Source organism: Mytilus trossulus, chromosome 11 (genome assembly GCF_036588685.1).
Source record: "Mytilus trossulus isolate FHL-02 chromosome 11, PNRI_Mtr1.1.1.hap1, whole genome shotgun sequence".
Taxonomy (NCBI): domain Eukaryota; kingdom Metazoa; phylum Mollusca; class Bivalvia; order Mytilida; family Mytilidae; genus Mytilus; species Mytilus trossulus.
Window position 1 is genome coordinate 49,564,479 of NC_086383.1, and position 108,242 is coordinate 49,672,720.

Here is a 108,242-nt window from a genome sequence, read left to right on the forward strand (position 1 = left end):
CCATCACTTGGCGTCCGTCGTCGTCCGTCATGCGTCGTCGTCCGTCATGCGTCGTCTGTCGTCGTCTGTCGTTGTCGTAAACTATTTCAAGAATCTTCTCCTCTGAAACTACTAGGCCAAATAATTCCAAACTTTAACTGAATGTTCCTTAGGGTATCTAGTTTATAAATTGTATCCAAAGTTTTGATCTATCAACAAACATGGTCGCCATTGCTAAAAATAGAACATAGGGGTCAAATGCAGTTTTTGGCTTATATCTCAAAAACGAAAGCATTTAGAGCAAATCTGACTATGGGTAAAAATGTTCATTAGGTCAAGATCTATCCGCCTCTTTCAGATGAATCAAACAACCCATTCTTGGGTTGCTGCCACTTAATTGGTAATTTTAAGGAAATTTTGCAGTTATTGGTCATTATCTTGAATATTATTATAGATAAAGATAAACTGTAAACAGCAAAAATGATCAGCAAAGTAAGATCTACAAATAAGTTGATATGACCAAAATTGTCAATTGACCCCTTAAGGGGTTAATGTCCTTTAATGACAATTTTTCACAATTTGTTCATCATATTTGCTAACTTTAAAAAATCTTCTCCTCTAAAACTACTCAACCAAATTCAACCAAACTTCAACTGAATGATCAGTAGGGTGTATAAAATAAAGTTTGTATTTTATTTTGTGTTTCGTCAAAAAACATGGCCGTCATGGCTAAAAATAGAACACAGGTTAAAATGCAGTTTTTGGCTTATATCTCAAAAACTCCAGCATTTAGAGCAAATAAGACATGAAGTTAAAGTATTTATAAGGTCAAGGTCTACCTGTCCTGAAATTTTTAGCAAAATCGGGTAACTGGTTTTGCAGGTATAATGCCCCTGAATTGATGATTTTATAGAAATTTTGCAGTTTTTGGTTATTATCTTGAATATTATTATAGATACAGATAAACTGTTTTAAAGCAAAAATGTTAAGCAAAGTAAGATCTACAAATAAAACTGTCAATTGACCCCTTAAGGAGTTATTGCCCTTTAAAGACTTTTTTCACAATTTGTTCATGTTGACTTACTTTAAATAATCTTCTCCTTTGAAACTGCTGTATCAATTTCAGCCAAACTTAGGCTAAATGAGTTTCAGAGTATCTAGTATAAATTTTATATTTTATTTCCTTGTATGTCAAGAAACATAGCTCCTATGGCTAAAAAAGAACATAGGACAAAATGATTATTTTTTTTTTTGCTTTTGAAGAAAATAGGAGGATTCAAAGAACATTTAAATCAATTGAAAAGCCAAAATAATCATTGATGACAGATTTAACCAAAAGAATTAAGGTGAGCGATTCCGGCTCTTGAGAGCCTCTTGTTTAACATTCCAAATGAATAGCATTTTGCATTAAAATTGTAAATTAGACTCTTCTTTTTCTTTTTTTTTAATATTTGTAATATCTTATAGAAATTCATACAGTTTCTTTCAGAATCGAGTGGTTTATAGTGATTGGGAGTCCAGCCTTTTGTCCCCTCATTTATCTGTCCACCCTTTGTCCGGTCTACAATTCTTCTGTCCAACTTTTGTATCACGGAACAGTTTACCAGAAAAGATTGGGACAATTACTAATTTGATAAGTTGCATACTGTTCATCAAAAAGAGATTTAAGTCTGTTTTTAATTGAGAAATTGATATCATTTACTTCATCAAATAACCGGACCTGTATAAATTTTTCATTGAAGCACCGGTTATGTTTTGCTACCTTGTCTTTCATTTATTTGGATTCTTATATAGCAGGTTGTTTGTTAACACAGGAAGATATATATTGACATGTAAGATATACGGTTCCAAGATTCACATTATTTTATGCTGTTCCATTTTGCCTATAATCCATTAGAACTTTCGCAAACACTGATGTAACAACGCTTCAATGTGTCATCAGTATGGACAGCAATTTCTTGGTTCAATAAAGTACACCTGCAACGATTTCTTCCTATCATTATTTTTGAATGATTTCATTTGTATCCTTGAGGGACAGTATTTCTCTTTCTTATCCATCTGATTGTCAAAACAACGAGCTATGTATTTGTTTATCTGATCAAATTAAACATATTACTCGTAAAACTGACAGTCTCTTAAATTTGTGTATGCAAGATTAAATGTTTCACTTGTCTTAATCACAATCCCATCCTTATTTTTCCAAAAAGTAAAATCACAAAAATACTGAATTCCGAGGAAAATCAAATAGGAAAGTCCCTATATCAAATGGCAATATCAACAGCTCAAACACACCAAACGAATGGATAACCAAAAGTAAAATCACGAAAATACTGAACTCCGAAGAAAATTCAATCGGAAACGTCCCTAATCACATGGAATAATCAAATGATAAAACACATCAAACAAATGGACAAAAACTGTCATATTCCTGAGTTGGTACAGGAATTTTCAAGTGTAGAAAATGGATTGAACCTGGTTTTAAAGCTCCAAACCTCTCACTTTTACAACAGTCTCCTCGGATTCCGTTATATTTACAACGATATGTGAACAAAACAGATCTAATAAATAAAATAGTCAAAATATGTCAACAGTCATACTCCTGACTTGGTACAGGCATTTTGTTATGTAGAAAATCATACAATATCTTGACGTCAAGTTGAAATAACCAAAAAACGACTTAATATCACCGAATCTGTATTTCCAAAACATTGATGAGCTTATTCGTGAGGAGATATTTAACCATAAGCATTATTTAAGAAATAGCCAAATCTGTTAAGATGCATTCTACTTGAGTTAGTCCGAACCTCAGTTTCTCGGTAATATATTCAGTTATTAATGGGGAATTTAGGATGTTAAACCAACTCGATAGAACAACTTTTATCCAATTGCGGAAATATAACTCGATATAATACCATGACAAATGTAAAATTCATGTAGTTTTTCCTCTTATTCATCTAGTCAAGTGACAGTAAATGAGATTTGTTTTATGTTTTGGTCAAATTTTGCAGACTTTGGATCGTTCAACTATAACTGAAAATCGGAAATCTAATGCAGCTTTCTTTTTATTCTCTGAATTATAACTGCATGCATTCTTTCAAATTAGGTAAACAAATTTGCATTAAAAGCACCTAAAATCGTTTACACAAAAATTTCCTGTTTATAGATGTACTCAAATAATAATCATTCGAAGATGATATTTCAGAAGATGGCTTTTTTGTTATTAAATTTTTGTAAAAAGGTTAAAAAGTATAACAAAGAAGTATAAGGAAATTGAATTTAAATTACTTTTTTCAGAGTGCAACTAATAAATGAAAACTGGAAAAACCCCTTTTATAAAAGAAATTGGAGAACTTGTTGAAAAGTTGAAATGGTAGATATCTAGTTGTTATAAATATAAGGCTTATCATAACTGTACTCAAACGAAACACGACTTCGTAATCGAGAAGATAAATAGAAGGCAAATCAACAGCAACTCTACGGGTGAGTTATGTAAGTAAGAACAACAAAGGCGTCAATGCAGAGCTATTTTACGGTGGCAGTGATGTGTAGGTAGCTGTTCGTGGTAGATGCATTCGACTCCAATCTTAATTTACAATGATTGTCATTTTTTCAAACGGAGGTCGGTGGTTCTCCCCTGGCTCTCCGGCTTTTTATAGCACAATAGTACTGAGCGTTAACCAAAAATTAATCAATTAATTACTTAATCACAAGAACACGTCAGTTCTCTTTGTTTGTATGAGTCTATCTGTATCTATAACATGTTCTCATTCTGCAAATGCTTAATTTATGCAAATTTATATCAGATTTATATTTTGTCAGAGAATGGCTACTTGATATTCGTTTTCAATGCTTATTCATAGAAATGGTGATTTGACACTTTCAGTTAATTTTGTTGTTATGTTTTCTTTACATAACGTGTATAAACTGTATTACGTGTTAGTTTTTCCTTCAGTATATTTATAGTCAAATAGTTACATATAATACCAGATAATATGATTATCCTTCTTCATTTTTAGCTCACCTGGCCCGAAGGGCTAAGTGAGCTTTTCTCCTCACTTGGCGTCCGGCGTCCGTCGTCGTCCGTCGTCGTCCGTCGTCGTCCGTCGTCCTGCGTCCGTCGTCGTTAACTTTTACAAAAATCTTCTCCTCTGAAACTGCTGGGCCAAATTAATCCAAACTTGGCCATAATCATCATTTGGGTATCTAGTTTAAAAATTGTGTGGCGTGACCCCGCCAACCAACCAAGATGGCCGCCACGGCTAAAAATAGAACATAGGGATAAAATGCAGTTTTTGGCTTATATCTCAAAAACCAAAGCATTTAGAGCAAATCTGACATGGGGTAAAAATGTTCACCAGGTCAAGATCTATCTGCCCTGAAATTTTCAGATGAATCAGACAACCTGTTGTTGGGTTGCTGCCACTGAATTGGTAATTTTAGGGAAATTTTGCTGTTTTTGGTTATTATCTTGAATATTATTATAGATAGAGATAAACTGTTAACAACAATAATGTTCAGCAAAGTAAGATCTACAAATAAGTCAACATAATCAAAGTGGTCAGTTGACCCCTTTAGGAGTTATTGCCCTTTATAGTCAATTTTTAACCATTTTTCGTAAATCTTAGTAGTCTTTTACAAAAATCTTCTTCTCTGAAACTACCTGGCCAAATTTAAACAAACTTGTCCGCAATCATCATTGGGGTATCTAGTTTAAAAAATGTGTGGCGTGACCCGGCCAACCAACCAAGATGGCCGCCATGGCTAAAAATAGAACATAGGGGTAGAATGCAGTTTTTGGCTTATAACTCAAAAACCAAAGCATTTAGAGCAAATCTAACAGGGAGTAAAATTGTTTATCAGGTCAAGATCTATCTGCCATGAGATTTTCAGATGGATCGGACAAACCGCTGTTTGGTTGATGCCCCTGAATTAGTCATTTTAAGGAAATTTCACCGTTTTTTGTTATTATCTTGAATATTATTATAGATAGAGATAAACTGTAAAGAGCAACAATGTACAGCAAAGTAAGACTTAAAAATAAGTCAACATGACCTAAATGGTCAATTGACCCCATAGGGAGTTATTGCCCTTTAAAGTCAATTTTTAACAATTTTCATAAAATTTGTAAATTTTAATTAACATTTTCGACTGAAACTCTTAGGCCAAGTTCAATATAGATAGAATGTTTGTAAGCAGCAAGAATGTTCAGTAAAGTAAGATGTACAAACACATCACCATCACCAAAACACAATTTTGTCATGAATTCAAATGCGTCCTTTGTTTAATATTCACATAGACCAAGGTGAGCGACACAGGCTCTTTGGAGCCTCTAGTTATGTTGTATTTATTACTATTTCCAATAGTTATCAAAGGTACCAGGATTATAATTTAGTACGCCAGACGCGCGTTCCGTCTTCATAAGACTCATCAGTGACGCTCATATCAAAATAGTTTTAAACCAAACAAATACCAAGTTGAAGAGCATTGAGGATCCAAAATTCCAAAAAGTTGTGCCAAATACGGCTAAGGTAATCTTTGCCTGGAATAAGAAAATCCTTAGTTTTTCGAAAAATTCAAAGTTTTGTAAACAGGAAATTTATAAAAATGACCACATAATTGATATTCATGTCAAAGCTGTTTTCGTGTGAAAATATATTCAAAAACGTTTTTGCGTTGAAATCAGATAGTACAATTTGGAAATTAATTATAGATAGACATCAATATTTCCCAAAAAAAAAACTGAATTAAATTGTTGGACTGATAGAAGATTAGTTGTTTCTGTTATATTCGACGTACCGTTTAACTTGTTTTCGCTATAAAGAAGGACAAAATTAATCATTTTCATTCTGGAAAGTTCGGAAGAAAGAAACTCGTGACAGAAAGTAGTTTTGTTTCATATTCGGTCATCTGTTTTATAATAAAAGTAAAAGAAAATACAGTAATGAAGTTTTTAGGGAAGATGAAAATGCAAGGAAGTTAGATTTGATTACCGAAATGGGGAAAAAAATAACCGAAAACTGCTTTGTCATGAATGTGATGCGAGTCTCAACAGATAGATGAGACAGCAAAAACTGTTAAAATAACTGACAAATAAATCAAGTTAAAAAAAATCTAAACAACAGGGGCACACAAACAAAATACTATAGACTTTTGTATACCAAAAAGACTCCACTGCGAAACTAAGTTTTTTTCTAATGATATTTATAAATAAATAGTTCCATATTTGTTTAAGGTACCACGATGATATCAACGTTTACTGTTGTCGTGGTGGGGAAATTGTGTTTGGTCATATTGATGAGAGAATGTAACCTGAAAAGCAAGACACAAAAAATTCGGGCGTTTGACTTTACAGAATTGTTAATTTTCCAGTAGATAGATTATTTAATTTCGCAATCGATATTAAAACAATGTTTTATAAGCAGTTTATCCAACCCCATAACACACCTTGACGAAGAGGGGTTAGTTTCCCGATTTTGTTCCATATCTTCCCACTAATGAAATTATCAATTTGATAGTCACTCCAAATTTGTTAGATTTAAGAAATATTTTATGCAAGCCATATATTTGTTGAAAATGATAACAAATATATGGCCTGCTTGATTAATTTAGCTTCTTATATTACAAATATGGTGATTTAAAAAAAACATTCGCTGTAATACCAACAAAGAACACTGTTTCAATCATTTTCATATTAAGCTTTGGGCTTACTGCTTGTACTAGTATCATGAGTAATTACGATCTTAATTTGATGGTGTATCTGTGCTCCTGTCACTTTATACATCTTTTTTTTCTGTAGTGTTTCTTTCTTATAGTTTTTCGATGTACCATTGATCGTGAACAAGTGGTTCACCCCTCTTCCCTTGTGACATAGCAATAATACATGTCTCCTAAATCAGCAACCTTGGTAATGGATGTATTTTTATCAATTCTCTTGTTTTGTATGTTTTGTTTGTGTTATTGATTCAATAATATTATGCATAGGAACACGTTATGATGACGGTCGTACACATTTTGTATTGGGACCACCAGTTCCAAAACCATATGACTGAGTAGTTTACCGACATATGAAATATATATATATATATAGATATATTGTTGTGGTATAAGCTTGAACCCGCATCTCCTTTTATTATACCCCACCCACCATGATATTAGAAGAGCATTATGTTTCTTGTATGTGCGTCCGTTTGTCCGTCCGTTCGTCCATTCATTCGTTCGTTCGTCCGTGCGTCCGTTCGTCTCGCTTCAGGTTAAAGTTTTTGGTCAAGGTAGTTTTTGATGAAGTTGTAGTCCAATCAACTCGACACTTAGTACAAATGTTTCCCATGATATGATCTTTCTAATTTTAATGCCAAATTAAAGTATTGACCCCAATTTCAGGGTCCACTGAACAAAGAAAAAGATATTACTAATCTCAGGTTAAAATTTTGGTTAAAGTTTTTTGTCAAAGTAGTTTTTGAAGAAGTTGTTGTCCAATCAACTTGAAACTTAATACACATGTTTCCCATGATATGATCTTTCTTCTAGCTTTAATGTCAAATTAAAATTTGATCCCAATTTCAAGGTCCACTGAACAAAGAAAAAGATAATGTGAAGCTCAGGTTAAAGTTTTGGTTAAAGTTTCTGGTCAAGGTAGTTTTTGATGAAGTTGAAGTCCAATCAACTTGAAACTTAATACACATGTTTCCTATGAAATTATCTTTCTTATTTTAATGCCAAATGAAAGTATTGACCGCATTTGTACGGTCCACTGAACATGTATAATGATAGTGCGAGTGTGGCATATGTGTACTATGGACAGCTTATTGTTAATTATTATTAAACGATTCGATTCGAGAATCACAAACATGCGGGTAAACTGAGATTATATGCTCTGTGTGACTTTTTGGCAAGAAAACGTATAGTGCCTAGAAAATCAGCCTAACAATGGTAGAGAAGATCTGATTATATCTTTTCTCCTAAACAGATGCTGGAACATGATATTTTTATTTCCAAATTCTACAGCAACGACATCTAGAATTACTCAGACGTACGAAACACCAAAATCTACATACGCCTTATCCCCTACTCTAAGTATAGCTTATGGAACGCCAACACTGTCTTATTGTGCCAATTTTTCATTATATGTTGTGCATTTACCTTGATATGTTGTGCATTTACCTTTATATGATGTGCATTTACCTTTATATGATGTGCACTTATCATCATATGATGTGCAAACACCTTTATATGATGCGCAAATATCCTTATATAATGTGCAAACATCATTATCTGATGTGCAAACATCATTATATGATGTGCAAACATCATTATATGATGTGTAAACGTACTTATATGATGTACAAACATACTTATATGATGCACATATATACTTATATGATGTGCAAATATACTTATATGATGTGCAAATGTACTTATATGATGTGCAAACATTCTTATTTGATGTGAAAATATACTTATATTATGTTGAAAGATCCTTATATGATGTGCAAATATACTTATATGCTGTGCAAATATACTTATATGATGTGTACATATCATTATATGATGTGTACATATCATTATATGATGTGTACATATCATTATATGATGTGCAGTTTCCCTTATATTATGTGCAAACATCTTTATATGATGTGTTTGTGTCATTATATTGTGTGCTTGTAATCTTATATTATGTGGTTTTATTTACTTCATTATGTGATGTCGAAACGTCATTATATGATGTGCTTTCATCGTCGTTATGGTCAATGAACATGATTACGATTAGAATGATTACTGTCTACGTCATAACTGATTCCGATCTGCTTCTGCGGAGTAACCGTTACTACTAATTAGGATCAAATCTGTTGCTACCGTTTGGAAAATGGTTGAGCTTTGAGATAAAACTTGGCATATTAATACCTCGTTTTAAGATGCGAAAAATCACATCTGATATTGTTGGAAAATTGTAAAAATATAAATGAATTGCAAAGTTTTGTTTAAATCGTAGGTCTTATATAATAAACATACGGAGTCTACAATACGGTTTAGGTTATCAAATTTAATAAATAATTCTTTTATGTCATGCTCTATGATCATTTTAACGAGGGAAGGCATTATATTTGTCAATTTCGGTATACCTAACGTTAGTAATTTTTCTATAAGTATTTAATACACGAAGTTTATTATTTTCATTTATGTAAATAGTGCCTTTCTGATCATTTTAGCTGTTCGAGTTTCTCTTTATATATTCTTAAGATAGACACAAACAGTTGGGAATTAAACGGACTCTGATAGAGTAATTACTCATATAAGGAACTGGTCATTTGTAACCCCAAAAAAATAGGGGATAGGAAAAGTGGCATTCAATTGTATATAGTTATAAATTTGCCGCGGTATAATGTTATGCCGAATTCTTCGTCAACCGTAGGCATCAATCTTTACGTCTCGTTTTGCTCACCTGAATTGTTAAAACCTGAAAACTTAGTTTCAACAATTTCTCCTAGCAGAGAATTTTTTATCGGATGCTATTATTGAAAGAAGGTGTGGTGAATATTAATGAAATCCAAACTAAGTTCCCTGAAGTCGCAAACTTTTATACTTCAGTACTTTGATTATATATGTTCTTGTCTATACCTTGCAAGAAAAGGTTTCTCTATTATTAGTTATCAAGATAAAAGCCAATAGAACAACAAAACTATGAAAAGCCAAAACTGCCCAAAATGTACCTTTACTATAGAGTATATTCAGACACATTGCACTATTTTTATTTTTTTTTTTTAATATATTATGTTTCCAGGATAAACGCAAAATATTAAAAGCCGCTGCCGTAAATCTTCACTTTGAAAAATTCAAAACACCACTCTCTATCTGTAATAGAACAACAGGTGTCAGTAAAAAAATATGCAGTGTTTTAAGTTCATTTAGACAGCAGATTAAAAACGCTCAATCCTCTGGTTTTGTTGGATTGATAAACAACCTCAAAAATTTAAAGGCTGAAATGTAATATATACAAGGACAGCAAATAAAATGACGTGTTGTCAGATCCTTGTATCCAAAGCTTAAACAGATGATCTGTACATTATATATTAATAAATAAAGGTGTTAGATGAGGGAAGGAGCACGTGTATTTCCTTGTTCGAAATTAAAAAAAAAACAAAAAAAACATGGTTTATTTCTTTTTAAGTTTCATCATTGTTTTATTTTTCCCCATTTTAAATGGAAACAAACTATTTCGCTTCCCTTCTAAAATAGATAAAATCTCTTTCAAGAAATTTAGAATCCAACATTTACAAAACAACTCCCCCCTTCACATAAAAAATATCAATGGTCGGTACGTTAGCCCTGTTTAATTTAGTCTAGAGGTGAATACTAGTATATGAGCGGCTTCACACGAAACCTTTTATATTGCGGGTTACTGCATGTCTATATAGCTAGTGGTGTTACTTTCGTCGTAGCTTGTTTGCCTTAAGAGAGAGAGGTCGTTGGTTCGAACCCCGGCCGGGTCAAAACCAAAGACTTTAAAATTCATATTTACACGCTGCTTCACAGCTAATTAAATAAGCACCCGGGATTAAGGATTAAGAGCAAAAGCTGGTCGGCTCGGAATCAGAAAAATGTGTCCGGATAAGGTGATATGCATGTCTTCCTTCGGTATGCTACTTTTGAACTAGCCCAGGGTGTCGGTCTAGTACAAAACAGGGTTAATATTCATATATCACATTATTAACATGTTCTTGTACGAATATGCATATATCAATTTGCCGCTGGACCTCAAGATTCCACCCATAATCATCTATAGTTGAAACTGTGAAATATATGCACAAAAACATGATAAAAAGCTGCACGTAAATGTAAGGAACCGAGTTCAGGTTCATTCCTTATCTTCTTTAATCCGTTTCGGGTGAAAGGAATGGGCGCTCGGTGGTCGAGTGGTTACATTGTCATTTCGTGGCCTTTCATAGATAAATATGCGGTATGAGCTTTGATCATTGTTGAAGGCCGTACGGTAACCTATTATTGTTAATTTCTGTGTCATTTTGACCTCTTGTGGAGAGTTGTCTCTTTAGCAGTCAAAACACATCTTCTTTTTTATAAGTAGTCGAACTGCTGTATCACTAGCATGTCAACACTAAAGGTGTGCGATTTCAAATCCCGCACGTGGCAGGTAAGCTCGATTCCAATCTTAATTGATCAGAATTGTCTGTTTTCCAAACGAAGGTCAGGGGGTCTCTCCGGGCACTTCCGCTCTCTCCACCAATATAAACTCACCGCCACGAAATAGCATGAAAGTGTTGAAAGTGGCGCTAAATAACAGTCAATCAATCTCCCATACCGGTATACTTATGGCCTCTAAATCTATATATTTAGTCTCATAAAGTCAATGTATGACATCAGTATACAGAGATAAAAATAATAACTATTTACAGTATACTATACAAAACAAGAGAGAGAGAAGTTTCAAAATTACTGAGCCAGCTGGTGGACAAACGCATGTGTTTATATATTTTTTTTTATAAACGAACAAGCTGAAGTTGACATTTTATAGAAATCTTATACATCCTTCCTGTTTTCAAGTTTTCGTACATGGCTTAAAGTCTTATCGGATAAAATTTGTTTTTTGTCATATTAAAATTTCCCGTTTTAGTAACAACAATTCCCAAATAGTTATATTGCTTTATTATCTCAATGTTAGTATCATTGTAAGAAAATCGGAGATTTTTTGGCTTCCGTCCAAAAAAAAACCCACTAAGACTTTAATTTTGTCAACTTTTCTTTCAAGTTCCAAGCCTTACAATAATCATGGAAAGGATTGAGTTGAGTCTGCAGGTCCTGAGCTGTTTCAGCCAACAACACCGTGTTATCTGCAAACAATTTAACAAAACACTTAAGAAATATTTCTAATTTTCTTTCCAGATCTTCTTGTATAGTTCTGTTTAGTCCTGTAATATTATTAGTCACTAAGAAATCATTTTAGTCAATCAAAAGTAAATAGAATAGGATAGGTGATACGTTTTCTCCTTGTCGAACACCATTGTCACAAGCAAGCAAAGTATTCCGAATTATAATTACTACCGTGTATCATCGGTACAGCGGATATAGCTTTATAGGTACTTCGAAGCGTGAAAAACTATATACCGTACATTTATTTAACTATGCACCGTACAGAAGGATTCATATGGTCAGCTATACACAACGCTTCTTATCGGAATAAAATATCGAAAAATAACATATATACAAAATATATCAACGCCAACAGTGGCCTTCTATCAGAAAAAGGGATGCAGTGAATATAGAATCATATCGGATGAGACGAGCGTCAACTTCTTTGACAAGTATTTGCACATGTTTTAGTAAGGATCCTTGTTTTGGGCAAATAGTGAGACTTCTCTAATCAATAACCTACCACCAAATCATTTCTTAAAACAACAAATATTTTTAGATTGAAGTACATATTGATATAATGTAAACATAACAAAGATTTGCGTACCGTGTCAGATGAAAAATCGATCACGACCCCTTGGTTAGTACCTATATCCGCTGTACCGATGATACAAGGAGATGCCAGCGAGTGGGCAAGTGTTGAAACAAAAAGTGATGACACAGTAATAAGGTGGACACAGTAATGACAAAGTTAATGCTTTTTATTCAATTTTTTTTTAAAGAGACGAAAAAGAGGAACAAAATGCAAAAGACGGGCGTCACCCCATTCATATCATCTCGGTTGGAAAATAAAAATATTAAATACCCTAAATTGGAAAAAGTGTGGCAAAGTGTGATTTTCAGTGTTTTTTCCCCCTTTAAACTCAATAACTGTATCGTCAACGTAAAATCCGTTGCCATTTCCGAAAAGGATCAAATAAGTACCACAACGGTAAAATCCGTTCTAGTCGGACGAAAAAATTAAATCTAAAACACTTCGGAAGGAATCAACCCTTCATATCTCAGAAATCGTTGACGCTACTCCAAATTTGTTGACATACTAGTACTCATGTTTCAGAATTTTATTAGCATTTAAAAAATCTCCATTAAAGTTGAAAATAAACAATCTGTATATGCCAATATGTGCTCATTGTTGAAGACCGTATGGTGACCTATAGTTATTCATTTCTGTGTTATTTGGTCTGTTGTGGAGAGCTGTCTCATTAGCAAAGATACCACTTTTCTTTTTTTTTATAATTACCCACATAGCCATTTCGCATTTCGTGGGCACTACGTCGACTAAGCTTTCAGTCTTCGAAATTGTTGGGTATTTTCTCACATAATTGGCGTTTTCTGTGGAAAAAAGATTGGTTCAAAGACAAATTAAAAGTCCTTTAACACATATTTCCGACTTGGTATGGTTTTAGAGGAGTTGCGGCTAAATGAAATCGATCTCTTCCTTTAGTAGCATAGATTATATGATAAACTAGATTTAATATCATTGTACATAATTATTCAATACTATATTATACATCGTACCATTTACAGATTAATATTACTAGTATTCAATAACATTTCATAAAACAAACCATCTCGCTATAGTATGCATTAGTAGATAATTTTATATTGTTATTGTTATGAAATATTTTCGAAACATACTGTGATTTCAATGGTGTCTTTTGCAATGAATAGAAATAAGCAGATGTGGTATGAGAGCCACTGAAACAACTCTCCATCCAAGTCATAGTTTTTAAGAGGAAACAATTAATTTATAGGTCATAGTACGACCTTCAACACGGAGCATATGCTTAAACCGAATAGAAAGCTATAAAAGGCTCTTAAATTGTTATCATATTCTCCACAGCCGGGAATTTCTTCAACTAGCTCCTGTATTAACTGATCTTAATCTTCAACCGAAATTTTTGAAACGTTGATTTTGTGAAATTGCTTTGTCTCATTTTCAATATAAATTGCACTTTCGCTAGCGATTGACACATATTTGAGCCGGGTTAATAGTTTACAGAAGCAGATTGGAATCAGTTATGACGTAGACAGTAATCATTCTAATCGTAATCATGTTCATTGACCATAACGACGATGAAAGCACAACATATAATGACGTTTCGACATCATATAATGACGTTTCGACATCATATAATGAAGTAAATCTAACCACATAATATAAGATTACAAACACATAATATAATGACACAACCACATCATATAAAGATGTTTGTACGTAATATAAGGGAAACTGCACATCATATAATGATATGTACACACCATATAAGGATCTTTGCACATCATATAAGTATATTTGCACATCAGATAAGGATCTTTGCACATAATATAAGTACATTTGCACATCATACAATAATGTTTGCACATCCTATAAGAATGTTTGCACATCATATAAGTATATGTGCACATCATATAAGTATATTTGCACATCATATAAGTATATATGCACATCATATAAGTATGTTTGCACATAATATAATGATGTCTGCACATAATATAATGATGTTTGCACATCATATAAGGATATTTGAACATCATATAAAGATCTTTGCACATCATATAAGGATGTTTGCACATCATATAAAGGTTTTTGCACATCATATAATGACAAGTGCACATCATATAAAGGTAAAAGCACAGCGTATAAAGGTAAATGCACATCATATAAAGGTCAAAGCACATCATATAATGAAAATGTTCTTAACAAGACAGTGTTGGCGTTCCATAATAGCTGATAAAAACTTAGTTTTCGTTTCAGGAGTTGTTACCTTAAACAATAACGACAAACCACAATACACGCGTTTTTAAATATCAGCACAACAACTTTAAATCTGCGAATTTGCGAAATAAAATTGAGAATGGAAATGGCAATGTGTCAAAGAGACAACAACCCGACCATAGAACAGACAACAGCAGAAGGTCACCAACAGGTTTTCAATGCAGCGAGTAAGTATTTGTGCTTTGCATGCCTGGATACGAACTCATGCTATTGATATATCGAGACGACACGGCCACCTAGAATGAACAAAAATTCAGCTTTCGGTGGCCTAGTATTATACCTTTCCTCGTCAATAGAATCTAGAATCTAGGGCCCGCTATATAAGGATGAAGATGGAAGTGATTGCAGACTAGCTAAATTGACTGTTGTAAAGGATCGTAAGATACAGTCACAGATACAGATACAGAAATAAGTATTGTGAATTCATTTGTTTTCGTTGGATACCAATTTTCGTGGGTTTCGTGGGTACAGTAGAACCACGAATTCAAATGTTAAACGAAATACAAGTCTTCTATATGCTTCGTAATCAGAGATTGGCAAAACAACGAAATCAAAAAAGTTTCTCACAATCCACGAAAATTAATACGCACGAAAATAAATGAATTCATACTATAGTAGTATTTGAAAAGTAAGTCTAAACAAGTGACAACTATACGCAGATCCATCAGTTTGATCGCTAGTGAATGTGATACACGACTGAAAACACGTTCTATATTCATAATAACTCTAAATATTAGCACAACACTCTTTAATCTGCGTTCTTCCCTAGCCGGAACCAAACGCATGCTATTTACATATCGAAACAACTTAACTACACGATTTTTGTTTATATTTTTAACAGATCCATAACCTATAATCAACAAAATACAATCATTCCAGGTTTTTATCATTGTGACGTTAATAAACATTCAACAGAGTATCATGTAACATGTAAAAAATAAGTGAAATGATAGAGATGCAGTGAGCGATGTTCATTATCTGATAAATAGTTTCCATGCGTTTTCATTTGATAATAAAATTGTTAACAGTTGTGAAGTGATTTGGTGTATATAATGTGGTGTTTTTTCAGAATCAATTTTCACTGTTTGAATTCAACGTTTGCATCTCGTTTATTTCAGCACGTTTTTATCCCTCGCACTTGCGATTTGTGGTTGACGAGGAACTAACTAAATATGTCGTGGTTACGATTACTGCATTCGGAAAAGCTATCGGTGAATTAAGTACTGGAAGCCAATAATGCAATAAAAGTACATTTCTAAAGATTTTGATAAGAAAAAGGATTTCTTTTAAAAGAAAGTCAATGTTCAAGTGTATTGTAGTAAATCTTAGACTTTCAAGTATATAAAACATATTCAACCTTTTTTTTCAATTTGCCCTTGAACAAGTATGAGTGAGCCATTGCATCACATATCGTCCGTCATTTGCCCATTTACACACATTTTACTAACTCCTCTAAAATCTAAAACATTGAAAACCTGACCTTCTTTTTTCGTATCTGACATGGCAACCGCAAGCAATTTTGGGTAGGGTGAAGTTTGGCGCCTATTCAAACGATTTGTTTGCACCTGTCCTAAGTCAGGAACCTAATGTTCAGTGGTTGTCGTTTGTTGTTGTGGTTCATAATTGTTTCTCGTTTTTCGTTTTTCCTGTTTGAATGGTTTTACACTAGTAGTTTTTGGGGCCCTTTATAGCTTGCTGTGTGATTTGAGCCCGATGTGGAAGGCCTTATTTTGACATATAATGGTTTACCTTTACAAATTGGGACTTAGTTGGAGAGTTGTCTCATTGGAACTCATATCACATCTTCTTATATTTATTTTTAAAATGTCTACTGCGCTCTAAACAAAGTCTTAATGTTTTTTTTAACAATTCTTCACAAAGTTAAAGGTTTTAGATAAGTTCAACTTCATATGAAAGATGTTTGGAAATGTTCTTTGAAGTACTTTTCCTCCCGCAGTCATCATATGCCATACCCAGGTCAGTTTTGATACAATGGTGCAATCAAACCCGTTGGGATTTCCGAATTTTTATCTTTTTTTCTTTTTATTTTTCTTATAAAGATACCAATAATTATATTTGTCAGTGGTTTTAAATGTTTACTCAGCTAGATTTCAAAGTCTAAATATTTTCAAACAACTCTACCCAAAGTTCAAGGTTTTCAATATATTCATGTTATTTGGGTCTATTTAAGTTCTATGGGACTCTCGGAAAGTTAACTGAACTTTGCAGGAATGATATTCTGTAGGTCGAGTCTTTGATCATGTTGATATAAAAAGGTCCGAAACAGACGTCACCATGGACACGGTGTCGTCTGATAGGGCAGGTGTCCCCTCATCACCAGACATGTTTGGATTTATGAGTTTGACTGTCCCTTTGATATCTTTCGTCCCTCTCTTGATAAAAATCATTTTTTTCCACTCCGGCTAGTTTTAAAATATGGCATTCCCTTCTTAGTCGGGTGAACTACATTTTATTTGATATTGCAATAATATAATTCTGATAAAAGTACAGTACAGGATCGGAATTGCCGGATTCTATCGAGCATAAAGAGTTTAAAACAAATTAGATTGGCAAGTTGTCATTTGTCTCAATTGGGTATATATCTAGATGAACGAGACAGCTTCCTTGGATCATTCAATTTTTAGACTTTGCTTCCGAGTTTTCTTGTCTTAAGACAACCGGCATTGTCAAAGCAATGTACAGAAAACCTAAGAATAATTAATACGAGTTGAAAAACGATGAAAAATTTGTATGAATAGTAAATCTTCTTTATCAATTTCAGCTTCCATAAGATATGAGCAAAATAGATGAAACACTTTCTCTTCAGTTTTACCAATATTTGAATAATATTATTGGATCAGAGGACGTTGTAAAAACAAGAAGAAATATATTTTACGCAATCGAGTTTGGTACTCCAAATTCTTCCCACATAATGATAAGTAGTGGGAGTAAAGCAGAAGGCTTAGACCTCAAAGACAGTGATTACGATCAAATGTACGTTTGTGTGTCGTATCGTGTTTACAATACTACAAAAAATGTGTCAACGTCCTCAAATAGAATACCGATAATTATGGACAGCAGTAACACTAAACCGGGGTTTACGAAGCTTAAGATGTATAACATGTCTCGTGCTAGAGGAGACAAATTTTGTGAGATTGAAGAAGGGAAAGCATACTTTTCAAGTAAACTTTTTCGGGAGCATAATTTGACAAATGAAATGATTATTCATGGACCATGTCAATCTACACTAGATGGATTATATGACTTTGCACATTGTTTTAGATGTAAAGAATGGATAAAACAGGCTGAACAGTGGATTTACAGACCCAGATCGTCTTGGCCCGATTACAAATTAGTTTCATCTATTGTCCAGTACGGAGTTTTATTTGTCCCTGTCGGCTGTAAAGGATCGTCGAATGAAGATTACGAATTTCGGATATCGTTTTCAATGGCAGAGAAACAACTTATTTTTTCCTTTTCCCATACACAGTTATTATGTTATGCATTAATGAAAATAATTTTGAAAGACATTATAAAGACAAAACACGGTGATCTAATCTGTTCTTATTTTCTTAAAACAATAATGTTCTGGATAAGTGAAGAATCAAGTCCTTCAAAATGGCAGCCTGTGAATATGATTCCCTGTTTTATCAACTGTATAAAACGACTGATTTACTGTGTTCAATATAAAACTTGTCTTCATTATTTTATACCAGAATACAACCTATTCGAATGTCGATTTACTGATTACCAACATAAATGTTTACTTGATACGCTACATGAAATATACCATTCACTATGGACAAACGTGTTTCATACGGATACATTTCAAAGTTTTATAGCAAAACAAAGAGTTTCATCCTCTGCTTATTTAAAAGTATCAGCTCTTTCGTGTTTAATATTAAACACATTTGTGTATAGGTATTCCGACTGCCTTGTTAACATTACTCTTTTTCTTAAAATCAAAGACAACGACCTTTCTACATACATGAAGTCATTGATTTTTAATGAGTTAATACACTTAATGAACAATGACAAACAAGAAAAGCAATTGGGACGCATTAAACTTATAATGATCAATTTACGTTGTTTAACAGACAGTAACAAATTCATATATTCGCAATACCAGACAAGCTTGAAATACTTCAAAGCAGGACTACACTGCAATGCTACTTCCGGATGGTCATTGTTAGCATCGTTATTTTATAAACACAAGAGATTCAACGAATGTATAGATATCATAAACTACACTTTGTCAAATTGTACTCCTGATAAAATTGTGTTGCGCTTAGGCGTTACTTTGATGGAACAAACATTTTTCCAAAAAATAAAAAACATAGCTGGATTTTTAACCACGTGTAAACATTTTATTATTGAAGATTTGCGGTTTCCCAGTCCATTTAATCTATTACCAGTAGAACTAATGTCTTTGATTGAACCCGACCGTGGTGATGTGTTTATTCCACCTGTTGTCTATTTGAATACGTTAGCGTTTTTGTGCTCACATCATCTTAAAGATAATAGAGGAAAACAAACAGCGCTTCAAGATCTGGGCCTAACGATTCGAGAAAGATATCTTATGGTTCCAAATAATACGATAGTGTTAGAAGTGGCAAAACAATGCCGTAGTATTGTTGAAAGTATAATGTAATAGTTTAATTCATAAACATGTTTGTATGTTTAATAGATAAGTATTCCGTGTAGAACAAATATATGCTTACACGTACATTGGATCAGCAAACTCCTGGAAGTTATAGAAGTAATAGCAAAAGGAAACACATAAAGGTTAAACGGCAGAATTTCATTGGCCGTAGGGATAGAGATAGCCTTTTTAGAATGTTCACCACTTTCTAATACTGACCAAAAATCACATACATAGATAACAATAGTACTTTCATCAAAATATTTAGAAATAAATTTAAGTATGTATGATGACCGTCTCCTGTTTCTGCTATCTTTATAAACCTAAGGCATATTCGAGATTTTATCATGTAGTGAACATGAAATTCTGAAATCTATTTTCATCCATATGTTTAACTATTTTATATTTTTCTACATGCATGACTAATCCATCAGATTGAAAAAATACGTGCAGTATATGCTGCACTTATTGTGCAATCACAATGCTCAGATAGATTGACATAAGAGTAATATCACAAAAAAACTGAACTCCAAGGAAAATTAAAAACGGAAAGTCCTTAATCAAATGCAAAACTCAAACGAATGGATAACAACTGTCATATTCCTGACTTGGTACAGGTATTTTCTAATGTACAATGTAGTGGATTAAACCTAGATTTATAGATAGCTAAACCTCTCACGTGTATAAAACATATTTAATAATGTTAATACTATTTCGAGAAGAAGCATATTGTTGACCATTGAAATAGGAAATTTAACTAACACCAGTGTAGTGGCTTATTCAGGTCTGCAATTTGTAATCTTCAACATTATAAACATAATATAATTCATGACTTAAATCAGTTTTTATTGATCTTGTATTGGGTAAGGTGAGGGTGAACCATCAATAAACAAATAAACACTGACACATTGTATATGGGTCTGTTCATACTCAGGAGCCTGCAATGCAGTTGTTGCCATCGGTTGATGTATAAAACATTTGTTTTTAGTTTATTGTTGTGTTAGAAATCAGTTCTTTGGTCTTTTCGTTTGAATTATTTTTCATTAGTGTCATGTCGGGGACATTCATAGCTGAGTAGATGATATTGGTTTTCCAAAGACTGTGACATATATAGTTTACTGAGGTAATTCCCGTGACGTCATTTGTAGAGGAAACATGCATCTGTTGTACAAAATGTTAAGCCTGGTATCTATATTGAGCTTATTGGACAGACTCACCGCTATAAAGATTTTAGAGATAAGGATACAACAAATACAGATAGAAAAAACTTTCCTTGATAGATGGTTGCTGATCTCAAGAAGCTAGAAAACCAAGAGTTCTGAATGGTGAAGTAAATCAACCAACTCGTAATGGCGTCCGTAAAATTTACGAAGGGATGGTTTAATTTTCACCATTTGGAACTCTTGGTTTAATAGTTTCCTTGTGAGCAGCAACCCTCTTAAAGAAAATCATGATAGAAAATGCAAGCACGGGAATATTGTATCAATTCAAGTTGGGAGATATATACCCGTATGCAGGTGCTGCTGTAATGTTGCAACTTAGAAACGAAAATTTTACAATTGGAAAGCTAAAATCATCTCTTTTGTCGTAAAGTTTTGTTTTCAACCGCCCCTCATTGTCAATTTCTGTATGTAAGTCAAGATATGAGGCCGACTTAACTGTATCTGTAGTATCCTTTATCTCTAGTTCGATGGGATAGATGCGTTCCACATATAGTCACCAAATTTTGAATTATTTAGTGAAAGAACATCATATAAAGAAAGATTGACAGATGTTTTGAAAATGGCCCTGTTGTGCAATAAATTCATAGAAATCGGCCGTAATGAAACTGTAATTAATATTAGTACTATCCTTTAGGGGCAACCAACAGTAAAACAAAGAATTAATCAAAAATAGGAACATTTTTACACTAATTCACAAGCATGTTGAAGATGTGTTTGATAAGTTAAATTTACACCAGATTTAATATCTAGATTGAAAATATATTTTTCAATTGACTTGTGAAACTGGTTTCATACAGATTATTTACATTGTACATGATATAGTATACTTTTGATTGGGCTTGACTATTGACTATTGTCTCCGCCCAAAGGATGATAAAACTTAAGCTAATAATGGTTGCATGGTTCAGCTAGCAATCAAAGTAGTCAAGAATATCACATTTACCTACACACTCAGGTAAATGTGTTGTCAAATATTTACAGATGATTGCATTGATTGTGTATGTAAAGGTAATATCTTCGGTTAGCTTGCTTCCTAGCTGAACCGTGAAGTAATTATAAGGTAAAGAATATTACCATCCTTTCGAAGATTGGTTATCTGTCGGACTTGTCTGCTCTTAAAGGAAGGTAGTTTACCCAACCTAACATTCCCTCACGGTTCAGCTAGCAAGCAAGCTAACAAAGATACTACATTTACCTACACAAGCAATTCAATCGGCTGTAACATGTGCTATTTACTTGGGACAACTTTGACTATTGAAGTTCGAACCTTAATATTTTTTCGGATTTGTTTATAGAAGGTACACGAACCTTCTTTCATAAATCATTTCAGTACCGAAGCACTAATTACAGAGCTGTTGATTCCCTCGGGATTTACCGTCAATCAGCAGTGAATGATGTTTTTGTCTTTTTGGGGGGAACTATGCGTGTTTTCTTATTATTTGGCATTATACCGTTAATGAACTCTTCATATATACAAGGATTAGAATTTTACACCATATTCACGTTTCGTTTAGAAAAGATTCCCTAATGACGCTCGAAAAAATATACCAAATAAAGTATTTATACTATTAAACGAGAAGACCTCATTTTGTGTGTCGCTTCTCTTCCTTCCATAATAAGTTGATCATCATGTCTCTGTGTTCTTTAGGAAGCATGCATAGTCGCATAAGCCATCCATTCTTATGATTATTCAGATTGAGTTATTTTGGGAGAAAAACGACAAAATAGGTGTCCGGATATTGTTTCAATACTGACTTTTAATCATAGATAAGACTTCCGGGTTTAAACATGCACAAGAACAACCAATCGTATTATAAATTACAAAATTGAAAAATTAATAAGACATTCAGAGCGTTCTCCATATCATGTTTTTTAGATCGCAAGAACCACAACCATTATACCTCCTTTTGGACAATAATGTTTTCGCGTTTATCCACCCGTGAACTACGATTATACTACTATAATATATAGATCTCGGTCTACTTTTTTTCTGAAATATTTAATATCTCAGGGGTCATACCAATTGCATATATATTGAAATAAGTAAAACATGTTGAAACAAGAATGTGTCCATAGTATACGGATGCCACATCGGCACTATCATTTACTATGTTTAGTGGACAGTGAAATGGGGTAAAATCTCTAATTCGGCATGAAAATTAAAAAGATCCTATCATAGGAAAAATATTTACTAAGGTTTGAGTTGGTTGGACTTCAACTTCATCAAAAACTACCTCGACAAAAACTTTAACCTGAAGCGGGAAAGCCGGACGGACGAACAAACGAACGGACGAGCAGACAAGAAAACATAATAACCATAAATGGGGCATAAAAATTAATTGTTGAAAGTGAAAACATTAACCTGAAGCCGGACAGAAGGACGGACGAACGACCGAACACACGAGCAGACTAGAAAACATAATTCCAATACATTGGGCATACAAATTTATTGTTGAAAGTGAGAGTAGTGTTTGGCCAACATGAAAGTAAGGTAGAGATTAGATGGAGGTAGGACTTATTCGGGACGTCGTGATCGGGTGTTTTTAAGCTAGGGATTTCGGGACTGATCTTTACGGGTTGTGGGAATATTTTCTTTTTAATTTCGGGATGTCGGGATATGAATTTCATTAAAACACGCACCTCGGGATTTCATGTTTTAAAGCCAAGGATTTCGGAGTCAGGGCCCCTCAGACTACCCCTCAAATGAGCCTTATAGATATAGGAAGATGTGGTGTGAGTGCCAATGAGACAACTCTCCATCCAAATAACAATTTAAAAATTAAACCATTATAGGTTAAAGTACGGCTTCAACACGGAGCCTTGGCTCACACCAAACAACAAGCTATAAAGGACCCCAAAATTACTAGTGTAAAACCATTCAAACGGGAAAACCAACGGTCTATTCTATATAAACAAAACGAGAAACGAGAAACACGTATATATTACATAAACAAACGACAACTACTGTACATCAGATTCCTTATAGTCATTTATACGAGATTTAAATCCTACCATTGGCATGTTAATAGGACTCTCAAAAGGAAAAGCACTGATGGATTGTCCTAGAAGCACATTTTATTAGAATAATAATGGTCTATAAACAGTTCAAATATTTCATGTTTGAAGCGGTGCAAATTTTTAATTTAATTTGACTTTTCCCAAAAAATGCACTGTAGCAAAGGGGAAGAATAATTGTGGTATAAGGCCAGAAACACGAAAAATAATTCAGTGATTTAACAGAAAGGAAACACATAACGGACTTTGGAAAAAATAGACAGGGGTTTTGCTACCATATATGAAATTCTCCAGTCATAATATCTTTTACAAAAATTCGTCCTACAACAGTTGACAAGCTGTATATGACCCCGCGATTTTGCGGGTGTTTTCAAGTAAGGTTGAAGGGCGTTGAGGACCCAAATTACGAAAAGTTTAGACAAATACAGCTATGGTAATCTATTCCTAGGTTGGAAAATCCTTAGTGTTTAGAAAAAGTTTTGTGAACAGTAAATTTATAGCTATTTATTATAATCATATCAATGATAAATCCTGTCAACACAGAAGTGCTGACAACTTAATATAAGCTGGTAAATTTGTTAAGTACACTAGAGACGATTAACGTCTTCATCCCTTCGAAAAATTTAAGGACGACATTACGAGTTGGTTGACCGTTATGGAATATCTGTTTGACAGATGACGACTGATATGTTCAAAACTTGTAACCACAACCCCGTCCTCGAATGTAAGCTACCGAATTAGACTTGACATCCAGTGTGTATGATGTAACATGACGGATGCCACATGTGGAGCAGGTTCTGTTTTCCCTTCAAGAGCACCTCAGATCACCTATGTGTTTTGTGGTGTTCGTATTGCTCGTGTTTGTATTTTCGACATTTTTTGTTGTTTGCTATTACATTGTCAATATATATAATGAAAGATGTGGTATGATTGCAAATGAGACAACTCTCCACAAGAGATCAAAATGACACAGCAATTAACAACTACAGGTCATCGTACGGCCATCAACAATGAGCAAAGCCCATCCCGCATAGTCAGTCAAATTCAGTTTGTGGTTGACTTTTTTGGAGTGTAAATATTCAATTGGTATCTTTCGGCTCTCTTTTTCATACCATGTTATCATCTAACTTTTTTTATCATAGGCAATCAAGAGATACCGGGATTATTATTTTACTCTTTATTTGTTCGCCATTATTGAGTGAAGATATAACAATCATAGGGATGTACATTTGTTTTAATGACTCAACGATTACATCATACATTTAGCAATGTGTAAACAGGTCTTTGCAATTTGGAAGTACGACTCGTTCTCAATAAAATATAATTCTCGAACTGTTAGTTCCAATTCTCGAAGTGAATATCTTTTGCCTCTACTGTCTCCTAGATGATGTAAGCATAAGAACAGTAATATTTGTAAATAAACAACAGGAGGGAACATTAGGAAAACTTCATTAAAAAGTTCAAACACAGGGGTCAGTTCTACAGGCAGTAAACAAAACGGCGCGTGAAACTGCACACTTTCAATTAATAAATGTTTACAAGTTGATAATAATCCAATTGCATCTTTCATTTTACGAAAAATAGTCTGTTCGCTTAAATCATTGTCACTATGTAGCTTAATTTTATCAGGAGTACATTTGGACAAACAGTAGTTTAAAACATCTATACATTCATGGAATCTCTTTTGTTTATAAAATAATGATGCTAACAATGACCAAGCGGAAATAATGTTGCAAATCAGCCCTGCCTTAAAATAATGCAAGCTTTTCTTGTATTGTTTGTATAAAGACTTGTTTCTGCCGGTAAGTAAGTTATTATTGTTTGGTAACTGCATCCATTGAAGGGAATTCAGTGAAATGAGGTATGCCGACATCTCTTTGTCGTTTATATTGGTTAAATGTGTGATGGTTTGTTTGATGTTCCAAGTAAATAAGGTATGAAACGGCATGTGCGTGTATGATAAGCATGATAGTGCTGACGCTGTTAAATAAGATGAGAGTGAATCAATTTTTTCTATTCTATAGTTCTGGAATGTAGCCGTATCAAAAACGTAAGTCCACCATGAACTACTTATATCATGTAATGTAATAAGTAAAGACTTTTGTTGAAAACCAGTAAATCTGTCTTTGAATAGGTTGTTTTCTGGAATAAAATAATGAAGACATGTGTTATGTTCTACACAATAAATGAGTCGTCTGAAACAGCTCGTGAAACAGGGAATTATATTGCGAGAATGCCACTGAGAAGGACTTGTTTCTTCACATAACCAGAGCATTATAGTTTTAAGAAAGTATGAGCAAATGAGGCCACCGTGTTTTTCTTTAACAGTGTCTTTTAAGATAATTTTCATTAACGCGTAACATAATAACTGTGTATGAGAAAAGGAATGTATAAGTTGTTTTTCTGCCATTGAAAATGATATCCGCCATTCCAAATCTTCATTCAATGATCCTTTACAACCGATGGGAACAAATAAAACTCCATGCTTTACAACAGCCGTGACTAATTTGTTATCGGGCCATGACGATCTGGATCTGTAAATCCAATTATGAGCAGGTGTTATCCATTCGTTACAATGAAAACACCTAGCAGAATCATATGTTAGATCGCTTGTAGAATGACACGGTCCATGAATAATCATACCATCTTGCAAATAAAGCTCCCGAAATAATTTACTCGAAAAGTTTACTATTCCTTCTTCAATATCACAAAATTGATATATAATGGGAAAGCGTCTGTACATTTTGCTTTTTAACAGTTGAAGCTTAGCAAACCCTGGTTTTGTGTCATTCATGTCCATGAGTAAAGGAATTGTATTTGTAGATATTGATACGTTAAGCATACTTTCGTACACACGCATAAATGCATGAAGAAACATCTGATCATAATCACTGCCCTCGAGGTCCAAACCTTCTGCTTTACTCCCACTACTTATACCAACAAAGCCTGGATGTTGAGCAATACAATCTATTGCACAAAATATCTTTCTTCTCGTTTTTACAACATCCTCTGACCCAATTATATTACATAAATGCTGATAAAAATGAAGTGAAAGGTCTTCGTCTGTTTTGTTCATATCTTTAATCTGTAATGGTAAAGTAATAAAATCCTAATGAAATGTTCCATCATGTTTCTAAACATTTTTAAAAGTTACGCAGCAATAATTTTATAAAGTTCGTGTTGCTCAATAATTAGTTTTCTCTACTGTTGAATGAAGACATTTGTTTGCACTTTTTGGCCTTTAATTAGTCGTGTTTTTGGGAGTTCAAAATATAACAAAATGTGGATGTAGGGTGCCTGTTCCCCTCACCAGAATATGGTACAATAAAAACAAAACGAATAACAAAATGACTTGTTGCTTATATAGTTATCAAAGGTACCAGGATATTATATAATAGTCAATTGTTTTCCACTGACAGGAGTGAAGAATACTTTTATGAAAAGACCTCCATACAATTTTATTTATTTTAACTAAGTTTTCTTAAAGTTGGTAGAATTTAGTTACCGAGATTCCCATCTAAATCACGATTCGTGTGATCTCTATTTTAAATTTCTTTACTAAGTTCCGAAAAAAATAGACTTGGATGCTTTGCGCTCCAGTGCAGTGGAAATCAATCAGATATAAAATGAAAAAAAGGACTTTTGCGGTTATGAATATTGCTCGATGGAAATACAATTTGATTCTTAGAAAACACGTACATCTGTATCTATCATGGTGGTATCATTGGTTGCGTTAAGACAAATAATAACATAAGCAAATTAACCACAAGGGTTCAATGGCATTCGTTATGTTACTGGAACGATGTGAACGACAAATAACCATTCATAAAAAAGAGAGGCGATATATACCAAAGAGACATCCACACTTGCAATTCGAAAATAAGGCAGTGGCTATTTGACCGGCACCGGCTAAATAGCAAATTTGCTATTTAGCCGGCACTGAACAAAACTGTTCATTGATGTGATTAGTAGAGAATACATAAGCTTATATAATTATAAATGATTTATCACAATATCAAGCATTAAAAATACACCGAGTTCAGTAAAAAAAAAAATCGAATATAATTTATAACTTTATAATATTAATTAAAAGCATGAAAACACATTTGTATATATACATTTTTAAATATATTTTTTTTCTAAAATATTTATATAAAAGTTGATTGCCAAATCTGTGTAAAATCTATGGTTTAAATATCCTGCCATGCTATAAAAATATGTGAAACCATGTACATATTAAAAAAGACAATATTAAAAGTTGTTTGCTATGAATTTCAAAAGGACACATGTACATGATTTAACATCTGCAATTGTTACAAAACCAATTCTTTGCCTTTGAACGGTTGTTTTAATCTAGCACAAGATAAATGTTGCCACTCCAAACAGGAACTACACATTACACTGGCTTCCTTTAGATCTGTATCATATGTGCATAGGGTTCTTTTATTTCTCTTTATGTACGCTCTTAATAGCTTCCCATGCATCTTTTTGACAATAATTTTTATTAAATCAATGTTTACAATTAAGTCCAAACAAGAGGTAGTTTAAAGTTCAGGTTTTGCTCCAACTTGATCCTCAGTTATAAAATGTTGTTATTAGCAAAAGATTTTGCTAAATCGCTTCCAACAAACCAGTTTAATCATGAAAAGAAATCCGATTTTTTTGGAACTTTTCTTATGAAATGGTCCACAATTGCTTTTTCAGGTACTCTTTTTTTAAAAACTGATGACAGTTTGTTGTAGTTGTCCATATAATTTCTCTATCACCACTCTCTTTCTGCTCCAGTTTTACTTCAGACCTTAGTAAAAACTGTTTCATGATATATGCCCAATCATATGGTGTCACCAACTTTTGATATTTATATTCAGGTGAATCATTCGAGAATGCTGAAACAGTCCTCTTTTGAAATATACCACTAGTTTTTAGGTCTCGTTCTGTTCGCCAAGAAATTAAGGCAATCAAAAAATGTTCAGCTAAATAAAAACAGATTTATAAATATTTTAGAAAAACATACATTTAGTAATGATATGTGTTTTCATGCTTTTAATTGATATTATAAAGTTATAAACTATTTATTTATGAACATCTTCAATAAATCTTTTTTTTTTTATTGTACTCCGTGTATTTTCAATGCTTGAAATTGTGATAAAATGATTTTATATTATCATAAAGCTTTTTTGTTCTCTACTAATCACATCAACGAACAGTTTTATTCAGTGCCGGCTAAATAGCAAATTTGCTATTTTGCCGGTGCCGGTCAAATAGCAAATTTGCTATTTAGCCGGTGCCGGTCAAATAGCCACTGCCCGAAAATAAACTGATGGGCTTTGCTCAGTTGTTAATTTCTGTGTCATTTTAGTCTCTTGTGGACAGTTGTCTCATTTGGGAATCATACCATATCTTCTTTTTTTATATTGACAACGCCATGACAAGAAAAAAGACCAAAATAAAACCACAGTACACAGAACACAATATAGAAAACTTTAGACTGAGCAACACGAAAACCGGGGGTTAACTCAGGTTCTCCGAAAGGGTAAGCATATCCTGTTTCACATGTGGCACCCATCGTGTTGCTCATGTGGGTACAAACCGGTGATAAGTATGAAGTATGATTCGTTAGGTCACCTTAAGGGAAAAGAGGACGCGATTGTAGAAACGACTCGTGATGGCGTCCTTAGAATTAACGGGGTATGATTTCAAATCACAACTTGGAGATCATATAATTCAATTGGAAGTTATATTCTACATGAGTTTATTTTTGTTGTTTGCTTTCAATATTTGGTATTTTGACATATGTCTTATCCTTATTATTATTTATGTTATTGTGACCAATACACATCTTTAGAAGATTTAGATGTTGTGCTTGTTGTCAAAAGAGGGGCGAAAGATATCAGACGGAAGTCAAACTCATAGATCAGAAATAAACTGACAACGCCATGGCTAACAAAGAAAAGAGAAACAGACATATAATAGTACACAATACACAACATCGAAAACAAGACTAACAACACGAACCCCACCAAAAACTTGGGTGATCTCAGGTGCTCCAGAAGGGTCAGCAGATTCTTCTCTACATATAGCACCGTCGTGTTGCTCATATTATTACAAACTAGGTAAATAGTCTAATTTGGTGGGTCACATTGGCAATTGTTTTTTGCAATTTAGTGTAGGAAAAAAAAGTTGAAAGTGATTTTCTACAGAGTTTAGCAAAATCCAAAATCCCATGAACTACCAGTGCCGCAAAGTGTGACACCAAATAATACAAAATCAGGAATTCATGTAAACGGTTACTCTAGTATCATTTTATGTAGTTTGTTCTAGTTTATTTGAAACGTGACCAATCAAAGCACTTTATGTACGTTATTTTAGTTAGACGAAAAACGGATCGCCAACGCAAAATCATATGGTACTTCACATTTTAACTTATGGCCAGTTGAGTACAATAAACTGATCATAGATATCAGGACTAAATTTTGTATGTACGCCAGACGCGCGTTTCGTCTACAAAAAAAACTCATCAGTGACGTTCGAATCCAAAAAAGTTAAAAAAGCCAAATAAGTACAACGTTGAAGAGCATTGAGGACCAAAATTCTGTAAAAATTTGCCAAATACAGCTAAGGTAATCTATGAATCAAATGTTTATTTATGAATATAACCATATCAATGATAATTCTTGTCAGCACAAAAAGTGCTGAATACTGGGCTGGTGCTACCCTCAGGGAAATAAATATCCACCAAAAGTGGCATCGACCCAGTGGTTGTAAATAAACTCATCATAGATACCAGGTCTAAATTGTGTATGTACGCCAGACGCGCGTTTCGTCTTTAAAAAAGACTCATCAGTGTCGCTCGAATCCAAAAAAGTTAAAAAGGCCAAATAAAGTAAGAAGTTGAAGAGCATTGAGGTCTAAAAAAATCCTTAAAGTTTTGCCAAATCTAGCTAAGGTTATATATGTCTGAGGTAGAAAAGCCCTAGTATTTCAAAAATTCTAAATTTTGTAAACAGTTAATTTATAAATATAACCATATCAATGATAATTCTTGTCAGCACAAAAAGTGCTGACTACTGGGCTGGTTATACCCTCGGGGAAATAAATCTCCACCAGCAATGCCATCGACCCAGTGGTTGTAAATAAACTCATCATAGATACCAGGACTAAATTGTGTATGTACGCCAGACGCAACTCAATTGAGATGACAATTAAAACAGCCTCTGAACAGAATCACTTATAAACCAGCTAAAACTATATTTTGGTCGTCTCATACAAGATAAAGTTTCAGCCTTGGCAAATAGGCACATGTGGTAATTTTTTAAATGTGAAAATTGATATTGAAAAAGAAAGACTCGGTTCAGACCAAATGGACTTTCAAGATTTATAAGTCAAAGAATCACTGACAGCGACATGGTACAAAAACAGACACACACAAGTCACTACAGAGAAAACTAATGACTGAGCGAAGCAAACCCCGTCAAAAACAGGGTTTGATCTCAGATACTCCAGAAGGCCACAAGGGTCAAAATGTTAAAATTACGTACAAAACTGAGAGAGAAAAACCTGACAAAATAGCCTCATTTTGAGAAACGTCATTAATATTAAGATATGACGAAAGTCTTTGCCCAAAAGAGATGTTATCCTAAAAGATCAATTTTACGAAAGTGTTAGAATAAATAAAATAAAGAGAAAGTTCATATCTATTTTGTAAATAGATGTACTTTAGTATGTAAATTAGATATGTGTCATTGTATTCAATGTCGGTATGTTTATAATGTCATAATTGAATCATAAGTGAGTTTTCTGCAATGAGGTGTCCAGATTAAATAACCCTGCAAATTTATCAATACAATTAACACAACTTTGAAAGTTTGTATTATTTCAGCAATTTTAGAGACCAAATAATTGTTCTTAGCATGCCTCATCCTTTTGGATGTGTTTTAGTTAATTGCTTTCAGAGAAAATATTAAACGTGTTTTTACTTTAACGTGCTGTTAAATGTTCACTTCGCTAACGGCTCTTCGTTTGAGATCTGTGTTTCGTAAGTTTGCTGTCTAATAAACGTAAATATATATATATAAAAAAAAAAAAAGAAGAAGGTGAGGTATGATTGCAAATGAGACAACTGTCCACAAGAGACCAAAATGACACAGACATTAACGACTATAGGTCACCGTACATTCATATTCGTTTTTTTTTCAGCATCATTGCAGACTAACATGCCATTCGATCAACATGAATTTGGATATGCGTGTCAAAATCCCAATACAGTTTACAGATAAACCTTCAAGTTCAAGTAATCAATAAAATGGCGAATTGGAAAAAAGAATTGCCACAAAGTATGCCATATATATATTATGTTGCCATAATTGTCGTCGGCAGAAAGAAAAAAGACGTTTCAAAGAATCTAAACAATTTAGGGTCCAGACAATGCAGCCCACACTGAATATCTATAGATTTAAGCATGTTGTTTTTTTGTCTTTTTTTTTTAATTCGAGATGCATTCAAGAAAATTGAGAATGTAAATTGGGAATGTGTCAAAGAGACAACAACCCGACCATAGACCAGACAACAGCCTAAGGCCATCAGTGGTTTTGTTAGAAACGAGAAAAGACTGTATGAAACTTTTTGATTTAAACAATTGGATACTGTGGCAGAATTTTTCATTTTCAAGTCACATTTAAGGTGATATGAATTATACGTCTATAAGAATTCACGACACAAAGCAGAGGTAAAAATTTACGTTTATTAAACTTAACACATTTCTTTTATGGCAAATACAATTCTATAGCATAATGGTTTCAGTTTTAAATATCAATATAAAATTTACCAATAACGTTTCTATTTGCCTTGGTGTTCGGTATTTTAGTTATACTTTTTTGCTCATATATTTAAAGGTATGGTTAAGCATGGCAGAAATTATGTTATTGAAATATTCTTGAATATCAATGGGAAAAGTTACTTCTATCATTTTTTGATTGTCGAACATTTTCTTGTTTAACAACTGAATATGTCCTTCTATCCACTTAACTCACAGGCACTTGTCTCAATTTCCCCCCTATTTATACCTTGATATAACAGAGTACATAAGAGTAGACGAGTCCGACAGATATCAATCTATATGTCTGTAGGACTAAGCTACCTCGAAAGGAGGGTAGTATACCTTTCCTTGTAATGACTTCACGGTTCAGCTAGCAAGCAAGCTAGTTAACAAAGATATTACCCTTGATTACACACTCAATGGAATCGGTTGTAAATACTTATACATGGTGGTACCTTCTACATCGATCAGAATTAGGTAATACATAAATCTGTGACATTTGACTTCAGCATGTTCAGTTGACACCTTGTGTTGTGTATACATTTGTTTTTACGTGCTTTCCTTTCCCTTGTCGTGTAACTGTTGATTCAACTCGATAGCATTCTGTCTCTCTAATTTTAGCTTTCCGTTGAGCACCGCTGACACAGTCTCCTTTCGACTGTAGTAAAATTAAGAATGGAAATGGGGAATGTGTCAAAGCTACAACAACTCGACCATAGAGCAGACATACAACCGAAGGTCACCAATGGGTCTTCAATGAAGCGAGAAACTCCCGCATCCGGAGGCGTCCTTCAGCTGGCCCCTAAACAAATATGTATACTGGACGTCATACATAACTTCGAATTATACACAAAATACTAAAATTAAAAAGTATTTAACTAGTTATTTACCTACTCACCTTGTACTTTCGGTTATGACATATTTTTTCCAATTGAATATGTTTATAAGTATCGATCTAAAATTCAACTTTCTGATATTGTTAGGTTTTTAAATGTAACTATCGAATATTTCATGATATCTTTAGACGGATGATTGAGTTTTTACCGTTACATCCGGGCAAACGAAAACCATTGAAGTACACAATCTAATTAAAGATGAAAAATTAATGTGTTTAATTCTAGTATCATTATTTTGTTCATCGAGTCTTACGAATAAAAGTTTTGCAGCAACAAGAGGCCAGATAAGTCAAAAATTCAAACCAAAACGAAAAGTAAATCTTCGTCAAGTTCGTGTGGTGTAGGTATAAAAGAGAGGCGAAAGATACCAGAGGAACAGTCAAACTCATAAATCGAAAATAAACTGACCACGCCATGGCTAAAAACGAAAACAGACAAATAATAGTACACAAAAAACAACATAGAAAACAAAAGACTGAGCAACACGAACCCCACCAAAAATTTGGATGATCTCGGGTGCTCCGGAAGGGTAATTAAGCAGTCCTACTCCACAAGGTTGATTACGTTGGCAATCGCAATCTGATGAAGTACAGATACTCGGTGTGTCCACGCTTTGCTCACAAGGATCTGAATTCGCTCAATTCTATACTTTCTGTTTTAAAGATTCTGGCCGCTTTGCCGGATTTTGTCGTAATGATACACACCTTCAAAAATTTTAATGGCAGCAAATTGATTGACTGATATAAAAATTACCAGAACAGAAAATAGAACCAGGTGTTTTCAGAGGCAACAATTTTCCTTTTTTTTTCTGTTGCGGCAATCAGATTGCCGCAACAGAAAAAAAAAGGAAAATCGTACTTTGAAGATTTTACAAGCTCTCTTTATACGTTTAAGAAATAGTAATATTAAAAATTCATGAATTAAACTACTAGTATATCCAAAATAACAAATAATTCCACATATGCATAAGTCCACATATGCATGATATACGGTCAGCTTTATTTATAACATTTTTTTAAAGAATCTTGATTTGAGATTCACTAGTTAACAAAAGTAACAATACACAAGCTTGAAGTCCAATTTATCATATAATATATAGGAAATTTTGTTTAATTATCAATTTGCACAGCAACCGCATATGATGAAATAATGGCTATTTTCCGTCCCCGACACCAGCAAATTATCTATTTTGCAGGCGCTGATTAAATTAAAAATATCTTAATTCAAGTCGGCAAAATAGCCCATTTCTATAAAAATGGCTATTTTACCGCTATTTTACCGACAACAGTTCATAGTATAATGAATGTGTTGCCCGAATGCTCATTTGCTGGAACATATATATGATATGTTATTTTGTTTGCAATTGGTAAGCAGAAGCCAAGTTAATAACTATTTCGTTTACACATATTCAGATATGTATGCCCAAATCAAGTAACTGACTATTATTTCAAAAGCAAGTTTCATTTAAACATTTTGAATTTTTGATGCTATATATATGTGATTGACTTCGTTATATTGTATAATGTTTAATTAAATTCATTATGCTATAAGATTTTTACTTTTATCATTGTTTTTTATAACACACAGTTAAAAAATAAAACAAATTATTCTTGTGCAAACATGTAGCATTAGACTGTCACTGACTGATTTAAGAAATAACTTCAACTGCATATGATTTCATTGCAAGCAAATGGTTGCTCAATATTATTATTAATTTTTTTTAATAAATTCTTAAAAGTTATTTATACTTTGAGTGATCAATTTTTTGGAACGATCATATGTGTCTCAACTATTGCTAGCTTTTTCTTATGTTTCTACGGGTATAACCGTAATTATTTGAATCTGTTAGTATGTTGACAGTGCCCACATTTTCATGGTACTTTTCAAAAGTAAATATTTAATTTCACTCTTTATACAAATTAACTCGCAAAATAACACATTCACTATGTTGTTGGTGTCGGTATCATAGCTATTTCTATATAAATGGGATATTTTGCTGACTTGAACAAATATATTTAAATCATAACCGACAAAATAGCCACTGCCCTATATAAAGTCTGAAAGATTCTGACCAAATTTTTGTTATAGCCATAAGGGGTCAAATTTATTTGCAAACTATTATGCAAATATGTATATTTTATCTGTGTACGTTGTTTTGTTTAACGCCAATTTGCCCAGGTTAGAATTTTTTATCTGTTTTTTCCTTGTTAAATCTTATTTGTTACTGACATGAAACAGTGTAATTTATGATATAGGCACAGCAAGGACAAACTATGCAATAAAGTATCCCTTTTCGCACATGCGCATTAAACTCCAAAAATGGCGGATGAATTGAACAGGTAGAATGACACTGAAACCAAACAAAGTTATTTAATCACACATATTATTAATTGTCAAGTTAAATCATCTTCCCATTGAACACTCTCAGATTAAACTATACGAATCTGTATCTATATTCAATGTTTTATTCTTATAGATAGTGAATAAGAGTTGTGTTTTACACCCGAGACAAAACTTGTTGGAACAGACACATTTTATATGTCAACATATTCATTTGTAGGTTATGATTTATAAACTAAAGGGATTGGAATATTCCTTCTTTTATGATGTGTTCATTAGTGGTTAGGGTAAAGGACATTTGTAGTTCTGGTTATATTGGGACGGGTGCTTTGTTAGGAATAAACGTATTTACACTTTTGGTATTTAGCTGAATTTTGGCTCAAGATGCCTTTAAATATGCGCCCTATGACCTTTCTGATGTCAAGCAACAATCTCTTTTTAATTGTGAAGTCAATTTTAAATGTTACAGGAACTTTTTACGTAATGGCATGATACTAGTAGTACGGTAACAAGACAAATCGGCACCCAGACAAATCGGCACCCAAGTCCGAAGACATTTCGGCATCCATTTCGGACATTTCGGTATCCGCACAAATCGGCACCAAGACAGTCTGGCACCTCGTTTTTAAAAATAGATTTATTATCAAAAATTAAAGAATTGTTGCATAGATATTATAATTTGTATATAAAATATGCATTACAAAAAGAATAATCATCATTTAATTAAGCTCTTAAAGATTATGTACGAAAAAACATAATTTAACTCCTCAATAGAGATCAAAAGTGTATAGCTTGTGTTTGCAGCTTGTGTTCTCGTCTGTTAAGACAACACAATACTTAAAACAATATTTTAGTGTTTTAATATTAAAAGCCTTAAACATAACAGTGTGTGCAAGCCATAATGAGTAAATACCTAGAAACGTATAAAAGGTCAACACTTCTGGGATGCTCTTTCTAACACAATGTCAGACGACAGTTGTATACAGTGCCAAAATGTTGTGCGCCCTAGACAAGAAGCTTTGCAATGTGATGGGTGTCAAAAGTGGCAAAAAAAAACATATTCAAAGAAACAATGTACAATATTGACAATAATGTTATAAATAGTGCAGGAGACAAATAAATAACACTCAAACATAATTGCTGAACACGCAAAATGCCCTCATCCATAAACAGTGCCAGGAAAATTTAATTTTTGGTTCACTATATATAGATCAAAGATATATATAATTTATAAGGTGCCGATTCATCTATGATAGGTGCCGATTTGTCTAGGTGCCGATTTGTCTGGATGCCGATTTGTCTTTCACGGGTGCCGATTTGTCTATGGTAGGTGCCGATTTGTCCGGGTACCGATTTGTCTTTGTGCCGAACTGTCTAGAATTCTAGTAGTACTACTTTGCATACAAGTGTAAATAAGAGTATAATGTATGGTATCCAAATTACACCGAGTACACAAATTGCACCTATTTAACAAAAATAGCAGCAGAAATCTTACAATTTGTATTTTTATGATTTGATACTATGCAAGTCTTTCAACATCTATAGATAAACATATATTTAGATATATATACACAAAACAAAAAATTCACAGTATTTATCAACAGATGAAGTGTTTACTGAAAAAAGCTAAATGTACGGAAACTCTGCCATGCAACGTCATCAAAACGTCATTTTTAGCTCACCTGGCCTGAAGGGCCAAGTGAGCTTTTCCCATCACTTGGCGTCCAGCGTCGTCGTCCGTCGTCGTTAGCTTTTACAAAAATCTTCTCCTCTGAAACTACTGGGCCAAATTAAACCAAACTTGGCCACAATCATTTTTGGGGTATCTAGTTTAAAAAATGTGTGGCGTGACCCGGTCAACCAATCAAGATGGCCGCCACGGCTAAAAATAGAACATAGGGGTAAAATGCAGTTTTTGGCTTATAACTCAAAAACCAAAGCATTTAGAGCAAATCTGACAAGGGACATAATTGTTGATCAGGTCAAGATCTATCTGCCCTGAAATTTTCAGACGAATCGGACAACCCTTTGTTGGGTTGCTGCCCCTGAATTGGTAATTTTAAGGAAATTTTGCTGTTTTTGGTTATTATCTTGAATATTATTATAGATAGAGATAAACTGTAAACAGCAATAATGTTCAGCAAAGTAAGATTAACAAATAAGTCAACATTACCAGAATGGTCAGTTGACCCCTTTAGGAGTTATTGCCCTTTATAGTCAATTTTTAACCATTTTTTGGAAATCTTAGTTATCTTTTACAAAAATCTTCTCCTCTGAAACTACTGAGCCAAATTAATCCAAACTTGGCAACAATCATCTTTGGGGTATCTAGTTTAAAAAATGTGTGGCATGACCCGGTCAACCAACCAAGATGGCCGCTACGGCTAAAAATAGAACATAGGGGTAAAATGCAGTTTTTGGCTTATAACTCAAAAACCAAAGCATTTAGAGCAAATCTGACATAGGGTATAATTGTTTATCAGGTCAAGATCTATCTGCCCTGAAATTTTCAGATGAATCGAACAACCCTTTGTTGGGTTGCTGCCCCTGAATTGGTAATTTTAAGGAAATTTTGCTGTTTTTGGTTATTATCTTGAATATTATTATAGATAGAGATAAACTGTAAAAAGCAATAATGTTCAGCTAAGTAGGATTGACAAATAAGTCAACATAACTGAAATGGTCAATTGACCCCCTTAGGAGTTATTGTCCTTTATAGTCAATTTTTAACACTTTTCATAAAATTTGTAAATTTTTATTAACATTTTCCACTGAAACTACTGGGCCAAGTTCATTACAGATAGAGATAATTGTAAGCAGCCAGACTGTTTATTACAGTAAGATTTACAAACACATCACCATCACCAAAACACAATTTTGTCATGAATCCATCTGCTTTCTTTGTTTAATATTCACATAAACCAAGGTGAGCGACACAGGCTCTTTAGAGCCTCTAGTTTTAAAATCAGCAAATACACTAGCAGTAGCTTACAACAATCCATTTCTTAATAAATGAAGAGTAAGCATAGACTAATATCCAGTTGTTCGAAATATTTGAAGAAATTAAACAAAAGCTCTGCTATTTGACTTTTGATGATGATGATGCAAATTTAAGTATAGATGCAATTTGGGTACTCCTCATTTCAGAATCATTGATAGTTTGGAGATCAGTTCAGACCAATTTTCTATGATTCCATATGAATTCAAAATTAAATTGGTGAAAGCATATATAGTAAATAATGCATGTAAAGATACATCTTCAAAATAAACACATAATGAATTTTTTTGTCTGAAGCTTAAATAAGCATAGGTTAAAAAACTGTCAAAATAGGTGCACGTCTTCTAAAAGTAGTTGATTATAAATAAAAGAAATTATTGTATTTTGTAAATTATAGTTGCATTTAAACCAAACACTGTAACAGACTGCTTAAAGTACATATGTATATGGATGCAGAGCTAAATTTATTTCAATCTGATATATATTAGACTTAAATAAAAAAAAAAATTCTGATGATGTATTTTTTTTGTAATGAAGGTTGGCTAAGTAAAGTTAATTTTTGGATGGCAGGACTTTATAAATTTATTCTTCAACTAATAAATTTTAATATTTTCAGTCCCTTCTAAAGAGAAGGATTATATTTATTTACATTGCTGATATGACCAAATCAGGTATTAATGTGCAACATCTCCGGCTGCCACTGTTACAGTATGCTGAGTATTTTACATGTTCAAATATTTTCAAAAGAGGGGCGAAAGATTCAAGAAAAACAGTCAAACTCATAAACAAAAATAAACTGAAAACGCCATTATTATTCTAAACAAAAATTATCTTTCTTTTACAGAGGAAGCTATACAGATGTGTACAAGAAATATGGAGTTAATCATGAAATTTTAGACACAGATTTTAATCCAACAAGGATGACTACTCCTGAAGTTTTACCAAATGTAAGTGTGTAGAATTTGTATGTATAAATAGTCAACCATTAATCTTACAGGGCGATGGATCATGTAATATGATTCTGTACAATACAAAATATAATATATAACAAGTCAAAAAGGGTACAACATCACCATTAAATAACTATAAAATGAACAAATATTAGATACTTAGGATAACAGATATATATCCTTATTCGGTAAAATGAATCATGTCAATATATTCAAATTGAGACACTATCAAAATCTTGAAAGTTTATACAATTTAAGGGTACATCACAGACGCTGGTTAAATTTTAAATTTCCAAACACAACGCAAAGATATGCCAAATAAAAATAGGAATTTGCCATGTGAACTGGCACAACTCTAAATTTTCAAAGGTTGTGACAGTTGATATGTTATAACTGCATGGAGAGCAGTCCCCATATAAACAAAAATGAAAAAGCCCAAAACGGTCCAAGTTGGTATAATATTTCAAATTTGACAACAGTCAATGACAGTGGGGCTATTTTAAGTGGATTTTTTACTTTTAACAATCTGTCTCAATTGATTGTACTTTTAAGTCGTATGATAATTATAGATTATCAATGATTTTCAAACAAGACGGAATCGCTGAGATGAATTGTAGCCAAGAAACATCTTCATGTTTGAAATACCATTGATAACTTGTGAGTTGCTGTTTTCCCAGGCCAGGCAACACCAATGACAAAAATAGTGTGATGACATCATTCTTAAAAAAAATGCATATATATTTATTTGCAAACTGCTTAGTAACTAGAAACATGACATTGATTACATGTTTTTTTTCTTCAGAATTTTAATCAGAATTTGCACATAGACAAGGCAGGCCTTGCCAGTAAAAGATTGACATTTGGAACTCCTTCATATCCTTCCCCACTTGATAGGATAAGAGGAGGGAGAAATGACAGAGCCAACCAGTTTGGTCTCCTGGTTGGAAAAGAAGCATCATTTGAAGGCAACCAGTCTTATCCTAAAATAAACAGGGGCCAGTTATGTCTGGATGAGACCATGATGAAACCTAAAACAGCCAGAATTATTCAAGGTCTGTTTTCTTATTGAAGCGCATTAAATAAATAAGTCATACAATTTATGGAAAACAGTATGATTTGACTAAGTACCACATTAGGCAAGAATACATATATATTGTCATTTTATTACATAAAAGTACATTGTAACCGAGGAAAAAAATCACATAAAAAATAAAAGCAAATTATTATTCTTTAAAATTCTGTAAGATTAGAGTAAATTGTTTAATGTAATTATTGTGGAATCATTTTTGTTTTAATATGTATTAATTAAATTAATGTCTTGCCTTATATAAAGTTAATGCTTCTATGTAAATATTTTGTTTTTTTCTGAGATAATATATTTTGTAGGATCAGCTTGTACTTTTAAAATGCATTGAAATAATTAAAATTTGAAAAATCATGACAATAGATTGATTAAAACTCTTGCCATAATTATTATATGTTAGTTCACCAGCATTTTGCTGAATGTTCAACTATATATTTATTTCTTGCTTTTATATGTTTCAGGTTCCAAGTTAAATGATGTGAGTTATTCACCAGCTAGAAGTAAAGGATCCTTTCTGAGTCCCCATGATTCTAGTCTGAACATGTCCAATCATGAGAATTGGTCATTCTATAATTATCTTGGTGGTCACTCAACTTCAGCATTCCCGACTACAGTACGGAATCCAAACAAAGCTATTTGTACAATAAATGCTAAAACATCAGAGGTATGTTCAACGTTTATGTAGTTTATAAATAAATGAATGATGGATGGTTCAGTTGATATTAAAAAAAAGAGTTTTTGAGTCATACGTAAACTTGTGTGAAAATGTAATTATTGAATAATAAAAACGTAGGTGGGATGAATATTTATGAGAAATCAAACTAACAAAGCAATAACCCTAAAAGAAAGACATTCCTAGTTTTTGATAGGGCAGAGTAATGAGACATTGCATCATACTTTCACATTTTCCGCTATATGTTCCTTTTAGAAATGTCCATCCTTAGTAATTGTCTTTGATCTGCTTACACATTGTAGCACAAATATTAAGGAATACATGTTTTGGTAACTGTCAGAGTTAGTTAATTATGATTCCCATAGTTTAATTTCAACACGGTACATATTGCTGACTCTTCTTAAAGGATTATAATAAAATTTCTCATTCAAGAAAAATGGGAAGATACAGATGTAATTTTCTGTCACAGGCCATCTCAGTTCTTTTAAATAAATTAAAAATTGACTCCTAACATGCATTTTCTGTATCATTTGTGATGTTATTTTTTTAGATTTTAATTGCCAATGACATTGCCTGTGTTTTGTTTGGTTATGAGTTAGAAAATCTGATTGGAAAGAATTTGAAAGATCTGATAAAATTAAAACCCAAAGATCAGGCTACCATTAGTGAATCACATTTGGATGAAGCCTCTGGTGAAATGGTATCAATTTCTGGAAAAGTGGTAAGTAACAAGGGTTCAGAATTATAATATCGCTTTTGATATTGCTGTGGCATAGCCTTTTTGCACTAATTCAAACATTAATAAAAAAAAAAAAAATTAGGGGCAGATAATAATATTGAAATTAGTTTTATAGGACAATTTTTATTTTTCCTCATTTTCAAGATGAAAAGACCTGTGATCCCCTATTTTTATTTGTTATTCAGAAGTATTAATAAAAAGCCATTCTGTTATCTGCTCTGTGGTCGGGTTGTTGTCTCTTTGACATATTCCCTATGACCAATCTCAATTTTATCTCACAGAATTTTAACGAACTATCATGTTATTTTCCTCAATAATGAAAAATCAAGTTCCCCTATATAACCTATTTAAATTAATTTACAATTTGTTAATTTCAATGTGTTTTAACAAAAATTAGGTTTGTCACCCATACTTTTATTATTGAGATTTGAAAGTAAATCGACCGAGAAGTCACTGAAGTTTAGGCAAAATCTATCATTGAACATTTAGACAAAAAACCTACATTAAATCACAAAGGAGGGACCAAAAGATACCAAAGGGACAGTCAAACTCGTAAATCTAAAACAAACTGACAACGTCATGGCTAAAAATGAAAAAGACAAACAGAAAAACAACATTACACATGACACAACATAGAAAACTAAAGAATAAGCAACACGAACCCCACCAAAAACTAGGGGTGATCTCAGGTGCTTCGGAAGGATAAGCAGATCCTGCTCCTCATGCGGCACCCGTCGTGTTGCTTATGTGATTACAAATCCGGTAAAAAGTCTAATTCGGTAGGTCAAATTCATGAAAGGGAAGGGGATTGTAGTTACGACGTAAGGAACATATCCGATATCATTTGTGAAACGGTTATTCCATAACGGTCAACCAACTCGTGATGGCGTCCGTAAAATTTACGAAGGATTGATTTCAACTTCACCATTTGGAACTCTTGGTTTATTAGCTTCCTTGTGAGCTGTAACCCTCTATCAAGAAAATCATGATAGGAAATGCAAGCACGGGAATATCGTATCAATTGGGAGATATATACCCAGTATGCAGGTGCTGCTGGTATGTTGCAAATGACACATGATTAAATTCATTGTTATTAAAAGAGAACTTGCATATGTTTCTCCAATGTTTTTTTTTAGGTTGATGCCTCTGACAGTGAAGGTATTGTCATGCCAGTTTCTATCTGGGTACGGAAGTTAAACTGTAAAACAGAGCCAAGGTGTCTGGTGGTTATGGAACCAGTTGAGAGAACTGTTGCCATGGTTACATTTAATAATAAGGTTTGTAGAGATAGATGTATAATTATAAAAATAAGAAGATGTGATATGATTGCCAATGAGACAACTCTCCACAGGAGAACAAATGACACAGAAAAAAACCCAACAGGTCATGTACAGCCTTGAACAAAGAGTAACTTGGTTGTCATAAAAATAGAATAGCTTTATTATACTGTACTGATATTTCTTTGTGGGAAAATGGCTTAAATATTTTTCATTCAATTCCTATTAGATACTTACTATATGAGACATATAAAACATAAGAATTTAAGATCAAGGAACTTGGAACTAAGGAAAGTGTTACATGCATTAAACCATGTGAACTGAATCAAATACTCTGAAATGAATTTAAAAAGAATTATTACTTGAGCACTGAGAGTCTGGCTTAAAAAGTTTGTTAGTTCAGGTAGCTTTAAGAATATAAAACTTAGGTCTGTTCATAGAATACATTTTATTTCAGGGTGTGATTCTATCATGTGACCATCAGTTGGCGTACCTTCATGGTTTTGATTCTCCTGATGACTTGGAAGGTCTTGATATGACACAGTTGATACCATCATTTAATATACCTATGACATCATCATCTCTCACAAAGGTAATTTAAAATAAAATTGAGAATAGTAATGGGGGATGTGTTTAAGAGACAACAACCATACCATAGAGTAGAAAAACAGTCAAAGGCCATCAATGGTCTTCATCACAGCAAGAAAATAACGCTCCCAGAGGCGGACTTCAGCTAATCCCTTAACAAGAATGTGTACTAGTGCGGTGAAAATGGACTTTATACTATAGACCAACAAATATAAATAAACTAAAATTAAAAAAACAACTTACACGAGACTAAACAGTGGCCAGAGGCTACTGACTTGGTACAGGTGTTAAACATTTAATAGTGATCTCAACCCTCCCCTATACCTCTTTCAAATGAAGAAAAATAATATACATTATTTTGAATATTATTTTAGTGTTATTTCAGAATTAAAACCAAATATGATTGGTTGCCTTGAAGTCAATAAATGCAAAACTCCTCCCCAAGGAAGCATACTTTAATTGAACCAAGCCTGTGTGTTTTATCAAATATGTTCTGTTGGATAGATAAATAAACAAAACTAGCTAAAGATGAATATGTATTGTAAAACAAGTATGATCAGTACTATGAATACATATGTAAAGGAAATCAAGCTGGATAATATATTTACTTTTCTTTCACTTTGTCAAAATGTAGATTTTACCATACTTTTTTATAAACTACAAGTCATGCATAGATTATTATTTTAAAAAAATCTGAGATAAAATTTTGAAATAAAATACGAGACAACAAAAAGAAGGAATTATGGCACTAAAATTTGTTTTCTGTACACAAGTAAAAAAGGAAAATGTCATAAAAATTCCATTTTAAAATTTTAACAAACGAGTAATCTCCACTTGTATGGCTAAATTGAAAAAATGAATTCTACAAAACAAATATTGTGTTTAAGATTTAACAGTGTAAAGTTGAAATTTTAGAGAATTGTTAAACATTGAAAAGAAAAATTAAAACTAACAATTCACTTACAGAAGTTAATATTACTTATGTCTTTTAAATAAGTATAGTAACATTTTTTTTTATAAGTTGTTCATCTGACTGTTTTTGGATCTAACTTTGAATTTTTTTGCAATTCCTGTCCAATTTATTAAGATTAAGGATAAGGAATCTTTAAATGATTAACAAGTTTTGATATATTTCTTTATATTACACAGGAAATTCGTAAGCAGCAAGCAACAGGCAGAACAAAAGATGGAGTACCTTTCCCACTGAGTATTTCTGTTAAAATGGCATCAGAGATAGAAGATGATCCAAGGAATATACCACCGAATCAAAAGGGTAAATTAACTATTTTTTCAAAAATAAAACTGAATTTCAGTGAAAAAGATTAACAAAAAGACTGAATGCGCTAAAATAAGAATCTCAGCAAAATTAAATATCTTGGTCTCTTGTTTCCATGATTATATGTATCAAAGCTAACTCTATTCATATGATATTTTGACGTACTTGACTTAGGTTGTGGAGCTTGTTAGAATATAGTTCATAAACTTATTCATTTGTTCTGCAAGACACAAATTTGATCCAAAAATAGCTCTAAAAATTTACAGGTCTCAGGTGTACTTGAAAATCCTACTAAAATATAATTGACACCCATAAATTGTGCCTATATGGGTTAGATTCTTAAATTCTTGATCAAGACAAAAATGCTTCAAAAATGTAAAGTTATTTTTGCAATTAAGATTATCTTATAACAGTGCCATCATTCAGTTCCATGTCGGTTTCAGGAATTTATCAGTAACATACTTTTTTCACCAATCCTTGCACTGTATGACTATATTTTTTTTAAAAATAAAATATTGATTATACTAAGTATGATAAAATTTAACAGATAGATCTGTTATTATAACAGTCCAGGCAATTACTGAAAACAGTAATATTACTATTTTATATAATATTACAAGTAAAAGTAATATTACAAAAAATAGTAATATAATTCTTATATTACTAAAAACTGTAATTTTGTTATATTACTGAAATGTGTAATATAGTCTCTATATTACATAAAACAGTAATATTACTACAAAATGCCTATATTACATAGAACTGTAACATAAGGCTTAAAGTCACTAATGCTGCCTTTAACTCGAGGCTGGAGACAGCATGACGTAGTTTTAGTATCATATTACATGGTAAATAAAAGATGGATCAAAATCAGTTTCATCACTTCTGCAAAATCAGATGGAGACGCCAGAGCAACCAAATATGGAGTTGGAAAACACTTCCAGTACTGAGTAAGTTGAAACATTTTATTATATTGTGAAGGTTATAGAATTTTTAAGTAAATAAAAGTATTTTATTCTGATAGTGTAATGACTTGTGATAATTTTAGACATGGTGCAATAGCACCGTGATGTTTATCTTGTTAGCGGTAAGCAGTTTAAAGAGGACACATAACGTATATCCACGTGTTTAACATGGGGAACAACTCATGTATGTCTTGTAATATTTCGCGGTAAAATGGTTTTTACTGCACAAGTAGTTGGTACATATTGAAAAACGTTGTTTGATTGTTATGAAAATAAAATAATTAAAAAGAAATTGTTTTTCTCGGAAGGCGGCTGAGAATTTCAGAACATCAAAGGAATCACCGTTTTAACTTGTACTAATTTGCGGTAAAAATGATTGTTACTGCAATTGAAGTTTGTACACAATGAAGAACATATGAAAGATAATTGTTTTCAGAAACATCAAAGTGATCACGACCGTATTTAAATTATAACAATTTTGTGTATAAACTGCACATGTATTGAAAATATTTATTATAATGTAAATAAAAGATTACAACATGAATAGTGTTCATCGAGATCGGAGAAATTAAGAAACATCAAAGGAGTTTCCGTATTTTAACATAAGCTTGTCAAATCAACGATTTTTATGAGGTGATTATTGTTTGTTAATTACCAGTATTTCACGTTTGTAAAAATAGGAAAATCGGAAAGATTGATTACGCAATCAAAGTAATGATGTTATAAAAATTCAAAAACAGAATTGTTTAAGGGCTTCATGGGTGAAAAACATTTTTCTTTTTTTAATCTGTATCCGATTTTCGGAGTTTGGGTAAGCATAGCTGTATGGGTTTATACATCCATGGAGGGGGATAGGACCTTTATCGTTACTCCGGGATGGGTTGTTTTTAAGCTCGGGATTCCGGGAGATGGGAATTTTTTTTTTCGAATTTCTGGATTCGGGAGATTTTTTTTTAAAATTCGGGACCTCAGGATTTCGTGTGTTTAAGTCCGTGATTTCTGGATCAGGACCCCTCCTACCTCCCCTCATCTATGGGGTTATTAGCCGACCTTTTGCAGTGACTAAAACAAATAACGAGTCTTTGGAAGATAATTAAAATGAAAGTGCGTGTGGTAAAGCTGCGGAAATAAACAATTCAATATTAAATAAATCTAGGACTTCGATAATTATTGAAAATAGTCCTCTATATCCAAATTTATGTAACATGTGTATAATTTAAAATAATTTATAGAATCAAATTCAAAATTTAGAAAACATACAAGTCACGAATTTTATTGAAATTAAAAACCTCGTGTGCTCCAAAGTTATATAACAATGGCTTGCCCCGCGTACGCGTTCACCTTCGATACCCTTAAAAAAACTGATACAACTCGATAAATTATTTTTACGAAGTCAAGAAGAATTATTACAGAAAAAGTTATGTTTAAGTTTGTTCTAATAATCAGAATATGTTGATGCAAGGTCAATTGATATCGATTTTTTTTCATTGGTTCAGACTGAGAGCTGAATTCGATATTAATTTTTTCATTGGTCAAGACAGACATCTATTTATAAAAACAACCAATGAAAACACGCTGATCACGCTAACTAAAAATAGCCTATATTGTTTATTTACAACTCGAGATTTACAATTTTTGAACATTTATATTAACGAACTGGAACTTTTATACTATTATAATAGTTACGATATATTAACCTTCCACGTTATTTAGGGGAACACCTTAGGAACCGGTAATTCGTCTATTTTCGTTTTTATTTTCACATTAATTTTTTACTAGACCTATTTGAAGCTGGGTTTAATCAGAGACATATAATATTATATGTCTCTGTCAGTTAAGTAGTAAAACAATAATATTGTTTACTGCATTTACAATTTTAACAAATCCAGGAACTCTTACATGATTCGGCCCCCATGATTCTACATTCTGACTTTTACCTTTTCATGTACCGACGGCTAATCAATCACGTATAACTTAATCAGCTGTCAATCACAACAAGGAATCGATAATTCGATACGGCAGAACGAAATCTCAACAGATCGATCATTTTCTTGAATGAATATAACAAGATTGATACTAGTAAAATAAGCTCGAATATTTCTGCGCTGCACAGTAAATGAATGACATAGTTATACTGCTAAAGAATCTGATTGTCTAGAGAGGAAATTAATCACAGTTTGATTTTAATTTACTTCTTAACTGACCGTTGATTAAACCAAGCTTCAAGCTGCGTGATTACATAATAACTTATCGATGGACGTGTAAATACTGACATGTTTATTGGAATAGTAAATATATTTTGATTGGTTTTTGATACAAGTCAATATCACAGATTAAGATCGATTATCAGGTCACTGGTGAACTCTTCTGATCATAAATACACTCTAAGACATAAGCCCGGTTTTACATATATATTTCTACAAATTTATATCAGCATGTTATCAGTGATCAGTTAGATATAAATTATGTGGACACACTTTCTTAGTGGTTCACTAATTATAACCAGATGTTGACCACAAAATGTTAAGCTGTAAATTCATATTTCTCTATGTCTTTCCTCCAGGCTCCATTGTATTTCTGAACAATAACTATGATTTTTTTTTATTTATCTGAAGAAATTTTCTTTTATTAATATTAGCAGAGACATGTATATATGTCTCTGATATTAGTCATGTTGATCATTTAATACATGTATAGATTAGACCGATGGTTTTCCCATTTGAATGGTTTTTACACTAGTAAATTTGGGGCCCTTTATAGCTTGTTTCACATGTCAATGTGACTGAGTGTTTTGGAAATAAAGCATATTGTATTGTATTGTATTGTATTGTTCGGTGTGAGCCAAGGCTCCATGCTGAAGGCCGTACATTGACCTATAATGGTTTACTTTTTTAAATTGTTATTTGGACGGAGAGTTGTCTCATTGGCACTTGTACCACATCTTCCTATATCTATATTTAGTTTTTTGTGATATTATGGACAACTTCCCCTGCATTTATATGAAATCAAATTTTGTTCCTTGTATTTCTTAAACTAATAAAAAAAAATGTACCATTAAAAATGAATAACATTAACGGTACATTTATTTTTTTATAAACTTTTTATTACTGTTTCTATTTACTTAATAACTTTAATATTACAATTTATTGAATTATTTCAAAGTGATGTGAATTCAGGGAAAACAAAAAAAAAACATTAAAGATTAGCCTAACCATTACAAATGATGTGGTTTATGCCATAGATATTGGCTAAAAAGACAATTTGTTTAACCCTCCCCCTTTTATTTAAATCTGGTATTTTCTTAGTTTTCTATCAATTTCAATAAACTACAAGAAACTACAACATCAGAATTATGTCATCCTTTTTTTTTTAAGTGTGTGATATTTGCTACTACCCAAAACAATAAGCATATTATACCGGTATTCTATGAATTACAATAAAAACTGAATCCATTTTAAATATGAACATAAACTATGATATAATTACTGTAATAGTTTTCTTTTTTTTATTTCAACTTCTGATTTTCATCTTACATATGATCAAACTTTATTGCTATATTTCTATATCAATATTCACTAGAATTCATTTATACACATTTATAACTGTACTTCAAAATAAATGCTGAAAATAATATATTAAGTAATGTGATATGTATGTGACCAGTTATTTAGGGGATTAAGATAAACCAACCCAGCATGGTACTGGTCTGGGGGTAATTGGCATCAGCATTATAAGAGTAGCTGGAAATTCCGGCTTATGTCTTAGAGTGAATATAAAATCTGTGTTTTAAACCAGAGACATATGTGCATACATGTGTCTCTATTTTATAAACGAATATGAATAAATGTTAAGTGCAAAGAATGTTAGTATCATTATATATATGTATATACAATTTAGATATGGGATATGTCTTTATAATACAATTCTCCCTTTGCCATTTTTTTGTGATTTTCATTTCGAAATTTTATCAACCAAACGTGTTAACAATATTTGTATTAAACTGAACATTGTTGTTTTTCTGAACCCCTTATTTTCAAAGATTTTCGTTGCATACAGTAAGTTATAAGGTTTATTTTCTCAGTTTAAATTACCATGCACATGTATGAGGCTATGATTGGGTCACCTTTCATAAGGATATTTATGGGATTTTCAAAAAAGAGAATAATGGGACCAAATACTGTAATTACCATACTAAAGAAATGAAGAAATATAAAGAATAGATTGATTTATTAATTGTTGGTTGCTTAACGTCCAGTGGCAAATACTTCATGCATGTAGGACAAATATGAAAGACACAAATTGACAAACGAAAAAAAGAAATAGAGTGATATGGTAAAAAATTAAAAGATATATAACTATAGGAATGATAACCTGACACACTATTAATTACCGCCCAGAATCGCATATGTATATATCTATTATATATAAACGAGTATACATGTCTAATTAAATGTTTATTTTTGTCTCACTGTGCCAGCTTCCCACCCTAAACCTAAATCTTCTCATTTGCTTCTCAGGTCGGAGACGTATATATATGTTCTGTTTGGACAGTCAAGTTTTTGTATTAAACTGTGTTATAAAATCTTTTCTGATTTAGTTTTAATTGTTACATGGTTTTGATCTCATAATCTTGAGGTCTGGCATGAAGTATTTTCCTTGGCAATTCTTTAGATATCACATCATTATGATTAAACATAATGAGTAATGACAAATTTCATAAATAGTTTGTGTCCATTAGCAATCCTGTTTCACTTAAATGAAAAAAAAAAAATTGAAATTCTAAGATTTAAACCTTCTGAAGGAAACACCAGAATTATTTATTTACAGAAAGAGTTACTTTCGATATTTTTATAATAAATTTTAATAAATAACCAGAACTCAAACCTGTGTAATAGATGTACTGCTTGTTGTTAAGACCATTAAATCTTTATTATGTTATATAAATACAAAGATAACTTGTATGAGTGTTATTGTGTACATTGTTGTCTATAACAAATGTATATTACAGATATGTGTAATATAAAGTCCCCTCCTCTCAATAATATATTACAGATATGTGTAATATAAAGTCCCCTTCTCTCAGTAATATTACAGATATGTGTAATATAAAGACTGTCCCCTTCTCTCAATAATATTACAGATATGTGTAATATAAAGTCCCCTTCTCTCAGTAATATTACAGATATGTGTAATATAAAGTCCCCGCATCTCAATAGTATTACAGAAATCTGTAATATTAAATCATTGTAGATCAGTAATATTAATACAGCAATGGGTAATACAGTAGCAGTTCCAAAAAAAATGTTACAAGGGGACAAGTCCAGTCATGCTTCAACTATTTCTTATATATATTCAACCAAATTTTTGACCAAAAATGAGGGGTCTGAGGCTCCCTGAATCTGCATATGATGCTTATGAAAACAAAACTTGAGTTTATATTTACACTTTGTATAAAAGAAATTGTTGATTACAGACATTTCAAATAGACAGCAAAAAGAGTATTTTCATTTGTATCAAAAGGACGTACACATTGAAACAATATACTATAATGGCAAGATGAAGGGTTATAACCCTTTTTACTAGGTTTGACTATTTGGGATATTCACTGACTCAATTGTTTTATTATACCAACAAGCAAATTACAATAAAAAGTAATATATTGTATCATATAAAAAAGGAAGATGTAGCATGATTGCCAATGAGACAACTATCCACAACAGACCAAAATGACACTATAGGTCGCCATACGTACAGCCTTCAACAATGAGCAAAGCCCATACTGCATAGACAGCTATAAAAAGCTCCGATAAGACAATGTAAAACAATTCAAACGAGAAAACTAACGGCCTTATTTATGTAAAAAAAATGAACAAAAAAACAATATGCAACACATAAACAAATGACAATCACTGAATTACAGGCTCCAGGAGTGACTTGGGACAGGTTGTCAAAACAATTACGTTAGAAAACTGTTTTGTGTCTATGAACATTTGGCATATACACAACAAAGCAACTATTTCTGTAATAAATGAATGGCCCTGAAAAGGTCCATTTTAAAGAGATATCATCACACTAAATGAGTTTTCGAGTCTTGTTTGATCTTTTACTTTGGCATTTGATGTACTTTTAACCTAGCCGTTTTCATATTAGCCAATCAAATAATCATTTTATAATGAAAGGTATTATAATACTAAATAAATCTTAGAATCATAAGCAATGAGTTGCCTAATGCACATACTCACTGTCCGGTTGTACTAGTTATAATTACATTAAAAAAAATATTCTTATATATATATATATATATAAAAAAAAAAAGAAGATGTGGTATGATTGCCAATGAGACACTTACTCTTCACAAGAGACAGAAGGACACAGAAATTAGAAAATATAAATCCCAGTACATGCTTCAACATGAGCAAATCCAGCTTGTCAGGTATATATATATATATAATATATATATGACACTATAATAAATTATTTGTATTCTGATATATGGACTTTCAATTTAAACAGAAATAAAGAAAAAAAACACTATCTGGCCTGCATAGAAAATATTTCTGAATAGTTTAATATTTATTGAAATCTTTAATAACAGTAACTGAAAATCATCTAAAGTCAAGGGACAAGGACACTTATATCATATAATCTTTGTATTCAGTGGTTAGGATGGGCCACTGAAATAGTTCTCTATATCTGCTTTATTAGAAATGTTATGTTGAGAAATTTATACTTTACAGTACATATATACAGATGGAAGAATGCCATCACATTTGAGGGAATCCCAATTTTCACAACTCATTAGCTTCACAGTTTGAAGTCCTTGTATATACTACTCTTCCCAATAAACTGACCACAGATGTTACACATAGATTATCTGATAAGAAAGTCAAATTCTGGCATTTTCTGTCTTTACTTGAAACATAAATACATCTTCTACCTGCATGACTTGTAACAATATCTATATATTGTATATACAGAGTCTGATGGTTTGATGGTTTCCAGATAATAACTTTAGTATAGTAAATAGAAATCAATAAAATTTTAATGCAAGGTTTATAACCTCTTTAAGCAAGGAGGTTATAATATAACCTCCTTGCTCTTAAGGAAAGTTGGGATTAATTTTGGGGGTTTTGGTCCTAACAGTTTAGGAACAATGGGCCCAAAAGGGGTCAAAATAAGCATTTTTCGAGATTCGAGACAATAACTTGTGCCTAAGTGTATGGATCTTTCTGAAATTGTACCACAAGGTTCTATTCATAAAAGAAAGGTTGGGATTGATTTTGGGGTTATGACCAAAACTGTTTGGGAATTAGGGACCAAACAGAGGCCAAGACCAATACTTTTCCAATATTTTGTATAAATTGCTTATTTCTTGACCAATTTCAATGAGGTTTTATTCTTGAATTCTTGGGGTTCTTAAATATGCTGAATCTAACCATGTATTAAGTTTTTGGAATTTGGTTCCTTTTTTAGCTCACCTGGCCCGAAGGGCCAAGTGAGCTTTTCTCATCACTTGGCGTCCGGCGTCCGTCGTCGTCCGTCGTCGTCCGTCGTCCTGCGTCCGTCGTCGTTAACTTTTACAAAAATCTTCTCCTCTGAAACTGCTGGGCCAAATTAATCCAAACTTGGCCATAATCATCATTGGGGTATCTAGTTTAAAAATTGTGTCCGGTGACCCCGCCAACCAACCAAGATGGCCGCCACGGCTAAAAATAGAACATAGGGGTAAAATGCAGTTTTTGGCTTATAACTCAAAAACCAAAGCATTTAGAGCAAATCTGACATGGGGTAAAAATGTTCATCAGGTCAAGATCTAACTGCCCTGAAATTTTCAGATGAATCGGACAACCTGTTGTTGGGTTGCTGCCCCTGAATTGGTAATTTTAGGGAAATTTTGCTGTTTTTTGTTATTATCTTGAATATTATTATAGATAGAGATAAACTGTAAACAGCAATAATGTTCAGCAAAGTAAAATCTACAAATAAGTCAACATAACCAAAATGGTCAGTTGACCACTTTAGGAGTTATTGTCCTTTATAGTCAATTTTTAACCATTTTTCGTAAATCTTGGTAATCTTTTACAAAAATCTTCTTCTCTGAAACTACCAGGCCAAATTTAAACAAACTTGGCCGCAATCATCATTGGGGTATCTAGTTTAAAAATTGTGTGGCGTGACCCGGCCAACCAACAAAGATGGCCGCCATGGCTAAAAATAGAACATAGGGGTAAAATGCAGTTTTTTGCTTATAACTCAAAAACCAAAGCATTTAGAGCAAACCTAACAGGGAGTAAAATTGTTAATCAGGTCAAGATCTATTTGCCATGAAATTTTCAGATGGATTGGACAAACTGCTGTTAGGTTGCTGCCCCTGAATTAGTCATTTTAAGGAAATTTTGCCGTTTTTTGTTATTATCTTGAATACTATTATAGATAGAGATTAACTGTAAAGGGAAACAATGTACAGCAAAGTAACACCTAAAAATAATTCAACATGACCTAAATGGTCAATTGATCCCATAAGGAGTTATTGCCCTTTATAGTCAATTTTTAACAATTTTCATAAAATTTGTAAATTTTAACTAACATTTTCCACTGAAGCTCTTAGGCCAAGTTAAATATAGATAGAATGATTGTATAAAGCAGCAATAATGTTCAGTAAAGTAAGATATACAAACACATCACCATCACCAAAACACAATTTTGTCATGAATTCAAATGCGTCCTTTGTTTAATATTCACATAGACCAAGGTGAGCGACACAGGCTCTTTGGAGCCTCTAGTTTAAATTTGTCCACATGAGGTCAAAAGGGTCCAAAATTAAACTTTGATAATTTCATCAAAAATTGAAATATTGTAGTTCATTGATAATGCCAGACCCAACCGTGTATTTAGATTTTTGATTTTGGGTCCCATTTTCAAATTGGTCAACATAATGGTCCAAAGGGTCGGTCCAAAATAAATTTACTTTGATTTTAACAAAATTTCAATTCTTGGGATTCATTGGTATGCTGAATCTAATCATGTATTTGGATTTTTGATTATGGGCCTAGTTTTCCAGTTGGTCCGAGTTGGATTCCAAAATATAGACCAGATCTGGATTTTAACAGTCTTAAAATACACACACTTTGGCTGATCAATGCATTTGAATGGGTACATATAGTTAGACGCCCTCCCCTTTGTCCTGGGTTACGGGAACCCCCTTTTTAAAATGGCTGGATGCCCCTGAATTACATTGACATGTTTTATTAAAACATAAAATTTAAATTATAAATTATCATAGCATTTCTTAATTATATGCAGAAATCAGCTTATTTTTATCAATATTCAAAGAAGAAAAGAAATTTATATTTTCTAATTAAGTTATGGATTAAAACATTGCAAAAATGTTATGAAAATAGAAACCGCCTTGTCTATAAAAGAGATTATAGATTACATAATGTATTTAGTGGATGTGAGAACCACTATACCTACTGATTTATTACTTGTATAAACAATCAATTATGGATAGCAGGAAAAATCCTGGCTGTAAATTTAGATTAAATATGTCTAAAGGTCAGGGTTTTTTAATTTGCATCATTTTATCATCAGAGGATGTCAGGATGTGGTTAAAACCAAAGTTGTAAATTAATCCTCACATTAGATATTTGACTGAGCTATCAACAGTTGATGCCATGAATCTCATAGTTTGACAATAAATGCACTGATTAACTTTAACAACTTTTTGAAAAAGGAATTTCCAATGTGTCAGCAACTTTTAAGTGGGAATGACAAATTAATTTCTATCTTTTTGACTGCTAAAAAGAAGAACACATTTGTACATGATGCATTTCTATGTCAAGTAAAAATTGTCCACACTTGTTTCAGAAACAGTTAAGGAGGTTCACTACTGACAATTTCAAAATAACAAGCTTTTCATAACATTAATATACATTTATTGGAGATTAATAACTAATGGAACCAAAAGAACCTAAAAAAAATATATTTAGGTCAATGTGTTTGTTTTCCAGATATGAGCTAGGGAAATTTTGGTGGGAAAATGTTTTCTCTTGATTTTTTTATAGCTCTATCATAGACAAAGTAAAGTTCTCAAAAACTAATACAATACAATACAATACAGTATTTTTATTTTCCAAATTAAAGGGCATATTACAGAGTGATTAAAGAAACATAAAATAATAGAAAATAACAACTTTTCTAGATGGCTTTATGATTACACATGTTAAAGATTTTTAAAGAGAAAAATGGGGGTCGATGGGCAAAATTTTGTAAGGCAGTCATATGAATAAAACCAGAGGATTTTGAAAATCTGACAAGAATTCCAGAACATTCTTAAGATCGGAATCCAATTTCCTAACCAAAAAGCCTGAACTTAGAACCAATATAACATGAAATATTAATTCTAAGCACACTGTGAGTGTATTGAATGTTTTAAGAAAACAATTATCACAAGTACAGGACAGAGAAAGATAATATTATACTTCATTCTTTTCAAACAAAACAACATTTATGTTTCCAGTGAAGCAGTGCTTGCCAGACACCTGAAGATTCTTGAAACATCCTGCAGAATATGTGGTAGTAAAAAATTGCACAAATCATCAAGAAAAAAAGACGAGTTTGTTACTGAGTTTAAAGAAATGTTTAATATTGATATCATCTTAGATGTACCAGAAATTCACCCAAATGCCTTGTGCAGAACTCACGAACAGTTATTATTGAAATACAGAGAACAAAAAAAACACCAAAATATGCACACTTTTAAGACCAGCATCCAAGTAGTAGATTTCAACCCACATACTGACTGTTGTAAAATATGCAATGTTACCCGAGGAAGAAAAAGGAAAAGGACAGGAGTAAACAACCCTCGTATTATACCTGTAGTATCCTTGAATCAGCCTCAATGCGAAATAGAAACCACAGATTTAGATGAACAATATAATGCTTCACCAAGTGATGTCAATGACTATTCTGATTATCTAGTTGAAGAAACATCCGAACCTTCACCTGCTGAAAGGAATTTTGAATTTGAAACCAATTTGTATGAAAAAAAGGAGCAAGAGAGTAATGTCAAAGATAAATGTATTGTTGATGATTTATTGACCAATATTGAAAATTTAACAGAAACAAGTAGAAAGTACTTCCTTAGTGAGCTCATTTGTAAACTGTCAAATGAGGAAGTATCTGAACTTGCATTTATTATTGGGAGACAGCAGCAGCAAATTTTTACAGATGATATAGAAAACATTTCACAGCAATATACAAGCCATTCATTCTTGACAGAGTTAAAAGCTGAAAAATGGCTGTCAGAACGAAACAGTGCTTTGATTCAGTTCATTTCTGGAATCACAAAATTTTCAATATCAGATGCAGCTGAAAATATGAAAATAGCTGTTTGTCGAATAGTTGAGCAAATTTATGCATTACGTTACCAGAAACTTGTTGCACCAATATCATTTCTTCTCTCACTTAATATATATTCTAAAACAAGTAGCAGAGCTGTTGTTGACTTAGTCAGTAAAACAAGCCCAAGCGGAACTTACAATACACTGCAGAAGTGGATTTCAAAATCTGGAACATCTGCTCCACCATGTCCACCAGGTACAGTTATGGCTGCCTTTGATAATGAGCAAGTTGTTGCATATAAACGGGGTATAGCTCCTAATCAAAAGTCTAAGTGCTCAATTATTACCACTGTGCTGTATGCATCTATGTCATCAAAGAATACTATTCCCATGTTCATTCAAGAAATAGATATATTAAAGCCTAATAACTGGTTCACTCTGAATTTTTTTGAAGAACGTCTTAAAAGCATCAGGGCAAAACAGCATGAAGATGGAAATCAATTGGAGGAACACATTATGAGGGACAAAGAGACATTTGTACAAGGTATCACTGAAATAAGGGAACAGACATGCGATGAATATGAACAGCTAGAAAAGCTGCATTTTGAACAACTGCACCATTTCATTCAGAATGCCATTGATGCTGTTAGATATGAGCATAAAATGAATGAGGAAGAGGATTCTTACCTTGATGAAATTGACAAAAGAACACATGAAGCAGAGAGAAGGAAAGATATTTTAGTTTGTACGTTATGCAATGCAGAGAATGGCAAGAACAAGATAGTATGTGATAATTGTAAGAGGAGAGAAGGACTTAAAGAAGCAAGAATCAAGAAGAAAGATACCGACACATCTGGAACCAACAAAAAATCAATGTCAAAAACTGAAGAAATAAAGATCAGCAAAACAGATGATAACCAAGATTCTAAATATATACGATACCAACATGTTCCATCCAATCATAAGGGGCCAACATCTACAACTTTAGGCATGCCAGCATTTGTCAACCCTAACAGCAATGAAACTGTGTCTTTAGTTCTAAGGCATATTGGAATCAATATGGGAATTAAGAGATATGGGGGTAAAGAACGTAGTTGGGCCTTTGTCTGTTGTGATGGTAGACCACACAGTCTTTACCAAAAAATTCTAGAAGAATCTGTCATGTGTAACCATTGTAACCAGACTTTTTCAACAAGGAACACCTATAAAGAGCACCACAGATTAAAACATCAACCTTTACGTCCTTTTTGTTCTAGGGAATTCGACTGGCTATACATGCGTATTGGAGGTGGTCACTTTGAAATGAATGCTATGAAAGCATTCTTTGAACTAAACTGGACACCCTTTTTAGAAAAATTATGTGAGCTTATGGGGTTTAAAACAGAAAATGCAAAACATTTTGCAAAAACTTGCAAAGATCATCATGTAGCTTGGCAACTTCTTCTCACTTTCCACACTTCCTCTCTGAAGGAGATGGTGATACCATTCATCAGAAGCTTGAAAGAAACTAACTTAGAAGCCACTGTTGAAAATTATTTCCGCTTTTATAAAGAATTTTTGGCACACAACTCTAACCATGCATTCCTCCATTTGCAAATATGCAGATTTTCCCAAGCTATTATTAATTTCAGAATGGGTATGAGACGTAACAATGCTGAACTTGTAAAAAGCGCAAAATATCATCTGAAAGAATTATTCTATGGACGCTTTCATCCCCACTATCAAAACATTGAACTTTTTGACTGTATTCAGTACAAATTCATGCCTGATGAAGTAAAGAAAGTTTGGGATGATACCATTTCTTTCACAGTGAGTGGAGATCCATCAAAAGGGCAGGACCTTGATTTTGTTTTGGAGGAAAAGAACAAAGCAATAAAACAATATCTACCCAGTGGAACTGTGCCATCAGACGAAACCTGGAAATCAATTTGTTGTAACATCACTTTCTTTGAGTCTTTGCAAGATAAATTAACAGACCTCCTCGGTTTATCAAAACAGTCAGAATATGGAACAAAAATAATTGATATTAACAATGCCATCACCTCCTACCGCCCAGTTTTAAGGCAACATCTATCTACAATGAATGACGAACACACTTCTGTTTGTGGAAAGAAACTCCATTCAGAACTAAACACCTTTCTGGAACAGTCAACACAGAGAAGGCAAGAAAAGATAAATTCTTGTATTCTTGGTATCCCAACAGATAAACCAACAGGTGGACCGGTCTTCATCACACCAGACGAGGAAAAAAAATATGAGAAAAAAATGACAAAGGCTGAACTAAGAGACTCAATTAAAACAATGATCGGAAAGCTTTTTCGTAATGTTGAACTTCAGACTCATTATTCTGCAGTTTTAGACAGCCTGAATGATACTACACAGACAAATAAGGATACCTATCTCAATCTTTACTTTGAATTACAGGATGTAACTGACAATATTCAAACTGAACTTGATAGCTTTGAAAATGAATGATATAAATTTTGAATCAGATAATACACATTACTATTAATTTGCATATTTATTAAGATTAAGGTCTTTTGCTGGGCATATTGGTTTTTTTTCTTCAGATTTTCTGAATCTTCTGGTTTTTAATCATTCGAGATTAAAACATAAATTATGTTTCCACTATTGAGATCCAGTTTTCTATTGCGTGCAGAATAATTAGTCATTTGTTTTAATCTTTAAAAGAAATGTTGTTATTTCTTTAAATAAAATTTCTTTATTGATAAAATTTAAAAATTCCAAGAGGGAACGCTTTTCCGACCATATTGTAATGGGTTATAGTCCTTAGAAATAAGCTCATAGTTCTGTAGTTTTGTTTCATTCTATATAATCCTTTAATACCGGTAATCTACTTTCAATAATAATTTATTAGCTATATAAGTATAATTTAGGCTTGTTTTTTTTGTATTTCAGAGTGGCTTCATATATCCTTAATTAAAAATTCATATTTTGACATATTTGAGAGCATCTAAACTTTATCATTGAAATTTTCTAGTTAATCTACTTATTTTTTAGTAAATAATATTTGTTAAAGAACATATGCCTCTAAAACAGTTTATACCTAATTATAAATAAAAGTATTGATTTATGAATTTTATATTTTTGTCTTCTTTGTTTTATGTTTTTATTTTTACTAAATATTACCAAACAGAAAAAAAATTCATTCTCTCAGATGTAATTTTATTTATTTTTTTACAAACATTTGAAATTTAGTAAGAATAATCAGGCATCCAAAACTAGCAAATCTAATTGGGACAAACACATAGATGAATCAACAAATAGCCAAGCACATGTTTAAAGAATTGTAATGATACTGTAATGTAAACAAACTTCTAAAAGCTAATTAGTAGCAAATGTCAAAATAATAGGATCAAAAGCATCCATACCCTTAAATAAGCTACTTTCAAGATTAACTTCTTATCTTAAACTACTACTACACACTCATTGACATAAAATTACTGATAAATTTGTCAGCCTCTAATTAAGTCGTCACATATTACATGAATAATATTTCAGAATTTCAATTAGATTGTTGCAAATATATATGATTAATTCAAATTCCATCTAAATAAAACACATTAATTTCAGATACAGTTTTGTCATCTTTTAACACCCCCTTTTTTATTCTTTTATATGAACTGATCATGTTTCATTGTATGATGTGGTATCTAGCAGCATGGGGTTAATTTAAATGACATGTTAATTTGTAGTTATGCAGTTTACTGATAAAAAATCCTGATAAGGTGCCAGGATTGACTAGATTATTTGTTAGAAGTGCTTTGTTGATAAATAAAGATCATCTGTTTCAACCCTGGTTTAACCATAACACATGGAAAAAAAATGAAATGCGTGATATATTAATGCTATCTAGATGCAATTTGGGACCTTGGTATTTATAAGAATTGAAATTTCTTGCCCTCATCATATATTATGAAGCTTTAACTTTTTTTTAAATCTTGGGTTGGAGACAAACTGGAAGTTATCAGTTTTTAAATAATTTACAAACAGATAATTTATTTCCATTTTAGTTATTTTTATGTTAACCATCATCTAGCAAGTGGTACAGTTTACATTGTTTGTTGTTTTGTCCATTCATTTTATTAGCTTGTTTATTTTTATATTGACCTCAAAAAATTATGTCATGTCAGATATGAACAACTTTAATGAACTTAGTTACCTTAAAAAAAATCATGCATATTTTTTCCAAAACTTGAGACATTCTATTTCAAGGCCTCATGATAAAGTTAATTAGCTATTTACAATGTTAATAGTTTAGTCCATTAGGAATGATGTATTAACATCTGCTAGGTTTACAACACTGAAAAGCTGTTTGAAGACCAAAATCCCCAAATTGTTTTCTCCATACAGCTAAGGTAATCAGTGCCCTAGGTAAACAAATTCTTACTATTTTGTAACTGATTAATTTGTTGTTTTTTTGGTTGTTTTTTTTTTTTGGGGGGGGGGGGGGGTATTATTTGTTAAAATCTTGCATCTTTTTTATTTTTCAATAGGGAAACCAATGAAACCTGCAACACCACATCAACACCTAAGCTGTTGCCAGGAAAAAATAAACAGTACAGGACTCCAGATGAAGCATTTAATGCTGTTAGGTCTAATGAGAGGAGGATTAAATCCATGGCTATCAAGCAGATAGTTAAAAACATAAAAAAATTAGCTGATCTGCAAACAATAGATCTCTCCCTTATATTTTGTGTAAGGGATGAGGTGCAGAAGAGGCAACTCATAAAATATTGTGGCCATGGAGAATTTCTCCAAAGACTTAAAAATGTTGAGCCTGTGCTGAAACAGGAGGAATTCGTCAAATCAACAAGTTATGAGGAATTCCTTCCAAAAGTACAGGCTCAAGCTGTAAAGTATGCGACACCATCCAAATTGTCATGTGGGCCTGGTGTGTCAAAAAACTTGGCACACCAACAGAAACAACAACTGGAAGAAACTGAAGTCATTCCAGTTGAACACGAAAAGTCAATTACATTAGGTAAATCCATTTATATGATTTAAAAAAAATCAAAACTTTAATTTCATTTTGATTTAGTTAATGATTTTGGAAATTTCAAAAATGATTGCATCAAAACTATAAGATAATAAAAAGGACAACAAGCTAAGGAACTGAGGTCAAAATGTGATTTTTATCTCATAGACAGTGTGTGATTGTACCACATGATTTATTGATCAACATAATGCCCCTTATCAGATTTAATTGAAATCATGTGAACTACCTATTCAAGCAAAATATTTCACTTTAATTGAAAAATTTGTTAATAGATGTTTTCATCCTAACTGACTGTATACTATGAAATCATTTTATTTCACAGAAATAAATTCTCCTAAACAAAAGCAAAAGAAAAAGAAAAGCCAACCTGCAAAAAGAAAACTGATAAATGGTAACTGTAATTACTACTTTTCACCTAAAAGTTGTCGTATATTTTTGAATATAATAATAAAAAAAAGTTAAGGTGTATACATATTTATATAAAAACAGAAAAGAGAATGAAGTATAAATTCCAACAAGACAACTTTCCACCTAATGACTAGGACAGTAATTTAAAAAGCTATCGGATAATGTATAGAAACAAGAATTAAAACATGTACTTTAAAAAAAACTGCTAAAGAACACCACTGAGACTCCACTGCATAGGTCAGATAGAGATGGCCAAGAATAAAATTGAGAAAGGAAATAGGGAATGTGTTAAAGCTACAACAACCCGACCATAGAGAAGACAAAAGCCGAAGTCCACCAGTCGAAACATGCATGTATAATAGTTCAGAAAAATGATCATTACCTTAGCATTGCTTAGATATAAATTGAAATTTTAAAAAATCTACAAGACAAACAAAGGCCATATTCTAAAGTTCCTGAGTTAGGGCAGGCACAAACATTTGAATGAATAATGAACAATGAGTTAAACAAAAACTATAAAAGAAGAGACAAAACTTAAACTAAAAAAAAGTAGGCAAAACTTAAGCTGAAAAAAAGTATGCAACAGAACATTTACCTAGGATGGAAAAGTGTCTAATTTGCATGTTTTTTTTTTTTAGAATCCGAAGAGAGGGATGACAGTGAGGAGGAGGATGAAATTGGGGAACCAATTAGACTAATTAATAAGACCAATGAACCTGAGGTTTGTTTTAATTTTTCAATAATTTCACAAACAGCTTCTTTTTCCAAGTTGTGTTGATTTCGCTCAACGAAATTAGTCATCAGCATTATTAAATCAGCATGTGTGTTCTCCAAATAAATATTATTATTATTATCGTAGTATCCATCTAAGTTCTGTGTTTGAAATAAAAATGCTTTGATAGTTAACATTATATTTTTGTTTGATAGCTTATAGAACACATAGAGCCTTCCATGTCTAAGCAGAAAAGAAAGAAAGGCAAAACGCATCAGAAAATACAGGCTGCAAAACCCAAATTGATCTATGGTAACTTTATTAGCAAATAAATTCATTTCTATCATAAAATTTCAAGCAAACTTTATTAAGTACAAATGTACAAATGTTGGAAAAAATGTATTAATTTAAAAAAAAACATTAAAATATGAAAAAAAGAATTGTAGAAAATACTGCATTACAAATGTACTACATTTGTAATGCAGTATTTTCTACAATTCTTTTTTTCATATTTTAATGTTTTTTTTTAAATTAATACATTTTTTATGGTTTAACTTTAATGCTTTGATTGATAAAGCATGATTAATTGTTTACCAAACAGGAACCTAAAAATGGAAGGAAAATGTTTTGTATACTAAATTTTCTTTTGAAATTCAGCACTTTGCAAACAAATAGTAAACTTTGAACGTCATCTTTATTTATATGTTTCTAATCACAAAGTGCATATTACAGAAATTGACCAAACTTCTTTCAAGAATAATACATTTCTCTTTAATCTGTACTATTTTTATTTTTTTAGATTCAAAAGAAACAAATGAAACAGAGAAGGATGTCACTGAGGAGGTGAATACTGATGTTATTGAACCTGTGGTGAGTTTACAAATTTTACTTTTAAGAGAAAGTGTGATACTTTGATATGATTAATGATTTATTTTATTTTCATAATAATTAATTGTTAGTTTATATGTAGATTTTTAGTAACAATTATTTATCAATTTATAAAATAACAAATTAAGACGAGCAAGTGATAGAAGCAAATTATTTGAAGAAGACCCCATATACTTTATTGTTATGACAGAAAGTAAAATTGTAAGTTTTTCCCTATTATATGCCAGTGTTAAAAAAAATGAGGAAACGTAACTATGTGTTTTATTTTTTTATTTTTTTATGTTTTCTTTTTTAGCTGTCTGAACCTATAGAGCAGATAGCCATTAACAATCAAGACCAGCAAGGTATTTTTCTGTTTTACTTAATGAAAACTCAAATCTTCAGGATGGTAAAATCATTTGGAGTGTATTAACTTGATAGGCATGATAGGATAAGACCCAAAAATATGTATTTGACAGACAGTTTGAAAACAAGTATTTATAAACAAAAATTCTAAACATATGTATAACTGATAAAATGCACTGTGCTTCCCTCCCACAGTTTCAAGGATATCATTGATTGTATGGCAGATATATCATCATGATCATGTATATAGAAATTCCTCAGATTTCATAATAGATAAGAATTTATTTTAAGGTTTCTTTTCATAGGTGCTACAGAAAGAGATGACCAAGATATGCCAATCATTAAAGCCCCAGGTATTAAACTTAGAAACTTTGATAATATCTTAGTATTTTTATTACCTGGTACATGATAACTTTTACAATTTACAACACTTGAATAATCATCATAATCAGTTAACCATACTTAAACAGAATGTGATTCTTGCATATATCATTCAATCTTATTCATGCACTGAAACATGCCAAATGACAAGAAAAAATAAATAAAAATATTGAGTTATATTTGATAGACCTGTATGAAAAATCACTTACTTTTTTTTTAAAATCAACAGATACTGAAGCAATTTAGCTGCAATATGTAACGTCTTTAGAAATTACAAATGTGCTTTAATTCATTTTTAATAGCAAAAAGGAAACGAAGAAAAAATAAAAAAATAGATCAAAGAACTCTTTCCAATGACCATATAGACCAGGATGTATCACAAGACGTCCAAAATGTAAGTATTTATATAAACTTAATCATTAACAGAGAACACAGAGAACAGTAGCTTAGGGCTGTTCCAGAAAATACTATGTCCCCCCCAGGGAAGGCAATTTTTTTAAATATTATGTGGGTGGTTGTATTTGAAATACCAAAATGCAAAGGGAGTGCTGTTCTAATTAAATTTTATTTCTGTGGGTGGTGGGGGTTAAAAAAAAGTGCCGTCCCTGGGGGGGACATAGTATTTTCTGGAACAGCCCTTACATATTTCCAAATGTAGACTTTCTCTACATGTAAAGTGTGTTTACATTATTGTTAACCAAATGTTTATATAAATGAAGTCATAATGCTTGTATGTCCATATGCCATCCCGAGGGCCTTAATTTTTTTTATAAAATACCTATTCCCTATTCTTATATTTTGTAATTATATTAAAATAAAATAGTTTTTCTAGCATTAATATGTTATTTCTCTGTCCGATCAAATCAAATAATTAGATTTATTTATTCTTTGTAGGATTCAAATTCCCAATCAGATCACGATGTAACTGCAGAGAAAGGTAAGCACACACGTGTATTTAATGAATCACTATCAAAATATGTCATTTGATTGATCATTAAGACTAAACAGTTAAATCTAATTTCTTAAAATTTTGTTCTTTAAATAATAAATTCATTTTTTTTTGTTAAACCGGTAAAAGATAAACTGCCATTCCCTAAAAAAAAATGCTGACATTTTGGAAATTCCTTTTTAATTGTAACTTTATTTCCTGTTTACAATTTTGTTTTGTTAGATGCATATGTCAACATAATGGGTTTATTAGCATCAACAGCTGGTGAACACCACTTGCTAAAATAAAAATATGTGGTTTAAAAAACCCACTGAAACCCACTTCCTTATTATATTTTATCTGCTTTAAGATGCTTATGATTGATTAATGCTTATCTTGATATAAATGCTCAATCATTATATAAACTAAAAGAAATTAAATTGAAAATGAATAAAGATGAAATATATATGAACTTGTTATAAAATTTATTCTTCCAGATACAGAAAAAACATGGGAGATAAACTCTTATTATGCAGTTGCATTTGAGGATCGATGGTATCCTGGAGTGGTGACTGCCATCCAAGGAGACAATCAGGACTGGGCATCCATAAAATATATGCACCCTAGTGGTGAAAATTTTAAATGGCCCGGCAAAGAAGACTCTGCATTAGCACATATAAATGCCATGCTCTGCAGGGTCAATGTTAATATCTTGGCAAATGGTCGTTTATGGACAGTGTCCAATATTGGCAAAATTGATAATTTATACAAAAGTCAATCAGAACTACAAATTGTTGAAATTGATTATCAATAGACTATGTTGTTACTGTTTATAACATGCATCAAATTCTATTAAAAGATCATTTCAAAGTGAATTGTCCTTTATATATCAAAGAAAAAAAATATTTGTTAAAGTATTAAATCAGGGTGTTTTTGCTAGATTGAAAGAATTACCCAAGAAGACAAAAAATTTGGCTGTTCCTCAACTGAAACACCTAAAATTCAATCAAAGCTTTTGGCTATTCATTATATCAAATTAAATCAAAAATAAAAACACATGTTATCTTTTCCATATTTTCCTTTGTATAAATTATCAATTTTGCCAATATTTGCCATAGTCAACAACCAAACAGCCTTATAAAATAGGATGTATAATGCCATAAAGAGATGGAAGATGAATTTCATTTTTTCATAACATGTACAGAACTTATTTATATATATACCTATTCTTCTTGTGAAGAATGTAATATATTTATTAATTAATTATATTGTTAACAGCATAAGTGAAATGTATAATGTAATAATTGTAAACTGTGTGCAAATGGTGACTAACATTATAATGTAATATTTCAAGATATTTAAAATGATAATTTTGGGAGGTATGTTGTAAAATCTCTATTATTTTCAGTGCTACATTATTGTATTGTTTTTCCATCTATCATTTCAGGGGCGGATGCAGGAATTTTCCAAAGGGGGGTGCTATCCCAGGGCAAAGGGGGGGGGGGTGCAAAACATATGTCCCAATACAAATGCATTGATCGGCCAAAATAAAGGGGGGGTGCGAACCCCGGAACCCCCTCTCTGGATCCGCCACTGCATTTTTTTATTTAGAAACTATATTGTTTGGGTTTAAAAACTAATAAAAATTCTTATTCTTATTCTCTGAGGGTTCAAAAGTCATGGGGTTAAATTTTGTATACAACACTTTTACATTGAACAAAGAAATGACCAACCTTAAAACTTGTATTGGAATGGAAATAGAATTTTACAATAAGCACCATTTTTATTATCTTAGTAATAGCTTCAATCTATTACAGAAATGGTCCTTTAGATCAAACTTACAGCACTACTGTAATGCGATTCCAGTTCATTTTTTTCTATAGACAACTATTATATAAATTTTAAATGTACATTTAATTTAGGAGATGCAAGTATAATAATTGTTTTACCTTTAATTCCTAAACAATGTGAAGATTAAACTATATCTATCATTTGTTAGCTTTCAATGTTGAGTAAAAAATGAACATAATAAATTCAATTTGATTTTGATTTATTTGTTGTTGCTGTTTTACTGTTCAAAAAAATATATATACTACACTATATTGAGAAACAAAAACAAACAAACCTAGAAACAAATTTGTTTTTCTGTAATGAAAAATTAATTTGTACCAACTAATGGGAGATAACCCCTACTTCCTTAAAATTAATGTTATATTACAGATTTGTGTAATATTACAGATTTGTGTAATATTACATTTTAATGTAATATTACAGTTTTCAGTAATTGCCTGGACTGTATAAGAAGAAATTTATTCAAAATTGTAAACTCTGAAAATATGATATGTAATTATCAAACTTAAGTCAAATATATTTATGTTCTTAATCTTTTTAGAAGTTTTATGGAAGAAAATAGAAATTGTTTCTTTCTTTTCCAGATGGTTGCTATGACAACATCTACCTTGGGATTGTATGGGTATTTTCCAGCATCAGTGGACTGATTACATTTTACCCTGATGGAAAGATACAGTCCATTAATGAGAACTTTTCTCGTTTGTTGTTTGGTTATAGTAGTGAAGAACTTATAGGAAAGGTAACATGTTTTTACAGTTTAGTTATAGTAATAGATGTGGCTGCAACATCTGCCTGAAATTATTAGGCTCTAGTAAATTAGTAAGGGCTATTCCAGAAAAAAATGTATGGGGGTTGGAAGGCGGTGATTGTCAGCACCCACCACCCAGACAATTGTAATTGAGAATTATAGTACATTATAGTGTGAAAAGATGCTCTGATACCAATCACCCATGTTGTATTAATACAATGTGCCTTCCAACCCCCATACCTTTTTTTCTGGAATAGCTCTAAAGACATTGTAAAATGAAATATGACAGTTAAGACAATAATTCAATGAAACTTTTTTGTTTGGAAGCATTCAAAATCAGGATATAAAGCAATTGAAAAAAGGCACTTTTCATATTATATCATATCTGGTGCCCAAATTCTAACGCTCGATTAGGGTGCCTTCAAAGAACCCATGAAGAAATAAAAAAGATATGGTTTGATTGCCAATGAGACAACTCTCAACTTAAAACCAAATGAAGTAGATATGCTTTTTATCTGGAAAAGCTCTTGGAGATTATCAATTGAAAATTGTCTGCAATATGAAATATTTATAAATGGAAAATCTTGAGGTAGTTTAAGTAAGAAATAAAAAAAATAAAAATTTTAGTTTCATGTAGCTGTCTCATTTAATGGATGTTAGACTAATATATTTCTATTTGTAACTTACATGCAATTGAAATAAAATTGAGAATGGAAATGGGGAATGTATCAAAGAGACAACAACCCGACCATAGAAAAAACAACAACAGAAGGTCACCAACAGGTCTTCAATGTAATGAGAAATTTCCGCAACCAGAGGCATCCTTCAGCTGGCCCCATAACAAATATATACTAGTTCGGTGATAATGAACGCCATACTAATTTAAACCTTACATGTAATTTATGTTACATTGTTGAAGACATTTTTAGATTTATTGTTGATCCCTTGGTTGTTTGTTTCTTACAGAACATTTCTATGCTGATCCCTGAAATAAGTGAAATCTTAGAAGATAAAGGATTTAAAGCACCTATGGAAGATTTAGGAGAGGATGAAAGTGTTCATATAAAGAAGAAGAAATGTGAGTACTGTGCAAAAGTGTAAGGAAGATCATTTTATAACCTGATACTAAAACAAAATATTAATACAGCAATGCATTCAATAGACCACTTTCGAGATCATTCGTCACAGGAAAAAACTCGACAATTATGCACGCCTTTATAACATCATTTAAAAACTAGAAGTAATGGTTGTTCTGTAGGTACTTAATGACAATTCCATAATGACAGCAGTGCTGATTGTCAAATTTGAGAATTCAATTTGCCGAATAACTTGTACAATATAGAATTATAGTTTTCCAACCACTCGCTCAACATTAGAATGGAAGTGACAAAAGTACACAAATGACGTTCACTAAAACCAGAATTTTGAACAGAAACGCATCGAACTTGAAAGTTGTCTATTATGACACAGTTAAACCCTTTCTACGATGAGTTCCGTTTTACCAGGATGGAAATACCTCTTTTATATTTCCTGCTCAAAACAGTGCAAACGTGAGCTATCTTTCTTTGTTGAAAGTCTAAACATGGCCTACTGTTTGTTGAAAATCGTGTCAAAATGAGAGGAAATTTTTGGAATTTACGAGAATTTGAAATGAGGAAACAATTTATTTTGAAAGAATATGGAAGAATTGAGGCCAAACTAGTATACTTTTTTACATTAAATGTTGATTCATGTACAAAACACTTGGAATGGACATTGTTCAGTGAATGGAATTTGTACAGCCTCATTAAAAAAATTAAAAAAATTTGCCGCTTTGGGTAAAAAAAAATACAATTTTGGGTGAAAGAGCAGAATTTTGAGAATTTCACTCAAATAATGCTGAAAATTCGAAAATTTGAATATTTTATGAAGAGAAAATTATCAAAACATGAACTTAACTGTGAACAGGGTGTTAGTTAATGATATAAAGACACAAATAACTACAGAAAAGTTTTTATTGACATTTATTATGAAGATCTCCCACTTGGTAATAGTAGCCAGAGAAGCCATCGTCTAAGAGTAGTGTCTGTCTGGGTAGCTATCGGTAAAAGGGTTAAACAACAAATGAAACCAAATGTAAAATATCTTTAGAAACAAAGAATAGTTCATCTCAATTGTTCTACACATGCTCCATGATTCTGTGTGAGTTTTTATCAGGGGCGCAAAAACCCTGAAAAACATTTACTCAATAAAGTATTTTTTGTCAATTATATGTTATGAGTTAGCAATTGATGTTTGAAAAAAAAATGCACCAATGACTTAGTGAGTGTATAATGCATACTATGGTTCAATTATTTCCTTATCATCATAATTATTAAAAAAAAAAATTTCATATGAATTTTAAGTAAAAATTAAAAGATCAATATTTCTATAGCTTTTCCTCATTCAACACCCATATATATTTATCCTTTTATATTGTTATTTCAGTGTTTGAGACAGACAGTAGTGAGGACCAAGGAATTGGTAGTAGCATTGTATCTGGTCTGGCTGGAAGAGTGGACATACCAATGGAAGGTCTAGGTGATCTGAAACCAGGTGTCACATCTACACCCAATAAAGTCAATTCAGAGTCTTTTCTCAAGTAAGGACGACATTGTACAAGTGATAAAGAAATGTAGGGTTGCTTGCCAAAAATCCACTAAATACCTGTGTTGCCAAAAAAAATTCTGATTCAAATTTTAGAAAAATTTAGAAATAAGTTATAATTATAGAAATGTACATTATTACCGTAATTATTTAGGAATTGAATGCTTCTTTTTATAACTTCATTGGGGTGTAAAAAATTTTGTACAAAATTTTGTATGAAGCTCTTATAAAAATGTGTGCACGGTCAACGCTTTTACAACCCTATAAAGTTACAAAAAGAAGCATTCAATACTTATAATTACATTTTTTAGCTATGATCATAAAAACATTTATTTTATAATTGTACTATTTATTCACCTGTGTAATTTATTGTGGCACCACATGTTATCATGAATGAAAAGTTTTATTGAGTGATGCAATTGCTTAAGGAATAACATGTGATGTGCAGTTAGCCAATCAAAGTAAAGTATTATGATGAAACATACATCTAATGTAATTATTTTTATTTACAAGTGCTATTTGAACTTCTGGTTTAAACAAACACCAGTTTTTAAATTGTTTTCTTAGTGATTTTGACTTATTTTAACACTCGTGAAGTGTTCTAGAATTATTTACAAGCTAAACTTCTATTTGATGATAATTAACACATTTTTTTCCAGGAAAATATCACAAAAAACAACACATGATTTGAAATTACCCCAGGTTCATTAAAATTTTTCTAACAGTTACAAAAAGCTTTTTTCTCTGAAAATTATGATGCGAGACGGGGCCAATTACAGCAAGCATAATATTTCATTGTTTGTTATATTTCTTTACTGTTGAATTCAATGCTTAAAAGACTTTCTTAGTTATTTTAAATTTTGTAATTTTATTTTATAGGAGAGCTCTTGAAACGGAGAATAGTAAATCTATCAAAAATATTTCACCTTTAGCTGAATCTGATTCAATAGCCATCAAATTAAACCTGGATTCTGACAGTGATAGTGATGACATCATTAAGCCTCTTTATAAATCAGATGTCAGGTCACCTGTACGTTTAAGTGATGTATCTACTTCAAGTACAGAAACTATACCCACTGCAAGGGAGGTGAAGAAATTTTTTCCTCCTATTGTGCCTGATGCTGGGGGTGAAATTCCATCCACAAATGTTCGAAACTCAGTTGAGGTTGAAACAATAGAAAATCTTCCAAATGAAGTGCAATATACTGATAGAATTGATGATTTAAGTGACATTGAATCTGACAATGACCCTTCTGACCTAAGTACTAGTACCGCTGAACTTTTATCTGCCAAAGTAGAATTAATGAAATTACGGTCCACAGAAGACTTACTGAACCAGAGTTTAACCTCAGAACAGTTTGACACTTCAGGTCAAGGGGCATCCGGGGACATAAGCAACAATTGTCAATCAAGTAGTGCAAATAAAGAAGTGACTGATGAAAGTTGTCATGACAACCCGATTCAAAACAACATTGATTTTATACCCCCCTGTGGTGACAACCATTATTTAGACAGTAGTAGCACAGAGTCGGACTATTCATGTGATGAGGAACGTCCGATTCCCAAACATATTTTATCTCCGCTGACTGGGACGTCATGGGAAGAACCAGGCACTGATAGTAACTTAACAGACCTTATGCCAGAATACGACTCGAGTTTGGCTGAAAAAATGGGTGGATATTCTGCCAGTAATGGCTCAGATTCTATGCAACTGTCAAATCAGTCTCTGTCATATTCAAAATCACGGAGTCCGAGGAAACATCGTAGACGGCATGGTGATAGGAAATCAGTCAAAGACTTGCAGACAAGTAGTGGAGTGTATGATAAGAGTAATTATACTGAAGGGAGCTTTGCTGGAGCTTGTGTTCATAAAGATGGTTCACATTTAGGTAGGAATATATCAGTAAAATGTTCATAAAGATGGTTCACATTTAGGTAGGAATATATCAGTAAAATGTTCATAAAGATGGTTCACATTTAGGTAGGAATATATCAGTAAAATGTTCATAAAGATGGTTCACATTTAGGTAGGAATATATCAGTAAAATGTTATATGATGAGATAAAAGATTTTACCTTTATTCCAGGTTGATCTTGGAAAATTTGGCTATTCTGTTAAGGTGTACCTTTTTTATGCTTCAAATTTTAGGTATTTCAAACTTTCAGCCTGATTAAATAGTACAGGAATGTGTGATTTCCTGGCTGATATTAATGTCTTTTGATCACACATTTTAAATATTTATCAAAGGATTGTTTTGTTTGTTTTTGGAAAGTTTGTTATAGCTTGTTACAGCAATATACTTACCTAAGACATTGGCCTCGAATTGGAAGTAGACAGACTATCTTACTATTGCAGAGTTCTCGCTAGGAATTTTTCATGGTGAGTCCTGAGACTCATCACTTTTAGAAATGGTGAGTCCAGGATGCATGTAATTTTTTGTGTCATAATATAATGAAATATGACGAAATACAACTTGGTAGTTTTTATTAAATCAATAAAAATTATGACCTCTTAATATTTATTGTTTAAAATATATACATGTAACAGACATCTTCCTTGGTATGTCATATTTTTGATGTGGGGCCACATTGAAAAAAATGTTAGTTTGCCAAAGCCAGAGTTCCATAAAAAAGATCAGGGCGGTAGGGAGGGTTTTGATTTTTTTTTTTTTTATATGAATTGACAATATTCAATAATAAAGTCAGTTAAATAAATATTCAATTTAAAGATTATGCATAATGGGGTCAAATAAAGGAGCCTTCCAACTTTCTCAATTTGCAAATGAAAACATTTGTATGGAAACACCAAAGTACTAGACTTGCTTAAAACATTATAAGTTACTTTTCTTTAGGTGTAATTTTCCAAGTAAAGAAAGTGGAATTAGATGATGGTACCTCAACATATTGTATGTGGGTGTCACGTGACCCAGAGGATGCACCAGAGTATGGAAAGTCTTTTGCAAACCTGACGTTGGCCTCCACTTTTAACAGTACAATGGATAAATCTAATTGTAGTTTAGGAGAGGTAAGTGTTTTAACAACTTCATTTAATATTCCAGATCAAGAATTAGATCAAGATGTCTTCCCCCTTCTTCCCCCTCAAATAAAAAATAAGATTTTTTTTGGTGAAAAGTTTAAAAAATTTCTTTTTGACTGCAAAATTAGAATAAGAAAGAGTTAACATAATTAAGAAGATGTATATGAGGCTCTGATTGTTGTATTACCATTTGCGCTATGGCACAGAGGCAAGGCCCATAAATTCACTGATTATTTGTTTTTCAGATGGTTGTTGATAAGAATGATAATGAGGAAAAAGAGGCTGACACTGCAGAGGAGGAATCTCCTGGTAGAGGACAGTATGATCTGAAATATGACACCATGGATTCCATAGGCAAAGGAGCTTTTGGTTTTGTTAAAACTGCATTGAGAAAGACTGATGGGGAGGAGGTAGGCTTTTTGATTGGTCAGGCAGCTGATATAAAAAGAAATGTAGTATAATACAATATGATTGCTAATATGACAACTATAAATGTATTTATCATAGGTTAAATAAATTGACTAGGTTTGTCAGTTTTCCTATTGAAGGTCATGGTTTTCTCCGGGGACTCTGGCTTCTTCTGGCAATAAAAACTGGCTGCCACAAAATAACCAAAAAGGGGTGCCTACAAGTGATGTTAAAACACAAAAAATCAATCTAAATCAAATAAATTAATGTCAACAATAATAAGCAACCATATGAACTCAATTTTCGGCTCTCCCTTGACCTCATTTGCGAGTATGGTCTTGAGGAAAAGATGATAGTCCGTTGGAAGGAGACGATAAATGGCTGACCCATGTTAAGAGAGAGCCTTATCTCTTGCACAATAAAGGCACCCTTGTAGATTTCAAAAGAGTAGGCTAATGCTGCTACAAGGCAGCACTTGCACCCGCAAAGTGGATAGGGATTAATATAAGTTGCAAAACTTGTTTCCCAATCCACTATAAATAAATATGTTTAAACTAAGTAACCATATAATCTTCAACAAGGAGAAAAGGCCATATCTTATAGTGGTCTTCAAAAGGTTCTGATATATTAAAAATTTTGAAATGATTCAATGGAGAAAAACTAAACGATGTTGATTCTGTCAAAAAAAGAGCTGTGGGTCATGTAATAAAGTGATTTTGATTTTGAACATTGGGTTTGCAACTGATACGGTTACTGCCTGTGAAAATATATATAAACATTGCGTCAGAATATTTTGTCCATGGGGTGACATGTCTTTCAATGTGGACTGTAACCTTGTCGACTAGCAAGCGTAAAATTCAATTCAGTGTGTCAGTCTAATTCAAAGCAGTGTTTAAATTCATAACACATTTTTCTTGTACAGAAATGTTTTATCTCCCACTCTTTGTTTTAAACTTTGTAAATACAACTTTTGTCATCATTTTTCAGGTTGTTGTGAAGTTCATTAGAAAACGTAAAGTTCTGTAAGAATGTTGGATAACAGAAAGTAATTTGAAATACAACTTTTGTCATCATTTTTCAGGTTGTTGTGAAGTTCATTAGAAAAAGTAAAGTTCTGTCAGAATGTTGGATAACAGAAAGAAGTGGGGACAAAATCCCTATGGAAGTAGGCCTGCTGAGAAAATTATCTCACCCTAATATTGTATCTGTAAGTCAAGTATTGAAGTATTTCATCTAAAATCACCCTTCACATATTATGTATTTTATTTACTTGTCCTGTGCATACAGCTTGCTGAGGGGTTTTAATAGTTACTACTGTAATGGTAGAATACATAAAGAGACGTGGGATGATACTCTTCACAAGATACCAAATGACACCAAAATTACCAACTGTAGGTCACTGTACTACCTTCAACAAAGCCCACACCGCATAGTCAGCTATAATAGCCCTGAAATGAAAAATGTAAATAAAATCAAATGAGAAAACTAACGGCCTAATTGATGTTCAAAATAATGAAAGAAAAACAAATATGTAACACAGCAACAATCGACAACCACTGAATTACAGGCTCCTGACTTGGGACAGGAAATTACATGTACATACATAATGTGGTAAGGTTATACATGTTGTGGGAACACTGTTTGTTGATGATCATGGTAAAAAAGTAAGTTGATCCCAGATACTGTGAACTTTATGTTTGCAATAAGGGCACCATACAGGTCATAATATAAAAAGTAATAAAAAATCCTGCTATGCACTCTTCATGATTAACTTTTGAGTCCACTAGCCCGAAGCTCAATTTTTTGAAAATTTTAGTTGGTTTCTGTTGGCTTGTAGAGAAGAATTTTATAAGCCATGGCCCTAGGATTTGTGGTTAAGCATGAAGACTGTATGCACTAGTGAATTTTCAATGGTAAACTTTGTAACAATCTCCCATTATACATTACAGGTGATAGATGTGTTTGAGAATGATGATTATGTACAGATGGTAATGGAGAAACATGGCAGTGGAATGGATCTGTTTGAGTTTATTGACAGGAGTCCTCTACTAGATGAGACACTGGCTAGTTATATTTTTAAACAGGTGAGGTATATTTTAACATACTGTAAATTCAGAAATTATTGTGAAAAATGCAACAGGGTTATAATCGCAATAATTTAAACTTGCATTTTTATTTTTTCATATGAATTGAACAGGTTTTTTTTCTCACTATCACAAAAATTAAAATTGGATTTTAGTCTAAAATGACTAAATCGCAATAATAAGTGCACACCATAATTTGCTGATGCTTTATAATTCATAGTACATTTTCTTTGAAGACCAGTTATCTGGGTCTATGAAGGCTCTTTGAGACGTTGCTGAGGTAAATTTTAAAGATAAATATCAAATACATGAAAGAACAACAAAAACCACCAAAAATATTGGACAGCACAATATAACCTCACCAACCATCCAACACTGAGTCACATAAAATTGAGAATGGAAACAACCTGACCTTAAAGCAAGCAACAGTGGAAGGCCACCAATGGGTCTACAATGAAGCGAGAAACTCACGCACCTGGAGGTGTCCTTCAGCTGGCCCCTAAACAAATATATATACTAGTTCAGTGATAATCTACATCTATGATATTTAAGAGAATATTGAAGAGTTTGCAACATTGTTTCAATACAATTTGACAATTTCATTGTATATAATATTCTTCTTATAGACATGATAGATGTACTGTATTTGAAATCTGTAAAAAAAAAAAAAGTATATAGATAACCCAACTATAATCTACTTACATTGCAGTTTTTATAGAAATTCATTATTCTATGAGAAAATTCACAATTCTGTGTCCTGTGCAGTTATTTTCTAATATACAATAATTCTTTATTTTAGATGGTAAGTGCTATATCATACCTCCACAAGAATGGCATTATACATAGAGATGTGAAGGATGAGAATGTGATATTAAACGAGAGCTTCCAGATTAAGTTGATTGACTTTGGTGCTGCAGCCTACCTGGATACTACTAAACTGTTTGGAACATTCTGTGGAACATTGGAATACTGCAGTCCAGAAGTTCTAATGGGAAATAAGTAGGTGTTTTTTATATAACAATATGTTTGAAACTTAGATCAGCCCATTAAACTGTTTAAATGAAAAATAAATTTGTACTGCACTCTTTGAGGCTTGTAAATTTCTGACACTCGCTTTCAAAAATTAAATTCACTGTTAAATTTTTTTATCGTGGTAATGAACTATTGATTTTGATATAGCATCACATAAGAGACATCACGTGTGACAAATTGGAGGTAGGCATTTTGAAATCTGGTTGTGAAATATGCATCAATAAGGGGAATTGATTTTCAACCATCAAATAAAACATACATTATTGCAATCTTTTTCTCATTTGTGTGGAGGACAGAGTTAAATAAATTTGTTAGTATAAAGATATCAAAATAATATGCTTAACAAATGTGTTTTATAGGTATGAAGGTCCAGAGTTAGAAATGTGGTCCATGGGAGTGACATTATACACTTTGGTATTTGGAGAGAACCCTTTCTTTGATGTAGATGAAACAATACAGTGTGTTTTGAAACCACCATTTGTTGTATCTAGACGTAAGAAATTGATTTCTATTGCATATTGCTGTTATTTTTGTAATATTGTTTGTTGGTTTGACATCAAATGTTAGATAACAGACTTCTCTTTATAAATTGCATAATATTTTTATGTGCATGCATATTCAAATACAAAACCATTTCAATCTTTGTATTTAGAAAACAAAATTAAATTGCATAGCATTAAAAAGATTAAATGACCCTGTCACTGTGAACTTAACTGCTTGGATAGAAAAATAAGGATTTCCCAAATAATTTGTACTGGTTTTTGTCTCGCCTTGACAGAGTCAAAAAGCGAGACATAGGTATGCTGTTTCCGGCATCGACAATGTTTTAGTTTGTGATAAGCTCAGTTTTATGGGGAACCACTAGTTGTATGTCAATGATAATTAGTATGCAGATATATTACCATTGCCACATCTCATTGCCATGGAGATTATTTGGCTCCGCCCCCTCAGTCATGGTCTATTGACTTTGAATGGTTTGCTTACTTTACATGTATTAGTTTGTGATTAGGTCAGTTTATGGAGATCCACTTGTGGTACGTCAATGATAATTGGTATGCAGATGTATTAGCATTGTCGCATCTCATTGCCATGGAGATTATTTGGCTCCGCCCCCTCAGTCATGGTCTATTGACTTTGATTGGTTTGCTTACATTACATGTATTAGTTTGTGATAAGGTCAATTTATGGGGATCCACTTGTGGTAGGTCATTGATATTTGGTTTACAATTGTATTAGCATTAATTGGCACAATTCATTGCCAAAATTACAATAAGGCGAGACATATCTCTGTGATAACAGTTTATGATATTGTATCCTCTCTTTTATTTTGATAACAATTTCTTCATTACAGTTACAAGTATATGTTATAGATATTATTAAGATTTATTAAGACAAAGGTGCATACCTGCATTTTTTGGTGTATCAAAATTTGTATTGGTTGTAGATTACTGTTTGATATTTGCTTTAATTTTCCCTCAAACATGGAACTTGATATAGAATCAGATGTCTTTAGAGACAAGAAGATTTGGTATGACTGCCAATGAGCTAACTCTCCATCCAAGTAACAATTTGTAAAAGTAAACCATTATAGTTTTAGAGTACAGTATTCTCATTTAAAACAACAAACTGAAAAGGGCCCCAAAAATGACTAGCCTAAAACCATTCAAATGGGAAAACCAACAGTCTAACCTGTATACAAATTGAGAAACACCTATGAACCACATCATCAAACGACAACTACTGAACATTTTGCTTTTTTAGCTCACCTGACCTGAAAGGTCAAGTGAGCTTTTCTCATCACTTGGCGTCCGTCGTCCGTAAACTTTTACAAAAATCTTCTCCTCGGAAACTACTGGGCCAAATTTTACCAAACTTGGCCACAATCTTCCTTGGGGTATCTAGTTTAAAAAAATGTGTCCGGTAACCTGGCCATCCAACCAAGATGGCCGCCACGGCTAAAAATAGAACACAGGGGTAAAATGTATATTTTGGCTTATATCTTTGAAACCAAAACATTTAGAGCAAATCTGACATGGGGTCAACTTGTTAATCAGGTCAAGATCTATCTGCCCTAGAATTTTCAGATGAATCGGACAACCCGTTGTTAGGTTGCTGCCCCTGAATTGGTTATTTTAAGGAAATTTTGCAGTTTTTGGTTATTATCTTGAATACTATTATAGATAGAGATAAACTGTAGACAGCAATAATGTTCAGCAAAGTAAAACCTACAAATAAGTCAACATGACCAAAATTGTCAGTCAACCCCTTAAGGAGTTATTGCCCTTTATAGTCAATTTTTAACAAATTTTCGTCATTTTTGTAACTTGTACAAAAACTTCTTTTCTGAAACTATGGGCCATATTAAACTAAACGTGGCCACAATCATCACTATGGTATCTATTTTAAAAAAGTGTATAATGACCCCACCTACCAACCAAGATGGCCGACATCAGTAAATACAGTTTCAGGTGAGCGACACAGGCTCTTGAGAGCCTCTAGTTTTGTTAATTCATCATTCGTCTTGTCTTATTTTTTCAGTTCATGACTTACTATTAAATAAATCTACAGAATTATTTAGTTGACATTGAATTAAATTAATTATGAAATTGTTTACAAATGGTCAGTTCTATAACATTTCATTATTTATTACAGCGTTGATGTTTTTACTAATGGGTTTACTGCATCCAGATCCTAGAAAGAGAACCAGTATAAAGGAGTGTGAGAAGGACCTGTGGGTTAACCAACCAATAGATATCTCTATGTACAAGTGGGAGGATGTACTACCTAACTCGGGTTTGTTTTACCCCTTTCTAGGAATTGTGATAATTGGGGCTAAATTGATGTGACCTTATCTGTCTGTATGTTTCTCAATTTCCTCTCAATTTTCTTTTGAACTATAGATTAAAACGAGTTTATAATTGATTAGCAGCCTGACAAAGATATGTCTGACATGTGAGCACTGTCAGACACCTTATACCTGAATTTTTTAATGTGTTGACAAAATGTATATTTCCCCCAACTTTTCTCGGAAGACCACTGAACAAAAAGACAAAATTTGTTCAGCAGCTTGTCAGAAATGAGTTGTAAAGTACTTGGGTTCTTTTTATGCCCCACCTACGATAGTAGAGGGGCATTATGTTTTCTGGTCTGTCTGTTCGTTCGTCTGTCCCACCTCAGGTTAAAGTTTTTGGTAAAGGTAGTTTTTGATGAAGTTGAAGTCCAATCGACTTCAAACTTAGTACACATGTTGCCTATGATATGATCTTTCTAATTTTAATGCCAAATTAGAGATTTTACACAATTTCACGGTCCACTGAACATAGAAAATGATAGTGCGAGTGGGGCATTCGCATTTTGTTTTTCAATATATTGAATTATAAAAAGTATACTTTCAGATTTTTACTTTTCCTGATTCTAGTTAGAATATTTATGCATTGAAATAGTTCACAATTTGAACTTATTGCATGATAACCTAAAAATAAATCCTTAATAATTTTACAGCTAAAAACAAAAGAAAATTATATACAGTAAACTCTGATTTTGTATGTGCATTTATTATTGTGATTGTAGAACAATGGACCCAAATGCAGATTGATTATTAAAAATATAAGAAAATGCTAGATTCAAAAAGTGTATTCAAAACTAGAAATTCAAGTTTTTCAATTTTCATCACAATTTTTATACGACCGCAGAATTTGAAAAAATTTTCGTCGTATATTGCTATCACGTTGGCGTCGTTGTCGTAGTCTTCGTCCGATTACTTTTAGTTTTCGCACTCTAACTGTAGTAAAAGTGAATAGAAATCTATGAATTTTTAATACAAGGTTTATGACCACAAAAGGAAGGTTGGGATTGATTTTGGGAGTTTTGATCCCAACATTTTAGGAATTAGGGGCCAAAAAGGGCCCAAATAAGCATTATTCTTGGTTTTTGCACAATAACTTTAGTTTAAGAAAATAGAAATCTATGAAATTTAAACACAACGTTTATGACCACAAAAGGAAGGTTGGTATTGATTTGGGGAGTTGAGATCCAAACAGTTTAGGAATTTGGGACCAAAAAGGGGCCCAAATAAACATTTTTCTTGGTCTTCACATTATAACTTTAGTATAAGTGAATAGAAATCTATGAAATTTAAACACAAGGTTTATGACCATAAAAAGAAGGTTGGTATTGATTTTGGGAGTTTTGGTGTTAACAGTTTAGGAATTTGGGCCCCAAAGGGTCCAAAATTAAACTTTGTTTGATTTCATCAAAAATTGAATAATCGGGGTTCTTTGATATGCCAATTCTTACTGTGTATGTAGATTCTTAATTTTTGGTCCCGTTTTCAAATTGGTTTACATTAAGGTCCAAAGGGTCCAAAATTAAACTTTGTTTGATTTTGACAAAAATTGAATCCTTGGGGTTTTTTGATATGCTGAATCTAAAAATGTACTTAGATTTTTAATTATTGGCCCAGTTTTCAAGTTGGTCCAAATTGGGGTCCAAAATTAAACTTTATTGATTTCATCAAAAATTGAATAAATGGGGTTCTTTGATATTCCAAATCTAACTGTGTATGTAGATTCTTAATTTTTGGTCCAGTTTTCAAATTGGTCTACATTAAGGTCCAAAGGGTCCAAAATTAAACTTAAGTTTGATTTTAACAAAAATTAAATTATTTGGCTTCTTTGATATGCTTTATCTAAACATGTACTTTGATTTTTGATTATGGGCCCAGTTTTCAAGTTGGTCCAAATCAGGATTCAAAATTATCATATTAAGTATTGTGCAATAGCAAGAAATTTTCAATTGCACAGTATTGCACAATAGCAAGAAATATCTAATTGCACAATATTGTGAAATAGCAATTAATTTTTTCAATTGGAGTTATCTTTCTTTGTATAGAATAGTAGTTGAATCAACTTTAATCATAGTTTTATACAATATACAATGTATTTTCATTTTTACTACCAACTAATAAATTAAAACAATCTTTACCATTCAGTGATAACAAGCACTTTTTATTACATTTTAATATTGTATGATGTATTTAAATCAGCAGTTATTGTTGAAAACTTCATTAGAAATTTGAATTGAAATCAGTACATTATAACTTAAGTATAAGTGAATAGAAATCTATTTTGAAATTTAAACACAAAGTTTATGACCATAAAAGGAAGGTTGGTATTGATTTTGGGAGTTTTGGTCCCAACAGTTTAGGAATTTGGGGCCCAAAGGGTCCAAAATTGAACTTTGTTTGATTTCATCAAAAAATGAATAATTGGGGTTCTTTGATATGCCAAATCTAACTGTGTATGTAGATTCTTAATTTTTGGTCCCGTTTTCAAATTGGTTTACATTAAGGTCCAAAGGGTCCAAACTTAAACTTTGTTTGATTTTGACAAAAAATTGAATCCTTGGGGTTCTTTAATATGCTGAATCTAAAAATGTACTTAAATTTTTAATTATTAGCCCAGTTTTCAAGTTGGTCCAAATCGGGGTCCAAAATTAAACTTTGTTTGATTTCATCAAAAATTGAATAAATGGGGTTCTTTGATATTCGAAATCTAACTGTGTATGTAGATTCTTAATTTTTGGTCCAGTTTTCAAATTGGTCTAAATTAAGGTCCAAAGGGTCCAAATCATAATGTGACATAAACCTATGTTGTGTCAACTATTTAATCACAATCCACATTTAAAGCTGTATCAAACTTAAAAGTTGTGTCCATACTTGTCCCATCTGTTCAGGGTTCTACATCTGCGGTCGTATAATGCTGCGCCCTGCGAAGCAACTGGTTAAAACTGACTTATTTGAAATTAGAAAAAAATATTTATATAGCCATACTTATGTAGATTTTTTTCATTTACAGAGTTTCATGGGAACACTGCATCAGATAACAGAATGGACTCCCCAGACATTCACAAAACACATGAAAAATGGCTAAAACACAGTAATCTTGTACCAAGCTGATACAAATAAAAATGTGCTGATAGAATTGTCAAAATCAAAAATCACCAAATCTACTCATGAAACAGATTATAATAGTGCATCTGACAGGAGAAATATTTTTTAAATAGTGCCATTTTAAAAAAGGACTTCATTTCCTGTATTATAAACAGAGTCCTGATGTAACAAGAGGTGTTCCAGGAATAATGGTATAAGGGAGAGGAGGTGCTTTTTAATTTAGCCCACCATGCATACATTTTTATTGATTATTTCAAATATTTGTTTAGGACATCTTTATTAAAAAAACAACTAAATTTAAAAAGAAGTGCTAATCATGTTCAAATACAATTAATCCTGGAACAGTTCTGAGGTGATCATGATTAATTCAGAAATTTTGTGTGCATTTATAAATGCAATTATTTTTCTTCAAAGAAGTTTGTGGGATTTAGTGATACAATTTTAAGAAATGATGAATAAAAAGTGGGTTTTATTTTTTAAAGTATGTAAAATGCAAGTTTTAATAATGATATATCTGACTAAAGTTCATCTGCATTTTTTCCTGGGTATATAATGAAACTTGAGGAAAAAAAATGAGAATTTCTGAATCAACTGTAGTTTTGTTTTGAAAGTATGTTTTAAGAATAAGCTATACTATTTATTATAAAAGCAAAACAATTGTAAAATTGATAAATGCAGACACATGTCATCCAATTTCTATATATAGATTTTATTTTTTCTCTATTTTTGTTATTCTCATTCAGTAAGAACTCAGATATTTTTATGAACATCTTTAATAACTTATTCACCCAGTTAACTATTACAATTTTTTCTTGAAAAGACAAAAGTCTGAGATACAAATGATATATCAATATATAAATTTTTGATTGTAGATTTTTTCTTGAAAAGACAAAGTCTGAAATAAAAATGTGATATCAATATATAAATTGTTAATGGTAGTTGCTCACTTGTGTGTGAGAATGTATGCACAGTGTTAATAGTACACAACGTCTTGCAGGTTTACGTTGGATTAAGAGACAAATTTCATACAGAGATACTGTAAAATCAGAAATTATAGTGTGCATTTTTTTCGAAATAATAAAAGCATCCTAAATTTTTTGGAATTTACTAAATAGAAATACTGAACCCAACACAGAACAATGTTTTGGGGTAATATATACACTGTAAAGATTTTATCATTTGAAAATGTTTATTTAATAACTTTTTGTAACAGGGTAAAAACATCACATTATTCATGTGAATGTAATCTTGTTTTAGTACTGTTTAGAATTTGAAACAAAGAAATGATATAAAAATAAGTTTTAACCTCGTGATTTTTTTATAGGAATTATGTAATAAATTTCCATGACAATTAATAAAAATTTTATGTATTGAAACAAGGTATATATAGTAATAGCTGAAAGTTATTTTTAATAAATCAAATTGAAAAAGAGCACATGGCACAAAGATAAACTAGAAGTTGAGATTTGTCATTAGGGTTTGAAATAATGAGTTTTGAGGACCTGGCCTCACAGCCATAAAACTTTCGAGCATGATTTTGTACTCAAGACTCGAAAATCAACCAATCAAATTGCTGGATTTCATGTTTCAAGCATGATTTTTGTGCGCAGAGCACTGAGCAAAGTTTTATGACTTCAATTCCTGACTATGTTGATTTCAAAGATTTTTTCTTGACTTTCAAAAAAAATTGTTCCTGGTTTATCAGATTTAAAAAAAAATGAGAATCAGCTAGGTATTACATGGTACACTTCTGAGTATGATAAGTCTATAAGATTAACATAAGCGAAAAAGGGTATAAGATAAACAAAATAATTGTAATGCTAGATAGCGTCTTTTACTTTCTTGAATTAAGAATTGTTATACTAAAATATATGTATATGTGCATGAAATATAGTTTGAATATTTACATTTAAGAAAAACTAATATATTTATCCTATGCATGCAGTAGCAGTGGTAAAAGGGTCTGCTAGTATATTATTGTCCATTGTATAAAATCCTAGTCACATTTGTGTGTATTTCAATTTTTATGTTTTTATTGATATAGAATTTTTATATGCTGTGATATTTCAAACATATTTCCTTCTACTAATCACAAGACATTCTGATTATTTTGCCTGTGTAACCATTATATAGGATTGCATAATATCTGTTAGTTTTATATTGAATAAACGGGTGTTAGGTATTTACTATAAAGGTTAACAGACATCCTTGAATAAAACTATTACTACACTATTGTAAATAGAAATCTTTGCATATTAAAATACATAGTATCTCTGACTGACTGCTATTTTTTAAATCAATAACTATTTCTTCATCTTTAATATACATGTATAAATGTTAATAAGTAACGCAAGATGCTTTTGACTTATTGCTTTACATCTTAATTGATTACAGAATTTATAAAAGAAAGTCTTTTTTGAGTTTGCTTTTTTTCAGTTTTGCTTTTCCGAAATTCTTAAATGTGGTTCATCAGGGATTTGAATGAAAGCTTTATTTAGATTTTTGTTGTAAAAAGATAAGCTTATTTTCCTCTCCAAAGATTTTCTTATTTTTATAGGGGTTTGGCTATTTTCTCAACGTATCAGATGTTTGTGTCACCAGATTGTATGACATTTTTATAGTTTTGTTTTTGATGTGAAGACAAGTTTCCCTTTCAAATTGAAGATTGATTGTTTCACTTGTTGAATTTGAATTATTTAACTGCGGAGACTGTTGTATAATGGGTTTCTTACATAGCAATTTATTTCTAAACGTGTTCATAATCTTATATTAGAATTTTTTGTAATAAGTTATGCAAAGTTAAATAACTAATCATGAACAAATTAAATACTGGTGAAATTATTAAGGTAAAGGTTGTAAGATTTTGTACTAACAAGTGATGTACATAAAACAATGTATTTATTGTATGTTGTACCAGTATAGCCAGTTATTGCCTTGTGTATATAATGGTGAATAAAAACACTTTTTTATTGTAGAGAAACTAGAATTTGTTTATTTTTCTTATAACTACTGCCTTTTACAATTTGCATAAAGAGATGAGACAGATGTCAAAAGGACATTCAAACTTACAAGTCGAAAAATAAACTTTACAAACACCATGCTAAAAAAAAAGGAATTTACAAAGCAAACAACAGTACACAAAACAGAAAATAGAAAACTTAAGACTCAGCAACAAAAACTTTGGGTTATCTCATGTGTTACTGAAGGAGAATCATGTTCCACTTGTCTCACCTGTCCTGTTGTCCCTTTTATTAATGCTGAATAATTTACCAAGGGTTAAATTAAAGTTGTAGATCAGTCATGACCTCATTGTAATGATTCTTACGACAGTAAAATTTACAGGAGTAAACATTTCGGTGTTGACATTAATATCAATAATGCGGTCATTTTTGTCAAGCCTACAACTTTTGTTGCAGAAAGCTCGACATAGGTTTATGATCCGGCGGCGTTGGCTAACTTCTTAAAAGCTTTATATTTTAGAAGGTGGAAGACCTGGATGCCTCATACTTTGTTTATAGATGCCTCATGTTACGAAGCTTCCGTCGGTCACATGTCCAATGTCCTTGACCTCATTTTCATGGTTCAGTGACCACTTGGAAAAAAAAGTTCAAATTTTTTGTAATGTTGAATTCTCACTTATAAGTAATAGGATTACTATATTTGGTATGTGCGTACCTTGCAAGGTCCTCATGCCTGTCAGACAGTTTTCACTTGACCTCGACCTCGTTTCATGGATCAGTGAACAAGGTTGTTTTGGTGGTCAAGTCCATATCTCAGATACTATAAGCAATAGTGCTAGTATATTCGGTATATGGAAGGACTGTAAGGTGTACAGGTGTCCTCTGACCTTGACCTCATTTTCATGGTTCAGTGGTTATAGTTTAAGTTTTTGTGTTTTTGTCTGTTTTTCTCATACTTTATGCAATAGGTCTACTATATTTGTTGTATGGAATGATTGTAAGGTGAACATGTCTAGTGGCAGATGTCATCTGACCTTGACTTCATTTTCATGGTTCAGTGAGAACAAAGAGAAGTTTTTGAGTTTTGGTCTTTTTATCTAATATTATATGCCAAATGTCAACTATATTTGGTGTATGGAAATATTTTATGATCTATATGTCAGTCCTGCAGGTTTAATTTGACCATGACCTCAATTTCACAGTTCATTGCACAATGTTAGGTTTCTGTGTTTTGGTCTGTTTTTCTTAAACTATAAGTAATAGGTCAACTATATTTGTTGTATGGAAGCATTGTTAGCTGTACATGTCTGCCTGACATGGTTCATCTGACCTTGACAATATTTTCATGGTGCATGGGTCTTTGTTTAACTACATGTATCTTGGTTAATGTTAAGTTTATGTGACAGTTGTAATAAAGCTTTATACTTAGGACTATCAACATAATAGCAATGATTAGTAAAGAAGGCGAGACATTTCAGCGTGTGCACTCTTTAATCAATGGTTAAGTATTTGCATTTCAGTCAGTTTATGAGTTAAAGATCAACTACACTTAGTCTAAAGAATGATAGAAAGGTGTACCTAGGCTAATAAAACTTTCTTTAAAGGGAACAAACAACACATGCAATGTACTGATCTTGTTTGTATGGTAGACATGGCAGAGATCCACACTGAGCACTGATTGGGTACAGGGTTCTTCAATCAAAATTGTTCATTCGAGTTCCTTCAAAATATTCTGGATTTTCATCAATGCAAACATATTCTGAAGCATACTAGTATTCCTTATCGTTTCCAGTTGCTATTATTTCCTTGTATTGTAATGTCCAGTTTTTAGGACAGGAACGCTAAGCAGGAATCATCAGTGTTGCAGTTGCAGAACGCACTTTACACACTGCACAAGGAACAGTGTCATCAACGGCAATGTTCTTGTATGTAAACTGGTATTCACTGCCCCATATTTTATCAGCACTGTGGTCAAATACACTTGTAGGGAAGTCTGAAGGCGCTGATTCTGGGTCATGAGGAAGGCACAACATATCAACACCACTACCTATAACACTGTAGCTTTTCCTGCCAGTAATTCCTACCAAGAATAACATTTTAGTTATAAAAATTGATTCAATAACGAAATGACAAATTTTCACTTCATTTTGTTCTCAAACTACTTCATGGGCGTCAAGTTGGTTACCTATTCCCTATTCCCTATTCGTTACCTATTCCCTATTCCCTATTCGTTACCTATTCGTTACCTATTCCCTATTCCCTATTCGTTGCCTATTCGTTACCTATTCGTTACCTATTCCCTATTCGTTGCCTATTCGTTACCTATTCCCTATTCCCTATTCGTTGCCTATTCGTTACCTATTCCCTATTCCCTATTCGTTACCTATTCGTTACTTATTTGATTTTTAATATCCTTCCCCCTTTTTAATTATGGCATGGAAAAGTTTGATATGGCTGCCATGGAAACGGCACAATTGTGAAAAAAATCTGTTTTTGGTTTTTGGTGAACTGTTTGGATATGCTTCAACTCAGAATCATTATATTTTAAAACAATGTAGGTGCCCACTATATACAGGTGTTGGATGACTTTGGCGATCATTGGAACTACTATGTTGCCATGGAAACTACACCAAAATTTTCAAAATTCTCAAAATGCTCAAAACTTCATGAAACTTCACAGTAATGATGAGCAACAATGGTAGATGTGGCATTTGGAGTTGGAATTTCCTAAATAGGTCTTGTTACCATGGAAACAATGCAAAAAGGTCCTAAATTTAAAAAATAAGAATTTTGAGTAAACTGGATGAAACCTTACAGGAATGGTAACTGGCATAGGCAGAGTTGGATTTTGAAGTTAGAATTTTCAAAATGGCCGCCGTAACCATGGAAACAGCAAAAATATGAAACATTTCAAAATGTTCAAACTTAATGAAACTTTGCAAAAATGTTACTAGACATCTGTAAATGCTCTCTTTGACTTTGGAATTGTCAAAATGGCTGCCGCTCACCTGGTAAAAGGGGGAAGGGTGCCATCCGTTATTGCTAGCAATTACAAATCTAGTTGTTAATACTCTTACATATGGTAATAGTTCTAAATTTGTTGAGGTAAAATGATCTTTTTATGACCTATTTATATGTGTTTGTGCTCAACCGATCCTTTTACTTCATGTTCGATACGCATTTGTTCCTTACTTGTTTATTATACGTTCTACCTTTTAACTGCTTTATGTCCGTATGTTTGAAGATGGATCTTGGTTCGACGGGATGAAATCACCGTGTAAGCGCTTGCATAAAAAAGAAGATGTGGTATGATTGCCAATGAGACAACACTCCAAATTAGACCAAAATGACACATAAATTATCAACTATAGTTTACTGTACGGCCTTCAACAATAAGCATAGCCCAAACCGTGTAGTCACCTATAAGAGGCCCAGGCATGACAACCTCACACAATTCAAACAACAAAATTGACCGCCGTATTTCATATACAAAAAAATAAACGGAAATATGTAACACAAAAACAAACAATAACTACTTAATTTCAGGCTCTTGTCTAGGGACAGGCACATACTAACATAATGTGGTGGAGTTAAACATGTAAGCAGGGTGTACATCGTTCCGGAGCATGCTATTACCTTGTTTAATTCGTTCGATCACTCACTAATAATTCGCTTATAATACGAGTATCTTACGTTGCACCTTTTAAAACATCATTTTCAATTGTTTTGTTGTCTCTGGTGGAAGATTTGGGCTCTCAGAGGTGATATAACTCTATATGTGCATTTGTATCCGTTCCAGCGCACGGAAAATACCCTGTTACCTATTCGTTACTTATTCGCTTTTAAAAAGTTTGTTGTACGTTGCACCTTTTAGAAAAGAATTTTCAATTAAGTTCATATCTCTGGTGGTAATAATGTGTTCTTATAGATGAAATACCTCTATTAGCACATATGTACTCGTTCCAGCGCTTGGATAATACCCTGTTACTTATTCGTTCCTTATTTGCTTTTAATGCACGAGGTATACGTTGCACCTTGAAATAAATCGTTTTTTAATTGTGTTCATATCTCTGGTGGTAACAATGTGTTCTTAGAGATGAGATGACCCTATTAGAGCGCATGGACCCGTTCCAGCGCTCGGTTAATACCATGTCACCTATTCGTTACCTATTCGTTACCTATTCACTTATATTACGTTTGTTGTACGTTGCACCTTTAAGAAAAGGATTTTTAATTGTCTCCAAGTCTCTTGTGGTAACAATATGTTCTTAGAGATGAAATTACACTATTAGCGCGCATGTACCCGTTCCAGCGCTCAGTAAATACCCTGTTACCTATTCGTTACCTATTCACTTATAATACGTTTGTTGTACGTTGCACCATTTAGAAAAGGATTTTCAATTGTGTCCGTGTCTCTGGTGGTAACAATGTGTTCTTAGAGATGACATGACTCTATTAGCGCGCATGTACCCGTTCAAGCGCTCGGTTAATACCCTGTTACCTATTCGTTACCTATTCGTTACTTATTCGCTTTTAATACGTTTGTTGTACGTTGTACCTTTTAAAAAAGGATTTTCAATTGTGCCCATGTCTCTGGTGGTAACAATGTGTTCTTAGAGATGAAATTACCCTATTAGAACGCATGTACCCGTTCCAGCGCTTGGTAAATAACCTGATACCTATTCGTTACTTATTCGCTTTTAATGCGCGGGGTATACGGTGCACCTTCAAATACATCTTTTTATAATTGTGTTCATGTCTCCCTAATGGTAACAATGTGTTCTTAGAGATGAAATGACCCTATAAGAGCGCATGAACCCGTTCCAGCGCTTGGTTAATACCTTGTTACCTATTCGTTACCTATTCGTTACCTATTCACTTATAATACGTTTGCTGTCATTGCACCTTTTAGAAAAGGATTTCTAATTGTGTCCGGGTCTCTGGTGGTAACAATGTGTTCCTAGAGATTGAATGACCCTATAAGCGCGCATGTAACTGTTCCAGCGCTCAGTAAATACCCTGTTACCTATTCGTTACCTATTCGTTACCTATTCACTTATAATACGTTTGTTGTACGTTGCACCTTTTAGAAAAGGATTTTCAATTGTGTCCGGGTCTCTGGTGGTAACAATGTGTTCTTAGCGATTGAATGACCCTATTAGCGCGTATGTACCCGTTCAAGCGCTCGGTTAATACCCTGTTACCTATTCGTTACTTATTCGCTTTTAATACGTTTGTTGTACGTTGCATCTTTTGGAAAATAATTTTCAATTTAGTTCATATCTCTGGTGTTAGCAATGTGTTCTAAGAGATGAAATTACCCTATTAGCGCGCATGTTCCCCTTCCAGCGCTTGGATAATACCCTGTTACTTATTCGTTCCTTATTTGCTTTTAATGCACGAGGTATACGTTGCACCTTGAAATGAATCGTTTTTTAATTGTGTTCATGTCTCTGATGGTAACAATGAGTTCTTAGAGATGAAATGACCCTATAAGAGCGCATGAACCCGTTCCAGCGCTCGGTTAATACCCTGTTACCTATTCGTTACCTATTCACTACCTTTTCGTTACCTATTCACTTATAATACGTTTGTTGTACGTTGCACCTTTTAGAAAAGGATTTTTAATTATCTACATGTCTCTTGTGGTAACAATGTGTTCTTAGAGATGAAATTACCCTATTAGCGTGCATGTACCCGTTCCAGCGCTCAGTAAATACCCTGTTACCTATTCGTTACCTATTCGTTACTTATTCGCTTTTAATACGTGTGTTGTACGTTGCACCTTTTAAAAAAGGATTTTCAATTGTGCCCATGTCTCTGGTAGTAACAATGTGTTCTTAGAGATGAAATGACCCTATAAAAGCGCATGAACCCGTTCCAGCGCTCGGTTAATACCCTGTTACCTATTCGTTACCTATTCGTTACCTATTCGTTAACTTTTCACTTATAATACGTTTGTTGTACGTTGCACCTTTTAGAAAAGGATTTTTAATTGTCTACATGTCTCTTGTGGTAACAATATGTTCTTAGAGATGAAATGACCCTATTAGCGCGCATGTACCCGTTCAAGCGCTCGGTTAATACCCTGTTACCTATTCGTTACCTATTCGTTACTTATTCGCTTTTAATACTTTTGTTGTATGTTGCATCTTTTAGAAAATAATTTTCAATTAAGTTCATATCTCTGGTGGAATTAAAGAGTTCTTATAGATGAAATACCCCTATTAGCGCATATGTTCTCGTTCCAGCGCTCGGATAAGACCCTGTTACTTATTCGTTCCTTATTTGCTTTTAATGCACGAGGTATACGTTGAACCTTGACATAAATCGTTTTTTAATTGTGTTCATGTCTCTGGTGGTAACAATGTGTTCTTAGAGATAAAATTACCCTATTAGAGCGCATGTATATAAGTAAATAATTAACGAATAGGTAACGAATAGGTAACAGGGTATTAACCGAGCGTTGGAACGAGTACATGCGCGCTAATAGGGTTATTTCATCTCTAAGAACACATTGTTACCACCAGAGACATGAACACAATTGAAAATCATTTTCTAACAGGTGCAACGTATAAAAAAATGTATTATAAGCGAATAGGCAACGAAAAGGTAACGAATAGGTAACAGGGTTTCGACCGAGCGCTCGAACGGGTACATGCGCGCTAATAGGATCATTTCATCTCTAAAAACACATTGTTACCACAAGAGACGTGGACATAATTGAAAATCCTATTCTAAAAGTTGCAATGTACAACAAACGTATTATACGTTAATAGGTAACGAATATGTAACAAATAGGTAACAGGGTATTAACCGAGCGCTGGAATGGGTACATGCGCTCTAATAGGGGTATTAAATCTATAAGAACACATTATTACCACCAGCGATATGAATTTAATTGAAAATCCTTTTCTAAAAGGTGCAACGTACAACAAACGTACTATAAGTGAATAGGTAACGAATAGGTAACAGGGAATTAACCGAGCGCTAGAACAGGTACATGCGCGCTAATAGGGTTATTTCATCTCTAAGAACACATTGTTACCACCAGAGTTGTGGACACAATTGAAAATCCTTTTCTAAAAGGTACAATGTACAACAAACGTATTATAAGTGAATAGGTAACGAAAAGGTCACAGGATATTAACCGAGCGCTCGAACAGGTACATGCGCGCTAATAGGGTCATTTCATCTCTAAGAACACATTGTTACCACAAGAGACATGTAGACAATTAAAATTCCTGTTCTAAAATGTGCAACGTACAACAAATGTGTTATAAGTGAATAGGTAACGAATAGGTAACAGGGTATTAACCGAGTGCTGGAACGGATACATGGGCTCTAATAGGGTCATTTCATCTCTAGGAACACATTGTTACCACCAGAGACATACACACAATTAGAAAACGATTTATTTCAAGGTGCAACGTATACCTCGTGCACAAAAAGCACATAAGGAACGAATAAGAAACAGGGTATTAACTGAGCGCTGGAACGGATACATACGCGCTAATAGGGGTATTTCATCTCTAAGAACACATTGTTACCACCAGAGACTTGAAAACATTTAAAAAACGATTCATTTCAAGGTGCACAGTATACCCTGCGCATTAAAAGCGAATAAGTAACGAATAGGTAACAGGGTATTTACCGAGCGCTGGAACGGGTAAATGCGTTTTAATAGTGTCATTTCATCTCTAAGAACACATTGTTACCACCAGAGACATGGGCACAATTGAAAATCCTTTTCTAAAAGGTGCAATGTACAACAAACGTATTATACGTTAATAGGTAACGAATATGTAACAAATAGGTAACAGGGTATTAACCGAGCGCTGGAATGGGTACATGCGCTATAATAGGGGTATTAAATCTATAAGAACACATTATTACCACCAGCGATATGAATTTAATTGAAAATCCTTTTCTAAAAGGTGCAACGTACAACAAACGTACTATAAGTGAATAGGTAACGAATAGGTAACAGGGAATTAACCGAGCGCTAGAACAGGTACATGCGCGCTAATAGGGTTATTTCATCTCTAAGAACACATTGTTACCACCAGAGTTGTGGACACAATTGAAAATCCTTTTCTAAAAGGTGCAATGTACAACAAACGTATTATAAGTGAATAGGTAACGAAAAGGTAACGAAAAGGTCACAGGATATTAACCGAGCGCTCGAACAGGTACATGCGCGCTAATAGGGTCATTTCATCTCTAAGAACACATTGTTACCACAAGAGACATGTAGACAATTAAAATTCCTGTTCTAAAATGTGCAACGTACAACAAACGTGTTATAAGTGAATAGGTAACGAATAGGTAACAGGGTATTAACCGAGCGCTGGAACGGATACATGGGCTCTAATAGGGTCATTTCATCTCTAGGAACACATTGTTACCACCAGAGACATACACACAATTAGAAAACGATTTATTTCAAGGTGCAACGTATACCTCGTGCACAAAAAGCACATAAGGAACGAATAAGAAACAGGGTATTAACTGAGCGCTGGAACGGATACATACGCGCTAATAGGGGTATTTCATCTCTAAGAACACATTGTTACCACCAGAGACTTGAAAACAATTAAAAAACGATTCATTTCAAGGTGCACAGTATACCCTGCGCATTAAAAGCGAATAAGTAACGAATAGGTAACAGGGTATTTACCGAGCGCTGGAACGGGTAAATGCGTTTTAATAGTGTCATTTCATCTCTAAGAACACATTGTTACCACCAGAGACATGGGCACAATTGAAAATCCTTTTCTAAAAGGTGCAATGTACAACAAACGTATTGTAAGTGAATAGGTAACGGATAGGTAACGAATAGGTAACAGGGTATTAACCGAACGCTGGAACGGGTACATGCCCGGTAATAGGGTCATTTCATCTCTAAGAACACATTTTTACCACCAGAGACATAGGCACAATTGAAAATCCTTTTTTAAAAGGTGCAACGTACAACAAACGTATTAAAAGCGAATAAGTAATGAATAGGTAACGAATAGGTAACAGGGTATTGACCGAGCGCTGGAACGGGTACATGCGCTTTAATAGAGTCATTTCATCTCTAAGAACACATTGTTACCATCAGAGACATGGGCACAATTGAAAATCTTATCATAAAAGGTGCAATGTACAACAAACGTATTATAAGTGAAAAGGTAACGAATAAGTAACGAATAGGTAACAGGTTATTTACCGAGCGCTGGAACGGATACATGCGCTTTAATAGGGTCATTTCATCTCTTAGAACACATTGTTACCACCAGAGACATGAACACAATTAAAAAACGATTTATTTCAAGGTGCAACGTATACCTCGTGCATAAAAAGCAAATAAGGAACGAATAAGAAACAGGGTATTAACCGAGCGCTGGAATGGGTACATGCGCTCTCATAGGGGTATTACATCTAGAAGAACACATTATTACCACCAGAGATATGAATTTAATTGAAAATCCTTTTCTAAAAGGTGCAACGTACAACAAACGTTCTACAAGCGAATAGGTAACGAATAGGTAACGAATAGGTAACAGGGTATTTACCGAGCGCTGGAACGGGTACATGCGCGCTAATATGATAATGTCATCCCTAAGAACACATTGTTATCACAAAACACATGGAGACAATTAAAAATCCTTTTCTAAAAGGTGCAACGTTCAACAAACGTATTATAAGTGAATAGGTAACAGGGTATTAACCGAGCGTTGAAACGGGTACATGCGCGGTAATAGGGTAATGTCATCTCTAAGAACACATTGTTACCACAAGAGACATAAAGACAATTAAAAATCCTTTTCTAAAAGGTGCAACGTACAACAAACAGATTATAAGTGAATAGGTAACGAATAGGTAACAGGGTATTAACCGAGCGCTGGAACGGGTACATGCGCGCTAATAGGGTTGTTTCATCTCTAAGAACACATTGTTACCACTATCGACATGAACACAATTAAAAAACGATTTATCTTAAGGTGCAGCGTATACCCCTGCGCATTAAAAGCGAATAAGGAACGAATAAGTAACAGGGTATTATCCGAGCGCTAGAACGAGTACATACGCGCTAATACGGGTATTTCATCTATAAGAACACATTATTACCACCAGAGATATGAACTTAATTAAAAATTCTTTTCTTAAAGGTGCAACGTATAACAAACGTATTATAAGTGAAAAGGTAACGAATAGGTAACAGGTTATTTACCGTGCGCTGGAACGGGTACATGCGCGCTAATAGGGTCATTTCATCTCTAAGAACACATTGTAACAGCCAGACTTATGGGCACAATTGAAAATCCTTTTCTAAAAGGTGCAACGTACAACAAACATATTAAAATGAATAGGTAACGAATAGGTAACAGGTTATTAACGGAGCGCTGGAACGGGTACATGCGCGCTTATATTGTCATTTCATCTCTAAGAACACATTGTTACCACAAGAGACACGGACACAATTAAAAAATCCTTTTCTAAAAGGTGCAACGTACAACAAATGTATTATAAGTGAATAGGTAACGAATAGGTAACAGGGTATTAACCGAGCGCTGGGACGGGTACATGCGCGCCAATAGGGTATTTTCATCTCTAAGAACACATATTTACCACCAGAGACACGGACACAATTGAAAATTCTTTTCTAAAAGGTGCAACGTACAACAAACGTATTATAAGTGAATAGGTAACGAATAGGTAACGAATAGGTAACAGGGTATTTACTGAGCGATGGAACGGGTATATACACAGTAATAGGGGTATTTCATCTCTAAGAACACATTATTACCACTAGAGATATGAATTTAATAGAAAATACTTTTTCTCAAAGGTGCAACATACAACAAACGTATCATAAGTGAATAGGTAACGAATAGGTAACGAATAGGTAACAGGGTATTAACCGAGCGCTGGGACGGGTACATGCGTGCTAATAGGGTATTTTCATCTCTAAGAACACATTTTTACCACCAGAGACACGGACACAATTGAAAATTCTTTTCTAAAAGGTGCAACGTACAACAAACGTATTATAAGTGAATAGGTAACGAATAGGTAACGAATAGGTAACAGGGTAATTACTGAGCGCTAGAACGGGTACATACGCGGTAATAGGGGTATTTCATCTAAAAGAACACATTATTACCACTAGAGATATGAATTTAATAGAAAATCCTTTTCTCAAAGGTGCAACGTACAACAAACGTATCATAAGTGAATAGGTAACGAATAGGTAACGAATAGGTAACAGGGTATAAACCGAGCGCTGGAACGGGTACATGCGTGCTAATAGGGTATTTTCATCTCTAAGAACACATTTTTACCACCAGAGACACGGACACATTTGAAAATTCCTTTCTAAAAGGTGCAACGTACAACCAACGTTTTATTTAAGTGAATAAGTAACGAATAGGTAACGAATAGGTAACAGGGTATTAACCGAGCACTGGAACGGGTACATGCGCGCTAATAGGGTATTGTCATCTCTAAGAACACATTTTTACCACCAGAGACACGGAAACAAATGAAAATTTTTGATATTTTTCCTGTTTCCATGGTTACGGCGGCCATTTTGCAAATTCCAACTTCAAAATCCAACTTTACCTATGCCAGTTACCATTCCTGTAAAGTTTCATCCAGTTTGCCGAAAATTCTTATTTTTTAAATTTAGGACCTTTTTGCATTGTTTCCATGGTAACAAGACCTTTTTTGGAAATTCCAACTCGAAATGTCACATCTACCAATGTTGCTCATCATTAATGTGAAGTTTTATGAAGTTTTGAGCATTTGGAGAATTTTGAAAATTTGGTGTAGTTTCCATAGCAACATAGTAGTTCCAATGATCGCCAAAATCATCCAACACCTGTATATAGTGGGCACCTACATTGTTTTAAAATATGATGATTCTGAGTTGAAGCATATCCAAACAGTTCACCAAAAACCAAAAACTGATTTTTTTCAAAATTGTGCCGTTCCCATGGTAACAGCAGCCATATTAAACTATTCCATGCCATAATTAAAAGGGGGAAGGATATCAAAAATCAAATAAGTAACGAATAGGTAACGAATAAGGAATAGGGAATAGGTAACGAATAGGGAATAGGGAATAGGTAACGAATAGGCAACGAATAGGGAATAGGGAATAGGTAACGAATAGGCAACGAATAGGGAATAGGGAATAGGTAACGAATAGGTAACGAATAGGGAATAGGTAACGAATAGGGAATAGGGAATAGGTAACCAACTTGACGCCCATAACAACTTCCAATTCATAGAGATTATTTTTCAATCTAATTAAAATTCACAGGATAGCATTTTTTGCTTTGATTTTTCACCTTATGATTATGACTTTTCTTCTGAACATGACATCAGACACACACTAGTATGATACATATACGTTATATCCTCTATTGTACAAATATAAGAATGACTCAAGACTGCTGCAAACTGCTCTTAGACTTATAAAAAAATCGAGTTTACCCTTCACAATGTATTATGTGATATAGATACAATGGATAAGCGTTGATTCTGTGATCTAGATACAACGGATAAGCGTTGATTCTGTGATATAGATACAATGGATAAGCGTTGATTCTGTGATATAGATACAATGGATAAGCGTTGATTCTGTGATATAGATACAATGGACTAGCGTTGATTCTGTGATATAGATACAATGGATAAGCCTTGATTCTGTGATATAGATACAATGGATAAGCGTTGAGTTTTTTAACAGCATTGTTTTGCACATATTTTCTTGATTTTTTATGGTAAAATGTTGTTAAATATTTAGACTCTTAATGATAAAATCCACTCAGCTTTCGTCGACTTTGGAAGATGCCAAACTAGCGAAAATGTAATATTTGGGGAAGGAAATTTTCTAACTGGAATATTAATTTTCCCCTTTAGGAAGTGCACGTTTTCACTTTTATAAATACATTAATTTCATTTTCATTGTTTTGGAGGACAATTTTGTTTTCCTCTTCTAAGCAGGCGAAACTATTCATATCTCAATCCTCCTGTTTTAATGGTTTATTGCACCGCTCTGTTGCTTTTACATATATATGTCATATTCCTCAGCTCCGTTTTGTATATGGAATAGAAATTGATAATTAAAGAAATAACTACACTCACAAAATGGCCAGAAGAAATAACATTGTTTCATTTACATAGTCTGTCTCATTTGGAAATATTTTTTAAAAGTTGGAACAAACAACTTGGCTACCTTGATCTTACCCGTATACACAATTTCAGTACCATTGACCACTGGGCATGATTTCCTACCCCAAACTGTGTAAACTATGGAACCCACAAATCAAAAGTAGACTTCCGATCAATTGGTATTTTTTGGGAAGCATATTCTAGTGTCTTTAATTTCAAGCGGTTAAAGTCATCTGAAAAGAGTTTTTGTGATTGATTTATCATGTTTATGTCAAAGAAATTAATGATCCTTCGAACCGAACTATGATCTTCTGTGCACGTTTGAAAATTTATTACGAATCCTTACGTATAACCAGCAACAAAATATTTCGATAAAGCTAACTCGGACTGCATACAGAGACATGTCAAGTACTTTTATTATGTCTGGTTGAATTAAAGAATCATATGATATCGAGTACGTCTTAAATTCAAATGTAGATTTTTTCACATGCATGTGTGCCTCTCGTTTAAATGTTGGTGTGGTTTTTTTTAAAATAATTCAGTATTTATACAAAGAATTGCATCGTTTTTCTCAAATATTTCATGCAATTAGTCTTTTCATGTTAAAAGAATGTATAAGCAAGAAAACTAAGTTGTTTGTTAGCTGTAGCATGAATATAATATATTGACTTTTTCCTAGCTGTATCGATAATGCAAATAGTACAAGCATGACTTCCAGAACGAATTTAGAAAACTTACCCATAATCTGTGCATGCTGAAAATTGTTCGCAAGGTTTTGCAATTGACTCTCCATCACTGGTAATTTGTCATTCATTTTCAAATCGATTAAATGACTGACTTCTGCGTTCAGAATCTGAAATTGTTGTTGAAGTAAATCAAGTTGTGCCATTTTGGTTTTCATCATTTGCATTTCTAGCTGAATTGCGTTGTTTTGGGATTGCATTGTATTCTCCAACAGAAGACGTTTGTCACCACAAATACAATCATTAAGAACATCAGTGTCTCCATTTTGTCTTAAATGTTGTCGATCTATTTTATTCCCAAAATTAAATGTTCATATGTGTATTGTGATGAACAATTTCTTAGTCAAGATAAACTTTGTAATAAGGAATATTATCTTTGAAAAGTACGAAAAGGTCAATCTTATCACTGAAGTCAACATAAAACTTTTATAAAATTACATTAATAGACATGCATTCAAACGTTTAATCCCGCTGCAAATGTTTGCACCTGTCCTAAGTCAGGAATCTGATGTACAGTAGTTGTCGTTTGTTTATGTAATATATACGTGTTTCTCGTTTCTCGTTTTGTTTATATAGATTAGACCGTTGGTTTTCCCGTTTGAATGGTTTTACACTAGTAATTTTGGGGCCCTTTATAGCTTGTTGTTCGGTGTGAGCCAAGGCTCCGTGTTGAAGGCCGTTTGGATGGAGAGTTGTCTCATTGGCACTCACACCACATCTTCCTACATCTATGTCGGTGTTAGATCATTTATTATGCAGTCAAATGTATAAGCTTCCGACTACAAAGTCTAATTTGATCGATCTGTACTATTCTTTTAAAAATCTTAATAAGCAATGACAAATTCTATAAAACAAAAACAAGAATGTGTCCATAGTTCATGGATGCCCCACTCGAACTATCATTTGCTAAGTTCAGTGGATTTTGAAATTGGGGTACCAATCAAGTTTCAAGATGATTGGACTTCAACTTCATCAAAAACTTCCATGAAGCACACACCCAAAAACATAATGCTCCTCTTCTATCGTAGGTGGGGCATAAACAAATCTGTTTCATAATCTATCATCATTCAAACACCACCATGTAAGAGTACAAACTTCACCTTTACCCTTCAATACTTTTACTTGACTGTAAATGATGAAAAATAACCTAAACTATGATAATCGAATAAATTGATTGCACAGGTATAAGTTTAGTGGGCTATCACCCTCTATTTGTCATACAATATTTGCGATGGGCATGCCATAGCATTTAAACGCGCTAAAAAGGGACAGCTTGATCTGATTTAAAGTTTTGCTGTTCTCGTCCTAAACATGCATCGAATAGTTGTCTCAAGACGTTTTAAAAACAAGCAACAATCAAACAAAGAATTACACTCCGTTAAGAAATTAAAAAAATAGTAGTCACTAAGATTCAAACAAACATCAGACAAATTGCCTTAGGTGTTGTTTACTTTAATTCATTTAAGGTCTTTTTGTGCTGTTTGAATCCATACAGTTTTTTAATATATCTTTGATACGTGCAGCGTCATGGAAAAACCACAAAACGATGACTTCTGTTATCTATATCTTATAAGAGATAATTCATTTCCAGTTTGATCTTTATTTATTTCTCTGTAGTGATAATTATGTTTTTGTATGTCCCATTCCTTTGATATTCATATAATCATGTGATGTATAGGTCAATAGGACAACAACAGAACGTTAAGATAAACCAAAGACATCTAGCATAATGCACTCGTCAACATTATTCACTATTCCAAACTTCCGATATTTTCAAGTGTAAATGTGTGTTAAAAATTCTGTTAGGTGGCTAGTTACAAGGCAACATGTTTACCTCTATCAAACATGTCATTGTCTTCAAGTGACATTCAAACCACACCCCCACACCCTAATTTTCATCATTTCGTAACACTCTGAAGAACCAATTTGTTGTATCAATTGTTAATAGTTTTCGTCTTAAACATACATGGGAAAGTTTAGACATCGAATAAAGCATACACAGTCATCTGAGTACTAGAATCTATGACAAATGCAAACGAAACGATTTTCATTTTGATATACCCGGTAATCAATTTAGAAGTTATATCAATTAAGTTCACCTGCATATGGGATATACGTTTCCCAACTCATTATATTTTATATTCAAGAGCTTGTAGTCGCTATTAAGACTTTTAAAAACGTCAACAATGGCTATGCAACAAGTTGTTAAACAAGGGCTGTGACCCCGTATGTCAAAGACATCTCGTCATTTTTGTCGAGCCTTCGACTTTAGTCGAAAAAGCGAGACATAGCGATCCTACATTCCGTCGGCGGCGTCGTCGTCGGCGGCGTCATCAAATATTCACTCTGTGGTTAAAGTTTTTGAAATTTTAATAACTTTCTTAAACTATCCTGGAAATGTACAAAACTTGGCCAGAAGCATGTTTATGATCAGGAGATAGTATCCAGAAGTAAATTATGTAAAAATAAAATTCCTTTTTTTTCGTATTTTACTTATAAATGGACTTAGTTTTTTCTGCCAGGAAACATTACATTCACTCTGTGGTTAAAGTTTTTAAAATTTTAATAACTTTCTTAAACTATCCTGGAAATGTACAAATCTTGGCCAGAAGCATGTTTATGATCAGGAGATAGTATCCAGAAGTAAATTTTGTGAAAATAAAATTCCATTTTTCCCGTATTTTACTTATAAATGGACTTAGTTTTTTTCTGCCAGGAAATATTACATTCACTCTGTGGTTAAAGTTTTTAAAATTTTAATAACTTTCTTAAACTATCCTGGAATTGTAAGAAACTTGGCCAGAAACTTGTTTATGATCAGAAGATAGTATCCAGAAGTAAATTTTGTAAAAATAAAATTCAATTTTTCCCGTATTTTACTTATAAATGGACTTAGTTTTTCTTCCAGTTAACATTACATACAGTCTGCAGTTAAAGTATTTTAAACATTTTTAAGATTCTTAAACTAGCCTGGATTTTTACCAAACTTGGACAGAAGCTTCTGACAATCAAAAGATAGTATCGAGAGGAATAATTTTATAAATTTTTTTCATCATTTTTGATGAGTGTGTGATAAACAGCAAAAGTAGGCGAGACACTGGGTTCCGCGGAACCCTTACAAATTTTTCTAAATAGTTATCAAAGGTACCAGGATTATATTTTGATTCGCCAGACGCGCGATTCGTTTACACAAGACTCATTAGTGACCGCCGTTATTTATCATCTTAATAATGTGTTAAACATAATATTCTTTTATTTGTTTTATTTATCTTTGTTTATTATTAACTTTACTGTTAAGTCTATTTTTGGTACCATTCATTTGACGTTGCTTGGTACTTATACAGTCCTGTCATTATGTTAATGTGCTATGGTATTTTGTCATTTTGTCTTTTGTTTTTTGCTTATATGCTATATGCATATTGTTTTTCGTTATTTGCATATTTGTTTGTTTTATAGTGAGTAATATTATAATAATTTGTTGACTGCTGTACTCCTTTATTTGACATTTCTATCTATTATATCTGTTTGTTTTGTTCACATATTGGTGTCCATATAATAGAATGCTAAACATCTCTCATACCAGTTAGAGGTTTAGCTTGCTATACAACCATACATTTATAGTGTTCTATATTCTTTATATTTGTTAAATAACGTATTTATGAAATGGCTCAGTCGGTTATGATAACAAAAAAAAGTCATGTGAAATTTGTAATAAGGATTTAGGAAAATACTGCTGCAAAGTCTGTGACAACTGTAAAATTATGCATCTTAGAATGAAATCATCTTATAATCACAAATTCCGATGCAGCGAGCAGTGTGAAGACCAATGAGGCGCAAAATTTAACTTAAATAATTACAAAGGAAAATTGCAGTACGTGTTAATCAAAGTGGTGTTGGTAAACATTCTCGCAAATTTGAATCTAAACTATCAAAAGCTATTTCTATTCAATTGGATACATTTTCTGTTATAAAAGAGAGGAAGAGACAAAAGTGCAGACCATTTATATGAAATGTCAACGAACATGATAATTGCAATAGAAAGATCGAAGAACTTTCTGAATTAAATGCGAAAGTGAAAAAAGAACTAGATGTTACCTAAAACGCCAGTTGTTTCAAATTAAAAAAAAACTCTATCAGCGAAAAAACGTGGATGAAAAGTATGCTAAGCTTAAAAAATTACTTCAAGCAATAACATTTGCGTGTGAATAATGATAGAAACTGGCTATGACCACCAGATAATGTGGATTCTATTTATTTAACATAATTGAAAAATACTTGTCAAATGGAAGTGTCCGTGTTTCCCTTGAATTTAAACCGTAGAATGATTATATATGCAACATAAATGTCATAAATATATATTACACGTGAAAATCAGCCATCCAGCCTCGCTTTTAAATAACGTATACACGTTGCTAAAACCAGTTATACAAGACACTGACATTATAAAACACTGTCAATTTGCATAGTTTGTTCAACTGGTAAAATGTTATACTATAAAGGAGTAATCAAAGGACTACCCTGGATTTTTTCACATTGTTATCTGTAATTACATAACAAACCTATTAATGCCTATAATCACGTCATTTTGGTCACTGGTGTCTTATTGGCAGTCACATCAATTCTTATATTATATTTAAAAAGTTAAAACACAAATATACTGAACTCCGAGGAAAATTCAAAAAAGGCATTTCTAAAAGTATTTATTTTAGAAATAATTAAACATATTTTTAAATTTGCCTTCAACATTGGTCAAGTACAAAGCGGAAGTATTAACAAATATTAACAAATATTATTTTTTTCAACATTCCATCCTAACATTATTTGTTTAAAACGATCGGAGCAAAGTAGATATGATGATGTGTTATCTCTTTCATTCTATATATATACAATGTAGGACAATATTGCGGATATTTGGTGTTATCATTTAATTTCATCACCTTTCATTCATTTTAAAACCACCGTGAATAGTTGATTGTCATTACTTTGGAAGTTACTTTATTGCACACAATATTTATTTTTAATATACTAGTATTGAATTATAAAATGGCTCAGTCTGCTATTGAAACATGTGAAATTTGTAACCAGGACGCAGGAAAAGACTTTTGCCAGAACTGTGAACAGACATTCTGTAACAAATGTAAAGTTATGCATCTACGAATGAAATCATCTTCAAATCACGTATTCCGCAGCGGTCAGCAATCCGAAGATTCCAAATTATCCTTGTGTGATAAACATAGTTCGAATTATATATATCTGTGTGAAAGCTGCTATGTACCTGCCTGCATTCATTGTGCTGTGTCCACTCATAAAGGCCATTCCATGGCAAGCCTCTCAGCCTCAATAGCAGAGAAACAAGAGAAGCTTCGGAAAATTTTGAAAACTAATTTCAATTGCATAAGTAATTTAAAAAATTCAACGACTAAAGTGCAAAATGAGATTGAAGATTTAAAGATAAAATGCAGCAATATTCATGGAGATATGATTTCAAGACAGCGTCAGTTACAGTCTAGATTAGCTAAGATTTCTATGTCTTCTATGTACGGTGATATATCAAAATTTGAGGCATCTGAAAAAAAGAAAGGGGAGACATATATAAAAAATGTTAACGAAAGCGATAGAAAAATCAATGAATTGGTTGAATTGTACAAACTTGTAAAAGACGAGAAAGATGTGACAAATTTAGTACAATTGTTAAAAACTCTTGAAAAAGATACAATGAATATTCGAATTCCCAAAGTGCCGCTTATTTCAAATATTGAATTCGTAACAGAACCTATGAATGAAGATTTTGATGAAAAGCTTGAAAGTTTACTAGGAAAAGTAACAATTGCTCCGAAGTGAAAACCGATAGAAATTGTGTATGATATATAATTTTGACTTATTTAGCATGACCGAACATCAAAGAAATCAAAGGAAAGTCTGTTCATTCTCTTCTAAAAACGACTCATTTTCTAACACATTTATTAGTATTTTGATTTACATTTATATCAAGCTTGATCAATATTTATATAGTTGTGATTAGGTTTAGATTTATTGTTTGTGAAAATAAATAATCAACACAATAGATGTCATGTTTAAGAAACAAATATCTAATGCATAGGGATTGTTGAAATTTGTAAATTATAATATATAACATGTATAACATAGTTTAGTTTGCATATCATTAAAAATTGTAAGCCTTAAATGTAACCTTTCACCTCAAACATAATATTTTATCCCAAGTGTGTGTGTGTGTGTACCATATTATCCTGGAATCCTGGGTCTTTGCTCTACACTGACACAAAGTATAGGATTTTAGTCTTGGTTTTGTATGTCGAATTAGTTGTGATTTTCACAAATTTTAAAATACCATTATGATTGAATGATATGGCCTCATTATATAATAGCTTTAAGTTTTATCCCCCCCTGTTTCTGGTCTGTAATGTATGTTTACACAGTATTGGCTCCGGGATCCAAATTGTTGTCACATAAAGTTTAACCTTTCATGGTCGTTTCTGTTGCTTGCCAGACTTTTTATCAATACAATGGAACTATAAACAACTGTCATACAAGTAGGAGGTTTAGATACCTGCATAATCAGATCAAATCAGGTTTTACCCTCCATTTTCTCTAAAATGCTGAACCCATTTTTACTCTTTTGGAGCAATCAAATCATCCCAGCTTTTGAAGCCGTTTACCGGTTTGTGTGGTGCAGTCTCAGTTCAAATGTAGTATACAGTAGGTTATTGTTTTCGTCAGTTTCACTTGACAAATGAACTATAATTGTCTCTGCGATATCTTCTATCTCCTTTTAGTAACGTCTCTTATTGATTGAAAGGTAATCAATTAATTTTATTTTCAGAACTATGGTCGTAGATATGTCAATCAGTTATTCTATTGACATTTCTATATTTGCATACAAACATTGACATCGGTTCGATCTTGTGTGTGCCTTTCAATAACCATCAACATCTATACTTTAGTCAAAGTGATTGTGAGCACTGAAGAGTAGATATCTTATATTTCGCTATGTGAACTTCCAATCAAAAGTTTAATTCTATTTAGCCAAATCATGTTTTGGTTTATAAATATCTTCCTTTATTCACATTCAAAACCACTCAATTTTGTAACTTGAATAACGTATCAAAAATATATAGCATGATATTGATGGGATATCTACAACTGTGTTTTATTAGGATTTACTCAACAATACATTGTTTTCAAATGTTATTACATGTATGAACTGGCAGATTGTGACAGTGGAATGTTTAACAAATGGCAAAAGCAAAGCTATAATGCTAGGAATAACCTAATGTGAAGTTTCAGCACCTCCCTGGAATCCACCTCTCCTTCTTGTGAGGGCCTGAATTCCTAATACGAAGAAAAAACCCAAAACACTTCACTAATCCTGGATTAAGATTGGTGCCCTGTAGGAAAGTATCAAATCAGCAATCAGTTCAATTTTATAGAGGAA

General features: G+C 32.7%; 5 protein-coding genes across 8 annotated transcripts; 3 read left to right on the forward strand and 2 right to left on the reverse strand.

The window, feature by feature from the left end:
• Positions 1-17,474: 17,474 nt before the first annotated feature.
• LOC134690118 (uncharacterized) lies at positions 17,475-19,331 on the forward strand. Its single transcript, XM_063550090.1, has one exon. The coding sequence runs from the start codon at positions 17,475-17,477 to the stop codon at positions 19,329-19,331; it is 1,857 nt and encodes a 618-aa protein (XP_063406160.1).
• Positions 19,332-24,809: 5,478 nt separating this feature from the next.
• Positions 24,810-33,379, reverse strand: LOC134690119 (uncharacterized). Its single transcript, XM_063550091.1, has 2 exons — positions 33,274-33,379; positions 24,810-26,645 (listed from the first exon to the last, which is right to left on the reverse strand). Exon 2 carries the CDS (start codon positions 26,634-26,636, stop codon positions 24,810-24,812), a length of 1,827 nt encoding a protein of 608 aa, XP_063406161.1. The 5' UTR covers positions 26,637-26,645; positions 33,274-33,379.
• A 2,142-nt stretch (positions 33,380-35,521) lies between these two features.
• LOC134691270 (PAS domain-containing serine/threonine-protein kinase-like) lies at positions 35,522-86,899 on the forward strand. 2 transcript variants are annotated; one of them, XM_063551690.1, is made up of 20 exons: positions 35,522-35,610; positions 39,454-39,556; positions 40,362-40,611; positions 41,105-41,307; positions 41,867-42,037; positions 43,192-43,332; positions 43,790-43,924; positions 45,070-45,193; positions 68,621-68,775; positions 69,751-69,862; positions 71,251-71,404; positions 72,289-73,298; positions 74,261-74,433; positions 74,691-74,855; positions 75,935-76,060; positions 76,803-76,937; positions 77,737-77,936; positions 78,329-78,462; positions 80,622-80,762; positions 83,825-86,899. In XM_063551690.1, the coding sequence occupies exons 1-20, from the start codon at positions 35,591-35,593 to the stop codon at positions 83,923-83,925; spliced, it is 3,753 nt and encodes a 1,250-aa protein (XP_063407760.1). In that variant the 5' UTR covers positions 35,522-35,590; the 3' UTR covers positions 83,926-86,899. The 2 variants fall into 2 exon arrangements, with proteins under 2 accessions (XP_063407760.1, XP_063407761.1); XM_063551691.1 differs by lacking the exon at positions 35,522-35,610 and adding an exon at positions 35,657-35,827.
• On the forward strand, positions 46,032-67,681 carry LOC134691272 (uncharacterized). Of its 3 annotated transcripts, XM_063551693.1 has the most exons (11): positions 46,032-46,146; positions 62,021-62,508; positions 62,846-62,914; positions 63,570-63,652; positions 63,859-63,955; positions 64,443-64,513; positions 64,827-64,875; positions 65,182-65,229; positions 65,560-65,651; positions 66,152-66,194; positions 66,683-67,681. In XM_063551693.1, the coding sequence occupies exons 1-11, from the start codon at positions 46,094-46,096 to the stop codon at positions 66,997-66,999; spliced, it is 1,410 nt and encodes a 469-aa protein (XP_063407763.1). In that variant the 5' UTR covers positions 46,032-46,093; the 3' UTR covers positions 67,000-67,681. The 3 variants fall into 3 exon arrangements, with proteins under 3 accessions (XP_063407763.1, XP_063407764.1, XP_063407762.1); XM_063551694.1 differs by lacking the exon at positions 62,846-62,914; XM_063551692.1 differs by lacking the exons at positions 62,021-62,508; positions 62,846-62,914; positions 63,570-63,652; ... (5 more) ...; positions 66,152-66,194; positions 66,683-67,681 and adding an exon at positions 56,681-60,045 and having other exon boundaries at positions 46,097-46,146.
• A 1,821-nt stretch (positions 86,900-88,720) lies between the features above and the next one.
• LOC134690120 (uncharacterized) lies at positions 88,721-100,935 on the reverse strand. The gene is made up of 2 exons (XM_063550093.1): positions 100,785-100,935; positions 88,721-88,959 (listed from the first exon to the last, which is right to left on the reverse strand). The coding sequence occupies exons 1-2, from the start codon at positions 100,933-100,935 to the stop codon at positions 88,721-88,723; spliced, it is 390 nt and encodes a 129-aa protein (XP_063406163.1).
• Positions 100,936-108,242: the final 7,307 nt, after the last annotated feature.

Excerpts from the sequence above, each read along its gene's own strand:
- LOC134690118 (XM_063550090.1), top strand. The coding sequence starts at position 17,475 with ATGAGCAAAATAGATGAAACACTTTCTCTTCAGTTTTACCAATATTTG.
- LOC134690119 (XM_063550091.1), bottom strand. The coding sequence starts at position 26,636 with ATGAACAAAACAGACGAAGACCTTTCACTTCATTTTTATCAGCATTTA.
- LOC134691270 (XM_063551690.1), top strand. The coding sequence starts at position 35,591 with ATGGCGGATGAATTGAACAG. Across the intron at positions 71,405-72,288 it reads AATTCAGAGTCTTTTCTCAA|GAGAGCTCTTGAAACGGAGA; the intron begins GTAAGGACGACA and ends TTTATTTTATAG. Across the intron at positions 77,937-78,328 it reads GAAGTTCTAATGGGAAATAA|GTATGAAGGTCCAGAGTTAG; the intron begins GTAGGTGTTTTT and ends TGTGTTTTATAG.
- LOC134691272 (XM_063551692.1), top strand. The coding sequence starts at position 46,118 with ATGGAGTTGGAAAACACTTCCAGTACTGA. Across the intron at positions 46,147-56,680 it reads GAAAACACTTCCAGTACTGA|TGAAGCAGTGCTTGCCAGAC; the intron begins GTAAGTTGAAAC and ends TTATGTTTCCAG.
- LOC134690120 (XM_063550093.1), bottom strand. The coding sequence starts at position 100,935 with ATGGCACAACTTGATTTACTTCAACAACAATTTCAGATTCTGAACGCA. Across the intron at positions 88,960-100,784 it reads TCAGCATGCACAGATTATGG|GAATTACTGGCAGGAAAAGC; the intron begins GTAAGTTTTCTA and ends TATTCTTGGTAG.